The 144,179-nt window shown below is 42.0% G+C and overlaps 1 protein-coding gene across 1 annotated transcript; it reads left to right on the top strand.

Annotated features, from left to right (window-relative positions):
- Nucleotides 1–75,321: 75,321 nt before the first annotated feature.
- TAFA2 (TAFA chemokine like family member 2) lies at nt 75,322–140,406 on the top strand (the record flags this gene model as incomplete). The annotated part of the gene is made up of 3 exons (XM_084256189.1): nt 75,322–75,427; nt 139,109–139,261; nt 140,189–140,406. The coding sequence occupies 3 exons, from the start codon at nt 75,322–75,324 to the stop codon at nt 140,404–140,406; spliced, it is 477 nt and encodes a 158-aa protein (XP_084112315.1).
- Nucleotides 140,407–144,179: the final 3,773 nt, after the last annotated feature.

Here is a 144,179-nt window from a genome sequence, read left to right as displayed (position 1 = left end):
CTGCATTGGAGAAGCTGCTGTGGCCCAGGGGCTGTCTGGGAAGCTGGGGATAGGAGAGGGAAAGGAACAGAAAAAGATCTTGGAAGCTCCTGTGTTTGAAAGCGAGTGTGTGCTGCGTGCTTCGCAGCGTTCCGGAGAAGCCCCAGGAGCAGCAGGATGACCTGGGCATGAGTCCTGGCCTCGAGACAGGCCCAAGAGACACATGGAGAGAAACTGACACAACAGGGATTATTTGCGAGGGCAGTTAGAGGAGGGAAGAAGAGAAAATATTAATTGGCCAGCAAGTGGTCAGCGGCCGTGCGTCCTGCTAATGGCCTTCCCAGGGGCGAGGCGGGCTGCGGAGTCCAGAGTCGGGCTGCCGGGCCTCCGCCTGCACAGGTCGGCCTGGACGCTGCGCCCCTCCCCGTGCTGGCAGCGGCCCTCTCGGGAAGCCCAGGCCATGGCGTGCTGGGACTTGGAATCAAGGTGGTTGCCCGCAGATTGTGGGGTGAGGGAAAGAAAATGGTGCCTTCCTGGAGGTGTCACAGGAGCATAACATAAGCATGTGGTGTGTGAGGCTCAGTGCTCATGTGACCAAAGCCAGGAATGAGCCCTGCGGGTCCTTGGGAATAAGAGTTCAGGGCAGAGAAGTAGCAGGAAACCCTGGACACCGTGGTGCGTTCCTTGAAGAGCAATAATGATAAACACAAATGCAAACGGCTGAACTTGCTGTTGTCGAGGGGCTGGGATCTGCACTGGAGGATGTTAGCTGTAGCTTTTCTTAGTGACTGTTAAGCTTATTTCAGCCTCGAGCAGGCTCGTGCACCCCCATCCTAATCTCGGTGTGTGGGGACTGTGGGTGAAGTTCTGGAGAGCTGATGAATAATCCCGGGGACCTCGGGCCTCTCATTCTACCTCGTCCCCATTTTTATTACGTGGGGATCATAGCGCAAAGCTTCCCAGGCCGAGAGTCATGGTAATCTGAAGGGGAGTTTTTGCTTGTTTTCTGCCCCAAGGGGGTCATTTTGTTCTCACTGGATATAAATGGGAGGGTGGATTGATGGGGATGGAGTTTACTTTAAAGGAAAAGAGTTCCAGAGAAAATGCGCCATATTCCAGCTCCGTGGAGCTTTTGAGAGCTTCCCCGGCCGTCTGTTCCAGGAGAGCCTTTTTAAGCCAGGGCCTCTCTTGTCGTCTCCTCCTCTTCAATGACATTCCTGCTGTTGAGCTTACGGTTTCTGAAATGGGCCTTTTTTTTTTTTTTAAAAAAAAAAATAACAAACAACTAAATTTGAATTAACTTGTGGATCCAAAGAGCAGGCAAAGGAGTCAAAAACTTAATGAAAAGCGCCTGAAACATGGTGTTTTGAAAAAAATGCATCTTTCTTTTCCTTCCTCACCCGGTGGCTGGCGGGGACGTGGTCATTCTGGAAAACAGTCTGGCAGCGCTTAGCGAGGTGAAGCTCACGCCTGTCCCAGGACGACCCGCCCAGGGCCCGGGATGCCCCCTAGGAAATCCTAGCAGAGATACGGAATACGCTGGATGCCGCCTTTCGGCTCCCGCTGTGGTGGTGCTGGAGGGGCGCTGGAGGGTTAGAGGCCACGGAGATGGTGTTCAGTGCAAGGGGAAGCCCCGCCCTCGAGTTCCTCTCAGGCTGCTCGAGGGGTCTCAGCCACACAGGGGGTTAGCAGGGAAGCCAGGTGTGCATGGAGTGGGGGGGCTACAGGGAGTATGCAGGTGCTGATTCCTGTTGGGGAGAAAGGGGTGCAAGTCCTGCACCGAGACAAGGTGATAGAATTCCAGGCACTGGGGAGGGGGAAGGGACTTCAGGAGTCAAGGAGGGGTGACTTCCTCTGTGCTCTAGCAGAGGGATGTGCTCCTCAGCTCAGGAGGATGTGCTCGCTGATAAACCCATGCCAGGAAGATGCCCCCAAACATGTCTTTCCAGGCCACTGGCAGGAGCAGTGGTCACGTCTTCCATGGGAGAGTAGGCTGAGGAGATTAGGGGAGTGAGAAGAGTTTCTCCTTTAAGGCCTCCAGGGCTTGCGCTGTTCTGAGCTCTCAACGTGTCATGAGACCGAATCTGAGATCTTGGAGGGGTGTCGTTGGAGACACCGCCAACCTCCAAGATGCCTTCAGTGTCTCTGACTAAACTAAGAAGTAAAATGTAGACGATGCATCCTAGTACGGCTCCTGAAGGTAGAGAGGTAGATATGAAAGAGTAACATGGATCAACATTAAGAATCAGGGGAGATGATCGGGGACCTGGCGTGAGCCAACACGCAGAAGGAACAGGTAGAAAACCCCAGCAGGTGTGCAGCCTGGTGCTCCCTTTGTAAATGCAAACTCATGTGAAGTTACTATTTTTAATTGGGGGCCTCCCTGCTGGTGCAAGGGGTTGAGACGCAGCCTATGAGGCTGTCTGCAGCCACTGCAGCACCAGTTCGATCCCTGGCCAGGGAGAAACCCACATGGTGCAGCAGACCTCTCCTGTCTCCCCGCTGCTCCCTCAGCAGTGGATTTCATCAGTCTGCCTGTTCTGCTCCCCACTCTGTCTCTGGTGAGTCCTCTCACCCTCCCGCACCTCTGGCCTGTACCCCAGCTCTTGTGTGCATACATAAATAAATCTTTAAAGAACGATTTTTAATTACATTATGGGTATATTTAAAATTGTACAATGACTATATTTGGAGGGCCTGTGGGGCACGGGAGAATTACGAATACTGAGAAATGAAGAGCGGCTTCGCCATGATGCTGTGTGATGGGAACTGAGGAACGTGATGAACACATCTCTTTGCCTGGACTTCAAAAGACAGTGGACGGTCCCTGCTCTGTGATTTGGAAGTCAGGGAATCTCTGCTGATTCTCCTCTGTTGTGGTTCCAGCTGTGCATCCCTGCGCGGGGAAGCGCCTGGGAGTCATTCTACGCGCCCCAAGAGCATGGCGCTCCCTCGAGAGAGGGCTGGTGTAAAGGGAAACGGCACCTGGTGTTCAAGGCGAGCCGGGTCTGGAGCCCACCTGGGGAGGGCGGCCTGTGGGGCGCGGGGTGGGCAGTGAGATCAGGCTCATAATTTCTCTTTTATTCCTTTTTCTTTCTGGCTACAATTCTTCCTCTGCGAGGCTCTTCTTCCTCCTACCTGCCCCCCAGGGGGTCTCCTCTAGGGGATTTGCTGCGGTGTTGGGGGGCACAGGGCGGGGGGTGCTGTGATCTCGCCTGGGACTTTCATATGGGCCCGACTTCAGGGAGTTCCTAGACGACAGACTTAGGCTGCCAAGTTTACATTCTGAAGTGATAACAGTCGGAGAAATTCCTCGCAGAGGAAGAACGGTAGCCGGAAAGAAAAAGGAATAAAAGAGAAATTATGAGCCCGAAATCATTGTCCACCCCCCGCCCCACGGGCCGCCCTTCCCGGCTGTGCTCCCGGTGAGTCATCACGTCACTGAATTTTCCCTGTGTGATATTGCTCCTTTTTTTCATTCAGGTGATATCATGTAAATTCAATAATCTTTGAGATTTCCTCCAGTCTTGCTTAATGTTAAAGCCTGCGGTGAAGATCTTCCCTTGTTTATCCAGCCAGGCAGTGATGTCCTCCACCATAGACCCATTCCGGTTACTTATTGGTTCCTCAAAAGATAATTACTATTTCTCTAATTATGCACTAAGTGCTACGCAATGGCCGGGCGATTCAACAGTGCATTGCGCAATTAAAAAGTAGCTGGTGTTTGGGGGAATTTGGCCAGAATTAATTTTAATGGTAATTCATTTGATTCTCAAGGAGAATGACATCAGGTTGTCTGGAGGAAAATGGCAAATGTTAGCTTCCCATCACCCTATTGGAGGTTCGCCCTGATGAAGTGTATTGTGTGAAAATGAATTTCACACACTTTCCTGGTTCCTGGAAACCTGGGTCTTTGGTTTTCCTAATTGGGAGGCAATTGCAAGTGTTTGTTTAAGAAATATTGATCATCACCGTGGACGCCTGGTCTGAAAGCAATGGGAGCGTAGGCCAGAGCGGCAAGAATCAGCAAGCTCGGCTCGTGCCATTGTGGCCTTCGACTCGTACCGGGTACTGCAGCGGCGCAGGCGGCTGGCATCCCGGCCAGTCGGGGAACTTGGGGCTGAGGGGTCTGGCCAAATGCCAGTTTCGGGGACCCACCCCCACCTCTGCCCCTTTCAGTTGGTTTAGATGGAGGCTTTGAAATCTGCTTTTTATCCTGGTGTACTTGTTCTCCCGAGCTGACCCCAAGGCATTTTCAACTTTGGGAGTAACCAAGCAGCAGCAGGAGACGCAGGTGTGATTCCTGGGACTGCGAGGAGCCCATGGGCTGTTTTTTCTTTATCCTCCTCACGCCCTTGGACTTACACCTGACCTAGGAGTACGCCGGTGCTTCTCTCAGACATCCCTTCCTCGTTTCTTTTAAAATTCAAAATACATTTTAATTTTGGAAATTATGTCCTTTCATTATTACACTTTGTCCCCAAATAAGTAGGTGTGTGTCTTGGAAAGTGAGGTCTGAAGTGTATGATAAATGCAGACAGGGATATTGAATTCTCCAGATTGATTTAGAAGACATTCCTAGAGGATGCTCGGTGTTTGGAGCTCTGCATTAAATTCTGCTTTCAAAATAAGGTTTAATTTCATTGGGCAATTGCTCAACTGGGTTGTGTTTTATAGACATTATCCTTTTTAATGCAACAATCTCCTGTTGAGAGAGGTAACATCATGCAGCACGTGTGCGAAGAATGTTTTTTCTTCAACATTTTGTTATTACATGGAGGAGAAAAAAAGTAATCCGTTCTGTCCAGGGCCTCTGTCTGTGTGGAATTCTGCACCATCTCCCCACCTCTCCTGGGGTTTCCTGTGGCTGCTCTGTTTTCCTCCGGCACCCCAGAGAGGTGCCACTAGGCTCATTGTCTGTCACAGTGACCCTAGTAAGTGTGGGCGAGTGTGTAAGTGGCCCTGGGGTGGAAGAGTGTCCTGTCCGGGCCTGGGTGCCCTGGACTGCTGGGACAGCGTCTGGACATCCTTGACCCTGGAATAGCAGGTTGATGGTGTGAGGACTTCTCATCATCATCACACGGTCAAACGTAGCACAAGAAATGATGGGACCAGCCCAGGGTCCCACAGCTCAATAAATGCCCCAGGCTGGGGCCTCGCTGGTGGCACAGGGATTAAGTCTCAGCACTGGGAGGCTATGGGCAGCCACTGCAGCCTGAGTTCGATCCCCGGCCAGGGAGCTACCCACATGGCGCAGCAGACCCCTCCTGGGACTGCGTTGCTCTTGGGTTTCGATTGCTCACTCTGAGGCATGTGCGGACTTAGAGATTGGTTGGCTTATTAGACAGTCATGGCATCAGTCAGCTAATGATCTTCGTGTTTCATCACTTTCGGAACAACAACTCACGTTGTGTGGGAAAAGCACATTACATTCTGTTTGGGCAACACAGCCCCACGGTGGCTCAATGAAGAAGTTGAAAAGACAAATCCTGTCATCTTTAAATTTCTTTTTATTTAAAGATTTATTTATACAAGCACGGGGTACAGTCAGAAGTGCGGGAGGGTGAGAGAATTCACCAGAGCCAGAGCGGGGAGCAGAGCAGGCAGAAGGACCGAAGGACACTGCCGAGGGGAGCAGCGGGCGGCAGGAGAGGTCTGCGCGCCATGTGGGACCCTCGCCCTGCAGCCGGGGATGGAACCGGCGCTGCAGAGGCTGCGGGCAGCTTCACAACCCAGCACTCAACCCCTGCGCCACTGGGGAGGCCGCATCTTTAAATTTCTATCAGAGACTCTTTGAAACCAAAGAAGGAGGAAAAGTGATTCTCAAAGGTTTGCCTCTTGAGGTCTCAGGTGAGGACTGCCAAAACTTAGTGTTGCACGTATTTGCCTTCAAAACTGAAAATAATTTGGAAATCGGTTGGTTCATTGATTTCAGCCCAAGGATTGGCATTTATAACAACTAATAAATCCTCCCAAAATGTTCGACTATAGAGATGTTTGCCTATAACTTCGTGTTACACACAGGCTGTAATTGTCCGCTTCGCTCGTCCCTAGATGAACTGGTGACACAAGGCTTTATACCAGGAAATGGACAAAAGTGAAAAACAAACATATTCCCCCCATTACTGTTGCGCACAGGGCTGTCCACCGAAGGAAAATACATTCATTAATAATTTAAATGCTGCTGTTCCTGCAAGTCTATAACCACGTGCTCCATGGAGACAGGGTTACACCCTGCCTGGCACTGCGCAAAGATCGGCTGCTTCTGGGTGGCTTTGCTTTTGTAACTGTGAATTGCACTTTTAATTTGTCCTTCCATCTGACAGCACTTCTCATTATACTTTATAAAGTCTGTTTTAAATGATACTTAAACCTGCCATCGAAGCATATTTACACGAAAGCAAAGATTTACATAAATACTTAAAAATTGTATCATCAAATCATCCTCCTTCAACCGCCCCTTCTGTTGCATTTCAAATGCTACAGACATTTGTTCTTTCTGGGTTAATTTTCAGCAGAACCAAGGGTGGAGGGAACCATGTATTAGAATGGGAGAGAAAGATGAGAGATGACCTTTTCTCCTTGGAAACTATTCAATCACTTGATTTACATATCTGAGTATTTGGAAAGCCTTTGCTTCCACTGAAATGATTTCTTTTTAAATTTTGCAAGACTTACACATTTGGTAAGAGTAGGGAATAGGACAAGAGAATATTTTAATTATGTGAAGACGGAACGATTTGATCACACATCTTCAAGTAACAATAGGTCACCTTTTTTTTTTCTTCTTTTGTCTTGGTTAGTCTTTCTCGGTCTCTGTTCTAATTTTCTTTTTTTTTTTTTTTTTATTGATCCCTTTTACCCAAATTACACACCTCCCCTTCCCCTTTCTCCCTGATTAACACTGCTTGTTCTGATAATCTAAGAGTTTGTTTTGTTTTGTTCATTTACTTTGTTTCCTTATCTTCCACATGAGTGAAATCATATGGTATTTGTCTTTCTCTTTCTGACTTATTTCACGTAGCATATTTCCCTCTAAGTCCATCATGTTATTTTAAGTTGAAAAATTTCCTCTTTTTTTTTTAATGGTGGAACAGCTTTTCATTGTATATAGCACATATTCTTTATTACTCCATCTGCTGATGGACACTGAGGTTGTTTCTGTATCTTGGCTATTGAAAATTAATTTTCAGTGTTGTTAACAGAATAGCTGGTCTACTTACTGGAAGAGGATTATCCTTCCATAACATGATTCAGGGATTTATTCTTCCCTCTTTTTGGGAGTTTTAATAAGAATTTTTATTGTGTCAATTTCTCGATAGCAAATGATTTTAATTATTATTATAAACCATCCTCTTGTTTAAAGTATTGCTTGTCAACCTTGACTGTACATTTGGAATGTAGAAAAACACCGGTGGCAGTTTCTTATTCTCCAGAATGTAGTTAGTCTGGGGGCATCTAGGTTGCAGGGACTTTAGAAAAGCCGAGGTGATGATTCTAAGGTGCAGCAGACTTTGAGGACCACTGCTCTCAAGGACTAATCAGTTTTCTTCTAACTAATCAGTTATCCTGCGGGGTTAGAGAGGATATTTCCCTTTACACCTGCACATTCTTCATGGGCTGGTAGAGCAGCCTGATGTCAAACTGACATCAGACTAATTAGGTGAAATAATCAGAAAAATTAGTAGGAAAAAAGAACAAAGTTACTTAACTGTGGAGAATGTGGACAGATCTGAAGCCATTGGGGTGAAATGAGGGTATTTGTCCTGAGCTGTGGCATAGGATAGAGGCCCAGGGCTTCAAGAGAAGAGGCTGACTCGGGAGAAAGACCAGATATTCCAGAAATAGGTGTTTGCCCTGACTGTGGCGAGGCCTCCCTGCGCGAAAGGGTATTTCGGGCAAAACCTTAATTCTGGGTAATAACCCCATTTTCATTCTTCTAGGTACTTAGGTTGTTTGCAAACTTTCTCCTGAGCTTGTAAGACCTGCTTGCAGCTCGCCTCCCCACCGGTGACTGTGCAGATGCCTCTCATTTTCTTTCTCCTTTTCCTAATAAACTTGTCTTTACAAAAAGCAAAAACAAAACAAAACAAAAAGACCCAGATTGATCAAAACAATCCACAGGCCAGAGTGACATGTCTTGGCAAAGCCTGTTGTGAAAATCCCTGGGAGGCTTATCCTTCAACATCGACACAGTTGTTTCTAACTTGTCTTCACACCAGAATCACCTGGAAACCTCACAAAACTCTGAGGCCTGTGCCCCGTCTCCAGAGGTTGTGATTTACTAGCTCTTGGGTTGTGAGCTTGTGACTTGTAATAACAAATGCATCTTTGGTCTTTCTCCAGTTTCTGGCAGACTTCCCAAAACCCTTGGAATTTCCTAAGCGATAGTGGTTGGTTTTTTGGTGTGTTAATGGGGATGCTTTTGGGCCCCGAGAAATGGAGACTGGTTGGCAGGGGAACCGACCGGGTGACCGGAACGTGCCGGGTCTGGAGGTTGAATCAATGGCCGATCACCAGTGATGTAATAGGTCATTCCTATGCAATGAAGCCTCCACAAACCCTCTGTAAGGGCAGGAAGGACCACAGTGCAGGTTTTCTGATCCCATGCAAACCGGGTAAAGGAGGAGTCAGAGTCCTCAGTGGCTTTTTGCAGGTCTTTTATTGGGGTTCACCAGGCATATGGCAGGCAGGGGTGCTGGCTGGGGGGCTGGGAGGTTGGCAGGTCTCCCAGACCCCAGCAAATCCTCACTCTATCTGGGCTCTCTGGTGATCTCGGCTTCTCATCTTTGCTTCTCTTCGGCTTCTTTCTCAGCTTCTATTGCTGCTGCTGGCGTCCCCGTGACGTCGCCCTTAAAAGCACAGTCTTAGCTCAGCTGAATCCCATCTACCTCTGCCCACACCCTATTCCAGGTGCCACCATCAGGCATGCATTCAGGACAAGGATCCATCATCTCTCCTGATGGCGGGAGGGCAGAAAAGCCTGATATTTTCTTTACCCTACACCCTCAAAAGAATGGACTTTGGGAGCTTTCCTGTTGGTGAGCATATATTTCTAACACGAACACAAGCTTGGGAACCACTTAAATATAATTTAGAAGGTGATGTAAATGAAATTTTCTGAGGAAAGCAGAATTTACATGTGTTTGCGGTGTGTAATCATCCTTGGAGGATACATGCTTGATTAAAATCCAAAATACACTCCCCTCCACTATTAACGTTGTGTGAGCGCGAGAGAGAAGCTCTTGGAGGGCTTATCTCATAGCATTTTTGTGGTGCACGTGTAATTTGCATTTATATGTATGCTCCTGGGTGGAAGACAGTGAATCAGATGACCTCGGCTAATAGCACCTGTAATCTCTCTCTGACAGATGTATGAAAACATACATTTGCTTTAATGGATGTTATGTTTGAAAGGGAAAAATCAAGCTGTTCTTCAGTATAATTCACATCAATATTTTTTCGGGCCTAAATATAGTAAGTGTTCTATTTTTTTGGTATTAGCATTTGAATGGGGTCTTGAGATAGGTGGAAAAATCATTTCTGAAGTATGAGTTACCTGGTTTGGGTCACTAGATTTTTGTGTGCGATGAATCCTGTGCTCCGTGATGGAGCTGAACGATCTGAAATCCTGTTGACCCGGTTACATGGTTACCAACTGCCCTCCCCCATACACACTTTCCTCAGAGATTCTCGAATGTTTTTTTCTTTAACTTTTGGCCCTCATCCCTGCTTCCCAGCAGTTCCCTTAAATGCTTTATTGCTGCCAATCTCTATTTTCGGTGACCAGGTTGTTCTTAAGTAGTAGTCATTTTGCTTGTTCTTCTTCCATTACAGATTGTTCCTTCTGTCTGGATTTTTTCACTGCTCACTCCAGACCTAATACCCTTCTAGCACGGCTATCAGTCAGAGTTTAGCCAAGAAAAAAGAATCTACTCTGTGAAAGCTGTAATACAGGAGTTTGAAAAGCTTCATGATCACTGCTTGGATATATTTCCTAATTAAACTAATCTCAGTTTCTCCCTTCTCAACTTTTTCTTCTTTATAACCAATTCTATAGCCCTAGTGCAGCTGCTTGGTTGATTATTGAACATGTAATTTCTTTTACCATCAGAGTAATAACTAGACTTTGAGTAGTTCTTTTTTTTTTTAAGATTTATTTTTATTTATACAAGAAGTGGGGCACAGGCCAGAGGCGCGGGGCTGTGAGGATCCACCAGAGACAGAGTGGGGAGCAGAACAGGCAGACTGACGAAATACACTGCTGAGGGGAGCAGCGGGGAGACAGGAGAGGTCTGCCGCGCCAGTGCATATCTCCCTGGCCGGCTGGGAATCGAACCAGCACTGCAGAGGCTGCGGACAGCTTCACAGCACTGCACTCAACCTGCTGTGCCACCAGGGAGGCCCTGGATTTTGAGTAGTTTTAAGAGTATTTTATAATATACTATTTTTTCTCTGATTTCTACCTGTCACACATGGGCCTCATAGCCTTTCATTTGTTATTTTATAGGAAGTCTTCACTGATTATCTTTTCCCGTGATATTTTTATTTTTGTATTTTTAATATTTTTATTTTTTACATCATTGTTCATTTTTAAACAACATTTGCTTCCCCCCACCCCCTCAGGTGTAGTCCCCATAGAGTTTCCTTCCCCAAGGCACCCATGCTCCATCACCTCAGTCCCCTGTTGCTCCTCTCTCCCTCCCTCTGACCCCTCTCCCACCTCCTCCCCTGCAGGATGTCTCTGGTTTATAGTTGTTTTTGCTTTGTTGTATTTTGTACTGTTATTATTTTTTTACACTGATGTCTGTATTCCTGCTATAAGTGAAACCGTCTGATATTTTTCTTTTTCCTTCTGGCTTATTTCACTGAGCATCATTCCTTCTAGCTCCATCCATGTTGCTGTGAATGGCATGAGTTTATCTTTTTTGATTGCTGAGTAATATTCCATGGTGTGTATGTACCACATCTTCTTGATCCAGTCATCTATTTTTGGGCTTTTAGGTTGTTTCCAGTTTTTTGCTCTCCATACAACTGATAAGGGGCTGATCACAAAGATATACAAAGAACTCACCTCACTCCACAAAGACAAAGTAAACAATCCAGTCAAGAAATGGGCAGAAGAACTTAAAAGACATTTCTCCAAAGAGGAAATGCAAATGGCCAACAGGCATAAGAAAAAATGTTCAACATTTCTTGTAATTGGGGAAATGCAAATCAAAACCACACTGAGATACCACCTTTCACCAGTGAGAATGGCACATATCAAAAAAACTAGCAACAACAAATGCTGGCGAGGATGGGGTGAAAAAAAGAACTCTCCTGCACTGCTGGTGGGGGTGCAAACTGGTCCAAACGCTATGGAGAGCTGTGTGGAGCTTCCTCAGTCTACTAAAAACGGAGCTTCCCTACGACCCTGCAATTCCACTCCTAGGGATCTACCCAAAGGACACCAAAACATTGATTCAAAAGCACACCTGTACACCTTTGTTTGTTTGTTTATTTATTTATTTATTATTTATACAAGCACTGGGTATAGTCAGAAGCGCGGGAGGGTGAGAGAATTCACCAGAGCCAGAGCGGGGAGCAGAGCAGGCAGAAGGACCGAAGGACACTGCTGAGGGGAGCAGCGGGTGGCAGGAGAGGTCTGCGCGCCATGTGGGACCCTCACCAGGTGGCCGGGGAGCAGCCGGGGATGGAACCGGTGCTGCAGAGGCCGCGGGGAGCTTCGCAACCCAGCGCTCAACCGCTGCGCCACCGGGGAGGCCCCATTTTGGAATTTTGTGCATTCCCAGGTGACCATCCTGGTCTGAGTGATCATAACGGTTCAGTACCAGCTTGCTAACTGGTGCTCTTATTTCTGTAATGTCAGTGATTTTCCTCTCTGCTGACAGATACTTAATGCATGTTTGTTACTGAATTAATTATCTAAAAATAGTCTGTCATTGCTGTCTTTTTCTTGCAAAAAGTCTTTAGGTTTTGTTCTGCCCACACTTTGTTGTAATATCCATCAGACTTGAACGGCCAGTTCAGAAGTCTAACATAACTTCTGAAGAAGAAAGATTTTATGGATAATTTGGTTTATTTATTCAATTTCAGAAGCATTAATCCTCTGTTTATTTAAATCTTACAGCTAGTTTTGTTCTTACTGTATTAACAAATTGTAGCTTCTGACATGATTATTCTTTTCTTTTGTGGCCCGTTATTTCTAACAAGTCCAATATCTAGGGAATAAAAATGATTGAGATATGAATTTTAAGAAAATTTGATTCTTCTGCTAGTTTGCAGTTACTAACAAGTTTAACCTGTCTGATTTTAGCCATTGTTAGATCTATTATGATTTGATATCTACCAGTAATTTTCATCATCATTTGGCTGATATTTTATTCTTTAAGAATAAAAAGTAAGACCATTCTATTCAATATACTTTTTTTAAGTTTATTTTTTTGTTTTTATATTCCCCATACAATTGCAACCCCCTGATTTTGACCCCAATCCCTCCCCCCCCCCATAGAGTGTCTCTGGTTCATAGTTGTTTGTTGATTTTGATTTTTTCTTTCTTATAGTTATTCTTTTTCCTGGTCCCTTATTTAGGTTTTCTAGATTCCTGCTATGAGTGAGACCATCCGGTATTTTTCTTTGTCTTTCTGGCATATAAGTCAATATACTTTTTTTTTTAAATGAAAAAACACTCAGAAACTTGTGTTTAAATAGCAGAGTGAAAATATTTTCAGGATTGAAATAGACAATCCAAACTTTGCTTTACATTTGTGCTTCTAAGCATGCCCGTCACCCTAACTGCCTGGCTGTGTGTTCCTTTCTCAACCTGTCTGGAACTGGACATCTTTATTTGCCCTTGCTTTGGTCTTATTGGATTTCTTGACATATGCAGAGCACCCTGCAAGCTGATTTTCGTGTGTATCAGTGCCTCTGTCCCCACAGTTCCCTCTGTATGTATGGAACAGCCCTTTATTTCCTGCTTGGTGTGATGAATTTGTAGTCCTCTACAAGGTCAAGTTCAAATGAGTGTTGTGTTCTCTGATCCTTCAACCTTAGCAAATACCGTCTTTCTTTGTGCTGTTACCTTTGTTTTGTATCTTTTAAAACCTATTGACCATACTATGTTCTCCATCAGAGTGAGTTCATTGTATGATGAATGTTCATGTCTGGTATGTCTTCATGTATTTTCACTTAGTACCTAGTAGATCTTTCATTAGCGACGATTATTGATGCATGCTGCGTGTATGGTTCCTTTTCTATAATGCATAAAATAAAATAAAGTTAGACCTCGTCCTGTGTTTTTTAAGGAAACCCAATAGCCCCAGGCCTGTTTAGTGCGCTGCCCTTCCTTTGTTGCTGACCGTGTCTCCAGACAGCCTGTGTTAAATTGTCACTTTTCATATTCTTTGTATTGTCTCATGAATGCATAATAGACTTCAAGGTTAGGAAGAAATAAAAGTTTAAAGTGGAAAGAAAAGTGATGTCTTTTAACCTTAAAATTGGTTAGTATAGCAATTTATCATTTTTACTTAGTAATGAATATATAGTGTTCCGTCATAAAGCATTGCTTGACTATTTGTGGTAGCATTATTTTCTCTGAGACACTGGAGCACAGCAGTAGCCCTGAGGATGTTTCTTGACTTTAAGAGTTTTTAATTTATCTGGAAAGAAGGAAAAAGAAAACACTTGCTAAGAGTTTCCTATATAACAGTCATTTTAAATTGTATTTGATACACAAAATTCCCACGAAAACTCACAATCACATGATTTCATTGATGAAGACGTGTTCTCCAAGAAGTTAATGGACTCCACCTGGGGCATCCTAGCTTCGGAGAGACAGAAAGAAGTTTAAATTGCCAGAGCTTTCTGGTTCCACCCTGTGCTAGAGCAATCATCTCAAGTAAATGTGAGAATTCATAGAAGCATGAATTCCAGGGCAAGTTCCTTAACTTCCTTTCTCTATCAGTATCCTATTATGATTAATTGGAGCAATTATTTTTTACCTCGATCGGATAGTGTTTATTCAGTGATCAACTAAGGTAATAGGTAAAAAATGAGTAGCCCAATGGCTGGAAGAAACTGAACTCAAAAAGTAAAAGTTATTGTGATTATATTTGTGATTTAATTATTCATCTTCTGAAAAAAAGCAGCGCAGACTTAGATATACTTAAACAAATACAACAAGCCCCAGATTCTTAATGTGGGACTGTAGCAATGATGCTGAGATGAAGGTCCATGCTGTGAGGCTCATATTTTTTTCATAATGATTTAAAATGAGCAAGCAGCTTTTAATGTGCATTATTAAGGCATATAAAGTGTGGGAGGTTGCAATTACCATCTTATATCCTGCAATTTGTAGAGTACTAGGGAGGTCAATGAAAGGGGTGTTCAGTTTGGAGAATAGAGTGAGTTAGGGAAAATTAAATGCCTGTTGAAGGCTTAGAGAAGATATGTAGGTAAGTAAACAACATGATGAAGGTCCAGAAATTGGAATATACAAGTTCTATGTGAAGATGAAAATGAGACCATCTCAGAAGAAATGCATTTTTTGATTTAATTTTCTAACTATCTGGCTGTCTCTGCTGATACAAGATAGGGGAGCATGTAGTGAACATGTTTCCAACATGTTTTAAGTTATACTACGATGTGGTGATGTCTATTAAATGATGAAGCCTCCCTGAGCCAACAATAGGCCTTCACTACACTGTGGTTGACCACCTTGACCTTATCAGGTCAGGACCAGGACTGTAGACATGTGGACCTGTTTGTGGGGTTCACTGCTGTGTGTATATCGTATGTGGGCTGTTATCTTTTTTTGCTGGAGAATGGATGAAATGATGAATAGATCATCTGTATCCTTTTCCCCAACTTATATGATCCTATGCAGAAGCAGGAATTCCATCAATCCTAACGGTAAGTGCTTGTCAGTTTGCTTTCTTCTGACACGTATTTTTATTCCTCTTATTACTATCCTTGATTGCTTTTCAAGTTCTGAATTGCAATGTTTGATATTCCAAAGCAGGGCATTTCCATGAACATTATTTTGAGTGGTCTAAGGTGTGACTTTCACTTCACTTTTTAGCGCTTTGCATCACTACAGAGTGAAAGGAAGTGCCAGCTTACCAAGGCTTTTTTATGTAATGTGTGTAGTGTGTTGGGTCTGTTTCATTCAAACTGATACAGGAACAATGGGCACCTAAAGTGTTCTTTAGAATCAAGTAATTTCACTTGACACATAATGGATGGCAATTTGATTCTCTTTAGCTTTTAAATTCTTGCATTTGAGGAGCTTGAATTTCCTCTGGTGTAGCACCTTGAGGGAGCATGGATTCTTGGCTCCATTCCATATGGCGCTTCTTAAGAACAAGTCCAATCATTTGGTGGTTCTTGTAACCCCACTGGGCCTAGTATAGCGTTTATACTTAGCAGGTGATTAGTGTCTCTTGATTGAATTAATTATTTCCAAGTTACAGAAAAATATAGGCACTATTCTGAATATTGAACAAAATAGACTGTGCACATGGATAAGGACACACATCACTGCTTCATTGACAGGCAAAACATAAGGTTATGTTTTATTTTGACAAAACATACACATTTCATATTTACTTTTGAAGTCTCCCACTCAATTATTGTAAATGTGTCCAGATATTTTGAAAAAACTCGAAGAAGAAAGTGGGGATGTAGAAATTGTGTTAGCACGGCTTCGTGTGAGAGCTGTACAGGCTCTATTCTAAGCTCTGGTGGGATGGAGTTACATACACCGTGTAATGTTTACTGCCCAGTGGCTGTTACTGAGTGAAGCTCTTTTCCAATTTAATTCCAGAAGTATTTATTGAACACTTACTATGGGCTTGATTATGTGGATGACTTAAGCAATGATTATTATCAACACACAATTATTAGGATAAAGAAATTCACAGGATGTAATGAGTGTTGACAGGATGAAGAGGAATCGGAGTTCTCCTGCGAGGATGTGGGAATGTAAAACACTGCATCTGCTGTGGAAAACAATATGAAAGTTCCTCAAAAAGGTGAAAATTGAATTCTCATAGGATTTAGCAGTTACGCTTCTTGGTATATATTCAAAAGAAAACAGGATCTTGAGAGTTTCTATGCCCTTGTTCATAGCAATGTTATTCATCATAGCCTGAAGGTGGAAACAACTCCAGTGCCCCTTCACAGATGAGTCGGTAAACCCAGGTGGTAGATAGTCTGAGGGAATGTGACTCAGCCTTTGAAACGGAAGGCAATTCTGCCATGCTACAATAGGGATAAACCTGGAAGTTAGGGCGCCAAGTGAAGTCAGCTAGCCATAAGCAGAAAAGAAATACTGTGATTTTTAAATGTGGTCACTGGCATAGTCAGATTCCTGAAGGTAGAAGATGGGTGGTTGCCAGAGGCCATGAGGCTGGGGGGTGAAGTGGGGAGTTGTTTGTGGGCGTCAAGTTTCAGTTTTGCACGATGAAAGGGTCTTGAGAGTGGTTGCGCAGTGTGACTGGACTTAACACTATTGAACGACACACTAAAGGAGTAAGTAACATTTTATGATTTGTCTATTTTACCACATATACACACAAAAGATAATTAAGACACACTTCCCGCCCTTAAGCACTTTATAATCTCTGTGGTGATGAGGTGGATGAGGCTCTGCATCTGGGGTGGAAAACCAAGGGTGAATGGGCATTAATGGAAGCAAGGCGCAGGCCGGGGAGAGGCCCGTGGGGAACTAGTCGCTTGGGTGGCTGGAGCTCAGAGAAGGTGCTGGGTAGACAGTGGCATCCAAGGAGGCAGGAGAGGAAGGCAGGGTCCACATTTTCCAGAAATGTCTAGGCCACATTATCGATGTCTAAACTTTAACCCAAAGACTGATGTTGACTGAGAGCAATTCAGCGTAGCTCTGCTTAGGTGTTGTGCAGTTCCTAATTGGCTCGGATTCCCAGAGCGGGAGCTCTTGCTCTTCGGCTTGCACCTCAGTCTCGGTTTTGCTTCACGGGCCATTTATGGCTACGGAGCGATCATTTCACGGTGTTGTCTACATGTTCTTGCCACTGGTCTATCTCTTATAAGTGGGCACTTACTGCTGCTGAGACTCAGTCCCCACGTGGACTCCAGTGTCTTTTCCACACTCTCTCTTCTGGAATAATTGGCAACTAAAATTGGAAGACATTTAACATGTCCAACATAATGATTTGGTAGGTGTGTCCATTGTGAAAGGAATCTTCCCACTGCATTAACACTCCCTCCACCTTGTGTGGAAGAACATTTATGTTCGAGTCTCTTAGCACATTTTAATTCCACAATAGTGTCATCATGTGTAGTCATCATATCATGTATTAGAGCCTCAGACTGTCTTTTGTAACCAAAAGTTTGCCAATGTATGTTTGATACCACATGGTATTTGTCTTTTTCTCTGAATTACTCAATTCATTTCACATAACACCCTCCAGGTTCATCCATTTTGCCCCAAATGACAAAGCTTTCTTTTTATTTTATTTTATTTTATTTATTTTTTAGCTTTCTTTTTAAAGACTGAAAGAACGCTCTACTACATTTTCTTTATTCATGGATATAGTTAGGTGTTTTCCTATTTTGATGCTATGAAAATATTGCTATGAGCATGAGTGCACAGATCTCTCTCTCATCTTGATTTTAATTCTTTTGGGTATGTGCCAGAAGTGGGGTTGCCGGATGATGTGACATTTTAATTTCTTGAGGAACCTTTCGTACGCCTCTGCATCATGCCTGTACCGATTTATATTTCCACCAGCGGTGCGCAAGGGCTCCCTTCTCTCTCATCCTTGCCAGCACTTGCTATTATCTTATCTAAAATTTAAACCTAAGGTGCACAAAATGATCTCACCATGGTTTTGATTGTCTTTTCCTGACGATGAGTCATGTTGAGCACCTTTTCATGTACCCCTTGACTCTTTATTTGTATGTCCTTGGAAAAATACCTACTCAAGTCCTTGTTCATTTTTAAATTGGGTTATTTATTTGTTTTACTGTTGCATTATAAGACTTCTTATATATTTTGATTTATTTCCTTATTGGACATATGGTTTGCAAATGTTTTTTCCCATTCCAAAGTTCGGTTTGCCTTTCCATTTTCTTGAAGGTTTCATTTACTTTGAAGAAGCTTTGTAGTTTGACCTAATCCTGCTTACTCTTGCTTAGAACGCAGGTTCAAGTGTTTCAAGTAAAACTGCTGCTCTGTTTACTGATTGAGTCCCTCCCTGGTTACCCTCACCCAATATGGTTTTTGTAGGACTGGGGCCTACTCTTACCATTTACCTTCCCCCAGTGACCGTTTGCTTGCGTGAATTCTGAAGTATGACCTTTCCACAAACTTTCCTGTTTCTGTCCATTGTCAACCTGTTAGATTTTGGGTTCCTGTTGGCAGTTAACCTTTAAACCTCCATATTAACTTCTTGAAGGGGGCCGAAAGGTGTGCAAAGCATTAATTGCTCTATAGACACATGGAATCTATGGAGGAGGCCCCGATTATTTTCCAATACAAATCAAACTACAATGAGTGTTGTGACAACAGTGTGTAATTTAATAATTCTTCGAACACATAATCAGATCATTTTCACAGGACAGGGTGGGGAGAAACTGTAGAAAACTTCCTGCAGGAAGTGCCAGTATCATTCGGACTATTTCCTATAGGAAAAATAAAATTCCAACATATGGAGAAGAGACAGGTAGAGAAAGAAAAATCTGGCAAAAAAGAGTAAAATGAGTGGTCCTGCTCCCTGCACAGCCAGGGTGCCTTACATACATATTTTTTTCAATGACTGGCTGAATGAATGAAGAAAGTTAGGGTATGAGGAAGGGGGCGTTATCAAAATGACTCCATTTTGCTAAATTGGTTTACGTTAGTATGTGGCGAAACCAAGACTGTGGAGCTGGGAGCAGCGTAGAGTTGAGTGTGGTGGAGGGGATGGACTGTGAGCATATGGTGTGCTGAGGGGCTTGGGTGTATCTCACGTGGGTGGAACATTCTGGATGTTCAGGTGTAGCATTACTCAGGCAGTAGCTTAGGGGGTGGTAATCTGGGGAACTTTAAAAACTTTTAGTTGGTTAAAATGATATTCTAAATTAGGACATTGGTAATAAGTAGTAAGAACGGAGTGATAAATTTTTTTAATAAAGAATTTCTATGAGGATGTAATTGTAAGACAATAAAGTATAAGTATAGGTTACATATATTTATTTGAAAAATTAAAAAACCAAGGAAGCAGCAAGGAAGATCTTATGACTCAGGGCCCAATCTCCTCATGAATACAGTTCTCAGGATTGTGAATTTGTGGGGCTTCCCTGGTGGCCTAGGGGTTACATGTCAGCGCTGTCACCACTGGGGCCTGAGTTTGAGCCCTTCCCTCAGGGGCAAACCATATTTGTGCATTTTTGCACAATAATGATTTAAATGAAAAGCATCAACAAGAAGAAAGTCTCAATTGTGAGAGAAACGCTCATGCGTGACCGAATTTGTCAACATTTGCTAAAGATATCATTCTTTAATTTTAATATTTTTATAACAAATTACTTGTGAATCACCTAAGAACTGGTTATGAGTCACTCCTCAGACAAGGCTCCCCACACACCTCCTCTTGCAGCCCTCGTTAGGAATGACGACAATTCCGGGAACACCGGGGTGTCGGGGTCGCTGCAGCTCAGCCCAGTCACGCTGAGGGTCTCCACACGCCTGTCAGCCACACTCTGCTCCCAGGCGGAGAGGTTCTGCCTCAGAGAACCCGAGAGCCAAACCTCTGTGTGACTGCTCGGAAGCTTTTCTGTTGTGGTGAGAGCTGGCTTTCTGTTTTACTTAACTCGGATCCTGTCTTTGCAAAGGGGCTGTGTCATCTCATGCTGTTTTTAAAAAATGAGGTACAAGCCTTTACCCCCATAGGGTTTTATCCAAATCCCATTTCCAAATTTCTCCTCTGGGTGGAATATTCTCAAAATGAGCTCTAGCTGAAGAAAGAGATGTTTTCAGTTTGTTCATTGTTAATATTTCTTTTCTAGAATTATCTTTGGGATTTTATCTTTCCAACTATACATAAGCTTTTTGCCGTGAACTCTATTATAAGGCAATCATTATAATAAGGACTCCATGACTCACCCGAGATTGCTTTCCTGAGAATTCCAGCGAGCAAGCGACTGTCGTGGCTTCCCTGTTCTCACACGACAAGGGGTCGGGCGGCGGAGTTCCAGCAGCATCACGGCTACTGTCTTCACACCGTTTCAGTCAGTCATCACTCGGATTCACTGCGAGGGAAAGAGGCAGAGAGTAGATCAGAAAACTAAAATATTCCCAAAACTTTGCAGCGACTTTTCCTTTTTGCGTTGTTCGGAATCACTTCACATGTCACAACCACCTGCCGGGACCACTTGACTGTGAGCTGGACACGTGGTGACAAAGATCCATTGACCCAACACGTGAGGATGTTCCGCTGCATCCTCGTCTTTTAAAAAAATGTACTATTTTTAATTGAGGTAATATTGGTTGGCAGCACTGTATTTGATTGAGGGGGATGTCCGTCTTCAGATGTCCGTCACCACCCCGCATCCCCACCGGAGCAGCCGCAGCCCTCACTGTCACCCTGTCTAACTGTCCACACCGCTCACCCCCTCTGGTGACCTCGGTGCTGCAGGCTCATGTCCGGGGTTTGCTCTGGTGGCCTAGTTTGGGCCATTCCTTTGTTTCCTCACACTCCACATTGGAGTGAAGTCATCCGTATTTGTCTTTATCCTTCAGGCTGATGCTATGTAGCCTCCATCCATCCAGTTGTTGCAAATGGCAAGAGTTCATCTTTTTTTTGTGTGTGTGAAGGATTCCACTGTGTGTATGTGACACATCCATCTCTGGTTGTTTCCATCACTCACCTGTTGCAAATGTGACAGAAGGAACACAGGAGCACACACGTCCCTTCAAATCATCGTTGTAGTTTTCTTCAGGTGGATGCCGGGAGCAGAATTGTTGGATCATGGGGTAGATTTCTCTTTAATATTTGAAGATGCCCCTTACTGTTTTGAGTAAGTGAGCCCTCCTCTTACTAGCCCTGGTCCCCATCTTGTTTTCACCTGCCCAGACCATTCTTAGAGAAGAATCTGCTCAGTGGATCTAGTGAGATCCCCCCGCAGCTTGATATTTGATCAAGTCCTTTCCTTCCCACCGCTGATGTACGAGCCTTTAGCTTATCTTAGCCAGAATCATATTAGGTCCATTTAGCAAGAACCCCTGTACCCTTGAAGCATGTGCTCTGTAATTTTCCATCCACTGAGCTCCTCATCCTGTTGCTTGGCTGTCAACCCCCAACTGGCTTCGCTGTATTTGGAGCGGAGTCTCACCTCTGTCCCCTGTTTGAGTCTTCCTATTGTGTTGTCTCGGATAAAGCCTTTACTAAGTGTCAGAATATACTTTTCTTTGACAACGGTCACTCTGAGCAGAAGTAGGATTCTGATAGCCAAGAAGAGAATGGATAAGGGAGAGCTGACTTACTGCCTGCAGCACCGAAGATCTTATTCTAAAAGCTAGTAATTTACATTTGAGGAGCAAATGGTAGGGCTTAAAGCCTTGTGCATTTGAGACTTCCATTTCATATCCACCTTGGTCAGTGATTCCGTAATAAAAAAGCTGGTGAAAGTTTCTAATACATATTTTGTAGTATTCTGAAGTTTCATTAGTTGACGCTTATGAAGTGATTTGAAGAAAGTTCTTGCGAGTACATGATGCTTTGTTAGATAATGTGCACGTAATTTCACCAGATCTGGGTAACTGGCAGGTAATTAAAGGCGAGTGTGCTGTAGCTGCTGCTCTGTGACTCCATCAGTGATTTTCAGAGGTTGACACACCCATGGAGGAGAGAGCAGGTCTCATGCTGTTCTGAAATGTTTTTTGAAAAATCCTTACTCTTTCAAAATGACTTTTACCATCTGCTGTGAAAGGATTGAGGTGGCTGCCTGTGTATTAGCAATTAGATGTGCTAATACAGTAGCAGGAGAAAATGATCCTCACACCTGTTTTTAACAACAGTAAAGCAAAATTCCAGTACTAGCCTCAACCCCCTAAAAGAAATACACACAAACCACTCTCCTCCCCCCCACCCCCCAAAAGCAAATCACCACCTGGTTTTCTGTGAAAACCAAAAATTGGGGTGTCGAGGCAGAGAATTGTCAAGAAAATATTGTGTGTTTTCCTCCCTGCTTTTGGATTTGGAAAAGACGGAGGTGGGAAGACAGGACTGTTTCATCTCAGTGTGTCAGTGAGATCCTTGACAAATACCTCCCCCTCGCCGTAGCCGTGGCATGGGGCAGTGTCCAGGAAGGGTGATGGTTGGTAATCTTGTACCTTTTTCCTGTGTAAACTAAAATCCCACAGAAATGCAGACAAATAAATGATAATGGAAGCTGTAAGAAATGTGAATTTCTCAGTGAATGATTGCCAGTAGTTAACGAATCTCAAGGAAAAGCTGACTCATAGCCATATTTCATTTGTTCTTAGCCTACTGTGTAACTTCACTGAGTTACTGTTACTCAACCACTTTCGTGATGTGAAAGCTCAAGTTGATTGATACCTACTTTGCAGTGGAGTATTATCTTATGCATTTAATTTCTCATTGCAGAGATCTGTCACATGGTGAGAAATCATGCTTAGTTTTTTTTTTTTTTTTTTTTAGGGGAATGCCATTTTTTTCTTTTTTAAAAAAGATCTATTTATTTATGCATAGAAGAACAGGGGTGTAGGCCAGAGGTGTGGGGAGGGGAGATGAGAGGATTCACCAGAGACAGAGTGGGGAGCAGGGCAGGTGGATATTTTACTGAAATCCACTGCTGAGGGGAGCAGCAGGGAGAGGTGAGGTAGCTGTGCCATGTGGGTATCTCCGTGGCCAGCCGGGGATTGAACCTGTGCTGCAAAGGCTGCGGACAACCTCACAGCGCTGCATTCAACCGCCTGCACCACCCTGAATCACTTTTTTTTTAAATCTACTTTACTAGATATGTTCTTTCCCTATTATTTCCTTATCTATTCTTCTTTCTTGTCTCCTTCCTTCCCTGAAATACGTGAAGTTCCTAAAAACTGAGCCCATGTGTTACTTACATATAAGCACCCAACCAACTAGAATGTGAGGTTTTAATTAAGTGGAAGTTGTGTATTGATCCATACATCACGCAGACCCAGAGGATTCTGGCATCTGTGACACCTCCTCAAAATTCCCTGAAGTAAAATTGCCCGCAAGAGACAGAGCTTTGTTTTATTCAGGATAAAATGGTATGTTTAAAAATTGATCTTGGTTCTCTGGGCTATTTTAACAGATTCTATTTTTCTTTTATTGTGAAATATAAAGAGGAGATATCATTGAAAAATAGTTCATCTTGGAGTAAAAACAGGCACTTGGTTCTTGTTATGTTTGCACAATTTCATTTATGTACAAACACACATATAAATGTAAAATTAAATGTTTAGTCAAAGAGCCCATTTGATTCTGAGACATGTAAGTGGTTTCTCTTAATCTCTCTCCTATCTCAGTTTTTTATAGTGTTAGACATGCAATTCTGAAGGCAATAAAAAGAAGCTTAAAGATTAACAAATTGGAAAACTGATGTAAATACCTGAAGCTTATGTATGTAGAAATGAAAGGAACAGTTACCTTTTTCCTTTTTGTAAACAGCAGAATGCAAGTCGTGTGTTTCTATGATACAATGGGCTAATCTCTGTTAGCTGTCAATGTTTTTTGTGCTGATTCCAGGAAGATAATAATTTATATTAACAACAGGAAATCTAGGGGAAGAATAAGTTAATTTGAGTTAAAGAAACTTGACAAGCAATAAAAATAGAACATTCCAAAAGGCATATACAAAGCAAATTGAGGGTTGGAAAAAATTGATATAAATTTTCAATATTTAATATTTTATTTTTTTATAAGCCTGTTTTTTAATTGAAAGTCTTAGAGTGAATATAAGGTGCATATAGCATATGCTCATTTTTTAAAAAAATTCAGCATGCTTCACATATGTCAGATACTATTTTAAGCATCTTATAAATGTTAACTTAGTTCAATGGACTTGTACATGAATTTACCAGTTAATTCATGAGATATTGATATTTTTCTTTAACATTCTCTTCTCCACCTTCCTGGTACTCCTGATATATGGTCCCGGTATTCAATATAAATGATCTGAATAGAAATTTCATTAAGAGGAAATGAGGTAAAAATCAACATTGACTTCATTCCATACCAGTGCCAAGAGTTCCTGAGACAGCAGATCCTGTTCAAGCAGGTGTCCTCACCTCACACAGCCTAAAGTAAGTGGGTCACCTTTCAAAGGGTGCCAAAGGCATTACTGACATCTCTCTTAAACCTACGGATGAAACTCTGGCACATTTTTAGCCATGCGTATTGATTTCCTGACTTATTTTGGAATTCGCAGTACAAATACCTCAATGTCATCTGCAAAAGGAGAAAAGGATAAACTACATAGGATCACTAAGATCATAGCAAAAACAAATAGCAAGTGTTGATGATAATATGGAGAAATTGCAACACTGTGCACTGTTGGTGGGATTGCAAAGCTGGGTAGTTGCTATGGAAAAGAGCGTAAAGATTCCTCAAAGGTAGAACCACCCTATGATCCTTCTGGGTAGCAGCTCTAAGCACAATAGCCAAGAGGTGGAAGTAATCCGAATGTATATCAGAAGTTGCGTGGATAAGCAAAATGCGTGTGTGTGTGGGCAGTATACACGAAGCATACATGAAGGAATATTATTTGGTCTTAGGAAGGAAGTCCTTTCAATGCTACAACATGAATGAACTTTATGGAAAATGAAGTAAGTCAGTCACTAAAATACAAATACCATATGATTCCACTTGCACAGAGTATCTAAGAAGTCAAGTTCATAGTATTAGTGAGTAGAATGGTGGTTCCTAGAGGCTTTGGGGAGGAGAGAAAGGATTGTTGTTATTTAATGAATATAAAGTTTTAGTTTCACAAGATGAAAAAGTTCTAAAAAACCTGTTTTACAGCAATGTGAATGTTCTTTACACTACTCAATTCAACACTAAAATGAAGACACGGGGAGCCAATGGTGTAGGTCCAGGGAGAGTTCGAAGTCTTGGGAACTAGGAGAGGCAAAGGCACAAGTTTCATTGAATGCTGGGGACTGGAGACCAAGGAGGAACTCAAGGCAGGAAAGAAACGAATGTTCTGTCCCAACTCAAGCAGTCAGGCAGGAGGAATTCCTTCTTTAAATTTCATTATCACAAGTGCTGAGCGATAAATGATAAAAAGACCGACGACATCTACTTAAACGGGTCTGTTGTAGAGGGCTGGTGGGGATATGATATTTAGGGTCAGACAAGCTGATGGTCGGGACTCAGCTGTTAGGAGACGCTGTTACTTAACTTCTACTCATCTCTTCCTGTAGCTGTAGAGTGTGGGCTCTAGTGTGAAGATGCTAAGGTGTCAGCGTTGCTGTGTTTTCATCAAACGTAGATAATTTAGCTAAGAATTAAACACAAACACCCAATAAATAGATCTTAAATGGAGCTTTTACAGCATTCCTGGAAAGCTCCCCAAGTTTACAATAAATTCTCTTTCCAAGAGAAATCTCCTGCACTGTCACTTGTGACATTCACTTGCTTTTTATATTTTTTACAATTTGCATATACATTGTGAAATAACATGAATTTGTTCTGCCTGGTTTTGTGCTTTATATTATTCTCAATATCCTAGTTGATCAAAGTCATCAATCCGGGTCTCGGATTGTCTCATTTGCTGTATTTCCAAGGTCTTCTGGCTTACCTTGCTATTGCTCCATGTGCCTCTGTGGACAACATTCACCTCTAGTTGATTTCTCTTGGCTTCCAGATTTGTAAATGTTTGTATCAGAAGTCATTTGCCATAAGATTATGCTTACTTCAAATCTCAAGTATGAGGCCCTGACTGCGTAGTTTATCTTGGCTTTTGACGCTTATTAGCTGGGTAATCTTGTGCAAGTTTCTTAACATCTTTGCTCTGTGAAATGAGGATATAATAGAACCCATGATATGAAGTTGTGAAGATGAAAAGCATTAATATACACCAAGTACTTACCACAGTGTCCTGCAAATAATGCTCAATAACTGTTTAGGTTATTATGACAATAAAGGTTCCTTGTATAGATTAAAGGAGAAGTACCTACTGGGACGTAATAGCATCAGCCATTCGTATTCTCTTTTCTTTGAGATTCTATGGCTACTTTGCAGATGTCTGAGATCTCTTTAAGCTTGACAGATGGATTAGGAGTGCTTTTGTAAAGTATGCTTGCATGTATCCCTTCAATTCTGTCCTCCCATCGTACTCTGTGAGCACTTCTTTAGTCAAGCATCTTTGAGGTTTGCTAAGTATTCGGGCTTGTGCTAAGCTCTTGTGAGTCAAACATGAATGACACATCCTTGCTTTGAAGTGGGAAGGTCTCGTAGGGCACACAGCTTGTAGCGCACAGCGGACAGAGTCTTCCATCTGAATACCGACGAGACAAGGAGAACTGGACTTTCAGGATTCAGAAAATTCACCTCTGAGCATGTATTGGTGGTGCAGAATTTTGGAAGGTAGTTGGAAATTGGCCCAGTGAACTAAAATAGGACTTTGTAATGAGAACACACCGTGGCGAGAGTCCATGAGAACTCCCAGACAGGAAGCGTCGTAGTCCTCTGTGCATCACTGCTTTTTCAGTTGTTGAAGAGAAACTTGTGATGAAACAGGTGAAGTAGTTCTTAATTTTGGCAAGATCTGCTTTCATCTATAGCATGAGTCCATTAGAGCAGTTCTGGCTAATAAAATATAATAATATAATAAATTTTAATGTAATTAAAATTTTCTAGTGGTTACGTTAAAAAAGTAAAAAGAAATAGTCGAAATTAATTTAATGATATAGTATGATTATCCAATATATTATAGTGTTTTAACCTATAATCAATATAGAAATATTTAAGGGTGTATTTTAAGTTCTTTTTGGTACTAAGATTTCAAAATACAGCATGCAGTTTACAGTTATGGCATATAGAATTCAAACTAAATTTTCATCAAAAATATTTGATCTCTATTTGAACTTCTAAGAATTATCACTAAAAATAGATAGTAATTCTCAAACGTAAATTATTCAAAGAATACATGGATTTTTAAATAACTGAATCACTTATACATTTAAAAATTAACATTACATTTAAATAAAGTTCAAGTTAAAATTTAGGTTTCTAGCTTACACAAGACATAGTTCCTTTTATTTTCTATCAATTGATTGATCACTGGTTTACTACATTATATAATATTTCCATGTATAGCTTCCCACTTTGATAAATACATGTACCACATGGCACGTACGCCCAAAGTTCTAGGACCGTTCACTCCTATTGAACTGACCAACCTCAAACCATTCCTGCTACCTCAACTTTCCCCTTTGGTTACCAACATTTGTTCTCAAAGTCTGAGTTATTTTTGTTGCATTTTGTTAGTGTGTCTGCTCTGTCTATATTCATATGTAAAGGAAATCACATGTGGCAATTGTCTCTCTGCCACAAACCTTATCTTAACTATTCTGGTGGTTCTGTCTGGAACAAACTGGCATTAAACTCTATTCCTGTTAAATGAATGAATGCCATTCCCCTAGAGTAGCTAAATAGTCAACTCACAGCTCTAGTATTCTAATGTCTAATGATCTATGGAGTAATTTGTAGATATGATCATTTTTCATCATTATTTTTTGAGAAATTTCCATAATAGCCATTTTTTGAAGGTCTGCTCTTGCTTCCTTTCACACGTCTGTATTTCCAAGGTCAGTTCTCAGTTGTCCTTACTTGACCTTTCAGTCGGATGTGAGACAGGGATCTCCTCCTGGTCGTATTTTTTCTGGGATTCTTGCCATCCTATCCTCCTATTTTTTTTCTTGAATCTTACTGGCTGATGTTTCTCAATTTCCTTTGCTGCTTCCACTGTTTCACTGTCCTCTAAATGTTGAAGGACTTCAGATTTCAGTCTTTGGACCTTTTTATCACTCATTCTTTGGTGACCCTATCCATTCTCATAACTTTGAATATCATCAACCTATTGGTGATGACCGACTTTGAATCTCTAGCCCAGACTGATCCTTGAACTTGTATATTTACCCTGTCGTCTACTGCAATGTCTAATATACATCTCAAATATAATTTACCTAAAATCAAGTGATTTCCCACCAATAAGTTCTTCCAGCTTCTAGTCTTGGTTTAATAGTAATTCTGTCCTTCTAGTTCTCTGGGCAAGAAGTTTGGTGTCAATTCTACCCTCCTGTCTTTTTTTTTTTTCACTTGTGTATATTATATTTTATTGATTCTCACATCCACATCACCCCACATTTTAATATTTTTGAATCTTACAATTGTTATTGTCAGATGACTGCCATGAACATAATTCTTATTGCCCATATATACATTCGGTTGGTCACAGCTACTAGTAGTATTGCTGCTTCTCCTGTCTTTCTCTTACACCCTCTTACAAATCCAAATGCAAAGCCTGTTGACTTGACTTTCAAAAATACGTGCAAAAATTTAACCAATTCTCTTATCTGTTACTGTCCTGCTTTGAGTGACCAGCATTCTCATCTGAATAATTACAATAATTATGTCCAGTCCAGTCTTTTCTCAGCCCAAAGTCCATAACATGATACTTTGCATAATAAAATCAGGGACTTCCATGTCCGAAGGAACGCGGAAGTCCTGATAATGGACTCACAGTTCTATTCGTAGCTCTGACCTGATCCTCTTCCCCAACCCACACCCCTCTGGGCTCCCAGGCTTCTGCGCTCTCCCAGGAAGGTAAACCACGCTGCTGCCCCAGGGCTTTTGCATCACTGTCCCTTTGTCCTTCCTCCTCCACCCTCACAACACACTGGCTCACCTCTTGGGCGTTTATCCAAGGGAGGCCTTCTGAGAAGCAGGGCCACTGCCGATTTAATTGGCACCTTTTTGTAGATGAGAAAGTGGTGTCCACCCTGTGGGCCTGGCTGTGTGGCTCACAGAAAGATGAGCAGATGGGTTGCTGGGCTACTGCCTCCAAAGACGCCGGAGGCACGTTGTGATCCCTGCGGTTGCCATCTCTAAAACAGGCTGCCTGGATTCAGTTCTGTGCAAAAAAAGGGGGGCTCTCCCTCTGTGAGGCTTTCAGTCCCACTCGCCCCTCCGCGAGGCTCCGGTGGGTAGTGCCAAGTGTGAAACCTCCCGCCGGGGCCCTGAGCCCGCTCCTCCTGCCTCTCACCCCATCGCCCTCGTCTCCCCATTCCCATTTGCACTTTAGTTTTTCTTGTAGCATCTACCACAGTTCAAGAAATGCAGATGGGAGGCCTCTTGTTCAAAAAATGTTGAGAAGGTCAAGATGGAAATAGCAGCACACTAAACCCAGCGCAGGCCCTGCTGAGTTTGGGGCCTGCACAGCTGCACGGATTGCCGCCGGCCCTGCTGTCATCTCCGAGAGTCTAGACCGATGTTCTGTTCCTTCTCTCTGTTGCCTGCCTGCCCGTCCTGGAGTGGAAGCTCCACGGGGCCGGGGAGTTTTCTGTCCCATTCTCTGCTCCATACCTGCCGTCACGAGAACAGATTATTTGTTGAATAATGAAATACGTGACTCATGGGCTGTGGGTTCTAAATATATTAGCCTTAAGGCCAGTGGCACGGATGGGGACGTTGACGAGGACAATACTCTCCGGTGCTCTGTTGTGTCTGTGCAGCTGGCGGCAGGTCAGCTGCTCCGTTCAGAAAGGAAGAGAGACTAAGGCTCAACGAAGTGTGGTAACTGCCTAAAAAGGAAACATTTCAGTGCCAGAGAATTGCTCGTTTTGTGTGAGTTCTACTCCAGACATCAACTTATTTTGCTTATCCTCTTGCACTTTGAGAAGGTCAGAAGAACAGTCATGGGAGGAGAAGTGGTCACCAAATTCATTTTTTGTTTTATTCTATCCGTTCCCTTGGATATGCCCTTGAATGCAGTGTGGCATGCTTTATGACTCTCATAAATTACCCCTTTTGCACTCCAGAGTGTGTAGATAGTTTCCAAAGTGGCTAAGAGCAAAGAGCAAATAAGGAGTGGGGCTTCCAGACGCAGGTTTTTGAAGTCTTTCTCTTTTGCTCAAAAGTGGATCTTTTCCAAAATTATTCTCATGATTTATTACAAATTAATTTTTATAAATATTTACCATTGGTCTGTTTCTATGTAATGAGTATGCTGAGAAATCTCATTATTTTCCTGTAAGGCTGTGATTTTTGCTAAGCTTGTAAAATCCCATAATGAAAGGAAGGAGATCAAGAATTAGTTTCTGATACATTGGAAGGGATTTAAAATTGGTGTGGCATAACACTTCAAGTAATTGATAAGGTGTTGATAATGTACAAGTAGTTAGGTGAATTATTTCATTGATTCAGGGATGAAATGGCAACTTGGTCTGGTGGCTTTTGATGAATTAGAGCATGATGAGGTTTTCTGGAGAACTATGATGTAGGTAGTTTCTCATGATGAATTTCTAGCCATTGAGAAACAGATTGTATTTCTGGGAGAGGTAGTTTGAAATATTTCTTATCATTTTGGTCCTTGGGCTTTTTAGCTTTCATGACTGAATAATTATTTCTGGATCATTTTGTCAGAAACCAGACATTTTAAAATTAAAACACAGTGTCTTAGAATTAACATTATTTCAGGGTAAGAAATATTAGTAAAACCTAATGCTTGCGTATAACACTTTGCAGTTCTATTTCTCAGCCTGCTTCAGTTGACTCTGCTATTATTGACCAATAATCAGTTATTTCACACACTCATGTCAGGCTTAGTTGATGTTTTATGAATTCAGTCAAGTGGAGTCATTTCTTTCAGAAGACTGATCTGATCTGAGAAATACATGTGTTCTTTATAAATTGAAACTATTTTCTAAAAAGCGCTAAGTGTATAAGCAGTATATTGAATATAGTAAGGGAATTATTTAGAGATCTTTTCAAGACGTGGAGCATTGAGCCTCCCCCATGGCCTAGGGGTTACGTCTCAGGCTATCACTGCTGTGGCCTGAGTTGATCCCTGGCCGGGGAGCTACCCACATGGCACAGCAAACCTCTCCTGTCTGCTCCCCTCAGCAGTGTATTTCAGCAGATCTGCCTGTTCTGCTCCCTACCTTGTCTCTGGTGATCCTCTCACCCCCCACCTCTCTGTCCTGCACCCCAGTTCTTATATGCATAAGTAAAAATAACATTTAAAAAAAAAAGAAGTGGAGAATCTTGCAAATTCAATCTAATTTGTTTAGATTTTAGTCTAGGAAATTCTCTTATTATTTTCCCAACTTAGTCTTTGAATTTATGATAAATGGCAAGAGGGACAGCGTGGAAGGTTCCTTTCCAGAGAACTCTAGTTCCCTGAAATATTTGAAACACAGCTTCTGGGACAGAAAAGTATCCCTGTCAGTGTGAGCAGAAAGAAGTCCGTTCCTCTCTGCTTCGATGCAGGGCTTGTCCGGGCCAAGGAGGACCGAGCTGCATCCTGGGCGGCACCGGGAGCTAGTTATCTTGCATCCATCTGACGCTCCAGTTCAGCGGGATGAAAGGCACTGTGGGAGCGCCTTGGCATCGTCACAGAACAAGCCAGAGCCCCCAGAGGCACTGAATGTGATTTCAGTTGCTATTGGGACTCCACATTAATTCCTGCGAGACAATTACTTTCCTCCAGCACTTTAATTAGTGTCGTTAGTGGCGGCGATTAGCGGTCAGGATTTGTTCCTCTCTGCTGCGCGTCTGCGCTTTTCTGAAATTGGAGTTTAGTGACCTCACATCGCTGAGATCCCCTCTCCTGAGGACTTCAGGGTCAGGCCAGAGCCCTTGCCTTCTCTTTTCCCTAATGACTCTGACTTCAAGCCATCCCAGAGGTTTGCAGCTAAGGGAGTAGTAGTTACCTGACAGGCCTGGGCTGTGTAGCCACGGAGGTAGGCTAGTGAGTTTGCATGGATTTACTTGGGCTCCAAGATTGCCTTTTGCTGTAAGTTCCTGAGATAGGTCACCCAAGTTAGAGAAGACCATTATATTTAGGATAGATAATGAAAATGATCATTGCACAATTCTTAGCCATGTGACCTTGGAGAAGTCACTTAACCTTCCTCAAGTCAAATTAGATGCTAATTCGTCTGGCAGAACTCTGGCTCAAGCTAGGAATGGAATCTCTTATACCTGTCCAGTTTTCTCCTTGCTGCTTATGCCATTTAAAAGAAATACTTTTTTTTTTTTATTAAATTCACCCACGCTAAATGGTTTTTATGAGATTTAGAAATCCTGTGTGCCTACTCTTAGCACGGTGCCAAACATATGAAGTGTTAAATGAGTGGTCATTGCTATTGCTCATATGTGATACTTGCTACAATTATAACAACTTCTACTATTAAATTATTTTGTCAATAGTAAACAGGTAACATTTTTAAGTCTCTGGGTTGAATTTGTACACCAGAAATAAATATTTTATTGACTCATCATGACAGAATAATGAGATAGGTGTCACCTACTCATTACATAAATATGGAAATTACGGCTCAGAGCTATTAAGAATATTTTTATTAAGAATCTTTGAGAGATTGAACTGGATTTGAGCTCAACCTATTTTATTTAAAATTCTGTGTTTCTTGCTTGGTGCACTGAAGGGCCAGAGAATAAGACAAATCCAGAGAAGCACACAACCGTTTCTTCCCAAAGCAGCACAAGTATTTCCTTGACCTTGACCTCTGTAGGTCTTTTTCACCATGTAGAAGTAGTTGGGGGGAACTAGATAGTAATTTCTGCTGAGTAAAGTCAATATATTATTGTTTCCTTGAGTGTCTGTAACCCGGCTCACCCTTCATGGTTCCTCAGCCCTGGAGACAGTGTCTTGTGGCCTCGGAAGCCAACGCACTTCTAACATTTGACTTGGTGACTCCACAATGCAGCAAAAAAGTCTGCACGTAGAATAATTTCCAGTGGGCTCTCATAAAATATTAAGGAGTCAACTATTTGCCAGGAAGAGGAAGGCTATGGGAAGGCTACAGAGCCCCTTGGGTACAAGAAAATCTAGCGCCTTATTGAATAAAAAGGGGCTGCTTGGGGGCCTGTCCTGGAGCACTGGCGAAGCTGGGGGTGTTGTCTCTCTGTCCCTCTCTGTTGTTCAGTTTTTGCTTCCCCATCTATTTCATTTCCAGCTTTGAAAAGCATCTGTTACTGCCACACTCACTGCAGGGGCAACACCTTAAAGTTTCTTTTTAAAATTTGAGAAGGAAAATGACATTGTTTCCTGCATGTCACAGCCCTTGGTTTTTTGCTCTAAAGGGCACTGACCCCTGTGGAATTGATGGACGCGTGTGGGGGGGCCCTTCAGAGACCATTCTCCAAAGAAGTCCTGCGAGCTGTGTTTCCCTCTTTACACCACCATTTGGGTGCTCTTTCTACATACTCTTAAGATAGATCACTTCACTTTTTGGATAAGAAAATTAGTTTTCTGGTACAAAATTTAATTTGAAATAAGTCAGTGATTTATAGTGTTATTTGATGTAGCTAAGGTGAAGAAAGGTATCAGATGAAGGAGGAAATGTATGCTTAGGTATAATATTTACGAGGAATGAAAACATGGGTGGAGCAGAATTATCTTCAAATACATTTTTGTTGGTAAGCAAGGGCCCTATAAACAGAATTTTGATTATGTATGGAAATTTCCTGGCACAAACCTGCTCCAAAAATTGGTTTGCTGTGTATTACTTTTTGTATTTCAGAAGATTTCCCAGAGAAGATAATTCACCTGATAAAGTTGCTATCTGAGCCCTCTGTGCATTTTAAAACAAAAGCCCTTTTGCAACCTTAGAAAGTGGCAGTGACACAGGGACACATGCAGCCAGAGTTAGGCCGCGCCTCCCACGGTGCCCACGAAAGCAGCTTATTCCCTCTAGTTTTTGAAATGACTGGGGGAAACAGAATAAATCCAAGATTTTGCAGGTTGCATAAAGTTTCACAAGACCAGAGGTAAGATGCAACAAAAATTGCATGGCAGGCGGGTAGATTCATCCACAGCATCCGTGTAAAACACTAAAAACTACCCAGTGTCACAGCAGTGGATGGAGCTGGGCGCTCCGAGGGCATGAGAGCAGGTGTGGCGCCCTCTTTACTGCATTGGTTTGAGCTAGAGTAAACTGCAGACCTTGCATCTAAATTTGGAGTAACTGTTTTTATGTATCAGACGGAGCAAAGAGTCTGGGATTTCCAGTATGAGGGTTAATTTTGGTGTGTCCCAAATTAAGGTAGGGATTAATTATGGTAACCCAGGGAATGGGTCAGAGTTTCCAGTAATCGTGAAACTGAAAAAGTGATCATGCACTTTAATCATGGAATGCCTTGTGAAAAATGTGTATTATTTAGGATAAAGATAATCTGATAGTGGCATGATGGCCAAGCACGTGTTGAACCACAAAATTTCTTTAGGTGTTTCGACATGTAGTGAAAGGAAATAAATGATGTCTCCTGTGTCTGTCCAGTCATTTATTTTATCAGCCAAGTATCACGAGTTTCAAGTGGGAGACAGGTTGTCATTGTATTTATTAAGATGTTGGCACCAAATTACTTCTCTGCCTTGGAATCCTCTTAGGAATTAAGAACAAGGAGACCAAGGAAGGGCCGCTTGCATGTGGGCCAAATCAGATTAGAGACATTGATATCCAAGATATCCCCTTTCCTTCCTCACGCGTAGGGCTCTAAGGCAAAACCAAAAATTTGGAAATATATTTTAAGGTCCTGAGGGACCATCTAATGGGAAAATACACCTGTTAGAGCTTTTTCCTGCATCTGATGTCCTAAAGTATTAAATATATAGATGGTATTAAATATATAGTATTAAATATATAGATGGTTTGCTCAATGAAGTGGAGACGTTGTAACGGGTGATGATGAGGGTGAGGGACTTTGTACCCAGCAGTTTGAATTTTGGTTTTGTCCATAACTAGGTATGAGCTTTCCACTTCCTTGACTGCAGAACAGAGTGAATAATAGCGTCTACTCAGGTTTGCTTGGAAGAGGGATTTGATAATGTCTCCATCTTAGATCAGTGGCATTTCAGGCCCATGACTGGTAACTGTCCTCCCCTGGGACAGCCAGTTCCCCACTGGTTCTTCCTGTGTATCAACCTGTGTGCATGCGGCAGACTCAGTGTTACTAATCTTAGCAGGACAAAGAGATGCGCGGACATGTTCCCTGCCATATGTAATGTCTTTGGGATTAGACAGCAATGATCACAGCTGCTGAGCAGCATAGAAGGTCCATCAGGGTGGGTGGTGTGGACCCTGCCTTGACTTGCTCTCCTGTCAGGTCTTCGGCACCGAGGAGCCCAGTACATCTGCTGCCCGAAATGAATGTCAAGTGTATGGTGTTGACACGCCTGCTCCTGTCTTCAGACTCCAGTTACCTCTTCACAGGGAGGAAATTTAATTGTTGCCACAGCCACACCTCTGATCAGTCCTCTGCTCCAGACTTCTGGGGCTCACTTTGCCTCAGTCAGCGGAAAAGTCAATTCCTCACCCGGCCACTAAGACCTTTTGACTTGACCCACCATTTTCTTTTCCGGATGTGGCTCCTGCTGCCCCTTTCTGCTCTTGCTGGACACTGGCCTTGGAACCACCAGTCACCTCTTGATCTTGGCGCTAGCACTTCCAGGGGGAATTTTGCCCCAAATATTCATTTGGCTATGACCTCATCTCCTTTAATTTCATGACCTTGAAGTGAGACCTTCTTTGGTAACTCCTTTTTTTTCATAACATCTAATCATTTCCTTGTAATAATCTGCATAGTTTACTTATTAATAAGTTTACTTATTATGCTATTATGTTATTAGACTATTATTAGCATATTTACCATTCTACTGATAAGTATGTCAATTAAAGGAATGATTTTTTTCAGACTGACTTTCTCATTTTATGTCTAAATTACTGCTAAATTTGTGCTATCTGCTGTATATTACAGATGCAAAAGATATTTCAATTTCAGTGCTTGACAATGCTTCAAGTACTCTGAAAATTGCCTTTGTGATCACTATTTTGTTTTTAAATTTTGCACATAATTTCACATTGGTAATGAGTGAATGAGACCAAGAAATTTTAGTGTGAGTCAACATCCAGACAGTGAAGTGGAAAATTAAGTATAGTATAATGCTAAATCAGGCTAAGAATTCTGGAATCAAGCAATTGAAACAGACCTTACTGTTTTGAATTGAGTGATTCTATATCATCCATTGCCCCATTTCACCCTTCCTACTGTTAGGACAGATTTGAACTCAGTGATCAAATGAGACAAATGAAGAAATTGACTATTATGTAGTTATAATTAGAAAGCAAAAGCAGTAATCAGAAAGACTGCATTGGGGAAGTGATGCTTGATCTGAGTTTGTCACAGATGCAAAGTCTTTCAACATCTGCCTGCTACTCAGGGAGTTCAGCTCATGGCGCACTAGGACTTGTACTCCAAGGCACCTGAATGTACGTGTGGGTGTGGGAAATGTCACCGATTAAAAGTTCCTCCCCCTTCCTGGAGATTTATCTGTAACAAAGATACCCCCTTTTTTAAAAAAAAATCACATAACTTTTGGGGCTCTCAGATATATGTCTGATGTAGGAACTGTGCGATTTTGGTAGACTTGGAATCAACAAACAGACATTCGTTTCCTATCTTTTTCTCACCCCTAGTAGGGCTTGTCCCCCAGTAGAGTAGGGGTGCAGTCTACTTTAATAAACAACAAAAAAAAAGTATGCTGTACCCTAAAGCCCACCAGCTCCTTCTCTTTGATCCTCCACCTGTGGAGCTTCCTGAAAGCACAGGTCAGCTGTGGGTGGGGTGTTCATCATGGAGGGGATAGCAATCAATCAAATGAAATAAAAAATCTAACAAAAAGGGATTTATTGGTGGAAATCTATGCTTTATAAGGGGATGAGTCCTTCATCAAGTGGACATAATCTTTCAGAGCCTAGATACCTAATTGTCAGGGATGTTACAGGGATATCGGCAGGGGTATCTAAATAAAAATATTTAATTGGTGACAGATAAATGATGAAAAAAGTATTGTGCGCTCCTTTCAAAAACGCTGTCTTGGATTCATAGGGGACATTTTATGCTTTTTCTTATTTCATAAATGCTTTTCTTATCAAAAGAATGTCTCCATGTCCAACAACTTCATATCTGTGCTTTAAGGCGTTCCTGCCTGGTTCTCCCGACAGCTGCCCTTGTTGATCTCAAACACTAATCTTCATTTCTCTCTCCTGTCCTTGTATGTTCAAGTGGCAGAACTGGCAGCCGAGAAATTCACACGACTCATTCCCCTGCCTTGTGCAAATTTGTACTACTCCCAGTTGGGCATTTAGGTTAATTAGACATGAATGACAATGATGTGAGTGAACTTATCATAGTTAATGTAGCTATTAAGGATACATTCCCATGTAGCATCTGTACATAATTTGGATAAGGACGCATAAAACCTGAAGTCTATCTTTCCTTAATTATTTTCAAGCAAAAATGCAGAGCATCTTGGATTAATTTGGGATTTTCACTATTATTTCATCAATTGGGAATAAGAAATTTGTCTTGAACCCCACTCGTGACACATGTGTCTCCAATTAGAAACTTTTTGGAAGTGAAAAGGAGTTGAAAGCAAAAGCTAGAGGTAGAAAGTTACTACCTTAAGAAATAAGAAAATATAAAAGCAAAAGGTTAGAATGGCAACCAAAGAATGCAAAATGAAAACAGTAGTTTTTAAGTAAGTTTTTACCAACTTGAAAGGCGAATTAGCAGTCTTGGCTAGCAGTCTGCCCTTCATGAAGTTCATTATTAGATCCTGGTCCTAAGACAGGGATACCCAGAGCAAAATTGTGAAGTAAATGAAGTTTGTTTTTCATACCTTCCAGCTGAACTTTTAAGACTGTTCTCTTCTTACACTGCCTGAACTTCTGTCCTTGAGTCTTCACCCTTAAAGTTAGGCCATCAAGGACAGGTGTGGGAGAGAGAATGAAGATTAGGGGGGATTTCCTGTTGTTCCCAAGTCTCGTCTTTGAGTTCTGCCTCTAGTAAAGATTGGTTTGTTCCTACCCGACATTATTATAATTGCTTAAAATAGATGTAGAGAAAAAATTCACTCTTTTACTCAATCCTAACTGAGTGGCGACCTGGTCTAACTCCAGTGAGATGAAACGTCCTGCACTGGGTGTTTTGGGGTGACGGGACAGCTGGTCCTTTGTCTCTCAGCCCTGAGTTTGTATTACTGTCGCTCACAGATTTCACAGGTTCCTTTAAACAGTTGCTTCTTTTTTTACCTTTTTTTTAGATTTATTTATGCATGCATGCAAGAGCTGGGGCACAGGCCAGAGGTGCGGGGGGTGAGAGGATTCACCAGAGACAGAGCGGGGAACAGAACAGGCAGATCAACCAAAATCCACTGCTGAGGGGAGCAGCGGGGAGACAGGAGAGGTCTGCTGCGCCTTGTGGGTAGCTCCCTGGCTGGCCGGGGATCAAACTCGTGCTGCAGAGGATTGCTTCACAGTGCGGTGCTCAATCCCTTGCACCACCAGGGAGGCCCCCTTGTCACCTTTATTCTTAATAAAATGCAATCAGGGTTGTGAAGACATCCAACTTCTCCTTAGAGCCGACTGCCCTGGTCTTCTTACAGGCTGAGTCTAGCTTCCTTAGAGGCATCTGTTCTTCTTCAACCAGATGATGACTTTCTTTGCATGAAGGACATTAACTCTTGTTACTGCTGACACCATTCATTTGCTTAAGAATTAGATTACCAAGAAGGCAAAGTTGCACAATAAATATTACTATGGAATGTTACAGAAATGTGGAGGGCAGATTCTGATCCCTATTTTGTTGCTCTTTGTGATTCATATCCTCCCGATTTCTATAAAAAGAGAAGTTAATGTGGCCCATGGACTGTGGCCAGAGTACCAGTCAGGCTTTCAAATCGCCAGCTTCATGAATGACATCTTGAGTAAATTTCTTTTCTAGTATCTTCCAGTTGTTTTCTTTGTTAACAAAAGCTGTTGAACTGGCGTTCTCTCTAGGGATTAGTTCATAGATGACTGTATCCATAAAGTCTTTGAGACCAGTCAGAGGCTTTCTGTAATAAATCTCAGTCGATGATGCAGTTTCTTGAGCCCTATAGTGATGAGGACCGGAGAGCAGTCGGGACCATTTTTATGCGCAGTTTTCTTTATTAGCATTTTGTTTGCTGTCAAACCCCCATTTTATTTTCTGGCTCATTCTTAAGTTGACTTTCATTCCACCACACTGTAAAGCCTATAGAGCCTCAAAACTGGGAGCAGAGCTTGTTTATGGTTTCCTCCCTAGCAGTTACTGCAGAGTGTTTTAACAGTTTTCAATTTGATGCCCTTAAATAGACAAACATCACCTATTTGCCACATGCACCTCCACTCCTTACTCTGCTGTCCCAGAATTCCTGTCATTCATGTAATCAGTCTAGATTCTATACATTTTGGTGACTAACCCCAGGTCTGACGGACAAAGGCTCACAGTTGTATGCACATGAGCTAAGATCAGAATAGAAACCTGATTTGTAACCAAAATTAGTGATTTTGAATTTTCTTTGATTCATCTGTCTTCTCATGGTCATGCAAAATTCCTTTTGAGAACACACATTTTTTAGCTGTATTAAGTGGAAGTTAAAAGAAGAGTTTGTCTCCTCTCTTGGATGCTGGTCGCACTAAGCAGAGTGATTCCAGACTGAAAGGTAAAATGGGGAGCAAAGTTAAGGCATTTGATTGATGTTTTTTTTTTTCCTCCTCTGGCTATTGTTTTTCTGTAGTTCAAACTTTAGAGGTTCCCTGTTGTTTTAAAAGGACTTGTGTAAGTCTGAATCTCATTCCTGGATAGTGTTGATTAGTAACATCAGTATGAGCCACATGGATAGTCAAGCTTCCGAGTAGCCTTTAAAAAAAATAAGAGGTAAAATAATTGTCCACAGTGTATTTTATTTAAATCAATATAGCCAAAATGTTATCATCTCAACATATGCCACTCCTCACAATCTGTGTTCCCCAACAGATGGTTAGTGTAACATTGGACAGCAGAGTTCTAGCACGACAGGACTCTGAGTAAATAGCATATTGTAGAGACACGAGCGCTTTGAATCTGAGCTCAGCCTCTTACTATCCCGGTGACTTTAAGGAAGTCACTTCACCTTCTGAGCCTTGGATTTACTCATGCTTCAAACAGAGCATTAATATTGTCCCAGAGAATTGTTTGTTTGAAGTTTACATGATAAAAGTGTGTGAGGGCTTACCAAGCAGGCATTTGACAAATTGGAACTCTTGGTATTTTTAGGTTGCCCTGGGGAGTTTGGATAAAATGTTAAAGTTCCTCCTCAGTAAGGGATGAGCTGGTGGGGAGTGTAGCTCCGCTTGGCATTGCCATGGGTATGTGGGTATTTGAGATCTGCTGTGTCTTTTTTGGGGTCCGGTGTTGTGTGCACTGTGAATGCTCATGACCCGCATCAGAACCTTGCCTGTTGTTTCTTGGCTGTTGTTCTGATGATTCACCTTCTCAAGTTCTAGACTCACCTGTGTAATCCATCCTGTGTAATCCATCCTGGCTTCATCCTCAATTCTCCGTGTGACTCACTGTCTAGCCCCGGTACTTACTTTCTGCTTCTCGGCACCAAGCCTGGTTTTGTTTTTGCTGCACCCCAGGAAACACACTAGAATAGACATCCCAGTTCACTGCATCCTGAGAAGTGTCACCTTTCTAAAGGTCTGGGTGATCTTCAGTACCTGTGAGTCAACGAATTCCTCATCGGATGGAATTTGGTAGCCAAGGTAAACAAATAGAAAACTTGTGAGAGCAGAATGTCATCATTCAGCTCAGACATGCAAAGAGAAACAGAACTTAGCTTGGTCACGCGGGGAGCTTACTGGGCTGGGGACTGAGTGTAAGGAAAATGGAAAGTTGCTGATTTTGCACATTTTTTGGAAGACAGGCCCAATCCCAGTGCCTCTTTGCTTGAACTGTTGCCCAGCGTTAGGGCGAGGGTGGGAACACAGAGCAAAGAATCTGCGAAGGGAATTTCCTGCTGCTGACTGAGCAGAAGAGAGCTAATTGTGGTGAATTGCTATGTCGTTTTGTTTTGTTTTAAATGCAAAATCTCAGCTCAAAGAAGTTCCCAGTCCAATCTTCAATGAATGGCCCAGAAAGTATAATGTCAACTTGCCATGGCTATTTTCTTCCAAAAATTGTGAGGACAAAATACCAATAAATACAGCCCTCGGTGGACATCTGCGTGTGATGTCATTCCTTAGCCACGCGGGGAACTGGTGGGCAAATCACTTGCCTTCTTTTTGCAAGCCCCACGACAAAGAAACCGCCAAGCATCTGATCTTTGAAACAAATGCCTCCTAAAATAGAGTCATCCAAATCGCTGGCAGGGATAGGGCTGATAGTTACCCGCTTTGAAAAAGCAGATGGTTCGGAGTCACGCAGGGTGAGTGTATCAGCAGTGATGGCAGAGGGGGTGCTCGTTAGGACGGGGCCGGCTGGTGTTTGCTCTGCTGCCCGGAATCTCGACTTTTGCCTTGAATCAAGACCCGCCACAATTCCTGCCTGTTTTCCAGTTTTCTCTTAGTTTGCTCATTCCTTTGATGACTTTCCGTGTGTAGGGTGGGCTTGTTCAAAGTTGTGCATGACTTTGGACTAGCTCTTCTCCAGCGGTCTGGGGAGCTTGGAAAATCTTATTTGAGGTCTCTGTGGTTCTGGGAAAAGCTGAGGCCAGACTCTTTCATGTACCTGGAAGCCCAGCCCCGCTCGGCCAGTGTCTGTTGATGATGTTTACGGCAGACTCAGCCCCCGTGAGGGTCTTGTCTGCCGAGGTGGAACACAAGCAGGGCAGAGACACAGCTTTTCAGACACCTCTGCCCCCCGCCCCAGCTGCTTCAGTGGTTGGGTGTCCTCAGCTAGGTGTGCTTTGTGGAAGTCAGGAGGGAGGCGCCCCAGTCCAGCAGCGTCCTTCAGTCATATCAATTACGTTTCTAACTTTTAAGTTACAGTGTCAGTGAGGAAACTAGGGGGAACGCTCCCCTCACACTGGGGATTGTGATCTCTTAATTCTGTGAGTCACCTTATTAGTGCATGTCTTGAGGAACTGAAAGCGTGTGGTCACATCAGCATAACCGCTCCCTTCCCACACACATGCACACACACGCACACACACATGCACACACACATGCGCACGCGCACACACACACCCGGGTGCTCATGACTCTTGGGAGCTTGTTTTGCGTTGTGTTGGGAATTATGCACACAGTTGAATCCCTGAGGTCAGAAACGTGTCTTTTGTACCTTGATCTTTCCTTACAACCCCCTTCCTGGTGATGTGCTGAGTAAACGCACCATCTCGACATATTCCAGAGGAGAGAGTGTCATTTGTTGCGCCCAGGAGCCTGGAGGATTTCTCCCTCAGCACTTTCCCCCACTCTCTAGAAGACCCTCAAATCTTCTACAGTTTATTGTGCCTTTGAAGAAATAGAAGTTTTTCTATGGGACGATTTTAATCCCTATTTTCCCTCCTCCTATAAAAATCTAGTGAGTCGTTTCCATTCTTGGCATTCGTCTCTGCTTTTAATTCTTTCCCAAATGAGCCTCTGCCCGCCTTGCTCCCTCCTGGCTCTCGTGCCCCGGTGTCCCTCAGAGACAGCCTCTCCTGTGCTCCCGAAGGAACGGCTTCCTCTAGGGACTGGGCTTCCAGGGCTCCACTTACGCCAGCTCCCCCCTGTCTGACTCGGGGCGTCTCTCTGCTCTCACCCACCCACCTGCTGTGGCTCCCAGGGTGTGTTTGCTCGGGAGGCTCCGTCTCCCAGGCTCAGGGCCTGGCGTCTCTGTCCTGCTGCTCAGCTGTGCCTGCTGCTCAGGGCCCGAGCCTTAGGGTCCTGCGTCTCCAGGTGCAGCTTGGCTGCTCCGACAGGCAGGCCTCTCCCACGCCGTGGCGACTCCCCTTCACTTTTACAAACAAGAAAATGGAGCTTGATAATGTTGTGACTTCAAGGTCACAATGCTCGCTCGAGTTTAGGACTCCGTGGCGGCCTGCCCCTCCTGTGCGGGGCCTGCATGGCTCCTCTCCAGATTCCCGGATGCACAAACATCCTTCATCGTGTCCCCGGGGTGACAAGCTGTCATCTCGGGTGCCTCTCTGACAGCGGCGTGCAGACTCCTTCACGCGAAGCCTGCTTCCCGAGATTGCACTGTTCCATCACTCTGGCATTAAAAATTGCCCTCCAGGCCAGGGGATAAACTGACTTTGGGGAAACTTCATGTCAGTTTGGTTTGCGTTTGCAAAGAATAGTTCATTCCCTTCCCAGACACAGGCAACGTTCTGCTTATTTTGCTCTAAAAAGATTTGTGGAATTTACATGGAACAGGTTCATGCTCTTTAATAATGTGAGATTCAGTGGCTCATAATTAGGTGTCATCGTTTGGGCGCTTGAGCCAATGGTTCTTGGCAGATTTAAACTTCTGGGACGTCCTTGCACTATATATCATTGGGGCTGACACTTCCAAAATCGCATTTTCCAGAGCCTCCCTGCAATCCACACCCTTGGTATTGGGTTTGTGACACCCTCTGACCTGCAGGGGGTGCTATTTACAGTGTGGCGAAACTCAGGAGACTTCTGTGGGGGCCAGTTGCAGTCACTATTTAGAACAGTTACACTTTATGACACCCTCATGTCTTCATTCTAACTAAAAGGGGGTTAGAGATAGTAAAGACGTATGTTCAGAGTCTCACTAAACGTCAGATGTTCTCCATGCGTACTCAGGTGAATCAAAGCATTGAAAAAGACGGAGCTCTGGCCTGTTGGTGAAGTGTCGGTGCTGGTGGTGGTAGAGACGTGTCAGAGGCATTTTGTTCAGGGACTTAATAAAATGAGTATTTGCCTTTTGGTAATTTTCAAAAAGTTGTTATCCCCTGTGTGAGAGAAAGGAATTTTGCATTATGCTTTGCTTTCATAACTGGGAGAAGAGACTTTTTTCTTTTCTTTTCTTTTCTTTTCTTTTTTAAAGATTTATTTATTTATACAAGAACTGGGGTGCAGGCCAGAGGGGCAGGGGTCGGGGGGTGAGAATATTCACCAGAGACAGAGTGGGGAGCAGAACAGATGAATCTACGGAAATACACTGCTGAGGGGAGCAGTGGGGAGGCAGGAGAGGTCTGCCGTGCCATGGGGGTATCTACCTGGCCGGCCAGGAATCGAACCCACATTGCAGAGGCTGGGGACAGCTTCACAGCGCTGCGCTCAACCCACTGCACCACCAGGGAGGCCCAAGAAGTCTTTTTTCTAATTAAATTCTCATTTCATACTAATTTGATATGAGGATTTTTTTTCCTGAAGACCTCCACAGTTTTAAATCTATATTAACAATGATTCCACCTGCTATTACCGAGACTGTCTTGTGATGCTAATTCTGCACTTCATTTAGTGCTTGGTACTTTACTCATTCATCTGTATGCGACATAAAACTTGATCCCCATTGTTAATGAGATAATGTCAAGATCATCTTTCCTTTGTGAGGTTAAGCTAGTGATTTATATCTTTATTTTGGAATCTTCATTATTACAGCTATTTATAACTCTCTTAGTCTCTTGATGTTAAGGTAATGGTAATGTAGAATGTAGTATAGTTCCTGAACTAGAGTTTTAAGGGAACTGACAAGTTACTTGTCTTTTATTTGTGGTATTTATGTCATTTCAAGTAATTAGCATACTTATTAGGAGGCTTGGGCTTTTGAACAATAATATAATACCTTATTCTATTAGAAGATAAGATACTACCTTTGTATTTAAGGTATAAAATAGTTCTATTATACTTTGGAAGTATGAATTAGGTACAGTAATTCTCTGTGAAACAGAATAAAACTTTTTGTCTGTATTCCTAGATTTAACCAATTAGTTGTTATGAAACAGAGAACCAGAAAAATAAACAAAAAGCCCAACTCTTGTCTCCATTGGGTACATAGCGTGTATTTTCTTCTGACTTCTATGAAGTATCAAATTTTTAAGGGTAAATACATTATGTTAGTAAGGTCTAGTAAAGATACTATGTTAAAAATTTCTTGGTAAATGATCAACCTGGTGAATTTTGTCCTTTTTCATTGTATCATACTGAAAATCTGCAAGTACAACTGTTTTCCTAGTAGCTCTCATTTTATGACCAGGCTAATCGTTGTAGTGTAACTCTTATCACTGGTCATGAGTGAGTCTACGTTTTTATTTGAGATGCACACTACAAGTTACTGGAAGGGATTAGATAGATCATGGTTCGTGTAATCGGGTTGAAATTCATAAAAAATAAGTTGTTTGTTAAAGTGTTTTCTCTTGTACAAAGTGTGTTGTTGACTTGCTTGATCATCAGTGGGATTATTATTATTATTGCATTTTATTGAAGAGAAAACAGACTCTGAACTTCTTAGAGTGAAGGACAGAATCCTTTTGTATTGCCCTGGCACCTCAGACAGTTCTGGCAGGGTATGTGCTCAGGGAGCCTTCGATGGAGGCACAGCATGGAATATGCTCCATCAAGCACAAACTAATGAAAAGCAGAGTTAAATTGTGAACCGAAAAGCAGTTGTCTACACTGTCATTCATCTACGCTGCCACCCGAGTACCTGAGTGTTGGGGAGAGTTTGTTGCATCAGTAACAAACCTGTCATGTGTTTGGTCCAAAATCTCTAAATTTTCATTTTGAATATTTTCACCTTCAACCTTGTGTGGTGTCTGCAGAATCAGGGGTTCTTGTGTATCATATCTCTGGTGCTCTGCCATTAATTGCCAGAGTATACTGATGCTGACCATGTTTTTATTTTAGCTTTATCTAATTAATAATATAGTTACCATAACGGGATGTGTTGAAGCTTCCACTACTCACTTTATTGATGTTGTATCAGACCGTATCAGTGTCCCAAAAGCAAGGCTTTGAAGAAATAGAACTCTTGAGTCATTTTTGATGATGGATCTTGAAAAGAATAGCAGGACTTGCCAAAAGTGAGGCACTTTTCTCAAACCACTTAGACTATCATTATTCCACAGTCTGAAAGGCAGAGAGTTTAATGAGTGTAAATTACAGTCGACTTTGTAGAGAAGATCTTTTGCTCTTGAAGTTACTCAGAAGCAAAAAATGAGAGTGAAATTTTCAACTTCTTGAGTGCAATTGCATTTTTGACTCACATGTAATAGTTGACATACAGAGAAACTACAGATTTGAAATGACGGGTTAAAATTAGTAGCACACAAATCAAGCACTCACTTCAAGATTATTAAATTTGGCATGAAAATCAGAAAAGAATTTTGCCCTTTTTTTGTGGGGATGGCTACTGTGTATCAGGAGGAAAGTTTTATAAAACATGTTGTTTGCCTCTGAGTGAGCCACTATTATGGACTTACTTAATGCCTGAAACACATTGGTAAACAAGACAGAATATTCACCTGGAACTTAGATGCCAACGCTTGGAGTAAGAAAATATATAGAAACAGATACATTATTATGGTTGATAATATACATTATGATGGAAAAAATTGGTGCTAAGTTATATGAGATAGTCACAAGGGTTCTCTGAAAAGACTAATTTTAAATAGATATCTGAAAATGGGGGAACTTCCAGGGAGAGGAATGAGACAGTCAACAGAACTTTGGTGCAAAGTTTCTAGAAAGGAATTGAGTGGAAGAAAAAATGGTGGGTGAGCTAATGGGAGGAGCTGGACCATCCAGGTCACTAATAGCTTATTAGGCCGTGGTAAGGAGTTGGGATTTTATTCTAGTAATAGTACATTGGAAATTTTTAAATGGGTAGAGGTAAGGTTTACGTGTTAAAAAGAAAATGATGTCTGTTTTTAGGAGAAGCAATTTTATGGCAGAAGAGGAGAAGCAGAGAGATCAGTGAGGATGCCATTGTACAAGAGAAGGCTAGGCTTGGAACGAATAGAGTTGGAAAAAAATTGGTGGAGTTAATGTATATTTAAGATGTTGAGACAGTGTGTATTGTAAGGTTGGAAATGGGAGGAATCACTAGAGACCTGGATTTGTTGCTTGGTTGAACAGTGGTGCAATGCAGGATGAAAAAAGTAGAAGAAGGCAAAAGAGAAAAAATGCTTGACACTATTTTGGACATAACAATTTTGAGATGCCTAATAGCCATCTAGTCAGAGGGACTAAATTCTCAGTTGAATGTGGACATCTGGCTCAGCAAAGATGTCAGAGTTGGAGGAAAATTTTGTGAATGAACAGTGAGGATATTGTATTACGACATGGTCAGGGAGGAGATCCTCTGGGGAGAAAATACAGACAGTGAAGGAGTTTCCAACAGAGTCCTGAGGCACCGAGATACCTGTTCAGAGATGAGTCAGGAAAGCAAGTGCTAGCAAACCACAGAGAGTGAGAAGCTCTAAGGTAGTAGTAGAATCAAAGTGTGATATTTAATTCTGCACTTCTAGAAGAACGAAAAGTGATTCTAAAAGAAGGGTGTGCTCGACTGTGTTCATGCCACAGAGAGGCAGAGAAGATGAGGGTGGGGATTTACCTCCAGAAAAGGAGGCAGTTTCTGTGCTATTTTTTCAGACTAAGTGTTGATAGAATCCTGTCCCCAGCTTTGAAGTAGGTGGGTATACAGGTAATCATGGAGTCTTGAAAGGCAGTGATAATTGGTGATAATTGGCCATTTTTCACATGTAAAACTATTACTGAGGTGAGATAGCTTGCATTTTTTTTGTAGCTAGCACAGATTTAATAGAGTGCTGAGAGACTGGATTACTATAGTACCATGCTAGAATAATTAGTTTTTTAATGCAGTTGATTGCAATGAAAAAGTTTAATTGGTAAATGTGCACAGTTGGAATCCTTTTTCAACCATAACCAGGTGCTTTAAATGTCACTAGACTACATTTGATAGATATCTTATGCAATAAATAATTAAAATGTGATGCCTGTGTATGAAAGTATTCAGAAGGACAGAGCCCATTCTCAGAAATGGTATCAACAGATCCGAGGCAGATGTATAACTGATATCATTAGTGATGACTGACAATGGTTTAATAATATAAAATTGTCTCCTGGTGCTGTGGGAAACAGAATGTAACATACGTGTGGCTCCAAAAAGTTTGATCAACATTGTGCCTTCAACTTTAATTCCCAATGTGTTTCTTCTCACATTAGCTGAGAAAAATAATTTTTATGAGCCAAATACAAGTGCTTTTTTCAAATAGTGTCTAGAGCAAAGTCAAGGTTTTGTGCTGTAATTACATTGTTTATGTGTCTTCTCCTATGCTAAGAGAACCATGTATTTGTTTTGCCACAGTTAGCAAGTGGTGATAAAATATAGAGAATGTATGTCAACTATAAGGAGCTGATGAGACTCAACAAAAACAAAGAAAATAATCCAGTCAAAAAATGGGCAGAAGAGCTAAAAAGAAACTTCTCTGAAGAGGAAATGCAAATGGCCAACAGGCATATGAAAAAATGTTCAACATCACTTGTCATCAGGGAAATGCAAATCAAAGCTACCATGATACCATATTACACAGGGAGAATGGCACAGATTAAAAAAACAAGCAACAACAAATGCTGGTGAGGATGTGGAGAAAAAGGAACTCTCCTGCACTGCTGGTGGGAGTGCAAACTGGTCCAACCACTATGGAGAGCTGTGTGGAGATTTCTGGACCTACTAAACATAGAGCTTCCATAGGATCCAGCAATTCCACTCCTAGGTATTTACCCAAAGGACACAGAAACACCAATTCCACAGAGCACCTGCGCCCCTATGTTTATAGCAGCACTGTTTACAATAGCTAAGCTTTGGAATCAACCCAAATGCCCAAAACTAGATGACTGGATCAAGAAGATGTGGTCCATATACACCATGGAATATTACTCAGCAATCAAAAAAGATAAACACGTACAATTCGCAGCAACATGGATGGCGCTGGAAGGGATCATGCTCAGCGAAATAAGCCAGAAAGAAGAAGAAAAATCCTGGATGGTCTCACTCATAGCAGGAATCTAGAAACCTTAAATAAGGGACCAGGAAAAAAGAATAACTATGAGAAAGAAAAAATCAAAATCAACAAACAACTATGAACCAGAGACACTCTATGGGGGGCGGGGGGCGGGGAGGGGAGAGATTGGGGTCAAAATAAGGGGGTTGTAATTGTATGGGGAATATAAAAATAAAATTTAAATAAAAAATAAATCCTCTAATACACACACAACACACACAAAAAATTGTTTTTAAAAAGTGACATTGAATAGTTAAAACCTGAAAAATCAAGTTTGGCAACATTAGAATAATTCTTTTTAGAAAATATACCAAATGCTATTGGGAAAGATTATCAGTCCAATAGATTTATATCGGCCTTTATTTCATAAAGATCATGGAAAAGTGACCAGTAGTGCCTCCAAGGTTAACCTCACCTACTTTTTTACAAAGTAGATGAGACACTGGTAGTCATGTCTGCAACTGAAAATTCAGAGCAATTTAATGACAAAGGCTTGATGTGATCTCGATGCCTTGGTGATGGAAACTGAGGCCTGATACTGGCTGCTTACTTACTTGTTTAGAAAGGATTGGATTTCCATGGAAGTCATGAAGTTAAAAAAAAATATGAGGTTCTTATAAGATGACATTGGTCTTCAGTAAATGTCAGGGGAATACAAATTAAGACCCAAAATGGATACCATTTATGTTGACTAGCATGTTTAATCTTGAAAAGTGTTGGGAGTAATAGAAACCCATGCTTTACCATGACGGGGGTATAAATTGGAGACCCACTTTGGAAAACAATTTAGTGCGATCTTGTAAAGTTAAACAACACGTATATAGTATTGTAAATCAATGATGCCTAATAATATAATTATAAAACATTGTTAAAACTCAAAAAAATAAACCAACATGCATTCCCTATGACTAAAACTTCCTCACTATAAGTACCAGGGGAGTTTTTAGTACACGTGAACAAACACATACGTGTAATATTTCTAGCTGTAGTATTCACAGTGGCAAAAGCCTAGACACTAGCCAGATGTCCCCAACAAGAAATGGATGTGTTCATTTTGGCAGATTTATACAATGAATTATACAACTATGAAAAAGAATGAGCAAAAGTTGGATGCATCGATACCTCTTTGAAACACAATGTTGAGTGCAAAAAGCAAGTTTCAAGAGATTAAGCACAGTGTGATACCATAGATGTAAATTCAAACCAAACAAATTGAAATAACATATTGGCCAAGGATACATACATATGTACATGTAAATTATATATAATGTATAATCCTTGGGAAAGGGAAGGTAGTGATTACTTTTGGCTGAGGCAAAGTAGGAAAATGGCCGGTAGGAGCACAGGATGGATAGCTTCAGGAGCTGCGGGATGCTTTGGTTCTAGAATTAGTGGTTTAGATTTTTTGTATTATTGTGTCTGTGAACTCTACATCCATTTCCTGGTTATTCTGAATTATCAAAGAGTCCAGAAGAGTACGGTCTCGTGGAATCCGTGAATTTGGAGAGCATCTGAACTGCACGCAGCTGAGGCAGTGGTTAAGGCTTCCCCTTCTCCGAGAACTCTCCATTCTCCACGTTATTTGTGTCACAAGTAGCTTCATGGCGAGCCAAAGCAGAGAAATAATGCAAGCAGGTAATCTCTCTTTGAAAGCTCGCTCAGGTTCTGGGGTCTTTCAGGATAGGACTCAGAATTCTGGCTGACAAGGAGACCTGTTGTTGGACACCTGCTGTGCTGCTCCCTCTCTCCCTTCACTCAGCTTTAGAAGCCCTGGTAAGATTGGAATAAAGAAAATCAAATAAATCATCTGCCAAAGGCTCACCTGTAAGATAAAGGCAAATAATACAAGAGTGCTGATTAAAACAGGCAGATTGAAACCCCGATAACCTAAACCTCTCTAAGCTCCGAGACTGGCGAGGGAAGCGCTCCTGGCGTTTGAAGTGGGGCTGCAACACCAGGAGCAGTGGCTGCCTGTGAATTCAAGCACTTGTCAAGTGCTGTGTGTTTAGCTGAAGAGATAATTGTATTCAAGCCTGTGGAATCCCTGGGCAGGTGAAGAACGTGGAGTTGGGTAGACTATTAAATATTTCATAATGTTTTTTATATTCACTGAAGGAGAATATAATTAGATCTTGGCTTAGTTAGTGCTTTTGACTGCCATTGTTCATTTTTTTTCATTCCAGAATTTTATTACCTCAACCTTAGAGCCATTACTTTCCTTGTGCACGTCACACTTGGCTTGGGCTAAGTTTAAGGTTTTAATTGCTAGAGAAAGAAAGAGATGAAAACTAAAATAAAGAACTGGCTCCCTGCTGCCTCAGCTGTGAGCACAGGTTTTTAGGTGCTGTCCTCTTGACCAGCCAACATTTCAGAGTTGTGTTCTTCTCTCTGACCTTTGTCTCATCCTGGTCTCCCAGCATCCCCACTGCCCCACGCTCTTGCACTTACTCTCTTTTTTGACAACATAGATGGAACTCGAAGGCCTCATACTCAATGAGGTAAAGACAGAGACTATGTGATCCCAATGACACATGGAGTATACAAAAGCTGAACTCATAACAAGAGTAGGTTGGTGGTTGTCGGGGTAAGGGATGGGGAAATAAGTGTGTGTGTGCTCTAGTGAGGGTGGAAGGATGTAGAGTATGAGTTTTTCAAATGAAATTAAAATATTTGTCATTAACTTGTGACTTTAGGGATGGTAAAACTTTGTTGAAAATCTAACATGTTATTTTTCTCACCTGATAAAAATATATTTGCGATCATTTTGCCATGTGACTAAATTCCATGGTTTCCTATCTCCATCCATCCATCCATCTATCTATCCAGCCGTCCATCTGTCCATCCATCCAGATTAATTGACTGTTAGTCAACAAATACTCTGCAAGGCATAGAAGGACAGTATTTTTATGGAGCTTAGAATGTGCTTTGTCTGTGCTCCTTGTAGTCATAAAACTAAGATACATATTATCCAAATATAGTGAAGGTCGAAATTTTGAATTGTAGTAACCATGCTGAAAAAGAGCATGATTTAATCTTTAATGTTTCTATCTGGGGAGTATCATGATAGATAACCACATGTTGGCTAGTTTAATAATAAGGATTTTTTCCCGCAACGTAGTTTATCAGTTCTGAAGACAGTATGCATTTGACTTCAATCACAGGATACAGACGGGAGACACTCCTTTAAATTTTCCAAAGAATGAAGGATTGTTTTAGCTTGAGCTCTGTGTTCCAAATGACAGGAATCATGTCGCCAATCCCTAGTCTGAAGCTAATATACCAGGGAATTTTGTTTGCCAGACTATCATTATTTTGTTAATAAGAACATGAAGTATTACGAGACAAATAATTGTGTTCATTTACAAATATCATCAGGTAACTGATAAATGACTGCATCATACTTAGATAAATGCTCTCAAGATATGGCTTTTAAAGGTCTTTCTCACTGTGCTCCCCAAATTGAAGCCCTGTGTCTTTGCTGCTGGAATGCAGTTACAGCTCTGGCACGGAACACCTGATATTTATTTTGGAATAGATTCAATGCAAATATCCCCATTAATGCAAACACATGCAAAGGTCTGGAGGTCCGAAGTGCTGTTCCCACAGCAACTGACCTTTGTTTCTCGGGAGTGTGGCAACATTTACTTTCACTCTGTGTTAGAAAAACTTTTCTATTTAATGATGTATGGTGTCACACAATTGTGATAAGTTGTCCTCTTTAGGAATTTCTTATATCCATTAAGAAAGCTTCAATTTTGATGTTATAACAATTTACAGGTGGTTTTATACTTCACATATTCATAAAAAATGAAGGCAAAAGTGGGAAAGTGAAAACTTTACTGAAGTAACATTGGTTTACAGCGCTGTGATTCAGAGGTGCAGGAGCACCCCTCTTTCAATGCTTGTCATCCTCACCCAGCCACCACCAGGCCACCTCAGTCCACCATTGGCCATGGTGCCCCTGCCATCTTTGTTTCCCCTCTGCCTCCTGCCCATCTTGTATCCACAGTTCCAAGTCAGATTTCTTTGTTACTGGTTTGGTTTTTGTTTGGCCTGTTGTTTTATTTCTCTATATTCCACACATATAAGTAAAACCCTCTGGTATTTGTCACAGCCTCATGACTTATTTCCCTTAGCATTGTCCCTTCCGGTTCCCTCCATGTTGTTCCAAGCAGCAACAATTCATTTTTTAAATATATAGCTGAGTAGTATTCCACTGTGTATATATGCCACGTTTCTGCTTCATTCCTCTGTCCTTGGGCACATACGTTGTTTCCATAACTTGACAACGGTGAACGGGGCTGCAGTGAACAATGGTACACACGTATCTCTGTACACACGTTTTTGCATTCTCAGGGGATACCTAGGAGTGGAATTGCTGGTACGTATGGTAGGTCTATTTGTAGTGGTTGGGAAGCCTCCATGCTGTTTTCCACTGCGGCTGGACCTGCCTACATTCCTACCAACTGTGGGTGATTGTTCCTTTCTCTTCACCTCCTCACCACTTGTTGTTTCTGGTCTTGTTTCTTTTCTTTTTGTCCAGTTGTTTGGGTTCATTTTATATATTGAATATCAGACCTATGTCAGACGTAGGATGTGCAAATATTTTCTCCCCTTCAGGAGGGTGTATTTTTATTTGACTGTAGTTACTTTTACTGTGCAGAAGCTTTTTAATTGGATGTCTAGTCCCATTTGTTTAAATTTACTTTTGTTTCTCTTGCTGTTGGAGACAAATCCAAAAAATGAATTTTTTTAAAGATTATTTATACAGCACTGGGTACAGTCAGAAGCACAGGAAGGTGAGAGAATTCACCAGAGCCAGAGTGGGGAATAGAACAGGCAGACTGACAAAATACACTGCCGAGAGGAGCAGCAGGCGCAGCAGGAGAGGTCTGCGTGCCATGTGGGACCCTCGCACGGTGGCCGGGGATCAAACTGGTGCTGCAGAGGCTGCAGGCAGCTTCTCAGCCCAGAGCTCAACCACTGCGCCACCAGGGGAGGCCCTCTTTTTTGGTTTCTTAAACAACTGTTAACAATAATCCATTTAGCTACCAGAACATCTTGATACATGCAACTGCTTTTGAGCGTTTGTTTTTATATAAATATCTACTAGCTGGATACTTCTGAACAAACTGAAATGTAAGAAAAAACATCTATAACAAATGTATATTTTTGTGTGCATGTTTCTATGGAGTCATTTATAAAATTTAAAATCATCAGAAACCACGCCCATATTTACCTTTCTATTAACATGGAAGCAATGTCTCTGCTGCTGTTGAGTTGCCCATCCACTGGGTTAGGACAGCAAATCCTCTCTCGGGCTTGGCCTTGCCGTGCGACTGTCTCCCCCTGAGCCTCCCTCGTCTCTCTCTCCAGCAGGCCATCCCTGCCAATATACACGCATCCTCCGAGTCTCCTCCATTAGATGTTCTCCAGCAGCTGCTGCTCTACTCTCCACAGTTACCGTTGGCAATTCTTCATCTCTTTACCCCACTCAAGTGGGTGTTTTATTGCTTTACTTCACTCTAGCTGCTGTTTTCAAGGTCACCACGGTTTGCTTCTGTGCTGCTAAATGTCACGGTTACTTACTGAGCTCATTTTTTCAACCCCTAAGCAACTGTCAAAGCTTTGGATGCAACTGACTATCTCTTTTGGGGACCCCTTTTTCTTTCTGTACCTGGGACGTATCTTTATTGAGATATAATTAACAAGTAATGTGCAAGTTTAAGTTGTGCTACATGTTGATTTGATATATTGGTTGACTAATTGCAATTGGGTTGTCATTGTAACATTAAGGTAACATCATTTTATTTTGTGGTGGGAATAATTACTAGCTAATCTCTAACCCATTGGATGTTATCATACAGTATTGTTTTCTATAATCACTATGTTGTGTATTAGTTCTTCAGGATTTACCCACTAGTTGCAAGTTTGTAGCCTTAACTAACATTTCTTCTATTCTTTGGGTGTATGTTAAAAATTCCTGGTATCTAAAATTCAAATTTAACTTGGGCCCTATATTTCATCCAGCAACTGTACCCCTGGTGAGCTCATTGGAATACTTGGTGTTAAATATCATCTATCTGCCCAGAATTTACCTCTCCCAAAGCTCCAGACTTGTGCTCCCAACTTCCTAAGTAACCTCTTAAACATCTGTTTTCTCAGACATCAAATGTCTAAAAGAGAATTGTTCATCTCTCTCCTCCACTCCCTCTTAGGGATGATACCAAAATTCTCTTTATCATCCTCTCCTCAGTAGGAGGTCTTCTTTCTCCATCTATCCTGAGGCCTAGGCCAAGTCTGCTCTTATCTAGTGCAGTCCCTGCTTCCTAACTCTTCCTCCTGCTTCTACTGAGTCTACACCTGCGACTCTTATATACATGCAAAAACACCTTTAGAGGTGATATTTGAAAAATGTCAACCAGCTCATGTCATTTACCCTGCTCTTTCAAAGCTCCTTCTGCTTTCAGCTTCCAATGACTTCTCGTGCATATGGGAATAAACTAAATTTTTACCATCGCCAACAAGGCCTCCAGGGTCTGAGACTTGCCAGGTCTGCTCTTCTGACTCATGCCTACCTCCCCTCTCGTCCTGCCTTCCCTTCTTTCACCATTTCTCTATTTCTATGCCTTTTATTTGCCCAGTTTATGCTTTGTCCTGTTTTTTCCCTATAAACTGGATCCACTGGCTGATGTTTCCTTTTAAATGCCACACCCCCCCCAACACCCACACACTACCTAGCAATGACTGTTTTGTTTTTGTCTTCTTTTGTCACAATTTTGGTCTATACTTGAAATGATCATTTTTGGTTAATTTAGGTATTCATTTATTTTCTCTCTTCTGGTCATAAATTCTACCAGTAGAAGGCTTTTGTTTTTGTTAATTATTTTAGCTGCAGCTCCCAGAATAGAACATAGTAGTTTTTCATTAAATAGTTCTTGATGTTTGAATTAGTGGTTTTCTAAAATAGATCTGAGCCACAGCTAGAAATGACAATTTCAGCGTGTTACCCTGCCTTGGATTTGAAGAGAAGGATCAAACGATAATATTTCCACTGGCATTTATGTGATGATGTTGAATTGAACATGGTGAAGAAGCAGCAATCAGCACCAATGAAACGCAGAAAATGGCTTCATCTGCTGGCGTGAGTGGGCTCTGTCCCTCGGGAGAAGTCTGACAGATGACAGCCAGTCAGCCTCCTGCAATGGATTGTCTTTCAGAGTCACATTTTGGCTTGTCAAGTGGTAGAGAAAATGATTTGTGACCTGGAGGGATGGTAGCTTCAAACTGTGTACCAAACCCCTTCAGCTACCTGTTTGCTCTACTGCAAAGCCCTCCCTCCCTCTGGAACAGGAAATGCTTTGCACAAAACAGTGTCTTTGCTTTGTACAGAGACATTCCCCTGCCCCAAGATGGGGTTTCCCAGTGAGGTGTAACATTCATTATTCCTTCTGGACAATCCAGTTGCTGAAACAGACCTGCGTCTTCGTCTCGCGGCTTCACATCAGTGTCAAAATGCAGGGGTGTCTGGGGGAAGCTGTGATGTATGGAGCAGAAAGAAGATTGATTTTCCACAAGGTACCTTGTACCTAGAGTAATGAGAGTGGCAAATTACTTGCTCACTGAGCAAACATGACAAGAATGTCATTGAGCGAATTTACATTTATGCAAACACGCCGGGGTCACGTAGGTAGGTGGGAATTCCATGGAGGGACCTTCTCTCCGGAAGGTGCCCCTCTAAATTACCACCCTGCCCTGGAAAACTTCCCTCCGCAAAAGCTGCATGACAGCTCCTTAGAAACAAATACTTCTGATGAATAATGTAATGCTCACGGTACAGTAGGAAATAGGATAAATTGTGGTGCCATTTTAAAATGAGAGCCTTCAGCTCACAGGCTATTTCTGCTGTTCGTCTTGGATTTTGCGGCAGGAGAACATAAAATATCTACTTTAATAGACTAAAAGAAATTGCGTGATTTATCCTGGTCGTTGGGAGGCTTTAGAACCTCTCATTTGGTAATGGGGAAAAAATCAGTGGTTGATGGGGAAGCAGATAATTTTTCTGTGTTTAGTCAGTCCAGGGCCTGGAGCACACGCGCTTCTCAGACAGGGGCAGATAAACACGTTTAAAAGGTCTTTAAACAGCAGAACGACATGGTGGTACTATTTGGGTAAAGTAGATCAAGATTTCCAACATAACCATGTGCACAGTTCTCTTTCAAAAGCTCTGCTGATTCTTTTAGCTGTGAACTATTAAAAGGACATTAAAATAATAATTTTGTTTGCTTAATGAATTTAAAAGTCTTGCAGATTTGCCAAGTAGTCTGGGATTTAGAATAATTTTTTTCTCTGTTTGATATTCAGAGGTTGATCCTTCACCTTTTATTTTTCGAGACCCAATCTGTGCCTGGCATTGGTTAGGGGTAAGGCACAGAGATCAAAGGTCCCTAAGCAGCTCCTCCTAGTCACCCAGATTATACTGTAAAGCAAATCCCGAGAAAATGTTAATAAGCCTTGGGATCAAGGTAGAGCTTGGCATTGTCAGAGGACTGTTATTTTTCTGCTTTTGCCCCCTCTAGGTATTGAGTATTGACTGTGATCCTCACTGGGGTCCAGTTGGTCTAGATTGGCATAACCAACAGCAACAAGATGCCATCCTGTAACTTGGTGTCTTCCAGGACAGCAGAATTTCCGTGTTCTCCGTGCATGGGGCGCCAGCCTAAATACTTCACCTGGCTTAGCTTCATGGCCCTGCTGGTCCTCCTAGGTACATTCCAGCATTAGCCCCACTTTGCAGACAGGCGTGGGAATGGACAGTGCGTTGGGAGATCTTGGCCAGAGTCCACGCAGCCCGAGTCGAGGCCGGCCTGCTGCAGTGCCTCTGCCCAGCAGCCTCTGATGACCCTGGGGAGCAGCGAGTCCTATGAGCTTTTGTTGAAAATATCTGCAGCTGCATCTTAAAATAAGACGTATTCTCCGACATGTACTATGTGACTAGGACATGTCCATAAACAATTACGAATAATGTCGAGTGGAACTGGGGTATTTACTGGCAGTTCCGAATCATTACGGATTCGGTCAACACCCAAGCCTTGGGCCTCTCTGGAACCTCGTAGGCTCTGCCGGTCGACCGTGTGTCTCTCCAGCCCTGCCTCGTCCTTGGTGTGCTGGCTGGTGCCTTTTGGCGTGGGGCCTCTCATTTTCATCCTGAGTCTTTTTAGCCCCTTGCTTTTCTGAAGTGCAGCCTCTCGGTGACGTTCTGAGGAAGAGGCCTCCGGGGACGCTGGGCAGGACGTGAGCCGTCGGGAGTGCTCGTTGCGCTCACTCCGCGTCTCTCTCTGCGTGTGGCAGGATGTGCCTGGGGTCGCGTCCTTCCAATCGCAGTGATCATGTCTGTGTGGTTCTGCTTGAGGCTGAATTAAGATCCCATTTACTTTTTGGGGAAGAGCCCTGAGTGTGGCCGGAGCTGGTGGCAAACTGCCCGTTTGTTTAGGAGCACGGCCGCCTCCCGCCTGTGCTTGGCCACATTCTGGGTTAGTCACTTCCTCACCCAGCCTCTGCGTGGGCTGCGTGTTGCTGCTTTCGGTGTGTCAGGCACCCCTCGAAGCGCTTGCTGTATCTTAACTAATTTAATAACCGTATTAGGTAGAAAGTGTGATTTTCTACTTTTCACAGATAAAGGACTTTCACGGCGTGGGGAGCTTCCCTGGCGGACAGAGTGCTCCTAAGCTTCCTGCTAAAATGCTCCACATTTAATCCTCACAATTCTCTGAGAAAGGCGTCATTTTGTTCCCCATTTCATAGTTGAAGAAATTGATGCATTTGCTAATTGTATCCATTAGCCCCACATTGGTGAATGTCAACACGAGGGTTTGAATTCAGAAAGTTTGGCTCCTGAGGTACTTTGCTGTTCCTCGGTGTCTAGACATCCTGCTCACACGTGCTGTTCAGGGCACTGCCCTGGGCAGATCTCTGTCCATCCTCTGTACTGTCCGTATCAAAAAAGTGGTCCTAATGGCTGACGAGAGATGCCTATTAGCATGACACTCCACGGACAACGCCCTTTCTTCCATGGGTATTTTAAATGTCTGTTGGAGTTAACAGTAGATTGATGAACCCACATATGTCAAGAACCAATGTATTTTCCTTAAACCTCAGCTGGACTAGGTAAGGCCTGAGGGGTCAGCAGCAGGGAGCTGACACACGGGGCAGCCCGACCCAGTCCAGGCCCTGCCAGGATGAGGATGAGGTTAGGCCCAACAGGGTCAGCGTGAAGGCTCCTTCTGGAGGCGAGTCGTGGTGTCCAGGCAATACCCAGGGCACTGCAGCCCAGGAGAGTGGGGAGGCGCAGGTGGTCAGTCGGTAGGCACGAGTGTCGGGGTGACCAGGGCCAGGACCAACTTTCAGGGCCAACCCTGTCGGGGCTCGGAAGCAACAAATTGAGGAGCTTTGTAAGGATGTGTGAGCGGAGCCAGACCTGAAAGTAGGCAAAGCTCAGGCTGCGGACTTGGGCCGCCATGTGAGCTCTGTCAGGACATGGTCCGGGCATGCAGCCAAATCTCCTCAAGCTGCAGACCTGACTGCAAGCGCTGAGCCCACCCCGGGGAGGTGCAGGTGTGTGGAGGGGAGACACGGGTCAGCTTTGGGAAAACACTTTCTCCATTATGAAAGGGAGGGTCACACATGTCTCGTCTCAGAGACTGACCGGCCACAGCCATCCTGATGATGTTCTCGTCACACTCTTGATTTTCACAAAACCCCTGGGAAGCAGTTAAAGTAGGTGCTATTGCCTTCATTCTACAAAAAAATCAACTGACGTACAGCGTGATTAAATTGCTGTGGAAGTCATCTGCTGCATCAGCTGTAGGTAACCGGAACTTGAACCCGAATATTCCTAGTGTAAATCCTGTATCCTGCACTGCGGCGTGTGCGTCCTGGGTTCTCATGTCGGCACTGGGGGACATAGCCATGGAATTGAGTGTTGGTCAGCGCAGTCCCATAGGGTCCCTGCTTAGGCTGTTTTCTGGAAACCTATATGTGATAAGTTGATGTGCCTCTGGCGTCTGAAGGATGGAACCACCAAGGAAGTGAATTACTAAGTTGTTTGGAAGCACGATTTTCACGCAGTTGCAAATTGTCCACGGAGCTCACGCCAGGAGGAAAACTTGTGTGAACCCTTTTTGCCGTCAGTTGACGTCCTCTGCCTGTTTCCCAGCTTGTCTGAACTCTGAGCTGTTTCAGACTTCAGATTTTGATCAGAGTCTTCTAAATACCCTTTTGTGCTCTGTCGTTTCTGTTCCTACAGCTGAAAAGGACCAGCTGACTTCTTCGGTATTTTTATAGCTTGTGCTTCATTGTTTTCCTGCAGGGTTTTCCACCAACGCCGAAGTGCAGATGCTGTGCTTGTCCTTCTGGCCCAAGACATCTGCCTCCCAAAGGGCCCTTCTCGGTCTGTCCTCACCAGGCACAATCTCCACGTGCCTCTGCTGAAATGGGGAGGCATTTCTTGTCCTTGCAAGAATGTTCTGTTCTTAGCCTCTGGATTCTCCCCATGGAAGGCCAACTGGGTTTTTAGTTTCACTCATACACACATCGCACATCGCTGCGTCATAAAAATGCTAGAAACACAGTTTCTTGACATACAGGTTCTCATTTGGAGCCTGTAAGTCTGGGCATAATTTTTTCTTTTTTTTTTTTTAAATAAATTTTATTTTTATATTCCCCATACAATTGCAACCCCCTTATTTTGACCCCAATCCCTCCCCTCCCCGCCCTCTGGGCATAATTTTCCATGGGGGTGAGTGTGAAGCGCAGAGAAAATAACTAGTTTATGGTCATTTTTAGTCTTTGCGTGCTCTCTGCCTGCATTGTTTTACTGATCCAAGCCAGGAAGAGTTTATGCAGCCTGCGATTAGAAAGTGCTGTCTGTGGTCACACCTACCCAGAAAAATGATGACTTAGATCAGAGGCCACAAACTGCCGCATGCTAACTTTGGCAGGTAGAATGTTCTTGAAAATTGAATTCATTGGGAATGTTTAAAGGGTGAGAGTTCAGATCTGATTCTAGATTTCTCTGTGAGACGTGGTGGAGAGTGTGGCAGAATATGACCCACAGTTCCTGTATCATTAATGGGCTGGAACTGCGTGGAGTCTGGAGGTAAATTGGAAGGTGAGCTGAAGGCCGCCTCCATACACCCCAGGCCCCATTCTAGAGCTACAGACAGCAGCTCCTCCCTCCCTCTCTCGCTTGCAGTTTGCATTCTAGAGGGGGACAGAAGGACAAAAAACAAGTATAAAGAAAGAGATGAACAGTATAATTTCAAACACTGTTAAATGTCGCGAAGAAAAGAAATGCGGGCTATAGGACAGAACTTGGGGGCAGGTCTGTCCAATCCCAGTGCTGGCCATATTACCATTAAAAAATGTTTATTGTGCTGAAATAATACACGCAACATGAAATTTACCATTTTAGCCATTTTAAGAGCACAATCCAGTGGCGCTAATCACATTCCGAGGCGATGCCCCTGTTACCACGCTCGTTTCCAGAACCTGCTCCTCCTCCCGAGAAGAAACGCTGTTCTTTCAACACTCACCTTCCATCCCCTCCTCCTGCCAGCTCCAGGGGAACGTTATTCTACTTTCTGCCCTTTTGAATTTCTCATATTGGGTATATCATGAAAAAGGAATAATAAAATGCTTGTCCTTTTGTGACATATCCCACTTAGCGTGTTTCCAAGGACCCTCTATCTTGCAGCACATAGAGGAATTTTATGCCTTTTAAGGCTGAGTCACCTTCCCCTGTCGAGGTCCACTGTCATTTTATCCACTCACGGCATTACCTCTGTTAACGAGGTTCGGTGAGTACGTAGCGGGACACTGAGTGTTTACTCAGGGATCGTTGGTGAAATTGTCACAGAACTGAGGTGGAATCCAGCACAGTTGTCCACACCACCTTCTAGCCAGCGTGCCTGGAATCCTCACCTCCAGCACTGCAGCGAGAGCATATGAATTGGGAGGGGAAGGCCAGTGGGTGCTCAGCCACTATGAAATGACAGTGGCTGTGGTTTGGCCCAGTCCTGCCTACCCACTGCGTGTGGGACGTTCCTCTACTCAGAATGTTTTTGGAGCATTTTTCTAAAATAGATGGAAGTAACAATTTTTTTTTTATAAATAATAAATTTTATTTTTATATTCCCCCATACAATTGCAAACGCCCCATTCTGACCCCAATCCTTCCCCTCCCACCCCCCACCCCCCAAAAGGTGTCTCTGGTTCATAGTTTTTTGTTGATTTTGATTTTTACTTTCTTATAGTTATTCATTTTCCTGGTCCCTTATTTAAGTTTTCTAGATTCCTGCTATGAGTGAGACCATCCGGTATTTTTCTTTTTCTTTTTGGCTTATTTCGCTGAGCATGATCCCTTCCAGCGCCATCCATGTTGCTGCAAATTGCATGTGTTTATCTTTTTTGAATGCTGAGTGATATTCCATGGTGTATATGGACCACATCTTCTTGATCCAGTCATCTATTTTTGGGCATTTGGGCTGTTTCCAGAGCTTAGCTATTGTAAACAGTGCTGCTATAAACATAGGGGTGCAGGTGCTCTTTGGAATGGATGTTTCTGTGTCCTTTGGGTAAATCCCTAGGAGTGGAATTGCTGGATCCTAGGGAAGCTCTATGTTTAGTAGGTCCAGAAATCTCCACACAGCTTTCCACAGTGGTTGGACCAGTTTGCACTCCCACCAACAGTGCAGGAGAGTTCCTTTTTCTCCACACCCTCGCCAACATTTGTTGTTGCTAGTTTTTTTAGTATGTGCCATTCTCACTGGTGTGAGATGGTATCTCATGGTAGTTTTGATTTGCATTTCCCTGATGACAAGTGATGTTGAACATTTTTTCATATGCCTGTTGGCCATTTGCATTTCCTCTTCAGAGAAGTTTCTTTTTAGCTCTTCTGCCCATTTTTTGACTGGATTATTTTCTTTGTTGTTGCTGAGTCTCATCAGCTCTTTGCAGATTTTTGTGATCAGTCCTTTATCATTAGTGTTGGGTGCAAAGATGTTCTCCCAGTTGGTGGGGTTTCTCTTTGTTTTTGTTATTGTCTCTTTTGCTGTGCAGAAGCTCTTTAATTTGATGTAGTCCCAGCTGTTTATCTTTGCCTTCACTATCACTGCTTTGGGTGATGTGTCTGTAAAGATGTCTTTGATGTGCAAATCACGTAGTGTTTCGCCTATATTTCCTTCTATGTATTTTATGGCTTGAGGTCTTATGTCTAGTTCTTTAATCCATTTTGAGTTGATTTTTGTGTATAGTGTGAGGTGGTGGTCAAGCTTCATTCTTTTGCATGTAGCGACCCAGTTTTCCCAGCACCATTTATTGAACAAACTTTCTTTGCTCCAATGCATAGTCTTTGCTCCTTTGTCAAAGATTAGTTGACCATAAATCTGTGGATTTATTTCTGGATTTTCTATTCAATTCCATTGGTCTGTATGTCTGTTCTTGTTCCAATACCATGCAGTTTTGATGATTATGGCTTTGTAGTATAGTTTGAAGTCTGGGAGTGTGATGCCTCCATTTCCTTCTTTTTTTTTTCAGTAGAGCTTTGGCTATTCGGGGTTTTTGGTGATTCCATATGAATTTCATCAATAATTGTTCTATTTCATTGAAGAATGACATTGAAATTTTGATTGGAATAGCATTGAATCTGTATATTGCTTTTGGTAGGATGGCCATTTTAATAATGTTTATTCTTCCAATCCATGAGCAGGGGATGTCTTTCCATTTCTTTGTGTCTTCTTCTATTTCTTTTAACAGTGTTTTATAGTTTTCTTTGTATAGGTCCTTTACCTCTTTTGTTAGATTTATTCCCAAATATTTGATTTTTTTTGTTTTGATAATAAAAGGGATGGTTTTTTTGATTTCTTCTTCTTCAGATTTGTTGTTTGTGTATAGGAAGGCTACTGACTTTTGCGTGTTGATTTTGTATCCTGCCACTTTACTGAACTGATTGATGAGTTGAATTAGTTTTTCTGTGGAGATTTTGGGGTTCTCTGTGTATATTATCATATCGTCTGCAAATAGTGATAGTTTGACTTCTTCTTTTCCTATTTGGATTCCTTGGATGTCTTTCTCTTGTCTTATTGCCCTGGCTAGGACTTCCAGTATTATATTGAAAAGCAGTGGTGAGAGTGGACATCCTTGTCTTGTTCCAGATCTTACTGGAATTGCTTTCAGCTTTTCACCATTGAGAATGATACTGGCTGTTGGCTTGTCATAAATGGCCTTTATGATGTTGAGGTATGTTCCTTGTATCCCAAGAATTTCACGGGTTTTTACCATGAATGGGTGTTGCACTTTGTCGAAAGCTTTCTCAGCATCTATTGATATTATCATATGGTTTTTATATTTCTTTTTGTTGATGTGTTGGATAACGTTGATTGATTTTCTGATGTTAAACCATCCTTGTGTCCCTGGAATGAATCCAACTTGGTCGTGGTGAATTATCTTATGGATACATTGTTGGATTCTGATAGCTAAAATTTTATTGAGGATTTTTGCATCAGTGTTCATTAGGGAGATTGGCCTGTAGTTTTCCTTTTTTGTGTTGTCCTTATTCGGTTTTGGTATTAGTGTAATGTTGGCTTCATAGAACGTGTTTGGTATTGTCCCTTCCTTCTCAATTTTTTGGAAGAGTTTGTGAAGGATAGGCACTAATTCGTCTCTGAATGTTTGGTAGAATTCATTTGTAAATCCATCAGGTCCTGGGCTTTTGTTTTTGGGGAGGTTTTTGATTACCATTTCAATTTCGCTAATTGTAATTGGTCTGTTTAGGTGTTCTATTTCTTCTTTATCTAGCTTTGGGTGATTGTAGAGTTGTAGGAATTTGTCCATCTCCTCTAGATTGTTGAACTTGTTTCCATATAACTGTTCATAGTAGTTACTGATTATTCTTTTGATTTCTGCTGTGTCCGTTGTGATTTCTCCTCTTTCATTTATGATCCTGTGTATTTGTGCTTTCTCCCTTTTTTCCTTTGTGAGCCTGGCTAGGGGTTTGTCTATTTTATTGATTTTTTCAAAGAACCAGCTCTTGGTTTCATTGATCTTTTGGATTGTTTTTTTAGTTTCAATTTCATTTATTTCTGCTTTGGTTTTTATTATTTCTTCTACTGGTTTTGGGATTTTTTTGTTGTTCTTTTTCTAGATCTTTGAGCTTCGAGATTAGGTTGTTTCTTTGAGTTATTTCTTCTTTTTTGATGTGAGCTTCTATTGCTATATATTTTCCTCTTATTACTGCTTTTGCTGCATCCCATACATTTAGGATATTGGTGTCCTCCTTGTCATTCAATTCAAAGAATTCTTTAATTTCTTCTTTGATCTCCTCGTTAGTCCAGTGGTCTTCCAGTAGTGTGGCTTTTAATCTCCATGAGGTAGGATAGTTCCTTGCCTTCTTTTTATGATTTATTTCTAGTTTGATGCCTTCGTGGTCAGAAAAGATGGTTGGTATGATTTCAATCTTGGTGTATCTGTTGATGTTTGTCTTGTGCCCCAGTATGTGATCGATCCTGGAGAATGATCCGTGTGCGCTTGAGAAAAATGTGTACTCCGTTTTTTTTGGGTTTAGTGTTCTATAGATGTCTGTTAAGCCCAAATGCTCTAGGTCCTTATTTAGAGCTTTAGTTTCTTTACTTATTTTTTGTCTTGTTGATCTATCCATTGTTGATAGTGGTGTGTTGAAGTCTCCCACTACGTATGTGTTTTCTCTGATGTCTGTTTTCAGAGAGGACAACAGTTGTCTGATATATTTTGGTGCTCCTTCGTTTGGTGAGTATATGTTAATGAGTGTTATTTCTTCTTGAAGTGTTGTCCCCTTGATCATAATGTAGTGACCATTGGGGTCTCTTTTTATTTTTTTGAGTTTGAAGTCTGTTTCATCTTATATAAGTATAGCTGTTCCTGCTTTCTTTTTTGGCCCATTTGCTTGTAGGATTGTTTTCCATCCTTTGACTTTGAGCCTATTTTTATCTTTTGTAGCTAAATGTGTTTCCTGGAGACAGCAAAAGGTTGGGTTTTGTTTCTTAATCCAGGCTGCAACTCTGTGTCTTTTTATTGAAGAGTTTAGTCCATTTACATTTAGAGTTAATATTGATATGTTAGCATCTGTATTTGCCATTGTGTTTGTCTTTCCTTTCCTTTGATTTTATTTATTCTTTTAATAACGTTTTTTTTTTTGGTCTTCTTTCGTTGTTATTCGTCCCTCTGAGGTTCTGGCTTTAGGATTCCTTGTAGTATTTTTTGGAGTGGGGGTTTAGTCGTAATGAAATTCCGGAGTTTCTCTTTGTCTGGGAATGTCCATATTCTTTCTTCATGGAGGAAAGAGAGCTTTGCGGGATAGAGTATTCTTGGTTGGCATCTGTTTTCTTGGAGTCTGTTGACTATGTCCCTCCACTCTCTCCTTGCCCGTAGTGTTTCTTCAGAGAAGTCTGATGTCAGCCTGATTGGTTTTCCTTTGAATGTTATCTGTTTCTTCCCTCTTGTCAGCTTCATTATTTTTTCCTTGTCCTGGATTCTTGGGAGCTTTCCTATTATGTGTCTTGCTGTGTTTTTCCTTTTGTTGTGGAAGTTTGGTGTTCTTCTTGCTTCTTGTATATCAATTTTCAGCTCCTTCGCATTTGGGAAGTTCTCTTCAATTATCTCCTGGAATATTTTCTCTGTTCCTACGTCTCTCTCCTCTCCTTCTGGAATTCCTATAACTCTTATATTTCCTTTCCTCATGGAGTCAGATAGTTCCCGAAGTCTTTCTTCATTCTTTTTCCTTCGTACTTCTCTTTCCTTTTCTGTTTTGATTCTTTTTATTTCTGTGTCTTCAAGAGTACTTATTCGTTCTTCCATTTCATCTATTCTGCTTTTATTGCTTTTCCCAGAGTTCTTTAGTTCCTCCATTAATTCTTTGATCTCCTGCATTTCTTTTACTTCCCTCTTTAGGGACTCAATTTCATTCTTCTGACCATTGTTTTCCCTCTTTAGGGACTCAATTTCCTTCTTCTGATCTATCACTTTTTTAATCATGGCAATTTTAAATTCTCTTTCTGAAAGGCTCAGAAGTTCTTCCAAGTTGCTGTCGTTGCAATATGGTGAGTGGTTTTCTTTTTGTGGTGTGCTTCTTTCCTGAGGAGTTGTTAGGTTGCATGTGGTTCTTCTACTCCCTACTGTCTGTTTTCTAATTTGTCGTATGCATTGGGACACTGTGTTGCTCGGACTGGCTGGCATCTTGGGTGAACTTCTCCGCTCCCCTCTGGCTCCTCCAGGAGCCATCTCTGTCTTCTGGGGGAGCTTTCTGCTGGTTTTAGGCAGTTTTTACTGAAGAAATGTCCCTGTTCTAAAGTGGCGAAGCGGGATGCAGTCCCTGCACATCCGGTCTCAGGCACACTCTTCTGCGCACCCGGTCTGCCCCGGACGTGGGTGCCTGCTCCCTCTGTGGGCTCAGACTGCTGGTCGGAAGGGGCCTGGCGTGGGCTAACTTCCCGGCTGGCCACTGGGTCCTCCAGAAGCCTTCTGCCCTTTTCAAGCAGTCTTAAGAAATTTCCTGTTCTATGGGGTGTTAGTGACTTTTTTTTTCTGGTCGCTAGGTGGCGCCAGAGATCTCTCCTATTGTCCTTGGGGGGCTGTTTTTCAACCCCCCCACCCCCGTGCGACAGGGAACAGAGAGCGAGAATGGTAGGGTACACCTCAACGGCTTTGGGGTGCTGTGTCTGCCTTGTGCCCCACCGTCGTGGAGAACCCACGCCCAGAATTTCGTGCCCCGGGTCTCAGTTCAAAGCCCTCAGGTCCAGGACGCGGGCTGTAGCCCAGTTCAGTGGCGCGGGAAGGGCGCCTTTTGCACCGCTCCCGTGTCTGGGCGCCTGGTTCCTGCTCACTCAGTGAGGGACTTTCACCCCCGTGAGGGCCTCCGCGCGTCTCCCCGCAAGCCTAGGTCGCAGGCACGGGGACCTGGGCAGCCGCGATCCCCGTCTGCATTTGCTTTTCAAGCGCGCCAAGTGCACCACTTTTCCGCGCAAGCTTACCGGCAGCCCGGGCTGTGTGCGTGTCTCCCGGGGTCTTTGTTCTTCTCTAATGGCGCCCGGAGCCGTTCGCTCACCGCCGGGGCGAATCCTGCAGGGTTCTCCACAGCTCCCGTTCACGGGGTGTGGTGGCTGCAATAGTTCCTTTCCACTCCCAGTCCCGCTTGCTGCGTCGTTTGTTCTTGTTGGCCGTTTTGGTTTGTTGTTTTCCTCCTCTCTGCCATTCGGAGAGTGCCGCCTCTGTGGGCGGGGGAGGGGACGAAAGTAACAATATTTTACCACCACCCCTGGGACGTCATTTCCTAACCTAATAAATTGCACATTGAGGAAATTTCTCGAGATCGCACATTTCACCACTTGGCTGCTGTTCTGCAGTGTGTTCTCTTACTGTCAGACCCTGCCCGCGGGGTGACCAAGCTGGGGTCGCCACAAGAAAGCTGTTGGGGGGACAGAAACACCAATGGCAGAGGGAAGGCGGAGGAAGGGTGTATTATGTGATTGGCTTTATGCAGAACAGGAAAGTCCAGGCTACTGGAAAGGGTCAAAAAGAAAAAGGAAGTTTAGAAAGGAGCAGAATCTTGTTTCAGAAGAAACAAGGCAGAAAGCAGCATATGACAGAAGCTTACTGGGGCCTGAACTCCGCAGCAGTGTTCACTGCTTGGATTCTTAATCAGTTGAGTTCTCAGTTGCTTGAGCTATTTACTGAAAGCTGAGGATGGTACTTTGCTATATTAAAATCTGATAATGATCCACGCTTCCCTCCAAAGGGGCTTATTAAGAGACATGAAGTTGGGCCTCCCTGGTGGCGCAAGGGGTTAAGACACAACTTATGAAGCTGTCTGCAGCCTCTGCAGCATGAGTTCAATCCCCCAGCTGGACAGGGAGCTACCCACATGGCGCAGCAGACCTCTCCTGACTCGCCCGCTGCTCCCCTCCACAGTGTACTTAGGTCCATCTGTCTGTTCTGCTCCCCACTCTGTCTCTGGTGAATCTTCTCACCCCCCACACCTCAGGCCTGTACCCCAACTCTTGTATGCAGAAATAAAATAAATCTTAAAAAAAAAAGATACACAAAGTCATGTGCAGGTGTCGCGCACACGGGGACAGTGAATATGACCTAGTTACACGCATGCACCTGTCAGCCTCTCTGTCTTGCCTGCTCTGTGAAGTTCTGGGCTTGGCATGTAGCACTGGTAGACAGGGTAGCAGAAATGGCCCAAAATCGTGCACAAAATTTTTGCTTAAATATTTACTCTTAAAGCAGAGCGTGAGCTCTGTGACCTTGATTAAACATCCTCTTCTTGGGCCCCTTTCTGTTGGCTTCTTCTGAGGACGGAGAATGGCATCCCTTTCAAGACATGGCTATAGTTGTCTTTATTCATGGCTGTTTGCGCCTCTTGTTTTTGATGGTAAGATGGAAATGCGTTAACTCTGGTGCCTTTGGGGGATGGTTATGTGGGGAGGCCTTCAGATATACAACTTAGCCTCTCAGTTCCCTTGACTCTGGGAAGTTTCTGTGCGGGGATGAGAGTCTAGGCATTAGTGGTTTATTCCTAACGGTGCGTTCCATTCCTGACTGCATGCTGCTGGCCAGCTAGTACTTGATGGCATGTTGTCCACACTGGGGTGACTGAGTTCACAGAAAAGAGATTCCCTCATATCTCTAGCCGTAATCATAGCATGGACAAGTGTGCTCGCTTCATAAACTATCCTAACAAAGAACCTTAAAGATAATTTTTTCATCATTCTCATGCGCTTACTCCTTACTACCATGGAGGGAAGCCGTGGGAATTTCTTCTGTGCCTTATTTCCTCAGAGAAGAGAGTAAAAGGAACAAAAGTGCTTAATTAGTCCCGATGGTAGCGGAGTAGACAGATATTAGAACTGATTTCAGGACCATGAATTATTAATTTTGACAACTATGAAAGTTGTATTAAAAAGGAAAGGAATCATTGTGTTATGAATGTCCTAGAGAGGGACCTTAGATGCTCTGCATGGAGCAAGCTCTGCTGTAGTCATCTGCACACCTCCAGGAGTGGACGCCTGGTGGGTTGTCCATCACTGCCTGTCTCCTGCCGCTGTTTCTGGCCATATTGTGACAGCGTTACTGCTGCAAGAGTGAGGGCCAGTGCTTCTCATGACTGACACTTTTGCTTGAAGTTCTTGCAGGAGAGGGGATTGAATATGAAATGAGGTTTTGTGTTGTCTAGATTTCAATTATCCAGTCCTCTTTCATGATCATCATCAAGATTTGGTGACACACACACATTTGATATTGCATTGTATAAGCTAGGTTTATTTCCAATTAAATAACTTCATTACATTTTGAAGTTCAGCTCAATTACACTCACATTTGCTTAGGGATTATTGTTTGACATCATACCTCTGGCTTGCGACAGGTTGTTCAGTAGGAAAGCTCACCTTGATCATACCCTCTGACCACTCTGCTGTTGTTGTTTGTTTTTTCCTTTGGGGAGAAAATATTTGGATTCTGGAAGGGATAATTCGTAACAAACAAAATTTGGTTAACAAATGGTGAGGATAGGGACGTTGTGTACATTGAGTAGTTTTAGGTTAATAGTTTGAAGCGTGAAACAGAAGCTCCCCACGCAGAGACGAGAGCTGGCCTTCAAGGCAGAGCGTGTGGTCCAGAAGGACCTTGGCCTGAGGGACCAGAGGGCCACTGGGGCTGAAGTGTGGGGGGTAGAGCTGGGATGTCCGGTGTAGTCCTAGAAGACTGACAGGAGGAGGTGGTGATGTTCTTTCCATTGAGAAAGTTAAATTCTACTCTCGTTTCAATGGTAGGTAAATGCTGAGATTTTAAACAAAGGGTGGGTGGCATCCTTGATGGCATTTACATTTTATAAAGATCATGGTGGTTCCTGTGAAGAAAAATGGTACTTGTTTTACCCACTGGATGGCTCCTGATGTCAGGGCACATTCCTGTGCTGGATTTGGCTGTTAATAAGGGGGTTGTAGTTGTACGGGGAATATAGAGATAAAATTTAAATTAAAAAAAAAATCCACATATTATAACTCCCAAACGGGAGTTGTCTTTGTACACACTCCCCCCCCCCCAACTTCCCTGTCCACCTATCCCTCTTTAGATTAATTAAAGTTATTCTCTGTTTTTATGGGGAAATGATTTTTCTAGTAGTGCAATAGTTTTTTAGTTCTTGCTTATTTACAATTAATTGTCCTTTCAACGAATTGGTGGGGAGGCAAAGGATTTCAAAAGCATCCAAAAGTCTAAATCTTGGGGAGTGTAACTGAAACATATCATGCAGATGAGAGAACTGGAAGGAAAGTCTGGGTTTAATTGTCAGTCGGTTACTTTGACAACTTTTCCCTCCAACACCCTTCACGGTCAAGGTCACCATCTCTCGGTCATCGGCTGCCTTTGTGTTCCTTGCAAGCTGCCGCGCTCAGGGCGCAGTTTCAAGGCTTCATCCTGTGTGTGTATCTTAATCTTTCAGTTTCCAGCTCTTCCTCCCTCCACTCCTGTTGTTACAAAATACACTTATATTCCGCTGTTTTTACAGATGATTTTGGCAAATCTAAAAATATTTAGCCCTCGATGGCGGTAGAAATGTTTAAGCAGAGTCCTGGTGCATGTTGAATGAGAAGGGCGAGCCCCCTCCTCATCTAGTCAAGAAGAAATGGACCACTCAGCTGGTTTCCTTTGGGTTTTCTCCTCTGGCATTCCTCTCTGCCAGGAGCCCTCCACCACGCCGGCACACTTCAGTTTGCTCAGTTATTTAAATGAGTTAGAATAAAACACAAAATTTAATTCTCCTTTTTCTTCTCTGCAGTTTGCCCTTTCTTATCTCCCCCTCTTGTTACTTTTCTCCTCCTAGTTTGACATTTCCTAATTTCTTCCTGAAGGAATGACAGACACTTGCTTCCTCATTTGACAACTACATAATGTATTTGACTCTTTGGCACCAGCAACACTCAATACATACTCATTATCACACTGAACCTTGGGCCACGTCTTAGTTATTCACAAATGTATGGCCATAGCCTCTGCCTTGAGGGATATTAAAGGAGAGTGAAGGATGGTGGAAAAAGTATGTGGAAAATTTCAAATACAGTGTGGAGACCAGTTGGTATGTGTAAAAAAGAACACTCAACAGTCTTGAAGAAGTCCTGTAGGAGGAATTGCAACTCTGTCTGCCTGACCATTGAATAGAACCCCCATTGAACAGAAGCTAGCATTTTGAGGAGTGAGTGGGACTGGGGTGGGTGACTGATGTTTCAGGTGACGTGGAGGTGAGAGTAAGCTGGAGACCATGACGATCTGGGAAGAGTTTAAATATAGACTATGGATGTGTGTAGAGAGATGGGGAGGAATGGCATAAAATAAAATCAGAGACATAAAAAGTCAAGGTTTTTTTTTTCTTTTTAACATTTATACACATTTTTTTATACCCTGCTAAGGGTTGTGGCTGAGCAATCATGTGAAGGTTTTGATTATAAGAGTGGTATTTCATGATTCTAGTTCTGTACGAGACTGCAACTTAGTGAATGCATTACATTCAGTCGGCAGTACTTATCCAACGCTTACTAAGTACCAAATATTGCAAATATAGTCATGGAAAAGACTGAAAGAGAGCCTGCTTTGGGTTCCAGAAGGTGACAATATTGGCAGCATGAAGACTAGCTAGGAAGCTTTGGCCTGTGAGAAATTATAGTTTGAACAGCAGTGTTGTCGTAAGGATGGAAATAAGTATATATATTAAAGAGATATTCAAGAAGTACTATTGACAGACGTGAAGATTACAGGATGGGGAGGGAGGTAAGAGGGAGAAGGTAGAGGTCTTTACAGACTTCCAAATGCTGACCTGCATCCTCCAGCCTTTCTGTTTGACAGCATGGTGACTTTGTGAGCGTTTGCTTTTCTGTATGTCTAGTTAACAGTTTGACCAGCTGTCATTTCTGGCATCCCATTTGGTGGGTGCAGAATGACATGGAAAATACAATGGGTCATTGACCTTGTAGTAGAGGCCATTTGCTCTGGGAAAGCTATTACCAAGAATTATGCTAAGCAGATCTTCTTGTCAGATGAGTTTTGCTAAACTGTTCATTCTGTTATATGATATGCAGAACAATAAGAGTGCAGGGATTGAATGTAGAAGGGGAGACTGGGTGATGGAAGAAAAGAGAGAAAAAAATAGCATCTTGAAACAAAACTAGTGGTGAGAGTGCCGAGATGAAGAAAAGCAATAAAATGGAAGATTTAAGATGGACATTTGTTTTACTGAAGGAACACTAAATAAGATTATTTCTCTGAGAACTTTAATATCCTGTTTTACTTTGTGGAGAAAAATTTCTGGAAGATGCTGCAACTCAAATATGCCTTTTTAAAAAATATGATTAAATTTATTGAACCCAGAATTTCCCAAATGTATTTACTCACCATTAGTAATACGCATTAGCGTTCTATGGAACAGATACCTCACATAACACATGGAAGGAGATTCTGGTATACACCCATAATGATGATGATAATTTGATAATGATGATAATGGTTAAACTCGACATGGACCATCTCTTTTAGTCTTCAGACCATCAACACTAGGAGGCAGATATTATTATCTTCATTTTCCTGACAATGAAAATACTCGGGGTTATTCAGTAAGGGATACAAAGCTACATAGCTAGCAGGCAGATAGCTGGATTTTTAAACTGATCTAAACTAAAAAGTCAAAACCAGTCAAGATCTATGAGACTTGCAGTTATTTGTGCCACTGAAACTTCTGTGGGTCATCTCATAAATGGAACTGTCTTCTCATGCACTCAGGGACCAAACATTATGTCTAAATGATTGAATATTTGCTATCTCATAATTGTTGAGCCATTATATATGCTAGCCCAGGGGACAGGCCTTACACATGCATTATCCCGCTTCATAGGAAACTGAAGTAGGAGGTGAAGAAACTTGCCCAGGATCATATAATTATAAGCTGGTAGAACCTGGACTCCACGTTGGTCTGTCTTGGAAGTGTGCACAATTTCCCCAGGTCCAGAAATGTTAAAATATTTGTTAATTTTCCCTGGCATTTATCACTATGCTGTAGTCATCATGGCTACCACTGAGTCATATTTTGGGAGATGGCATGTTTTGGAAGAGAGGTGTAATGGGAAAAGGTAACTTAAGGAATTGAGGAGGAAGAGGAATCAGGCTAAGTGAGAAAATGACTTCTGAACTTGGCGCTAAGCTAAGGCAAGAATCTGTAAGTCAGACAAGAATGGAACTCGCTAGGATCTGAATCTGAGAAGGCTCTGCGTGGAAGAGATCTAATTTTTCTCCCTCATACATAAATGCAGATGGATTTTATTTTACACCAGTTTTGCTAACCCTTTAGCAATATAGCAGTTAATGTGAGGGTTTTAGAATTAGACAGATCTGGAGTCGAATTTTTAATCTATCATTAAATATGAACTCAGGCAAATTTCCACATTTCATCATTTAAGAAATGGCTCTAGAAATACCACCTTCCCATATGTATTCTGAAAAACAATTGAGATAATGTGTGAAGTGCTAGAGAATGTAGGCGCTGACCTGTTACTGTAGGTAATTATTATTTTCTCGTGTCTTTCTTGGGTTTTGTGGGGTGAACTTGAAAATGTTAACTTGGTATTTTCATTCTGCTTTTAAACATATTAAAACATTGATGCCTTCTGTAGTGGTGTTATGCAATAAGAAAATAGTACCAGGTGATTTTTTTAAAAAGCACATTGGGAATAATAGTTTTGAAATGACTTTATTCTGTGCAGGAATTCATCTAGTACATTTGACTTAAACTGTTTAATCATTTGACTTGTAGAAAGAAAGGAAAATACGTCACATATTTAAAGAGTATTCGTACAACTATGCCTTGGATTTTATGAATAAGTTAAATCTGTATTTTTAGGGAGAGAAAAAACGATAGATCAATTTCCCATTGATTTAGGCTCTTGTTAAGTGAGTGAAGACCCAAGTAGGGTCTCCTATTTCTTCTATCATCACACCAAGGTGTTTTGTTCAGAAAAATTACTTTTTCTGTTCATCATTTATATAAAGTAAATGACATCTCAATTATAGGCAATGCTGATTTTTAGGGTTTTGAATGTGTTAAGGTGTCATGAAAAGTTGTAAATGTAACACAATTATAGTGGAAAATAATGACTTCATATACTTAGGTTTTCTGTTTTGTTTTGTTGCAGGATGAGTAAGAGATACTTACAGAAAGCAACAAAAGGAAAACTGCTAATCATAATATTTATCGTAACCTTGTGGGGGAAGGTTGTATCCAGTGCAAATCATCATAAAGGTAAGCTGTTCTCTCTGCTTTTCGGCAGGTGACTCCCTTTCGCACAGACTTTCTTGTCTGTCTCATTTCCTAGGCCTGACTCTCCCCATCTGGTAACCCATGATTGGTTTTAAGTAAAAATGCGAAGACTGTTGCCCATGGTGTTAGTAGGCAAAGTCTGATCACTTAAATGTTTCTCAGATCATGGCGAGGCGTGGTCAACCTTTCCCATCATTTCCATTTTTAACATAGGAATGTTAAAATGTGGAGGTGACACGTACTAAAGATGAGTTTCAGACTGCGGTCGTCCTTGTAGTGAAAGCACCTTTAATGATGTGTAACTTCACAGTGTGTACATGTATCCATTTCCTTGCATGGCTCTTTGTGGATCATGTTTTTTCATGCCAGAATACCTCTGAGCATATTTGGTCTCTCTCCCTAGTACGACGCTTAGCAAGCTCAGTTCTGCCATGGAACAAAGTGAGAATATTTATTTCATTCATGTTGGAAGCCTGACAGCTCAAGATTATGTCCCTTCTTTTTCCGATATTGAGCAGAAGACTCGATATAATGAGTAACTATCTTTTTCCAGATGAATTAAAATGGGGTTATTTCTCAACTTTCCCTACCATAATCAAGTATTCATAACCTGAATCATTGATTTAGATCTTTCTGTGAAATACGATTTTCCAATCCAGGTTTGAGTTCTGTGAAGTACGGAGACTAGAACCTGATTTTCTTATCTTTGGGTAGAGAGGGAGTTAGGAGTTGAATTCAATAACACTGATGTTGGTTACACATGTGCATTTAATTATCATTATATGGAATATTAACACCATGGAGAGGGATGATGCGGTGTGAAGGAGTGATGTTATAAGACAAATCTTTTCCCCTGTATTTAAGAACAAAAGGAGACATGTTTTGATAAGACAATTTTATGAAGAGGTCTTTTGTGTTTCATAACCCTGTTTTCATCCCACCGTGTGTGTGCAAGTGTGTGGTAGTAGCAGACATTAGTTTTCTTTTAACAGAACACCTTATCCCACAAATTGAACTTTAAATTCTCCTTAATAATTGCTACTAGAATAAAAATAAAACAATGTGGAAGGGGACATTATTCCCCGGGCCTCCCGATTGGCAGCAAGGATGTGAGACTTAGGGCAGTCATGTTAACTATGGCCTTTTTTTTTTAATTTAAACTTTATTTTTATATTCCCCATACAATTACAACCCCCTTATTTTGACCCCAAGCCCTCCTTTCCCCACCCCCACCCCCCATAGAGTGTCTCTGGTTCATAGTTGTTTGTTGATTTTGATGTTCACTTTCTTATAGTTATTCATTTTCCTGGTCCCTTATTTAAGTTTTCTGGATTCCTGCTATGAGTGAGACCATCCGGGATTTTTCTTTTTCTTTTTGGCTTATTTCGCTGAGCATGATCCCTTCCAGCGCCATCCATGTTGCTGCAAATGGCATGTGTTTATCTTTTTTGATTGCTGAGTAATATTCCCTGGTGTATATGGACCACATCTTCTTGATCCAGTCATCTATTTTTGGGCATTTGGGCTGTTTCCAAAGCTTAGCTATTGTAAACAGTGCTGCTATAAACATAGGGGTGCAGGTGCCCTTTGGAGTTGGTGTTTCTATGACCTTGGGGTAAACACCCAGGAGTGGAATTGCTGGATCCTATGGAAGCTCTATGTTTAGTAGGTCCAGAAATCTCCACACAGCTCTCCATAGTGGTTGGACCAGTTTGCACTCCCACCAACAGTGCAGGAGAGTTCCTTTTTCTCCACACCCTCGCCAACATTTGTTGTTGCTAGTTTGTTTAATATGTGCCATTCTCACTGGTGTGAGATGGTATCTCATGGTAGTTTTGATTTGCATTTCCCTGATGACAAGTGATGTTGAACATTTTTTCATATGCCTGTTGGCCATTTGCATTTCCTCTTCAGAGAAGTTTCTTTTTAGCTCTTCTGCCCATTTTTTGACTGGATTATTTTCTTTGTTTTTGTTGAGTCTCATCAGCTCTTTGTAGATTTTTGTGATCATCCTTTATCATTAGTGTTGTGTGCAAAAAGTGTTCCCCCAGTCGGTGGGGTTTCTCTTTAACTATGGCCTTTTACAAAGAGTTGCAAAATGCTGGGGTGGCCCCACCTTGGGCTTACAAGAGAAAACACAGCCTCTCGGGTTTCCAAAAGGGTGTCCCCCATGCTCTCTTCCAGCCTGTAACAGGAGAATCGAGGGAAATGGAGGGATTCATGGCAATAGTGGTTGTCAGCTGTTGAAACCTTAAAAAAGGTTCACGGTAAAGCTGCTTTTTCACCTCCACAGCCAGTGGTGGGATCGCAGAGAATCGCTCACAGAGACTGCCCCACGGTGAATATTGTGTGCAATTTCAAAGCTCCTTTAAAGAAATTTTTATGTTGTGTTATGGCCTATGCTAACTTCAAAACTGAGATATTTGTTTACTTCTTGCCAAGAAAATACTTCTTGGGAATAGATTATGCACGATGTCAGAAAACCTACTAAAAGTGCCAGCGCCAGGACATTACAGGAGATGGAGGTGGCGTTGCTTGCTCCTCCATTTCTACCCGGACTCCGACGTTTTAGATGAAGATTTTAGGAAAAATTTCTCCCTTGCTTCCACTTTCCTTCCCTCCTCCTCGTCTTTCTTCCCTTTATGTATCTCATACAGAATGCCCTTTAGAAAACTATTTCACAGTTAAATCGTAAGTGTAATGTGTACGTGTAAGTTGTAGGACATGTAGATACAATGAACACCGGCTGCTCACCCCCCCCCCCCATTGAAAATGCGGAATGTCTGGTCTCTTGAGGCTGCCTGAGGCTGCCGCTCCTTCCCAAAGATTATCTCCAGTCTGAATTTGGTGGTTGTAATTCCTTGGCTTTTATTTATAATTCCATCATGTATTGATAGATCTCCAAATGGCATATTGCTTAATTTTGGTGGTTATTGAATTTTCATAATAGTATTATACAAAATGATGTAAGAATTATATGAAATGAAATATTAAAAACAATGCTATTGCATGCATGGAATAAAACCAAGTAAAATATAAAAAAATATATTTTAAAATCTTGTGTAGGAAGATAGTTTGCTTTATTTCAAATTATTTATAATGGCATACCTAAAAAAGGTAAAAATTTTTGGTGAATACTTCATAATGTTTAATATATTATTGCATAAATCTTTGAAATTTTATTAGTGGAATTAATTTGCACAAGCATGGGTAAGATGGAAAATAGATATTCTCAATTAAGATAAAAAATTTTAATATAGATTCTAAGGTCTCTAGGCACATTTAAAATAAAAAGACATATAACCTGGGATTCAACAGCATTAAAAAATCTTGAATACAGTATAGTATTACACTGTATTTTTCTGTAATTTGCATAACAGCTGAGTTGCAATATAGCCCAACAATGTATTTGTGACATTCATTGTAGTTGATGGCGTGTAAGCTGTAGCTTATTCATTATTTTTGCCATGGCTCCACATTTTATAGTATGAAGTCACCACAATTTTTGCATTGATGTTTGGTGTCCTATTTTCTTGCCGCTGTGAACAAGGCTTCTGCGAACATTTGGACAAGGTGCACCTTTGCAAGTGTTCATCATGAGCACATTTCTCGAAGAAAAATTACAAGCTCTGAGGGCATGCCTAGCTTCCGTCTTACATAATGCCACGTGATTTTTCAGGTGTTATTCAAGGTGTTTTCTTACTGTTTGCATTTTGCGCTGAGTTTGTAGTTACATCTTCCACGGTTGTGCGAACAGTGCTCGCCTTGCCATGCTCACTGAAGAGTGCACTTCTTAATTAGCTTCACCTGAGTTGATCAAGGTCATTAATTCTCAAAGGATCAACTTTTGCCTTTGTTGAACCTATCATTTATATCTTCTTGTACTGAATTACTGTCTACTCTTTATTATTTCATAATTTTATTTCTTTACATGACAAACCTAAGTTATACTTAGTGGATGCCAGGCGCTCATGGGGAAATGAAGCCTCCCTGAACTTCTCAGTGGCCCTGTAGAAAACTCTAGCCTCCTGAGACATTTCACACACCAGGAGGATTAGGTCAGTAGTCATGTGTTTAGTTAATCAATTAACCAACCATTGGTTTAGTTACTGGACAATCATATGCTAACTCAAGTATGGTTCATTTGTATAATTTAGTACGTTGGTTAATAAAATGTTAATAAAATTCCTCTTGTCTTTCCAAGATGGCTAAATGGTTATAGTTTGGATTAATTCCTTATGGTAAGTCTTCATGGTTCCAAAAAGATTGGGTCACTAATTCCCTACATACAAAATGCAGACCGATAAACCAAAGGGTTTATTGGACCCTTCGAAAGATTTATTTACATATAAAGTGTTAGAGTGAGTGCCTTGGATCATTTCTATCCATCTCAAGGGATGAAATGATTTTCCTTTTCTTTCAGCATGGACAGGGAATGACTGTCTCTCTCTCCTATAAATAAATGTAAAAAAATCCATTGTTCTGTCATGTTCAGCTACTTATGGAGAACATTTGACCTGGGTTTCATCACATATAAGGGAGGCTGAGTCCTTTTTATTGTGAGATTAAAAAAATAGAAATAATTATTACTTATAATGAGTATAAGGTGATTAGAAATCAGTCAGCAGTCAAGTTGAGATGCCTATAATTCACCAATTGATGATAGCAGATTCTTTGACTATCAACTTTTTAAAATATGTGTTATTCCTCTTATATGGCACTTGTCTCAACAACTCTGCCTAGAAAGATAAATCTTTTCATAGTTGTATTTAGGCCTCAGGGACAGAGTGGTGGTGGTAAGAAATTTTAGGTGTTAAATTCCAATTCTTTCATATCTTGAAGACCTGAAAAAATGACACACACACATATATATGTATATATATGAATGCAGGTGAATGCATATATGTGTGTATCTACCTTTTATACATACAAACCTTATTTGAATAAGCACACGATTGTCCACAAACTCAAATCAATGGTTAAGCCAATTATTATCTCTTTTTTTTATTTGAAAATAAAAACAAAAGCAACAACTGTCTGTGATCGGAGGACATTGTGTGAACATTCAGCACAGAAGTGATAAAGCTAAGTACTTAACACTTAGCAGCACTATTCGAGGGACATTACAGATGTCAACTTATTTAATCTTCATAACAATTTGTGAGATTGATGCTGTTATTAAAACCATTTTACACATCAGACAATGTGGCAAAGAATGGTTGGTTAAATAATTTATTCAGGTTACCTTATTGAAACTAATGGAGGCAGGACTCAAATGTAGGCAGTCTTGTTCCTACTACATGATACATATCTAGCAGTGAATTTCTTTTCATTTATACTATTTGATACTTAGATAACTTCCTGAATCTGTTGAGTGGCGTTTTTCATGAACTCTGAAAAAAATTCAAGCATTATCTCTTGAACTATTGCTTCTACAAGTGTCTACTAAACTAGAACAAGTCACATGAATGTCAGTTTTTCACTCTGTTTTCTGTGCACTTCAACCTTGATTTTATATTTGCTACTTTCAAGTCTCTCTATGCTACATTCTGATATTTATTCAGATCTTCTTTGCACTGCACTCATTTTCTGGCCTAAATGCCCTAAAATTCTTAAATTGCATTTTAATTCCATCCATGTTTTGCTACTAAACATTTTTTTTCCTTGCAAATTGACTTGCTTTTTAAATATTTTTGCTCTCCCTCATGTTTACATTTCTTTTTATATTATATGTGTATATATATTTGACTTGATGACACTTTTTGGGTTTCTTTCTGGTGGGTTTCACTCATGATACGTTGTTTTAAGATTTTGTCATTTAAAAAAATTGTAAGCTCATGTTCATTGGCATCATATTAGTGAGTACTTTAGGATGCACTTTTTTTTTCCCTTTTTCTTTTTTTTTTAATATTAAATTTTATTTTTATATTCCCCCATACAATTGCAAACGCCCCATTCTGACCCCAATCCTTCCCCTCCCGCCCCCCACCCCCCAAAAAGTGTCTCTGGTTCATAGTTTTTTGTTGATTCTGATTTTCACTTTCTTATAGTTATTCATTTTCCTGGTCCCTTATTTAAGTTTTCTAGATTCCTGCTATGAGTGAGACCATCCGGGATTTTTCTTTTTCTTTCTGGCTTATTTCGCTGAGCATGATCCCTTCCAGCGCCATCCATGTTGCTGCAAATTGCATGTGTTTATCTTTTTTGAATGCTGAGAATATTATTTAGGATGCACTTTTACTGAAATGATTTGCATATCCTCGACAAATGAGGAATTAGTGTTGATGTGATTGCTTGAAAGAGTGCTCTCAGGAGAAGAAGAGAGAGGGCAGAAGGAAAGAGCAAGAGATCAAAGCTAAGCAGGGTCTCAGCTGGAGGACACTGTGGGGAGGCTCAGAAACATGAATTTTCAGTTTGTCCCTTCTTGAGGCAAGGTGGAAGCTGCTTCTACCCTTGTGTCCACTGCTCAGTGGCCATTGACCTATTCTTGGCGACAGGGAGGAGCCTTCCTGTGGAAGTGCTGCTGCTTCAGCAGAGCATGATCTGCAGACAAGTGGTGGCTGTGAGCTGTGCTCTCCTGGTGTGCACAAGTGGATGAAAAGTGCAGCCGATGAAAGGCTCTCGGTGATGGGCCAGCAGTTCTGTTCCACTCTCGTCCACTCCTCATATGCCTCAGGCCCACTTGCATCTCACTAAAGCTCACTCCATCCAGCCAACACTGTCAGAGACTGGGGATGGTCACAATTTCTGAGAAAACATGCTTGAGGAGGACCAGGGAGGCCCCCACTGATACCAGGAGTCCCAAAGCTATTACTGCCATTGACCATTCGCCCAACCCCGGCCACTGTAGTTAGTCTCTCTTCTCCTTCAGCATTTCTGCTCTGCTGGGAGGCTTGACTGATACTTTCCTTAGTCAACATGCCTGAGGGTTCTGAGCTCTGGATTATGCTCTTATGCAGTGGTTGTTGTACTTACAAATTTATATAGTTATAACCATGTATGGGGATGCCAAGAAATGTCCCAGTGGATCATCTGAGAGCCCAAAATATTGCTCTGTGCCCACAGTATACAGCAGCCACTTCCTCGTGACCACCAGGGTCATTTACTCCACTAACGTATAAGTCCTTTCTGTTCGGCCTGGTCTCTGGGGCTGACAAGGCAGAGGTCATGGTTTTGTCTGTCAGGACTTCAGGCCTCGTACTGTTTCTCCTGCAAAGCATAGTCTTCCAGGCTGCTGCTGGTCATTGACTCCTGGAGTCTACTGGTACTTTTCAAAGAAATATGTTGGGTTGGCTGATTCTGACGGGAAATTTGTTTTCCTCAATATTTTTTTAGTATGTTCTGTAAGGGCTGAGAATATAGAAGTACATAAAAGTGCATACAAATTCTTTGTTTTTATGGAGTTTTTGCCCTGAAGGTGTGAAGATAAACACAACAGTTTTATAGCATAAATAAAGGAAGGAAGAGATATAAGGAGTGTTCAAAAGGGATTGGCATTTAAAATAAGGCCTTTAGGTAAGACTGAAAGTTTCCAAGGGACCCATCTTGGGGAATATTTGGAGAAATATCTGGATGTTCCATAAAGAGCAGCAAAAGTATGAATGTTTTCAAGTAGGACCGTGCCTAGAGATAGCAAGGGGATAGCAAGAAGACTGCCGTTCATATAGTATGCAAGAAGGAGAGTCAGTCATTATAAAACACATAAATGTAGATGATAAAGGAAGAGAATAAATAACTCTTAGAAGTACCAGTGTAATCAGTGTGTTCTCCAGAGCACCCAAGTAAGAATTGCGTTACTCTGTCTTGTGAACCTGATGCAGAAACACTGTAGAAATCTAGAGCATTTGGATTTGCAAAATGGGCTATCTAAAAATCAGAAAATGTTTTCACCTGCTTCATCCAATCTTCTGAGCTTTGGGGGAACAAACAGTCCCTCACACACAGACACATAAATTTATTGCTCAGAGGGCCACAGAGACTTGGTACTGGACTTTCACAATTGCGTTGAGCTGGGCGTGTGCGTGTGTGTGTTTTTCATTTACTCAGTTTTGTGGCAGCTAGTCAGAAAGCATAAGAAGTGTTTCACCCCGGGAAGCAATTACATTACATGCAGCTTCAGATATTAGGCGCCAGAGAGGAAACATTTCAGTTAGGACTCCGAGTAACCCACAGAAGATGTAATCGTGAATCTTCGAAGCCAACAGCTTGTCTTATCTACCTCTCACACCCAAACTAAATCTCAAGTGAGAGTCATCACTGGATGTTTGATTTGGATGAAGGTCAGTATTTAGTGTGAAAAATAGATGCAGGCGAGAGACACATCCAACAAAGAAAACTGAAAAACTTCATTTGATTAACTAAGATTGAATAATGTTAATGCCATTGGAATATAATGTTTAACATGACTTGAAATATTTGATTCGTTAGTTTCCCCCCCCTAAAAATACTCCCAAAATAATAAAGATAATTTTTAGTTCGAAGTCCAGATAAGAGAATCGCCATTTTCGTTTTGTGGGGGGGTTAACTCCTCATTTGCTTCCTGGTACACTTGATTATTTATCCAAACAAATACCCAGCACAGAAAACATGCATTGTGTGGCTATAGCATATTGGGCATTAGTTCAATTTCCGTTGACAGAAAAATGAGCACAACAGTGAGAAAAAAAGACCACAACGATCCGTATCTGATGGAGCTTCCAGTATAATAGCCAAGAAGAAAAACATTAATCAAAGAATCAGACTAACATTTAATTACAAATGGTGCGAGAAAGTGCTCTTCCCAAGGAGAGGCATTTGAGCTGGGGTCTGACTGGCGCTGGGAGGTACGTGGAGGGGCTGGAGTCTGCAGAGGGCAGTGTCCCGAGCCCCCCGGGCCTGGAGGAAGAGCATCCTCAGGAGCCGGGCGATCAGCGCATCAGGGCTCAGGGGCACCAACCAGGGATGGCGGAGCTCAGTGGCGTGGAGAGGTGGCTGGTGGGTAGATTTTGGGGCCATTTTCACAGCGGTGGTTTTCTGACAGTTAAAATCGATTGATTCAATTTAGCTCCGATAGTATTAAGTTCTCTTGGCCTGGTTTGCTGCAGACTATGAAGTTCACCTACGTTGAATACCCTGATGTATCATTCATTGTTTCCAGGAACTCGTGTATGGAAACAACTGGACTAATGTCCTAAGAGAAAGAAAAATGCTCACAACATAAACTGACCTTGCTCTGGACTTGTATTAAGTCATTTTATTATTTACTTGATCAAATTTTCAGAGTAATACAGAGTTGGGGAGACTTTGGAAACAAAATATCAAGAATTAAATCAAATTACCCGTGGTTCTTCCACATAAAAATCAGATGGCATTTGAACATATTTTCATCTGCTTTAACTATGACCATATTAAGCATATCCAAGAGCTTAATGTTCATTAATTTATTTATTCATCTATCCATTGACAAGGGTGGGGTGTGTGAGAGACTGTGGGACCCTGACCTGGTGATTCTGCTTTATTTTATTCTTTTTGAAGATTTATTTATGCATACAAGAGTTGGGGTACAGGCCAGAGATGCAGGGGTGAGAGGATTCAGCAGAGACAGAGTGGGGAGCAGAACAGGCAGACTGACCGAAATCCACTGCTGAGGGGAGCAGTGGGGAGACAGGCGAGGTCTGCTGCACCATGTGGGTAGCTCCCTGGCCAGGAATCGAACTCATGCTGCAGTGGCTGGTGATAGCTTCATCGTGCTGTGTCTTAACCCCTTGCGCCACCAGGGAGGCCCCTGGTGATTCTGCTTTAAACCATGCGGACAGATTTGCTATTTTCCTGAGGTTTCTTATTCTCTTTTTAAAGACATCACAGGTTTACAGCACACTCAAAGGATGATTTGAAAGCCAATAATTGTAATTATCACAGCATATCCCTTCCTCCACGGAGATGCAGACCCCTTCCTGGCTTCCTGTGCAGGAATAACAGAGGATTGCTCTGTTTAGTGGTTAATTCTGTCAAAAAGGCGTCCTACTCTCTTAGTGTGACTTGCTTCTTACCCTTGACATTTCCTCCTGAGATTCATCAGGGTTGAGATGCAGGATTGCATTGCGTGAGTATCCTGGGATGTCTTTATTCCTTTTCCTATTGATAGACATCTGGGTCGTTCCATTTGTTGCTTGCTGTTGACAGTGCTGCAGTAGGTGGCATGCACGTGGTTCGGCTCACGCGTGGGGAGTCTCCTGAGATGGTGTTTCTACTGAAGTTTGTGCATCGTGAGATAAGCACACGTTAATTCACCTTTACAACTTTACCCCTTTTTATCCCACTTAACAGTATAATTAGCAGTAAACAATGTGTGTTTACTTAAATACCTAAAAACTATCTATAAAGCATCTTTTAATCAGGTCATGGATAATGTACCATAAATTACCAAAACCCGATAATGTACCATAAATTACGTAACAAGATCTTTGATTTCATTGAGACTTTTGTTTGTTAATATCGATATGAAACTTTTATGCAGTGATTTTGTTGAAACTATTTATTAATAATTAAGTTTATTTATTAAGTTTATAGCTTGAATTATTTTAATATAATGAAAATTAGTAAATTAATGCAGTTATAAATTTTGCTCGCAACTAACTTCTTTACATAGCACCAAAAATTGAAGCCAAAAGAATGAAATGTTTGTATCATTCAACATAATGCAATTATATTCTTTCTAAATTTTCTTTTTAAAATTCCTTTAATTTATTTACTTTCTTACATCATTGTTCATTTGTGTGCAGTCATGGGTTAACCCCTCAGGTACAGTCCCTGTGGTTCTTCCCCCACCATAAACCTGTGACTCTTCCCTGCCTGTTGTGATTCCTTTCTCTCCCCTGAACTTTAAAAAAAACTAGCTTTATCTGGGTTATTTTCAGTTTAGAAGGTGTTTGAAGGTGTAGGATTAGGAAATTCTGTCCAAAAATAAAATAAATGAAGTAATCCTGCATATAATTGCTATATGACTTCATATAATGCTTTACCTACTTGAGCTATGAAAGGAACATTCTTTCACTGTAGTTCTCTTGAAAGCTTGCTAATACTGGGTGATTCAAGAATTTATCTTTGTAGTAAACTGAAGCAGAGCAGGTGTATAAATGGGGATGGTACTCTTCCTATTCAGAGAAGAGAATATACTTTTCTGTTGCTGAATTTAATAGCCACTGAATGAAATGATGTCATTATTGCATCTTTGTGTCCTTTAAAAATGATATGAAAATCACAAAACATTTATATTGACTGTTAAGATTTATTAATTGAATTGAACGAACACTTTGCAGCTATCAGCAAGCATTCCGCAACTTATTTGGAGGGAATTTACTTAATATATTCCTCTGATTTTCATCACCAGCAGTAATTAAAGGAAATCAAAGAGGTCTTAAATTTGTTGAACTTAAAATAGAATTTGTTAATATTTGTTTACCTAGAGCAATTTTTCTCAACTGTGTTTCATCTTGGCTCTCTAAGGAGCTTTTAAATTTTTTTTAATTGCTCACCCCCGAAATTTTAATACCACAGATGCACTGTATTTGTTTAGTGCCGCATGTTTATCTGTGATTTAGAAAGAAAGTAAGATTTCACTGGCATGAATCAGTTTTCACCCCCTTGGGAAATATTGCTCCCCCTGAAATCAGTCCAGTTTTATTTCTACGATGTGGTAATACCTGTTTCATTCTACTATTTTCCTGTTATTAATCATCTGTGAAAGTCCCTGATAGCTTATCTATATAATAGACTGATTTTGAGGAGCCGATATAAACCGTTAGAGAAATAATCTTTATTTTTATGCAGTCATGAGGGAAAAGTTCTCTCTTATATCTTACAATGTATTTTATTCATATCTTTCTCACGTGTCATCAAAACGAAAGGCTGACAGCTGCAATAAATACAGTCAGTCACGTCAGCTTTTAGTCTTGATCCTGTGAACTCAACTTTCTTATCGGGTCAACAAATCATATTGTTCTCTGCTTTTTATAACAGTCCGAGTTATCAGGTCACTGGAAAACATTGTTAATATCTTCTGTGGCTTCTACTTTTCATATTGTAAGTTGCTTTTCTGTATCGCTAATGCACTGGAGTCTGTGTATTAGGGAGCCATTTACTTAGTGATTCAAGTCTGCTCGTAATAGTTGATGTTAATAGAGGAAAATAACGAGGACATATGACTTGATATTAAATTATCATACAAAATGACTGCTTAGCTGATCTCTCATAATGAACATGTCTACTTCCCTGAGTACATTATTTATAGATTTATGATTAACATGTAAGACTGTATTTGTGGGGTAAACAGACTGAAAACCTCATTTGAAATGTTGCTGAAGACATTTACCTGATCAGAGTGATGAATGCAAGAAAACCTGGCGCCAGGAACATGCCGGTTTTACGTTGAATGCCCTTGAGTGATGCATATTACCTCTGAGATTTTAGTTTTTTCAGCTGTAAAGTAGGGACATTAGGTGTTTGTTTTTCTACATGAGGGATTTGTAGAGAGAAAAATGATAACATACATGATTTTTTAAAAGTAACCAAAATGTAAATTATTGTAGTTTCTACTTAGTACAAATTTAAATTTAACTGCTAATACTTCTATAAATATCGATAGTTTGAAGGGTTTTCTTGGAAAATAAAATCAAAATACAAATCAGGTAGAGAACATTTCTTGCTGTTCTAAAACATGATATAATACATATAATAATCAGTCCCTTAATTCTTGCCATACATGAAATTTATATGAAATTCATGTATGGCAAGAACATGTCCTGTTAGGAAAAAAAAATGAGCTGTTTGATAATGCCTTTTTCAAGTTATAGCTAGTTCACTGGGAGGTTAATGCAGAGAAACACCCATCCATTAGACTACATTATTAGTGATTTAAAACAAATTGTTCAGGAGTTACAAAGAGAAATGAAAATCGATAGGATTCCAGAAGAAAACATGTCCACACGCACCTGAGTGTTGCTGGCCTGCTTGTGCTGTGTTTTAACCCACGAGTTCTTCTCCAACTCTGGGAATATCTTACCTCAAGGCAGATGTTAATTAAGTAAAACCACTCTTCTTAATACCCCCTAAAAAGACATGTTACTCCAACATGGTGATGAGATACTGTAGCACATACTCCTGTATCATGCTGGTGCCTGAAAGATAGCTAGTCAAGGATGGTTGAGCGCACCCCTCCCATTTTTGCAATTTATATATTATAAATTAATGCTGCTGGTGAGATTAAAATCATGTTATATTAACCAAAAATTTATGTTAAATGAACTTTATAAATGTGTTGTTTTAAAAATTTGAAGTTCATTCAAGGTCGATCATGTTCATCTACTTCATTTTTTGAACATCATGTTGTCTTAACTTGTTGAAAGCTCTGTCTCTGCACATTTATATATTTTCCACCTATGTGTGTGTGTAGATACGCATCTACTCCCAAAAGTAGAAATAGTCACATCTGCTGCATAATTTCAGCCAATTGAGAATGGAGAGCAAAGCATCGTGGCACAGGCCTGTTCCTTCTATGAGGTGGTTCTTAAAATATTTTCAGACTTTTGTCATCTCTAATTTTGACAGCTTTTCTTTAGAACTAACATCCCTTAACTTTTTAGCTTAATCTTCAAAATCAGGCTTTTATAAACTTTATGATCCATTAAGTCTCTACCTCTATGTATGACACATTCCCCTAACTATGAAATAATCGAAGCAAAATCAAACGGGAAATAAAATATACTGATTTCTTTGTTGCTTTTTCTGCAATTGTTTTGTCAGATACGCTGTTCTAATTTCTTCCAAATAAGTTTTCCCAGTAGTTCCACTGTTTTCTAAATAGTACACTAACTTTGTTTTAATGACATAGTAGAGTAATTGAGCAAATAAATAACTTCTTTACCTGACCCAGGAGTTATACCCAGGAGTCATGGACAGAAAAGATTTCTCTGAAATAATCTTTCATTACCTGCCTCTTCTTCCTCACATTCTTTCAGTAAAGGATATTTGTTCTGAACTGTCCTAATTTTCCTGCAAGATCTACTGAACATACTCTAATAAAAAGGCAGCCTTGATTCTTTCCCGTGATGAATTTTGGTTTCCTTTGCTTGTCTGGTCCTCTGAGGCCTGCTCTGCTTCTCCAAGCACATGGCCACCCACCAGCTCTTATTGTGCACAGCATCACTTGCAGCTAGACTTTGACACGAGGCTGAAGTACTTTAGTGTCATGTGAAAATTCCCCACTAACTCTGACTTAAGCTGAAATATGACTTGTGTTCAGCATTACGAAGAAGGGGAATATCTGCATCAATGTGGAATAGCTCTTTGTTTTCTCCCAGTGTTTCAAGATGTGGCTACACTTGTTTCTATTATTGTTCAATGAGATTAAATTATTGTCAATTATTTAGGGCTCGTTATGCCTTGAGGTTTTTAAAAAAGAGTATCATCTGAATTTTCTTGAGCTAGATGTATATTTTAGTATGGTTTCTAGAAAGTATTTCAGTTAGTCCCCTGGACCTTGACATGAGTATCCTTTAAATGGGCTCATAATAAAAATCTCATAAACCTGCATAGACATAGGTTGTTAACTTGGTCTCTTGTTCTTGTTACAGATTTATGCAATCTATTGTTTAGAAATTGAAAATGTCAGACATTTCAGAGGATTCGTACCTGACATTTCCAGACAACAGAGTTCAACTGAAATGAAATTTCAAGGACACGCTGTGCTAAAATAGCCCCTGCCTTTCGAATGAGGGCACTTATTTGCACTTGATATTCAGTGTCTGACCCCCTCAAAATCAAGAGCAAGTTCCCGTGTAGAAGCTCATGACTGAGCAAACTAGACCATATTTTGTTTTCTTCCTTTTCTTCCTGTCTGTTGTCCTTATGTGCTTAGTAACTAAACCCATGTAGGAGGCTGAGAAAATTCATGATCTCATGTTAGATGCGATTATTTTCTATGTGCCTTTGAGTCACGAGCCAAAAAAAAAAAAAGTTGCCCTATGAGAACGTGCCATCATGTTACTCTCCTTAAAGCTTCAGGTTTATCTGGCACTGACCAGTCTTTAAATTGAGGGGTGAGGAATTCAAACCCTGACTCAGTGTATTGGCTCTCTTTGGCCTCCGTTTCTCTCTCTCATCTTTCTGGACCAATTTGGCCACCCAATGTAACACTTAGTTGGCCTTTTAACTTTCCATTAGCCCTGCCCCTAAGAAATGTTCTTTGAATTAGCCCTGCCCCTAAGAAATGCAATCGTTTGAGACAGGTTCTTCTAAAAGACTTTTCTTTGGAGAAGAGTCTCATTTGGGCTATTATTTAAATTTTTAATAAGCAGAGAGAACTTTTTGACATATCATGGTTTGCCAGGGTTTGCTCTCGCTGTGGCGAACGCTATTCATGGCAGATATAGTGCTCACGGGTCACACTTAACGGAGACTCACCTGTTGGTGCCTGACCTCTTGCTAGTGCTGTCCCTGCTCTGCAGGAAACATGGGTATGTAGGGTGTCCTTTGTGAATTCAGGACTCCGTTAGTCTTTGTTGGATTAAATTGAAGAGGTGCTGTGCCAGCATAAGGTCTTTTTTAAAACTGAGGTTTCGGCTCATTCATGCCAGTGGTTGACCTATTCCTTAGCCTTGATTTCTGGCATGTCTATAATTTTTGGCTCCTGGCTGCTGGCCTTGGCCTTAATTAAAATCTAAATTTTCCTCATGACACCTGCTGGTGGTCGATCTCAAGGGTCTGTCCTTAGTTCCCTCATTGTTTTCCTGCTTTATTTCCCCATCCTTACTTCCCTGCTGTCTCTGTATGACATTCTTAGAAGAAACAAAATAAAAACCTTTTGGCAAAGAAGCAGGTCATTGTTTTCCTTTGACAGAAAAGTAGTCATTAAAATAGTAATTTTTTTTAGTTACTTGGAGATCTTGAATATTTAAAAAAGTAAAAGGCCTTTAAGGGAAAAAGGTTTAAAAATTCTCTAAGTTATAAAAGATGCTAAAAACAATAAGTTTTGTTGGGCGTTACCTTAGAAACAGATCATTCCCTGGAACTGGGATCATGTTGTTTTGCTCTCACCTGAGATTTCTTTTGGCTGGTTCATTTGTTCTGTCATTTCTCAGCCAGTTCCATTAGCACGGCTTCCTCTTTGAGAATCTGTGCAGCTTATTGTCTGCTCTTTGGTTGAAAGGTTTGTATTGCACATGAACATGTATATAAAATTAAAAGGTTTGTCAAGAACAATGGAGGTGGGGTGTTTCCGACGCACAGCCTTAAAACCAAAGCAAATTTCAGAAGTTTTAAAATGTACAAGGTTGATTCCTGCGTCAGTCAAGCTGACTGGTTGTGAAACATGCCAAATAGCATTATCACTGATTTATCACACTCTGACATAAATATCCATGCAGAGGGAAATACAGAACTGAGGCACTTCGGGCATATATATATAAAAATAGACGACGCATATTAAGTCAGAATTAACCTAAAAATGCCGTTGCTTCCTGCTCCATGAGACACCGAGCCCGACTCTGCTTTGATAACTGGACGACTAACACCCTGGACTCAGTCTCGACCCCACCTCCGAGTATAGCAGAGCGTGGTCTCTATCCTGTCCCCTTCCTGGTGCTCTGCTTCAGACACCCCGAGAATCTGGGCCCTGAAACATTCCAGATCTTTGCATATATGACTCCTCACACCTGGCAGTGTGCGTGCTTTGGGTCAACAACTCTAGAGATGCACATTGAACAAATTTCAGAAAACGAGGCATTTACTGGAAGCTTGCAGCGCCTCGCATAACTCTGTGAAGGGCATGAATGGTTCAGGCCTTGGAGACAACTAGAACCAAACATTTAAATGCTTCCTGGACCTCCTTGCAGCCTCTGCCTGTCTCCACGTGTGTCTGGGGTAGAAATTGCAGCTCCCCCTTGAGCTCCCCTCTCCGCATGCAGCCTGCTGAGTCATCCTCGTGTGGGAACTGCTCTACCACGAGGCAGGCATGGGTTTCCCCTTGAAGGTGTCATTCCAGACCTGGCTCGCCAGGCACAGATGTCCACGTCCACTGTGGGCCACTCTGGGGCTCGGCTCACGCAACACAGATGTGGCGACTTGGGGCTCTCTCGGCCCTGGTGAGGCGTGCGGCCGGCTCGGTGTCGCCTGCTCTGCTGGCTGATTATTTCCAGTCTCTCCATGATCATCTACAATATCATTTCCTCAAGGAACCCTCATTACGAGCTCTGGTGGTGCTTCTCTTCATAACACTTATTAAAATTATAATTACTTTTTCATTGCTATAATTTGTTTGCCATCTTTCTCCACACTAGAATGCAGGCTTCGGGGATGCGGCGACCGCATCTATCTTGCTCTGTTTTATCTGCAGTAATTAGCACCGTCATGCCGAGCGTTCACATCGGATGAGTAGCTGCTGGATGTCGGGGTGAATTCCTGGACTCAATCACAAAAATTCAGACCTAGCAAGTCAGACATGTCAGGGGTGTATTAGAAAGTGTTCAAAGATGGCAAGTTTGTTTCATTTATAGTAATATTAGTGGGGTTCATATAATGCACATACTGCCTACGTCCAGACCTTGACTCCTTTGAGAACCATTGCTGAGACGGTCACATCTCAGAAGTTCTTAGAAATTTATGTAACTATAATGTAGCCCCAGCAGGTGAAGGGGTGTGATGTGATTAAAGAACATTGATTTTATCTTTGTAGGGGGAGTTGTCGAAGAGGGAAGAAGGAGCCACATATGGAAAAATGTGCCACTTATTCTTGGTAGTGAACTCAAAAGCAAAGGAAAATAGGAGGGCTCTGCGAGCAAGCTTGATCCAGTTATTAACAAGATATAGATATATTTAGAAAGGAAAGATATCGAGTGATGTATCTGACTGCGTGAAAATGAAAAACTACTACAGTCAGTTAAAAACGCCACAAATAAAATTAAGAAACAGTCTTCAAAAATGCTTATGACAGAAAAAGGAGTAATAATTAAAATACATTATAATTCTTTTACAAAATAATAAAGAAAAATCAAGCATTTTCATAGGTTAGCAGGAAATTCACAAAGGAATATAAATTCCCACTAAGTGTGTGTGTGTGTGTGTATAAAAAAATCTGAATACTATGCATTAGCTAAGTTTATGATAAGGACATTTGTGAACTAATTTTGAGGAATAATATTAGACTAATTTTTAAAGAAACAATTTGTACTTCTTCATAAGCACTTTGCGTTTGTTAAGGAGCAATGTATTTATTCAGTGTCTTGAGAGGAGCTGTGTCTAGTAAATTCAATAGCTGGCTTAAGGAGGAAACTGTAGAATTAAAAACTGCAAAAATATATATTAATTGACCCAACTTTTATAGAGAGTTAAGGCCTTTTCTTTAAGTCCCCTGAATTGGGTTTGGCCTTCTCTCCCCTATGTAAACAACACATCTATCATCTCAATTTCCTATTTGGGATTTAAGAGTCTAAAACATTTGCAGAATAATCTGACCACAAAATATTTCCAGACACAATTTTCTCTAGTATTTTACATTTTTTCACTTACACCAAACTCCTCGGAAATACATTTTTAGCTACTTGTTGATTCTTATGGAAGCTTTTCGTGTTAAAAGAGTGTCAATTTTTATAATAGTTCATTGAATTACATAATTGCAGTAGCAAGTCACAGCTAATATAAACATGTTTGGAAACACAGAGAACTGACTCTTGGTAAGTGCACAGTTTAAAGTAGAAGCAAATAGCAAAGTTGCCAAGTAACCAAGAGTGTGCAGTGTCAGGTGTTGGTCTAAGGGGAGAAAGGGAGGACTTGGGATAATCCAGAGTGCTCTAAGTGAATTGTTTAAAGGCGTGTCTGTTGCACTTACTATTATTTCACTTCTGAAGATGCTCACTGCAACTGTACAATTACTACATCCCCTGTTGAACTAAGGATGGATGCTATTTCTATCCCATGGATGTATTTCCAGAGTCTGTAACGTTCGGCAAAATATGACTCTTAACCTATTTTTTTAAGTTTCATGAAGGAAGGAACAGGAAATTTGTGTTTTTCATTCAGTATTATTTTACTTTTATACATCTGCATTAGAGAAAGATAGGACCTCCTGAAAATAGCTGTAGATTGTTCATTGAAGCACTATTGATAATTCTGAAAAATGGAAAATATCCTAAACATTAAATGGTTTGAAAATAATTAAACTAATCATGGCAGTGTCTGGTCAAATATTATACATCATTAAAAGTAATTCTTTTCCCAAAGATTAGAAGTATCCGTTTTCAAGAAACATGGTAAATGCTCAAAATTTAAAATTAACTTTTTAAATTAGAATAAAACTGTGGCATATCTGAATGTTCTAATAAATACAGTTATTGATATCGACATATGTCAGAACTTAGAAGGAACACACCTCCCTGTTAATAGTGACTCCATCTATGATGTGTGTAATTTTTTTCTTCTTGAAACCTGCCGACAGGTTTTATGTATTTTATAGTCAGAAGAAAATAAGTTGGAGGTCGAACTATTTTCTCCCCCTCAAGCAATGGCTTAGCATTAGTTAGAAGAGCTGAAAACAGTCAAGAAAGAACAGTTGAGACAACAGAAGCAATTACAGGGGATCAGAGTCACCAAGGAAGAAATATTAAGCAAATGACAGGAAAAAGAGAACCATATTCTAAGAATTACCTTTGAAGTGACTGGAACCATGAAATAAATGAATTACATGGCTTGATGTAAAGAATAATTGCTGTGACTTCAATAAGTCATATAGTACTATTGATTTAATTTTTAAATAGGGAATGATAAGAAAAGGAAGTCATTGCCATTTAATCCAGAAAGAACTAGAGTCCAGTCAAGTGATAAAATCAACTGTTGGCAAGATTTTACAGGTGGATATTTTTTGCAGCTATTTCTCACTTATTTTTATCTGTAGGCTTTAGTCACTTTAGTCACCTAATTAGGACAGTCCCTCATGAGCTGATGTCTTCCCTAAGAAGGGCCTTGAGAAAACAGGCAGTGGCCTCTTAGCAAAACATTGCACAAAGCTTTGTGCACCACTACACACAACTGTGTAGAGAGTTATAACCTATGGGTGTGATCTTTTACAAATGGAGCTGCAGACTGGCCTGAAGGCTCTGTGAGTCTGCCAGATTTCTATCTGCAGAAGCCAAAGTCACTGGGTCAGGCTAAGGCCAATATTGTGAATCAGTGGAGTTATTCATAGCAGAAATAAGAGCTGGGGTGCAGGTAGGGAATCCAATAACTAGCCGCAACAGCAGACATCCTGATGCTATTGATCTGATGGCTTCCTGCTCGTGCTGCCAAATTCTCTTTTCTCTTGAGTGGGAAGGGTGGGAGATTTCTAGATACTGGGCAACTGTCCACTCACAAATGAGGGAAGTAGAACAAAGCATATCTGCGGCATTGCTGCTTCATAGCTCTCGACAGGATTAAGTGAGCTAATGTGTATTAGAGCATTGCGCCAGTGTCCGGTGTGTGGGATACATGGTGTAAACGAGAAGAGGAGTAACACATTTTAGTGAGAAGGAAAGCTAAAGACACATTCCTTGGATCCTGAAAGATGAGCAGCGTTTTCATGACTTGAGTTGGTGCAGTGATTTCCATCCTTAGTTTAAATGTCAACCTTGGCTGTGCAAGGATCACATGGGAAGAAATATACTAATAGGAGAGAATCTCTAAGCTCTGCCATGTGGCGTGTCATGTCTATTTTAGTCCTCCCCAAATTATTGGCACGCGGAGTCAGGTTGGAGATCACTGAAGTTGGCGCTGTAAGTAGAATAGTGTGATGAGCTGCAAGGAGGTGTAGGGATTGGTGGCCTATTTGGAGTAGTGAGTCATCTGTTTATCTGAGCAATAGATTTCTGGAACACCCTAGGTGGAGTTAAGTTCTAAAAGGTAGTCTGTGGCTGTTATTTAAAGAATCTTGATGTTGGGTCTCCCCTGGTGGTGCAACAGTTGGGCGCTGGGCTGTGAGGCTGCCAGCAGCCTCTGCGGTACCGGTTCAATCCCCGGCCACCGGCGAGGGTCCCACATGGTGCACAGACCTCTCCTGCTGTGCCCGCTGCTCGCCTCAGCAGTGTATTTCATTGATCTGCCTGTTCTGTTCCCCACTCTTGTTCTGGTGGATTCTCTCACCCTCCCACACTTCTGACTGTGCCCAGTGCTTGTATAAATAAATAAATCGTTAAAAAAGATATATTTATTAAAAAAAAAGAATCTTGATGTTATGCTGAGATACTTGATTTCACTAGCTGGGCAGAGAGTCATTGAAGATTGAAGAGGCACTAGGGGTTTTTTCTCAGTCTAAAAGTTAGGAATGTAAACTTGAACATCTTTGATTGGGGATGGAGAGGGAAACAATCATGCTGCCTTAGCTCATTTTAAATTCACTGTTATCATTTTGTGCAGAAGGACCTTTGGCCAGAGCCAAGGTCTGAACCCCCGATGGAGGGAAGTGTGGACACACGAGTGGCTCTGGGGCACAGGGTGTCACTGTCAGAAGAGCGATCTTTACTGAGGCAACAGAGGGCGGACTGCCTGCAGTGGCATTTTCAGAACTCTGTGTCTGGTTAGGTTCTCAAATAAAATCGTTGTACAACTTGGAAGAAAATGTCACTTCAGCTGGGAGAGATGACCTGGGAAGCTTCCAACTTGAGTTAAGCAGTTTTTTAAAAGAAATGGCATGTCCATATTCTGTGCTCATAGTAGGAGACACTAAAGACTGTCTGACAAAAGGATGGCTGTTTGAAATTTATTAATTTTTAAGTAGATAGTTTCAAGATTTCCAGATATCACAGAGCAAGAAATGTAAATATTCGTGGATAAAAATAGGAAATCCATCAGGAAGTTCAAACTACCCGAGCCAACAACTCCTGATATTCCACTTGGGCTAAACCGAGTGGAATCAAATGTGAAAAAGCCTCCCTCAAACATCCAGAAAAGTCACATGGGAAGACCATTGGTGAAGACTGACTTAAATCTGGAACAGGTGGGACAATTGGAAAGAATTAATGATGCTTTTTCCCGTGACTGTGCCTCCAGCCGATGTGCAGCCATATTTAGATTTGACAGCACAGTTTTTTGACTGGGTCTGAAGGAGGCAAGTAAACACAGATGCCTCAGCAAGAACTTCCCAGTGGAAGCTTTACGCTTTGTCGCCGAAGCCAGTTTCGCCATCTCCCTGCTGCTCACGAGAGCTGTCCAAGGCCAGGAGGCAGCAGGTCCCATTCATTAACAAGGTGCTGGGGGGGAGGGTGCCTGACAGGGGTGGATGCTGGATGGATCTGACCCAACACCCCTGAAACGCCCTCTTGGCAAAAGAGCTAAAGGCAGAGAAAGGGGTGGTTGGCATGGTAACAGGTGGTGGCATAGAAGAAGAGGTTGGAGAGAAGCATCCTAGCCAGGGCAGATTTCGATGGAAGAAGAGGCTGTGGTGGAGGGTTATGGCGATCCAGAGGGAGGAGGTGGTGGGTATAGGCAGGACCAAAAACTGCCAACATTACGTAATGGTGATCGCTTCTTGCTGGAGGCGTTGGACATCGTGTTCTAAATTCCATCTGTGATGCCATCTCTGAAGCAAGAACCATGCCAGACCCCCCTGGTATCATTCTTGAGTAGGGTTAAGAGGTAAAACTATTGTTTCTATTACCATTTGCTCTCTTCGACAAAGTGATGGTTTTGTCCATATTCTGTGTGCCTGCAAGCATGGTGTCTCTTTTCTTAAATGAGAAAAAATATTTTGAAAAATATAAACCTTAATCAGATGTGGAAAATTGAAAGTATTTTGTTGTCATGGTGGAATTTAGACTGCTACCTGTTTTTTATTTTTCCTTTTTTTAAATTTTATACATTTTTTACATCATTTTTCATTTTTGCACAATGTATGCATTTTTATCTTGGTTATAGTCCCCAGACAATTCCCACCCACCTTGTTTTGATCCTACACCCTCCTTCCCCCCGCCCCATAGTGTGTCTCTGGTTTATAGTTGCTTGTTGATTTTGATTTTTACTTCATTTATTTAGGTCTTCTAAATTCCTGCTATGAGTGAGACCATCCAATATTTTTCTTTTCCTTTCTGGCTTATTTCGCTGAGCATGATCCCTTCCAGCGCCATCCATGTTGCTGCAAATGGCGTGAGTTTCTCTCTTTTGATGGCTGAGTAATATTCCATGGCGTATATGGACCACATCTTCTTGATCCAGTCATCTATTTTTGGGCATTTGGGCTGTTTCCAAAGCTTAGCTATTGTAAACAGTGCTGCTCTAAACATAGGGGTGCAGGTGTTCTTTGGAATGGATGTTCCTGTGTCCTTTGGGTAAATACCTAGGAGTGGAATTGCTGGATCCTAGGGAAGCTCTATGTTTAGTAGGTCCAGAAATCTCCACACAGCTCTCCAGAGTGGTTGGACCAGTTTGCACTCCCACCAGCAGGGCAGGAGAGTTCCTTTTTCTCCACATCCTCGCCAGCATTTGTTGTTGCTAGTTTTTTAATTTGTGCCATTCTCACTGGTGTGAGATGGTATCTCATGGTAGTTTTGATTTCATTTCCCTGATTCCAAGTGATGTTGAACATTTTTCAACATCTATATGCCTGTTGGCCATTTGCATTCCCTCTTTGGAGAAGTTTCTTTTTAGCTCTTCTGCCCATGTTTTGACTGGATTATTTACTTTGTTGAGTCTCATCAGCTCTTTGTAGATTTTTATGATCAGTCCTTTATCATTAGTGTTGTGTGCAAAAATTTTCTCCCAGTCGGTGGGGTGTCTGTCTGTTTTGGTTTATTGGCTCCATCAATGGAGGCACAGAAGGACACGCGCATGTAAATTAGTAAAAGACAGGCTGGGCTGTGTTCCACCGGAGTAGGAAAGTATTTTCCAGCTACATTGGGTCAAGGGAAGGCCCAGGCATCCCTATGTAATTCTAACTCACAGTGAAATTTGGAAACATGGGGCCTGGGGAAGACTGTACAAGGTTTGGTGACGGAGTAGTCACAGGCTGGGGATGAGCAGTTCTGAAGCTATCCAGTGGGCCAGCTCCACGTGCCTGGGCCAGAGAGGATCGCGGGGCTCCAGGGCTCCCTTTCCTGTCACTTGAGAATGTGGTATTGTTCCCTTCTCAGGTGGTTTCATAAGCAGCTGGTAATAGTACAATTTGTTGAGAATTGATACACGGCCTGTTGAGAACGGCTTAAGAGGTGGACAATTGATGCATTTCTCTGCTTAACAGAGAGGATTAAAGAAAAGAAGAGAGCCACACGATTTTTTCAATACTACTATAAAAAAAAAAAATCTCTCAGTGTAGGCCCTGCTCAGCCTCTGGGCACCTTCACTTTCTGTGATCTAAGCAGCTCTGAGAACCCTGAGGATCAGAAGACAGGTGGTATCTGATACTTAACGGTTTGGTGGTTTTGTTTTCCAGTAAAGTATGGGGAAATCTGAAATAATGTTCAAGATGTAAAAGTATCGTGAATACTATCCTCTTAGCCTTGTGTTTTTCAAGTCAGCCCTTTAAAGAAATTTGCTCAGGATAGGAAAATAAATGTTTTCAGTTATTTGTAAAGTTAGGTTTTCAGAATGTGTTTACATTTACTGTAGACACTTAATTTCTTAGACACTTAACTTGTGAAACTTGAGAAGGGCTTTCTATAATTAAGGAAACACTTTTACAAGGGATTATAATTTCTGAAAAGTGCTTTTCAAAAATAAAACAAATTCATTGTTATCAAATCGAGACTCTTTTGCAATTAAGAATGTCGTGGGCAGCTCCTCAAAGGTCTGACTTAATTGTTCTGTGAACCTTGGCAGCAAGTAGTAAGTTTTTATTCTAATATGCAGCAAGTTTTGAGAACCTCTACCCTCGTTGCTTCATTAGGATACCAGTAAGACCACTTCACAGGGCCTGCCTGGTGGCCTGCGGGTTAATCCTCAGTGCTATCACTGCTGCAGCCTGAGTTCGATCCCCAGCCAGGGAGCTACCCACATGGCGCAGCAGAGTCTCCTGCCACACCCACTGCTCCCCTCAGCAGTGGATTTCAGTGCATCTGCCTGTTCTGCTCCCCACTCTGTCCCTGGTGAATCTTTTCACCCCCTTGCACCTCTGGCCTGCACCCCAGTTCTTCTATGCAAAAATTAATAATTAAAGAATTACATTACTCTATGGAGCTCTGAGTAATGCAAACTTCTGAATAGATATCTAATGACTCCACAGGGACAGTTTGATTCTGAATACCACTATACTGTTGAATAATGTTTTTTGTTTCTTTTCCTTATTACAATTTTAAATTAAACTTATTTAAATGTCATGTCACATTGGTAAGATATTTGTGAGTATAAATTCTGTTTAAAACTTTTAAGGCCTCGTGATGCATTTGTTTCTTGAGCTGTTGGCTAGACGCTGTTGTTTTCACAAGGAGTCGGGAATTCACACGGGCTGCCTTAAAGTGCGACTTCAGCCTTCCTGTTAAACCCAAAGCAGCAATTGTGATTGGTTTCTGACATGGCCTTGAGAATGCCAGGTAGTCAAAGGCTATTTCTTCTGGTATCGCTGACATTGTGTCTGCTTAATGATCATCATTTCTAATCACATGAAAGACATTAAATAAGGACAGCAGAATGTTTGGAACATTTTTAATGTGAATATGTGATTTAGAGAAAATCTCTTTATATGAACTATATATTCAGTAATTATTTGTTACTGATGAAAATGTGTTTTTCTAAGAGTAAATATTTAATTTATATTCAATATAAATATTCAATAGTGTAAGCTGCTAATTTATGGCAAAAAATGCCTTAAAACATCCAAAGGATGAAACAAATAAGGAAATACATGTATTTAATAAATATTGGGGGAAAGCATTTGGAAGATAACTTTAGAAAAGCATATTTTTGAAAAAATTTAATAAATGTAAATTATAATGTAAGCAATAAGCTAGAATAATGTGATTCTATAAATATAATCCCTTTAGAAGTATTGTTTATAAGATTTGATAACCTAAAAAATCTTTATTAATTCATCTTTTATTCAAATATAAAGAACACAGTATTAAAAAAGAGATTTAGGAGAAAATCAGGGTTCCCCAAAATACCTAGTTCTTCCAAGTACATGAAACTAAGTATTTATTTTATATCACAAAATAACACAGCGGCGTATACTTAGGAATATTCTAAAATATGAGCAAGCCAGAGTGCAGAAGAGTTCCTGTTCCTGCACTATCGAATGTCAAACACTTAAACTTTGAGTACCTGACATTTTCATAATAAAAGTTATAATACCTTAAAGGTATATAAAAGGTTAGATTTATTATCTGTAATTGTGATAGTCAACTTTGACCCTGGTTGTTCAGTGCACCTGCGCCAAACTTTAGAATTTTTACATCCAAACTGTGTTTTGTTTATAGCAATCAATTCCAATAAATACCTTTTCTTTTTTTCTTTTTTTTACCAATTTTTGATTTGAAACATGTTGAACCCAATTTTTGCTGGAACTATCTTTGTAGAATAAAGACTTTAGCTTGGAATCACTTGGCAGTGCGGAACAGATGACTTCAGTTCTTTGAGATTTGGCTTCCGGTAGGTCGTGGGCCAGAGTCTCTACACAGAAGTCCTCCCTCCACATGCTCTTTGCAGTGTGACCTTGTCACTTGCCGGCCGAGAGGCAGTGCTCAAGTCTTCCCCTTGAGTCTATGACCCTTCAGTGACTTGCTTCTTCCCAACCCATGCGGAGGGAACAAATGGATGCTGTGATTTCCTAAACTAGATCCAAAAAATCAGCCAGGCAAATTACATCTTCTTCCCCTGGAAAACACGTCTACGCAGTGTCGGCTCTGGATACCCGCCCTGCCCCTTTGCACCAAGTGGTGATAAGCCCAAATGCAAGGCTAGGTCACCTGTAGGTGCGCCGGTCAATAGTCCTGATTGAACTCCATCTCCCAGCTCTGCCAGACCTTCTGATGCCAGTCTCCCCAGACAGACGCCGCTGTGTTATCAGCGCAGTTCCCTCTGATGACACCATATCTTCCAAGGAGACATTGCTGATGGAGCGACTGTATTTCTTTAGTAATCTTCTTTTAAATATATATTTCTTTTAAATTTCTATATATTTGAAATATTTTTAACGTTTATGAACATTGTTTAAAATATATATTTTAAATATATACATATTTAAAAGAATATATATATGATGGGGTCCATGACATTCTAGCAATGTTGAGAGAGCGAGAGATGATGAATAAATGAGCAGGCAAACAAAGGCTAAACCATGAGCACACATCTTGCTGTGAGTCAGAGCGGAGGGTAGCACTTTGCATTAAGGTGAGATTCCCTGGTCACTGAGAAATTACTGTTAACAGTGTCAAAAAAGCCACATGGGTTTCCTGACTCAGACATACAGCTCTTCAAAAAATACTCTGTGATGATGTTAATACTTCATAATTTTACATAACGTTGACTCTAAGCTGAGAACTGTATCTTTTCTTTTTTTATACTTTAAAACACTTTTCGTTATTCAGTATTTCTAACATTGCATCTTTATTTAAACATTTAATTAGCCATCACTCTGCCATCTCTCTTATGTCTATTTTCTCACTCAACACACAATTTCAAATTCACAAATATATATATATATGAAGATCAACTAATAAGTACTTAAAAATATCTCTTCATAGAAATGTGCTAACGGCTGTGGCAGATGTGAAAAGGGCTAGCTTTTCATTGCTAGCAGGATTCTACACATACTGTAAAAATAGAAATCATAAGAAAGAAGAAAATTTCTCAAACAAAATGTAAATTATAGGACTAGTGGGCTCAGTGTTATCAGCTTGTCTGGACCTAACGCTCATCATCAAGCAATAACTTGCTTTTTATAGCTGAAAACAGAGGTGTTATAATTTTGCATCTGCCGCTCATTGCTTCATCTCAGACTACGATGTTTAGAAGTGGAGAGCATGTCCGAAAATTGTGTGTATGTGTATAAAATAATAACTCCAGAGTTCTTTGAAATTTCATCATTTCTTCCACACTCATTGCAAGGATGCATGGCTCCGTCTTTACTATGTTTCTAAACACCTTTATACACTAGAGCAGTGGCTTCTTGCTTAGATTCACAGTTGGGTCAGGTCTATTTTTCCTTTAATTTTCCCTAACAGAAAAGGAAGTTGTTATGTTCCAAAGGGTATATGTGTCAAAAATAGCAAGATTATATTGAAAAGTTTTGCTTTAAGCATGTCTCTAGGGTCTTTTTTTTAATTTAAATTTTATTTTTATATTTATTTTTATATTCCCCATACAATTACAACCCCCTTATTTTGATCCCCCCACCACCCATTAGAGTGTCTCTGGTTAATAGTTTTTTGTTGATTTTGATTTTCACTTTCTTATAGTTATTCTTTTTCCTGGTCCCCTATTTAAGTTTTCTAGATTCCTGCTATGAGTGAGACCATCTGGGATTTTTCTTTTTCTTTCTGGCTTATTTCGCTGAGCAGGATCCCTTCCAGCGCCATCCATGTTGCTGCAAACGGCATGTGTTTATCTTTTTTGAATGCTGAGTAATATTCCATGGTGTATATGGACCCCATCTTCTTGATCCAGTCATCTATTTTTGGGCATTTGGGCTGTTTCCAAAGCTTAGCTATTGTAAACAGTGCTGCTATAAACATAGGGGTGCAGGTGCTCTTTGGAATGGATGTTTCTGTGTCCTTTGGGTAAATACCTAGGAGTGGAATTGCTGGATCCTAGGGAAGCTCTATGTTTAGTAGGTCCAGAAATCTCCACACAGCTCTCCAGAGTGGTTGGACCAGTTTGCACTCCCACCAACAGTGCAGAAGAGTTCCTTTTTCTCCACACCCTTGCCAACATTCGTTGTTGCTAGTTTTTTTGATATGTGCCATTCTCACTGGTGTGAGATGGTATCTCCTGGTAGTTTTGATTTGCATTTCCCTGATTGCAAGTGATGTTGAACATTTTTTCATATGCCTGTAGGGTCTTTTAATAGAACACTGCTTTCCATCTTTTGGAAAGAACTCAGGCCAGAGAGCACCTTTTGACTTATTGTAGGAAGAGACCCCCAAAATCATTTAAATAACTCTAATTTCCAAACTTTTTTTCATATTCGTATTCAAGATTCTTCCTTTGCCACCGTGAAGAGGTGCTATGTGAAGTCATTGTATCCACTTTCTCTCGCCAACTTTCTTCAGTCATTTGTAAATCCAAAATTCAACTGAAGCTGCAGTTTTAAAAGTTTCCTTATCACCAAACCTTCTTCCCCTCATCCTCCTCACCTCTGTCTTCAAAGCTCCCCTTGTCCCGTTGGAGAAACCCTAATGCCTTTTAAGCGGAAATTGTTTTTGGCTCATGTTCCTCCCTCTTCCCTTCAAAAGCTTTTTTGTTCACTGTCTTCCCCCATCGCATGCAAAATATACTCAAGATCCATTTTCCATGAACTCTGTCATAAAATTTGCATTTTTTTTACTTATTATCATTGACTTTCAGTACTTGTTGTTTTAATTAATTTGTTTAATCACTTATAACTGTAGTAATTTTAACATGTGGTGAAAAATTCCCTTTTCCTCATAGGTGGGTTGTGAAACTGAAAGGAGATAATGACAAGGAAAATTCTCTCCAAATTAAAAACTCTACAAGATTGTACATAATTCAAAATTAGGTGCACTGATTTTAGAACGTTCATTTCTTAGGCATGGCTGAAAATGAGTTAAAATTTATTTATTTATTTATTTATTGGAAGATTTATTTATTTATACAAGAACCTGGGTACAAGCCAGATGCGTGGGAGGTGAGAGCATCCACCAGAGACAGAGTGGGGAGCAGAACAGGCAGACTGACGAAATCCACTGCTGAGGGGAGCAGCGGGCGAGACAGGAGAGGTCTGCACTGCGCTCCATGTGGGACCCTCGCTGGCCAGCAGGGATCAAACCCACACTGCAGAGGCTGCAGGCAGCTTCACAGTGTGGTGCTCAACCCGCTGTGCCACTGGGGAGGCCCTGAGTTAAAAAAAAATTCTCAAAATTTAAATCCTATGAAGTCAGTTACACATTGTTATAATTAATGTTCTCCTGGAAGGTGCTGGTGGTATTTTGAGGGTGGGGTTTAAATATGTTCCTATTAGAGTTCTTGCAAATATACGTTAATATGGTTCACAGTCCCAAGTGATACAATTTCTAGAACAGCTTTGAAATGAAACTTGTTTCTAAGGGAATTTCTCTTCCCCTGTCTCCCTCCTTTATTTTCTTTTTTCCTTTCTTCCCTGCAACTTAATTTATTATAACCCTTGGTGGGTTCTCTACAGGTGAAAACCCCACTTCAAGTTTGGGAGCAGAACTTTAATTTACCTGCAGATATATATATATTTTTTATTTCCTAACCACTCCTAGATAAGCCATTAAAAAGAACCCATAAAACCAGATTCTATCTAATAAAAAGAGAATTTTCAAGCTATTTATCCCATATCTGTATTATAAATACTTAATTGTAAGTATGCATATATCAGCATTCTACCTTCTAGTAAAAGTTCGGTGATATGTTCCGCTTCCATGCAGCAATAAGTTCAAACTGGAATGAGATGTCTCTGCCCTCATTTGTGTATGATGTGTGTGTACAATCCTATTAAACAAGCTGTCAATACTCTAGGTAGTGTTTACGAAAGGAGCTAATTGTTGAATATATGCATCACGCATAGAGACAAAAAAAGTTGTTTCCTCACCAACAAATTAGAGGAGTTACAGAATCCTTCCAAGACTTCGTGTGTAAATGTATCTATTGATATCATATTTTGTAAACGGAGAATAAGATGTCATACTATACCCCTTTGTTTAAAAAACAATCTCATGGAATTTTAATATTAGAATTAAGAGTCACTAGTCCCCCGCCATTCTGGGGACAGAGGTGACCCACAGAGGCCAGGTGAGATTAATAAGCTTGATAGAGAATCCATCTCCTTTTCCGAGTAAAGTTCTTTTCACTTTGTTTCACATTCATTTATTCACAACCATCAAATAATCAGTGAGTTCCTTCTTAAGCAGCATTAAAGCAAGAGTGGTGTAGTTAAGCCTGATTTCACTTCTTTTCTCTCCCTCCTTTTGTATTATATTGACAGTATTTTGAAAGTTGGGAGTTCCTTAAACTCACAGTTTGATAGAGAGGAGGCTGGGTGGATACTGATAGATAAAATAAAGAAGGAAAGAATACTGCTTATTAGAGTTGAGTGAGAGATAATGACGGGATGAATGTAGATGTTACAGTTACCTAAGCTTATATTTTCTACATTTTTTTGGCGTATTTTGAGACAAATTAGAATTGGAGTACAATATGATATTAGCTATTCATTGCCACTTATTTAAACCATTCATGCCTCTACTATAATTTTATGCATTTCCCATATTAAAATAAACAAGGTAGATGCATTTTCTATAACTTTGTCATCCTTGATAGCATAATGGAATCATTGACGTAATGATGGGTGTTGGCAATTGTTGGGGTGGGAGAAACTGATACAAATATGGTTTCCTTTAAGTGTTCAACAAGGACTATTAGGAGTTATGAAAATGTTTTTTCTTCATGTTCTGAATAGAGTTTGAGTGGCTCCTTTTAAAGATCAGCCTAAACTTAATAAAATTGGTAGACTGAGTAGTTCATTATTCTACAAATTTGTCCTTGATTTTTGAAAAATTATCTAAAATTATGTTGAAGCATAAAACATGTGGGAGGGGAAAGCTTTCCCCTCCCAAATGTTGGTACATTTGTAAAATTGAATAACATTTCATGGAAATGGGCACTGAAAAATGCCTTCCGGGAAATTTGCTGGATTCTTCCTATCGATTCATGAAACGGAAACTAGAGCTGTTCTTAGCTGTTGTCATTATGTAACAGATAGTAAACATGTGTCTGCACAAGTGAATAGTTAGCAAATTAGGCATCTGGATGAAGTAGAATTTTGGATTCTAAATTGCATAATTCACCCTTGAACATCTGCCAGAAGGGGGGCAAAAAAAAAAAAGCAAAGATAACACAGAATCTGAAGAAAGATAGAAGCTTATAAAGAGGGACTGATACTGTAATATATAGCAAATTTTTGTTTGAATTTCTAATGTGTTTGCCACACTGTCTTACGTGGATTTGTGTAAGAGGCATTCTAAGGACATGCGATTCAGTTGAGTATATGAAGAGGAATGTTCTTGACTTTTCATTTTATCATTGGAAAGATTTTATGGGTGCTAGAAACCCAATATGTGGACTTGATGGTATTAGATGGGTTAGGAGCAATTAAAAATATATTTTATGAAATAATGTTTTCAGGTAATCACAGCTTTTCTCACATTAAGTAGGTACATTTAGGTTTGAAAATTTTAACTTTATAAATGTACCAATGCTATCTTATCTATTTTTCTTTAATTCAAAACATCCACTTGGGGGTAGATGTCCCAAACACCGTCACAATATAATATGTAGGAAAATGCAATCAATCAGTGATAATAACCGGATGAGGACTAGGTGAGGAGAAGTTGGTCTGGGTGAGGGGTAATGTATGCTGGCAGAAACAAAGGTTGAAATCCCATCTCCGCCTCTTATAAAATGTGAAAACTTGAGTTCTCATCACTGGTTCTCTGTCTTTTCATTGGTAAAAATGAGTGTGATGCTGTCATTTGGGGGGACTTATTGGTAGAACTGAAATACCAGTTATGGGACACTTGAATAAACCAACAGATGGCACTCAACACAATCATGGTTTCCCTCTCACTTAATTTTTCTTTCTATGTAACTGTTGAGTATGTTCTTTGGCTATTAGAGCGAGAGAGGAAATCACGGTTCACTTAGTCCCTAGGTTGTGTTTTGAGTCTTGGAGTCTTTCCAGTTGGGAATATCTTGGGGGTCACCTAAGAGAGGGTGACGCTGCATCCCCCAAGGAGAAAGGACTCTCAAATCTCATTCCCACCTGCATCAAATGGTGCTCCATTTGGGGGGGATTTTTTCTATACATTGGCATGCTCTAGATATTAAACAAAAATTTAAAATTCGTTAATGCCGGCCTACCCTGCTCCAGTATTACTGATGGGAAGACTGAGGCCCAAGGCGCTGATATTACTTACACAAGTGAATAATTGTTTTAGCACAGTAACTATTAAAGGCAAAATAATATAAGCACTGAAGAGCACAATTTTTTATGGAATGGTGTCTGGCACTTTCTATTTGGTAAGGAAAGGAGAGATGTGATGATATAGAACAAAGAATGAGTTGAATGAGAATGATTTAATGAGGGCTAAGAAGGAGAGAGAGAAAGCTGGCGCTTCAGAAAAAAATATCAAAGCCATTGACTGGAAGACCCAGTGGAGGAAGATGCTGACTCTCTTCCCCTGGTGAAGAAGGACACGACTGATATTGGACTCTTGGGAGAGTCTGTTTTGCCTCGTTGGCAGCCTTGGGTGTTGCTGAAGGATGATGGAAGCAGAAAAAGTGAAGGAAATGGAATAGCAGAGGCTCCCCAGAGCCATCACTGCGATATCAAGTTTCTAGAATGAAGTTTGGAGCATGCACGGGGGTGGGGATGCCTGGAGGAAGGGAGAGGTTGGTTGAGTAGACCACAGAATTATGTCAATATGTCATTTTGAAATGTCTGATCTGTGTTTATCTGGGCCATTTTCCTATATCACTGTTATTGCTTTTTTTCCTAAAATTCACTCATTGCTGCTTTTTTTTTTTTGCGGCTGCTCTGTGCTGCACGCATCTGCATGAGAAGTGAAAAGAGTTACGGCAGCAGCGCTTAAAGGGCAGGCCTAGTTGCCACTTAGCACAGAAAACATGTTGAAAGCACTAACTTTTAGATGACCTTTGCAGTAGGGAAAAAAACGAAAAGCTCTCCATTGAAGGGAAAAACATTCTTTTCTAGGATTTCACTGTGTACGTTGAGGATTTCTAGTAACTCTAAACCACATGCTGTAAATTCTTCCTCCTATAGTGTCTGTGTAGCGTATTTTGGCTTCTTAATAATGTTATCTTAGCAATTAGGGCATATTATTCTAACATGTACTATTTATTTACTACCAAAATAATTATTTGTACTTAATTTCATTTCTGTGAGAGACTGGGCCTGTCACAGCACATAGGACAAAATATATGTTTAGTCCCACTTATAATTAGGAAATGGAGCCTGAGAACTTGGGCCAAGGCCCCCGCTCTTATAATGTGGAAGGTCAGGTTTAAGACCCTTGCCTTCTTGATGTGAGTTCACTCTTCTCTGACTTTATCAGGATACCGTCACGTCCTGCATTGCGGAGCAATACACATCATGCTGTTTCAGATCCTGCCCTTCCAGTGTCTGTGTCTGTCATAGTCTCTTCACTGTGAGCCATTGCAAACAGAAATAAAATCTCTTTCTTTTGGCCTCCTAAACCGAGCAGACAGCAAATACTTACTATTTGCTTGTAAGTTTTCAAAGGTAGATCTGTCGTAATAGGCATCATTATAACAGCTCTCTCCGTGCCAGGCTGTGAGCTTAAAAATAATCAGGCAACATGTCTGTTCTCCAAGTGGTCATGCAGATGCTATTTTTGCAAAGCACTTTTCTAGGGAAACTTAGGGAAGAAGAGATACAGCAAACAAGTTAGAAGCTTGGTTTTGTTTTTTATTTATTTGTATTTTCCGAATTCCACATTTATTATAGAGAGAGGTATACTGCAGAACACAATGGCCATTGCTCTAATACAGGGAGAAAACAATGAGGCTTTTCAGAACCTAATCCTCTAGCTCAAGCCATATGTCGTCATGAAATTGAGCTAATATTTGAAACCCTGGTAATGGTTTCTGCTATGTGCTTAGCAAAGCCAAAACGTAGCTTGATATTCAAGACCCACTATGAACTGAGTCTAATTGTCTTTTTAGCTCTTAGCTTCTCCATTTCTTGTTTTTGAATATGCATAGATATTTGTCTTCTTGGGAAAGCTTTTTTCCCTACCTATGGAATTCCACCTCTCACGGAGGGCCTAACCCAGGGCTATTTTCTACAAGGAATGTGCTCTACTTGCTAAAAGAAACCTTTCTCATCTAAACTCAAATTATATGCTGCAGTATTATTAGGACATTAACCATGTACTGTACATGTGAAGGTTACTCGAACTCCTATAAAAAAACCCATCAAATCTCGATTGGTTAATGCAATAAAAGTTTATTCCCACCCATCTGGCAATGGTAGGGATGGAGTGGGTTGACCTTACTCCTTGCTGACTCTTTCATGCTGCCTACCTCGGCCTTCTCCAACACCCGGCTTCCAAGGTGAGCTCCGCCGAGCACTTTCATCTGGCAGTTGGAGAAAGTCACTGAGGTTTCCAGGGGAGGTTCATATGCCTCAGGACAACCACTGGCCAATCTCATTTCTATCCTTCTCCTGTTGACTGGAGAATAGTCATGGCCCCGCCAGAACACGCTGGCCATGTCCTTTCTAGCTGGGCAGCTGCTTTCCAGCAATGACTCTGAAATGAGGGAGCACGGGGGAGGACCGGATTGTTGGATAGCTAGCTGCCTGTCCATGATTTCAACTTTATTAGCACTTAGATGTTATTAGAGCAATCACCTTAAGGTAATAGGAATCATATCATGTCTAACAATAATTCTAATCTGCTCTTGATTGCCAGCACTGCCCTCCTAATCATCTCATCTTTATTTGAGGCTACATTGAATGGTCCTTAAATGTAGTTAAATGGAAATATCTACATTTAAAACACTGGCTTTGTGGTCTTATGTTATATATATTTTTTTTTAAAAGAAATGAAGTAATGGTTGTGTCCCCTGGAAATCACTATTTTTTCTTCATTAGAGAAAGACTAAAACTCATTTAGGAAGCCAGATTGAAGTTGAACACATCTGAACTCAGACAGAATTTCTTAAAATGCTGGGCGGGACTTCCTTTGAGGAAAAATGTTATGGTGTACCTTTGCCATTAGTGGGTATACTGCAAATGATTTTAAAAAAAATAGGAGCTGAAAGTTTATTTTGTATAAGCCTGTTCAGATGGGGGAGGAAATGTGCTTCCAGAGCCTTCCTTGAAGATGTAAATTTTGTTAATCTGAGTCTTCATTTTCTAATGATGAGCTGTACGATCTTAGGTAAGTTACTTAACTTCCATGTGCCTCAATTTCCTCATTTGAAAAGTAAGAATAATAATATGTATAGGTACAAAGGGCTATTGTGAGGTTTAAATGAGATACGGGGCATAAAACCTTGAAAGAGCGGAGCTTAGAAGTACTTCAAAGGTGCTAGAGTTTATTGCTTTTTAAAAGATTTCCAGGAAGGCGTCTACTGAGCAGTTACTGAAGATGCTTGTTTCATGGAAACTTAAGTGCATTCAACAATTTCGACCCCAAACATTATATAAATGGCACCTGCAATTGTTGTAGCACAAAATGCTGTTCTTGACTCATTTCTCCACTCCAAGCATGACCTAATTCATCTCCTGGGTGACATCAGCATGCATTGACCTGGAGGAGCTGTTTGAAGTGCCCTCCCCTGTCATCCTCTGGGAGAAAATCAAGGAAAATGTGTCTGCTGAGCTAATTCAAGTCTTCCTGAATTGGAAGTGTTGAGAAGGGGGCAGCAGAATCCATATGGTTTTGTTATACCATGCCAGGTATGCTTGTCATGGTTATAATTAGTGACAAATGTGTTTGATGATGGACATAATAGCTCCATGTTAGCAACAATAATAGAGAATTGGACATTTGCATTAGTTGCTGGTTCAATATTGAAGGCTCATAAAAGAGGAATGTCATAAGGTTTGCAATTTAAAGTATGTAAAGCTACTATATTCTAATATTGACCTGGTGGGAAAGCTGTATCCTTGTAACTCCAGTCTCAGAAGAATTCACTCTGTCATTTGAAGATCATGAGTATTTAAGTAGGGAATTTCGAATAAATGGCTGAGTTCAGTACTGTTTCTCTTCTTTGTTGAGAGAATAATAATGGGTTTAACAATAATATTTCGCAGGGTTGTCATGCGAGTGGGAACTCTTTACATTGAGAAGGTTACATGTAAGAGCCATAACATTGCACTTGGAATGTAGAAAATATAAAACTCTAAGCTCTTGTTATTGTTTCTATTATTCATGGAGTCTGTATTACCTTTTTTGTTACTTGGGTGATTTATGAACTTTTTTTCTGATATTTTAAATTTGCCAGTCATTTGCATAACTCTATATTTTTGTGAATAGAAGTTCACGCCTCCATATTTCACGTGCCTCATTCACCCCCCACCACAGCTCCAGGGCCTGTGTCCTGTCGCTTTCCTCAACCCCTCCCCAACCCGTTATCCCAATAGCTGTTGCTGTGCTTTGCCAGTTTGTTTTCTTTCTTTATATGCCACAAATGAGTGAAACCATCCAGTACCTGTTTTTCATTTTTTGAGTTATTTCACTTAGCATAGTGACCGCAAGATCCGACTATTTTGTCTCAAAAACCACTATTTCATTTTTGAAACAGCTGAATAGTATTCCGTTGAGTATCTATTCCATGATTTTTTTTGTCTGTTTATGGATGTTTAGGCTGGTTCCGTGAGCAGAAAAGTGCATATATGTCTTTGTATTAATGTTTTCATCTTCTTAGGGCAAACCCCAAGCAGTGGTGTCGCTGTATCATATGGCATTTCCTTTTATTTTTTGAGTGTTCTTCATAGTTTCCAGACAGTCTGCACCAAACTACATTCCTACCAGCAGTGGATGAGGGTTCCTTTTTCTTAACTCTTGGACAACATTTGTTGCTTGCATTCTTGTTGATGTGGACTGTTGTCACCAGGGTGAGGCCACAGCTCATTGTGGTTTTGATTGGCACTTCTTAATAAGAAGTGATGGCCTTATTTCCATGCCTGTTTGCTCTCTGTGTAGCCTCTTTGAAATGGTTGTTAAATTAGATGTGTTCTTTATACACCTGGACTATGAATCCCATATGGAATGTGTGATATGCAAACCCATTCAGCTGGCTGTCTTTCTGTCTGCTACCTTGTTTGGTTGTGCAAAGATTTTTAATTTGATATAGTCCCAATTGCTAATTTTTGTTTTTGTTTCCTTTGCCATTTTGATCAATCCCCAAAGACATCTCGTTTGATGTTAGGTATGTTTTTATAGTTTTAGATTTTACAGCCAAGTTTTTAATTCATTTTGTATTTTTTTGTGTGTGTATGGAGTTACTGATTCCATTTCATTATTTTACGTGTGAATATCCAGTTTTCTTAACATCATTTGTTGAGGAAATTTTTCATTATATGGTGGTGGATCCTTTGTGATGGATTAGGTATGGATAGATGGGTGTGTTCGTTTCTGGCCTTGATTCTGTTTCCTTGATCTGTGTCTATTATTATTCCAATGTTATAGTGTTTTAATTACTGTCAGTTTATAATACAGTTTACTATTAGGTGACACGATGCCTTCATGAGCTAATCATTTATCTTTTATTTTTATCAATTTGTCTTATTCATCCATTATACTCTGTGGATTAAAGTATTTCGCTGGAAGAAAACTATTTATTTATGCTAGCCATTCATTTAAAATGGAATATATTGATTTCCAAAGATCAAAAACTGCTCTTGTTAAGGAATGCTAGGAGTTTCAAGTTGTAAAATGCTTGCACTTTACAAAAACACACACATGGAGCTCTTTGACACCACAAATATCCAGCCAAGTGGGTTCTTTGAGGCATTCTTCCAGCTGACCTGTACAGCGGTGATCCTTGCTGCGCTTACTGTGTCTTACACTAACGGGAAGATAAATGGCATCTCATTAACTTTTATCTCTTTTGCTCTGTGTGAAATCTGTTTCTGACCCTATGACTTTTAAGCATTTTCGTGAAGGTCAGCAAAGACTTTTCTCCTTAATGCTCCTCCTTAGCTTTTCTGGAGCAGTTGACACAGTTGCCCACAACCTATTTCTCTAAGCTGTCTTCAATTTCTTTCCCTACCTGGCATTATTTACATCAAATTCCCCAATGCTCGAGGAATTTCTCCTTCAGTATTGGGCTGTTACCACACATTCAACACCTCTAAGTAAAGTCCCCTATTTCTTTTCTCATTTTACTTATTGAATCAAGGTTTCTCATCTTCAACTTCATCCTAATATAAATTCCATGAGGTTGCCAAATTTATCTTCTGAAAGGAAGGTTCCCATTATGCAGTCTCTTCAGCAACTTTTAATCTTCAATGCAGAGTTCCCGCGCAAGAATACTACCAGTTACTCAGGGTTGTGATAAAATCATAGATAAAGTATTATATCGAGCACATAGAAAAATAGTCAATGCACTATTTATGACTATGTCTAATTATATTATCTTCTGATCACTGATTTTATGACTTTACATACATTTGGCTTTTTAAATGCTATTTAAATTAATTTTATGATCTCTTCCCATTATCATTTACATTAAAATATGCATTGCTTGCCTTTCTAAATGATGGTATTTATTTGTGAATGACATAATTTACTTGATTTTAGGCAGTCTTAAACTAAAGGAATAGAAAGATTAAGACTAAACCGGAGGAAAATGAAACTAGACAAGAATGCCAAGAGACCTTGGGATTTGTCCAGATTCTACCACTTGAGTGTAGGATGAAGTTCAACAGCGGAGTTGAAATGGAAGAAGCTGTGTTTCTCTCTGCCCTGTTTCTTCGCTGAAAGTTGTTCTAGCACATGCTGCTGCTTTCTGGATTCACACTCATCACCAGGTCCCTATGAAGGAAAAATATTAAATGAAAACTTGGGGTGATAGTTCCCCTGAAAGATCACACAGTAAGAGAACGTTCTATAGAACTATTTCAATATCTCACATATCCTCCTAGCTCTCGTTATCATTGATCTGTACCATATTTTTTAAAGACATTTGACAATATAATGTGTAACTATGAAGTTTGTGTCGTGATGGTGATTGTATGATGCGCTCAGTCCTTGCAGAGTCACCCTTCTCCCTACTGCACATGTTCACATTATCCTGTTTCAGGACACATGCCTTCCAGAATGAGCCACAGGGACCTGCAGCCGTCACCAAATCAGAAAGAAGTGATGTGTCCTGCGCACTTTAATTAAAATGGTAGATCTTATGAATATTTTATCACAATTATAAGAAATGAATCACACTGTCCAAGGGAGTGTTTTATAGGCCCCAAGACCTTCGGCATTGGCTGATCATGAAAGCAATAGAGTAGGTCATGAGCAGCATTGACACACTGAAAGAAAGGCTGAGAGCAGTGTGAAAACCAGAACCAGCCCCAGGTGAGCGGACTGTTACCGTTCAGCCTTCTTTCCTGCTCGGCGAGCCGGCTGGCATGAGTGTGTTGGCGGGGCCTGTGTGTGGAGGGTGTTCTTGTCTTTGGTTGATGCACTGTTGTGAGAACTTGAGGCCCATGACTCAGATTATGAAATATGTGGACAATCAAGCGCTGGTCGTGGTTTGAAGTGTGTGTCTTGTTTTGGTTGAGAGTCAGAAAACGGAACGATGAGGACTTCAGATGCAGGTTTTAATTGGCAGAAACTCGGCGTGGACAGTGCGGGGAGCGTGTTTCGTGTGTTCCCACAGCGTGTATGGCAGCATTGGCCACACGTTATCTGTGCCTGTGGCCAGGAAGGGTCTTAACTTCATGGGGGAGGAGCTCGCCCATTCAGAAAAACATGCTTCGTGCAGGCTGAAGCACGGATGACTAAGACGAGTCTCTGTCAGCGCAGGAGGTTGAAGTCAAAGAGCAGAAATGTGGCCGGACCCCGGAGCTCCTGGGTGGAGGCTCCATCGCGCTGTGAGTGTGTGTGTGTGTTAGACAGACGTGGGGCCTGTGCAATTCCTGCTGCGGACTCAGCAGGTAAATTCCTCCAGCTGTTGTTGCCCCTCATGGCCAGTTTGTGTGCTGGGAATTCATTTCATGGGGTCATTAGTATATTACTCCCTGGAGAAAGCTTACATGTTACTTCTCCCTGATTTTTTTTTTCCAAAGAGGAAATGTCTTCCTTGACAGATGGCTGGCGCTGGTGCTGGCTGGCGAGCTGACAGATGAGCCTGTCATCCCTTGGCGTTGCGTAGTAAACACACAATGTCGGGCAGTGTGGCTGGGCAAACCACTCAGATGCCTTCCATTTAAAGGCTGCTAGAAATGCTGCTCAAGTGTATTCCTGGGTGAACTTTGCTCATCATTCTACATCCAACTGGAATAAATAGGTCAATTGCTCATTGGAATCAGTTATTCTCAGCTGGCCTAACATCTGTGTAGAGGAGTATCCGAGAATTACTTTTGCAAGTTTACAACCGCGCTCTCTGGAACCAGTGATCTCGTTGAGTCAGTAGCTGTCAGAGAGGTATGAGCTTGCAGGGAAGCCACTTGCAGAAGCAGGGATGGGGCTGCTGGGGCTTATGCTGAGGGAAATAAGGCAGATGGAAAAAGACAAATACTGGGTGGATTTGTGCACAAGTGGAAGGGAAACAAAATGAACTGTGCAAAAATAACCCTAGAAATTTGACTATAAGATCTGTCATTCCTGGGGGTCAGGGAGTGTGGATAGGAAAGGGGGTGGGTGCAGTGGGCAGGATGGTGCCATGGTGGCGGGTGTGGTGTGATGTACATCTGAAGCGGTAGATCCTAGATCTCCGATCATACACAATATGGGGGGTGTGTGTGTGTGTGCGTGCGTGTGTGTGTGTGTGTGTATCCTGAAGCAGGAGAGAGTCCTTTTCACTTCTGATCTGATACAAAATGAGGACCAGAAATGAATCATACCTCACATTTATCTTAGAGTTTTTTCCCACGACGTGCTCAGTGGTTCTTTGCTGACGACAGACCAGGGACCACCACTGCAGCAAGACACTAGTTTCTTGTAGCCACCGGAACTTCAGGAGACTGCAGGGGAGGCAGGCTCTTCTTGCACCGAGTTCTTGTCTGTCTTCCTTCCGCAAATCCACAGGAGGCTCCTAGTTCCCAACATGATGAACTGGAGAAGGAGCTTTGGAGAGGTAGTTAGGTCAGGAGTGTGAGGCCCTGATAAATGGGATTAGTACTCGCAGATGAGCAGATTTGAGAGTGACCACCTCTCGGCTCTGAGGGCTCAGTGAGAAAGCAGCTGTGTACAAGCCCAGCAGTGAGCTCTCACCAAAGGCAGGATCTGTGGGCACCTTGGTCTTGGATTTGCCCAGCTGCAAAATTGTGAGATATTAATTTTTGCTGCTTAAGCCACCCAGTCTATCTTATTTTTTGTCATCGCAGCCCAAGCTAACAGACTGTCTCCTGGATGTCTTCGCCTTTTCTCTTTCCTACCCTCTGTAGAGAGTGGCTTTATTGCCACATGAAACAGAAGAATTTATCATGATCTTTCCTTGCCTCTCGCTTTCCCTCTCTTTTCCAGAGAAGACATTTGTCTCCTCTCATAGGAGAAAGCGCAACCACCCAAACAAACCTTGGGGACAAAACTATTTAGATCTGCTGCTCTCATCACGTAGCCAGGCTGTCTCAGTGCCTCTGGTTTCCATTTCATCTTCTCTTTATACGTGATCTAATGCTTGTTGTCTTGGGGTACTTAAGCAAAAATATCAATATATTAATCTCTTCAGGCTAAACAGTTAGTAAAGGCCTTAAATTGGAACATTAAGCTGCATAAAGATCTGAAGGACACGCTTCTTTCTCTCCTATTGACATTAAATTTTCTTAAAAAATGTAAACTACAGGGCACTGAATTCTGCAGTGTTTAGTTTGGGGTGTGAGAGTTGTTGATTTTGTATCAGGCCTTAAGAACCCCAATGAGTCATATTAAAAGAATTGACAATACGTGCTACCCCATTGCTTTACGAGCTTAAAGAACAGAGTCTCTCACCCCCTTCCCTTTGTGGAAGTAAGATGTGGCATTGGAAGTGAAGACTACTTGGTTAGCTTCTTGTCTGGCCAATCCAGAACATTCATTAATTTCACTTAAGTAAATATTTATGGAACACCTACTCTGTGCCAGTTTCAAGAGATTTCTTCCTTAGTAGAGGAACTCAGTTCTTATAATTCATTTTGTTAAGTGTCTTAAGTACACTGGTGGGACAAAAGAGGAATTATCACAAACTTTTAATTTCATTATCAGATAGAAACTTGATCCTGTCATTTATAAATAGCCATGTGAAATTAAAGTCTAGTCACATGAACTTGTCTTCACCAAAATAGAGGCATTATTCAACAATTCCACGTGAAATGAATACTAATTTCTGTATTCCTTGTAATATCCCTTTATAGCTTTGTTTTCATAGTTTTGATTGATCTGTGAGCTCCAAGTGCTTCAAACTTCCTTGCCTGGGGCTGCCTATCAAGTAGTTAATGATCTATAAGCTGTGTTTTATGTAAATAGTTTTCAAATAACTTATGGGCCCTTTGATGGGAAAGTATGTTGAAAACTAAATATGAATTATTTTGGCACAAATTCTCTAAGAATAAATGTTTACCTCAAGCTTCAAGATTAAATTCTGGGGACAAAAAATTATAAATGTCAGGTATGGTCTTCATTATCAGAATAAAATCCCCTTTGGAATGTTCCTGGAGAAACAGGTTTCAAGCCTGCTAAGTATCTTAAATAAATAGGAAATAAATATATTTGCTTTGGCTCCCCTGGTAAATTGCATTAGACACAATTCAACTTCAGTTAAAACTTCTTCTAGTCTTTGAATTATAGAAGAACCCGAATCTGATCCATTAACAAAAGGATGGAGAAGATCTCTGGAAACTTACTTTTTTATGTGAAGAATTTATATATTTGGGCTCAAATATATACATGCAAATATAGGCTTTTTTTAATGCCACCTTTATAACACACATTCCTCCTGGTCCCAGGCCCCAGTTTTCTAAGTAAGATCCAACAAGAAGGGGTTGGTGAGCTTCCTGCCTCGTGACTTTCCAGCTCCTTCTTTTCGGAGCAACTATCCCTTCGGAAAAGTAGACAATTATGTCTCACTTTTTAATTGTAATTATTGTAATTTTAGCTCAATTGTTTTGTTCTCGGTGCACTGTAAACTCTATTGGTGTGTTGGTAGCACTTTACAACTGTGTTATGATCTGTTTTCCCATTAGATGCATTAATGTGTTAAGACATCTATTTATGGTTTTGTTAAGACATCTATTTCTAAAATTCTTATATCTGAGCACTTTTGTTTTTCAAAATCGCAATATCCGTAATGGAGGGGAATTGGTAATTTTTTTTTTTTTTTTGGCTTTTCCTAAGACTATGGCGTGTGCATATGCATGCACACACACAACACACACACATGCACACTTGATGCATGTCATGCCAAAACAAGTGGAACAACACTGTGAGGTTTCAGGTACAATGATATTCTGAAATCTAAGCTACTTATGAGAAGTCATAAGTGTTTAATAAAACAACCCCTGAACATCTTTATTAATCAGGCTGTTTGGCTGCCTGTATTTGCACCTGTATGACAAAAATACCTCACCACCCCCCCAACAACTTTTTAGACTAACCCAGCTGGAGGTAGATGAGACAGACTCTAGGTAAAGCTGTAAATGCTGTGAAATTTGTCTTCACCTCCTTTTTCTGCCTTTTTTTCTTCACACCCCCCCCTTGCCCTTCTGTTCTTCTCATGCTTCCTGTGCCTCACTCCAGACAGGAAAGGATCTTCTAATGACCCATTTATACCTATCGATTGACTGATTACACCACGACTGACATGCCTCACACTAATACATTACCTCAGCCAGACTCACCCTCTGATTTATAGCAGAGGCTTATGATCTCCTAGAAAGACTTTGCTTGTTATGCAAACTGGTAAAAAGATTGTTTTTGGAGAGTAAAGTTAGGAGGCCACCCGTTGGAGCTTCCAAAATTACAGTGGTATGAATTCAATGAATTTAATTTAGATTTTATTATATTCTAAGCTCTCTAAGCACATGTTCCACAGTTAGTTCCTGAAAGAAAAATTGTCCTGGAAACTTTTTAAAAATAGCAAGTTAGATTTGACTCAGGACGATGACAATAGAAGGGAGAGATTGAACTCAGCTCCACTCAAACAAAAGTCAGGAGCATTTTTTAAGGACTGGGTAGTGGGGAGCATGTGGAAGGAGCCTGCGGGAGGACGGGGGAGGGAGACAGTCTATGTCTTTAGTTCAATCTGTGTGTGTGAATTGGCGCACGTCAGTCAGCGCTAATCCCACCTCCTCACCAAGGTGCGAGGTGCGTGACCTGGGCTTATTGTCCTTGGTGATCATGTGTTGAAGGGAGGGCTCCAGGGTTCTTGAGGAAGGGATTTCTGGGTTGCATAAACTGGCCTGGGATTGGGAGAAAATGTGCATCTCCAAAGGGCAGAGAAAGAACTTACAATTGCAAATTTCATAAAGTAAATGCTAGAAGAAAAGGAAGATCAGCTGACAGTCTGGAGATGTCTCTAGTCCAACTGAGGGCAATCTAAAGGCTTTTTCCCCCCACTGCCCCCCTGCAGTCCTGCTCCCAGCTCCCTGCCTGCTGCAGAGCATTGTGACGGCTTCTGACTTTTACTGGATTTGATTGAAGTTGACCCGATGTCCCTACATTATTAGTTTCTTCCACCTGTGACATGTGTCCTGCCCTAGCACAGCTCTGCCTGTTGGCATTCCCCCCCCCTCGGTACCTCCCGTGCCCTCATCTTGATTTAATCTGATCTCTGCCATCTCTCCCATATGCCCGTGGCGCGGAATCACATACATTATGTTCTGGGATATTTGACATTATTTTCATTTGCATTTAATGATTTTTCATCCTGTAACTCTCCTTATCTGATGTCCTCAAATACACCCCTAAGCATAATACTAGCTACGACTGTGGTTTTCAAGTTTTGCCTGAAATCAATATGGCAGGGGGCTGTATTCTCTTTATTAATAGAGATGTTGTTGTAGTGGGGATTAATATTTATAGTCACAAAACAGAAGGAAGGGATGGATCCTGCCACAAGAAACTACGGAGGTAACAGCTTTGTTTTCTGGGAGCAGGAGGAAATCACTTACATTCTACCTGTGCGTGCTTGAACCCAACATATAGTATCTGGACTTTTCATGGAGAAAGAAAACGTCACTGATTTTCCAGAGTAGCCGCTGACCCCACATAGGAAAAATCTGTTCCCTCCCAATTGATTTTAGCCTCTCAGAGGATTGTCGTCAGCCCTCACCTCCACGGGGAAAATCGATGGGACATAGCCATGCAGAGCAGCGCGTCTCCAAAGTCCGGGTGTTTATCCTGGAATGAGACTAGGCTGGGGCGGAAGGCCGCAGGGAGCCCAGGGTGAGCACTGGAGGGGTTGCGTGGTCCTGTTTGCTCCCGAACAGCTCAGGGAGGGCCTGCTGCTCTAGCACAAGCATTAGTAGCAAACTGTTTACTTTCAAGGGATAATAAATTGTCTAGATAATACAATTATTTGCTTTCAAGGGATAATAATTGTATGGATAATAAATTGCATAGTCACCTGATCCTTGTCACGCCACGTGCAAATCTTCTGAGGGCGCCCCAGGGGCGCGTGGCGAAGGCCTCCTCTGCCTTCTGTCTAGAGCTGGAGGGGCCATGGACGGGATTCATCTCTCACTCGCCCTCTCTCTTCCCCACCTTCCGGCTCGCCTCACCCTCCCCTGCTCTCATCCAGGACCCTCCGTTCTCTGCTTGCTCCTTCACACGCACACACGTGCACGCACACACACACACACGCACACACACTCACTCTACCACTTTCAAGAAAAAAATGAAGTTGACTAACTTTAAGCATAATTTAAGAAGAAAAATATTGCCTTAAATGCAGCATAATATGCCAAGGGCACTGCCAGCAGTGATCAGAGGTTCCCATGCTCACAACCACAGCTCATGCTCCGGCAGGCTTTGTGCTTTCAGAAAATGCAGATGTGGAGGGAACCTTCTCGTCACAGGCCGCAGACAGCACGGTAAAAGCTTTGAAAACACAATCTTTCCCCTTTCAAAACATCCTTTCCCCGTTGAACACATCCTCGACCATCAGGCTTACTAGTAAAATGATTTTTTTATTTTTGGTGAAGAGAGAAGTCCCAGAGGCAGGGGATTGTAGATGGTGGAAGAGGTTGTTCTTGTCGTTGTGGATGGACTTGGTGCGCATGTTTCCCAAAAGTGGAACTGGAAGCTTCGAGCAGTTACATAGTCTGGTCAAACTAATAGCCAGAGGGTCAGGGTTGAAGCCCAGGTTGGACTCATTCCATAGCCTGTGCCCTGAGGAAGTCGCCTCCCAGCTGCCCCGCCCGCGCTGCCAGAGTTTGTTCAGCGTCTGTCTTCCGAGCTAAGGGCTTGCTTGGGCCTCCCTCTGCTGGACGCGGCCCGCGTGGTGAATAACCGTGCCGTGTCGGATCCAAGTCCCGCATGACGGGAGAGGAATGCGAATGGGGTGAGGAGAGGACACCCCGCCAGACCCGAAGGGGGACTCCAAGCACGATAGCGAGCGTCGCTGGCTGTTGCCCAGGCATCATTGGGGCACTTGGTCGGGTAAGAAGCCGTCCCTCAGTGAGGGAGGGAGATGCTGAGGCAGTAAGTTCAAGAATGCGGGTTTGGTGACGGCATAGTTTGGCATTTTCCTAAAGCACCTTCTTTCCCAGTTAGGCTGGAGACACCTCACAGGCCAGGGGGTAAGGGAAGCTTTACTGAGAGCCTGTAAAAAAAATCCCCAAATTGCAGAGAGACCACTTCACATTTAGTTTTCCATTTCACCTTGACATCAGTTTTTTTTAAAAGATTTATTTTTATTCATGTGTGCATGCATACAAGAGCCGGGGTACAGGCCACAGGTGCAGGGGCGAGAGGAGTCACCAGAGACAGAGTGGGGAGCAGAACAGGCAGACTGACTGAAACACACTGCTGAGGGGAGCAGCGGGTGAGTCAGGAGAGGTCTGCTGGTCCTTGTGGGTCACCTCCCTGGCCGGGGATCGAACTCGACTTCAGTGGCTGGCAATAGCTTCATAGTGCTGTGATTAACCCCTTGTGCCAGCAGGGAGGCCCCTTCAAATCAGTTTTAATTGTAGATAATGTTCATCTAATTTTATAACTGAGTCATCTGAGACTTTGGAATGAAATAACTTGAGCAGGGTCATGCCTAATAGGTCAATTTTCTAATTGGGGTTTATCTGACTCTAGTATATGGACTCTTAGTTGTTCCTCAGGAGGATTTTGTGAGACTGTGGTTACCACCAACCCCACCTTCTCTGTTTCTTATCATAGTGACAGTACTCCCTGCCTCTCCAGAGTTGTAAGTAAGATGTTATTTCCATCACTAGCAAACATAGAATATGTGGTCAGACGCTGTCACAAGTGCTTTATACGTGTTCACTAAATACATACACCAATGTGGTGAGGTGGATAATGTGACTTTTCCTCCTTTCAAAAAAGAGGAAACAGAAAGATTAATTTGCCAAAGGTTATGTAGCAAGTAAGTGGCAGAACTGGAATTTGAATCCAAATAGCCTTGACTCTAAAATTTCTGTTCTCAACTACTATGCAAAAAATTGTTATCTACTGACTTTTATATAAGCAGGTCACTTGCTGAGAACCAGATCCATGAGTTAATTTCATTGAAAACCATCGCCATATATTGTACTTCTCATCCAGAGAAATGTTCTCACAACGATAATGGAGATTCTGGATTTGTGAGGAGCAGCGTGATGGTGTTGATGAAGCCAATGTAGGGAAGGAAAATAATTTTTTTTTTCGAGGCTGAGATCTCCTGTTGGTTTTAGACCACATAAATATGCTTTGGTCAACTACTGACCACGTGTATGATGAGAGACCCCAAATTCCTATTGTCCTAGTGACATTGCGCTATCTCAAGGCCACAGTGTTGAAGGCCTGCAGCAGCCTAATATACCTTATGATCACTGACTTTACCATGCACTTGATTCTTCTTGCCTTGTTTTGTTCATCAAGGCCCCATGTCTACAAAACCCACTGCTAGCATTGCCAGGAAGAGGCCATTTTGAGTGATTTACCTGGGAAAGAGGAAAAGTTATTAGGGCTATAAAAGTGGGACGTCATGGTGATCATTGCTGTCCACTAGGTCCGTCCCAGGACACCACTGGTGCAGCCTGCAAGCGCAAGAGCAAAGTGATGCAATCTGTTAAAATACTCGCTTCATTGGAAGCAAAAAGACTAATAAAAATTTGAGAAAGAGAAGTCTAACATGTAGAAATTTCTAATGAACTAGATTGCAGACCAGACAAAGATTTCCTTACACCACCACAACAAAAGCAGAAAGTTTCTGGGGTTAAAAGTATGAAAAACTGGCCTTTGTGGAGCCATTTTAAAAATGGAATCAGGGCATCATTACAGAGAAATTGCATTGCTAAGCTCATGTGAACTGGGTCAAGAAATTTTGGCCTGGGTCAAAAGCAGTTGTTTTAAGAACCCATCAAGGAAACAATTGTTTGAGAAGTCATCCAGGAGACTGAAGTGATGACTCCACACGATTATCCCAGGCGCAGAATCAGTTTGCTCTCTCTTTGCTCTTTCTAGATAATCTATTATCGATAGCCAAGGATAGTTAAGCTTTTTAACACCAAGAAACTCCTCGTAACAACTACTTGCTCATCTTCCTCTTTTTCTCTGTAAAAACACTCAACTTTATCCCCCCCTTGGGTCACATTCTGTGTCATTTACCTAAATCTGTAGACCCCAAATTGCAACTCTTTGATCCCAAATGAACACTTTTTGGTCTGTTTAATTTTCTCCAAATCTTCAGGTTGACAATCAAAAACATTGGACCTGATGAGGATGCTAAATTCGCTGCTAGCTCTGGGTGATTTAAACCACTGGAGAAAACCATCCTTGTTTATTATATAATGTGAAAGTGAGTGGTAAGTCTGGAAGCGCTAATGTAAACACAACTGAAAAGATCTGGAATGGTAGAGAAGCTGATTTTGGAAGAAAACTGCCGGCTAGGGCCATCTTCAGTAGAGTTGAAACCTCCATCTGGAAATGGTTGCCTGCTGGGATTCCAAGTCAATGCCAGGCTTAAAGACTTTTCGGGGGTAGAAAAAGTCTTGCTTGGGGGCACTGTGGCAAGCTACAGATTAAGACCCTTGTACTCTGGCAGTGTCAGCACCCCAGTGCCAATGGACACATCAATAAGGACACACTGCTAGTCCTTGATGACCCAACTCCTCTTCCAAGGTGCCTTCTTGAATTTCTCTGCCATTAAAATGGAGAAGTACTATTTGGAGAAGTGTCCACATTCTCTGACAGTCACACAAAGACAACATGGCCAGAGACTCCCTTTTCCTGAATGTATCCCTTTTGTTTTAAAAGGCAGATTGACAGGAGAAAAGCAGACATTTGTAACACATACGACTCCTGTAGGCGTGTAAGATACCCAGAGAACTGAGTGACTCTCCCAAAGGACTCTAGCTACCCCCTAGCTACCATCTTCAGTTAAAAGACAAACATGGGGGTCGGGGAGTCACGGGAGGGAGGTTATCAAGCGAAGCATAGTACATGTTGAGTTTCTAGAAATATGCTAATCCTTCTCTTACATCCCCTTCCTTACACATGGAGATTTCACTTATAAATACACATGTCTCTTGCAGCAGGGTGGTTTCTGCTGGTTGTCAGGGATTTTGTTGGCCATTTCTGCTTGTCTACGGTAAAGGCCGCTGGGTGACTCTCTACATGCAGTGTTTGTAACCAAATTCAATGGTTTCGTTCTCTTGATTGAATAAACAATAGTGCCAAGACGTCTTACACAAAGAATAAGTATTTATTTCCTCGACCCAAGGAGTGAGCAAAACTAGTGTTTTGTGACGCTCTCTCCTAGAAGGTGACAGTAAAATTGCATGGTGTTGCAGAAGAGCTTCAGGAATATCTCTGTTGTGGGTGCTGGCATATACGGGGCCTTACCTTCAGCTGTGAGGTCTGCAAGAAAACAAACATTCAGGGAGACATAAAGTTTGTCATAGTCATGATTCTTCTTTCATGTCGGTTTGATTTATGGTCAAACTTGTGTACACGTTTGAGACAGCAGGGACCATTCCTGAACTGCTCAGATACAGCACTAAACACTGTACTGGTTTTCTCTCACTCAGCTTGCCCATCAATGCTATTGAAATTGGTTGATTCTCGTTGTGCAGATGGGGAAACTGAGGCATCAGTATAAGTGAATTGCTCAGTCACACAGCCAGTCACAGCTGTGTAAAAGCCAGCACCTGCCGGCTTCCTCTCGTGAGACAGCCAGATGCTGCCGCCAGAGGCTGTTTCAGCCCTTGATTCATTCACTAGGCTCGCTGGGTAATGTCCATTTCACTCTGTCCAGGAGCAAGTCAACTGCGCATGCTCCCTTCACTTTCAGGAGGAAAAGGCAAATTACAAAAGAACAAGCCAACAGCAGGGGACTTATCAAGGACATCAATTCCTGTGATGCCACTTGATCTGGGTGGGTCCTTTATTCCACCATGGGTCCTTTATTAATTTATTTTGCTTTCGTGTGCATGGCTTTCACCCTTGACTACCTTCCGAGAGCCTTGAAAGCAGGGACAGTTTTTCCTCTGATTTTATGTTCTCGGGAGATACCACGATGCCTCCCTGTTCATCAGTGCTGGGTCAATCTTCAGCATGTGAATGGGCTGGCGGGGACCTCGTGGTTAGTGACGAGTACAAATAAAGACATGGATTTTCTAACTCACCAGCGATCCTCCTGCAGCACTTTGCTGCTTCTGTATTGTAACTTAAATTTTACATTATAAATGAATGCTCACATCATTTTAAGAGGACATTTTCAGAAACTATTAACAACAAAATAGGTCTAAATGGTAGGCGCCTATAAAATCCTGCCCATTAAATGGGTAGTGGAGAATATAAATTTTCAGAAAGCTACTAACATTTTTCTTCTGAGAACTCACAGCAGGATTCATCTAGCCTTACTTAAAATTTTGATTTATATCCTTTTGATCTAGAGTGATGCTCAGAACCTGGCTGTTCTATATTGAAATTGCTGAAGTGTGGAGTAAAGAGAACCTAAATTTGCTTTTCATGTCCATCACTGGGTACAAAGCAAAGCTTCCATGTGAGACAAAGATTTTGTTGTAAGCAAAGATTTTGTCCATTACTGAATAATACCAATTTCTTCTATCTATGACTATCTCGCTGGCTTCAGAGTAGACCCCATGTGTAGAAACCCTCTTAGTTTACAGAAGGGTATGGAATTTTGAATCTACAAAATTAGATCTCAAAATCAGAAGTTAACCCTTTCAAGAAATAATCATTTCCTAAAATCAAATTATCTCAGCCCCTGCACTCATGAAGAATTGTACATAGGACACCACACAACACATTTGAGAGGAGAAAAGTAACTTAAAGATTCTTTCAATTTTGTTGAGGAAGTTTTAGTCCAAATAAGTCAAGTGGTAGTTCAAATAATATTCCTGGCAGATGATATTGCAATTTCCCTTCCACAGAGGAGGAACGGCAGCTTAGAGAGATGGATAATGTTTTCAAATTGCGTATTTCTGTTCTCTGCATGGCTTAGTCTGTTTGGGCTGCTGTAAAATAAAGGCACAGATTGGCTGGCTCATAAACAACAGAAATTCACTTTTGGAGCTCACAAGTCCAAGACTGGGGTGCCAGCACCATCAGGGGAGGAGCCTCTCCTGGCTTGGAGACGTCACGTTGTACCCTCACCTGGTGGCAGGGTGAGCTGGGTCTCCTGGAGTCTGTTTTAAATCTAGTATCTTCCATACACTCACATCCTAAAACCATCCCCCATGGCATTAGATTTTCAACATAAGGATTTGGGGGGACACAAACACTCAGACCTAAACAGTGCTCTTTCTACTCACTGGGCAAATATTTCCCTTAGGAAGTACTTTGACTGCACCGACCCCTTTGTAGACCCATGAACAGGAATAGCCCTGCAGGTTGGTCCATGCTGCTATTGGGACTAGAGGGCTCGAGCTCTAAGTTTATTTCTTGTGCGGTGAAACCAGGGACCCTCAAGCGGTTTCTCCTCTACCTAATCATTCAGGGACCCAGACTGATGATGGCTCTTCAAGTTCACCTTTGGCACTGACATATGTCCGACGGGAGGGAGTGACCGAGCGAGTGGGAGGCCTCTACCAGGCCTGATCCTCAAGGCGCTTAACTTACTTCCAACCACATTTGGTGTGTCCCATGCAAGGGAGGTTGGAGAGTGTAGGCTAGTTGTCTGCCAAGGAGGACAGAAAAGAAGGGGGGCTGGTGTCTAGACTGTCTGATTTCAGAATCCTTACCCAGCCGCTGTGGACGTGGCCTTCTGGACTTGATTTCTCTCGTAGCCTCACTGGCGTTCAAGCTGTTCTGGACATAAAAACAAGATGGGGATGCAGGTCGGCTTCGCAGTGAACATCACACCGTGCAGTGAAGATTCCGTACTTTGTATCGATAAGAAAGATAGCCTAGATACAAATTTCATCAACTCTCTTCTCAGTATTTCATTAAGTTCAGTGACTTCATGAATTGTCTTAGGCTAGTTTGGAGCAAATTAGAAAGTGGATTTCTGTCTTCCATGTTCTCACAGTGTGATGCAGAGTGTCCATCACAGTGGAATCGAATTGTTTCATAAACTCATCGAATTGTTTTAATTGGAAGGAGTCTTTAAATATGTTCCTTTTTTTTTTTTTACAAGGCAGGAGACCCAGAGGCCTTAGTGGCTTCCTCAGGCTGGCACGAGGCACAGGTGTGCGCGTGGGCGCCCACGGCCCATGTCTCTCCGCTGCTCTGTCTCGTGGTAGCTTTTCCCTGAGAAGCGCCGGCCGATGCTGCCCCCCTTCCTGGGGACACCGAAAGGCATAGTGTGTGTCCTAGAAGATCAGTGTCGCTCTTACAGTGCGTAGGCATCACGGTGTTCTGATGATTCACGTTGTGTGTGTGTGTGATTTAGGATGAAATAGAAAAACACTTTCTCTCCTTCCCATCAGAAACAGGAATATATAAATGGGTGAAAGGGGTTAAAAGGCACAGACTTTCAGTGATGAAATCCTTTGGTCATGGGGCTGGCACGCTCAGCAGGGGACTGTAGTTAATAGAGGAGAGTGGTTGGACGGTAGGGCTTAGGAGTTCTCAGCACGAGAAAATTTTGTAATAGGTGCAGTCCGAGGTGCAGAGGTTAGAATTGTGAGAACGTTGCAGCCACAGCAATACCAAGTCAGTATTTTGTGCATGTAAGTCTAGTGATATTATTATATGTCAGTAGTAATGTGTGTGAGTGTACACATGATATATGTACATAGAGTGTGTACAAATGCATCGTATAGGGGTGTGTGTGTGTGTGTGTGTGTGTGTGTGTGTGTGTGTGTATATATATATATAACTATTTGAAGTGACCTCAGGGTCCTCATTTGAAAGGTCAGTTGGAACTCTGAGACGATGTTCCAATGTGACTGTCTCATTGTGAATTTCCTGGCCTCTACTTTGAAGGTGGAAATTTGCTTCTTGCTCTTAAAAGTAAGGGTAGAGATTACTTTTGGCTGATAATTATCTTGTGCTAATTACAACCTTAATTAAAAAAGAGGAATGTTCCAGTCAGCACATTTTGGGATCAAGGGCAGAGCCATGGTCAAGTCACCACAGGAAAAGGGAGGTTCGTGAGACCCGATCTATGAAATAGTGGAGGAGTTCGGAGAAAAGTCCGGAATGCCTGAAGGACAGGCATCAAGGCAGCGGCGGGCCCACCTCCTTTCTCATCTCCTGCCAGAGTTTGAGCCTGAACTTCACCTCCTGTCTGGTCTGCTTCCCCTGGGCCCAGACTCTCATCACCATGAGGTGCTCACGGAGCTCGCCTGGGTCCGCTGAGTCGTGCCACGTGGCCTTTTGGCTCTAGTGTCTATTTCCTTGGTGGCTCTTCCATGACTTTGACTACAAATTTTCGAAGAGTCGACTTGATTGGTTCAGTTCTTTTCCAGAGCAACTTTTACGAGCACAAGTTGCTAGACAGTGTAGAGAGACTACTGTGCCTAGATTTGCCTTCCTCACTTCAGTTCTCACTTAGAACTGATAATACTTGGGCCTCCCTGGTGGTGCAGGGGTTAAGTCTCAGCACTTTGAAGCTGCCACCAGCCACTGCAACATGAGTTCAATTCCTGGCCAGGGAGCTACCCACAGGGCGCAGCAGACCTCTCCTGTCTCCCCACTGCTCCCCGCAGCAGTGTGTTTCAGTGGATCCACCTGTTCTGCTCCCCACTCTGTCTCTGGGGAGTCCTCTCACCCCCCGCACCTCTGGCCTGTACCCCAGCTCTTGTATGCATAAATAAATCTTTAAAAAGCTTATAATACGGATACATGTTTGTGATTGAGAAGAGACAAAGAATTTAAATTTCTCCCAAGAGTGAGTCATCTTTTATTCTGCCTCTTGATATAGACTGGGGGCCTCCTTTGGTTGGAAATTCATTTGCTTTCGTTAATCAACAGCAGTGTTAACAGCATTATTACCCATTAGTAGCCATCTATTTCCCTCCCAATAATTTTATTTTTTCCCATCGATAATGGAAGCGTTTTAGAAAACAGGTGTTGTAAAAATGTCATTGGCACTTTGCTCTGTGCTCCCTGGGCATCCCGACTTCATAAATTATTCAAACTTCTGAAATTTCATCGAACTATCTAAATGACCATTTCTTTTAATTAGATTGCTTCAGCCTGGACATCTAAAAATGTGCCCTATTTTCTCACTAATGAATTAAAGTGAGAAATGAGCTGTCTCAAAAAGTTTTTGTTTCAGCACATTTTCCCCATTCGAAGTGATTTACAGCAACTAAACCCACTAACGAGCTTGCGCTGCAGATGCCTGTGGGTGCCGCAGGTGATGTTTTATGTCTGCTCCGAAGGGGTGGGCCACCCCGGGGAGCTCGTCAAGCTGGTAAAACTGTTAAATAGGAGTGTGTGGAGAAAAACAAAATTTGAGAATCAATGTGACAAATCGGAATACAAATAAGACCTGAAATCTAATGGAGAAGAAACCGGGTAGGAACAAATTCACAACTTGATGCTCAATTTACTCTCTTCTGTAGCTTTTGTGTCAGATTAAATTCTTTCATGTGTCTCTCATGTCAGCGCACATTAAGCGTGTGTATTTTTTTTGAAATATGAATTACATTTTTCTAGAATGGAGCTAACTTTCCCTCACCGCCACATCTGTGCAGTTTGCATGTGCTGCACCATGATGGTGTTTGTTAGTTACCACACGTGAGAATACAAGTAAGTGATGTCAGGTGGTTGCAAAGGAGTTTTAATATGTTATCTCCTTTGGTCTCCAACAGGACCTTATGGAGCCATTTACAGCTGAGCAAATCAATTCTTTTTCTTTTTTTTTTTAAATTAATTTTTTAAAATTTTTTACTTCCTTGATCATTTTTAAACAATATTTGCTTCCCCCACCTCCTCAGGGGCAGTCCCCATAGAGTTTCCTTCCCCAAGGCACCTGTGCACCATCACCTCAGTCCCCCGTGCACCTCCCTCCCTCCCTCTGACCCCTTTCCCGCCTCCCCTGCAGGATGTCTCTGATTTATGATTGTTCAAAGGCGAACAAGCGTGTTCAGGGTGCACTCCAGCCTGTGTAGACGGAGCTAGCTGGCACTCAGCTATTTCGGCTCCACAGCCCATGTCCTTTGAGACACGTGAGCATTGCACACGGGGTGGTGGCGTGACCCCGCATCCCTTGACATCGTTGAGCGTGTCTGGAGCTCTATCTGCAAGGCAGGGAGGATAGTGTCTAAGATCATGATTTCTGGAAAAAGGCCACCTGGTTCTCAACTCTGGTTTTGTCTCTTACTGGCGATGGCACTAGGCAGATGTCTGTGTCTCAGTTTCTCCATCTGTAAACCAGGGATAATTTTAGTTTCCTCTCCGGGAGTGGTTGTGATGATAAAGGGATTAATGCTCAACCTACATTTTATATTCAATCAATGGTAGCAATTGCCATTGTTCCAAAGTTGTTTCCACAGTGAATGATCTTTACACATAGAATGTGATGCACGTCGCTTCGTGCTTTCATCAATGCAAGACCCACAACCACTATTCAAGGTGAATGATTTGTGTAAATATTTTTCTACTGTGAACACATTTTTATACACATGCATTTATGGTTGGGTAAGAGGTAGTGATAAAATATGATCATATTAATGTATATATAAAATATGTTTATAATTACATTAATTATATGGGTATATATATGTTTAATCTAGGCAGGCATAAAAACCAAATGCTCTTTAAGTCAGTCTCCCTCCTATGGAGACATTCTCTTCAGCAGATAAAAAAGCATTTGTAAACAAAGGTTAAGGGTTTTGCTAAAATGCCTTATAGAATTTAGAACCTACCAGTCATAAAGCTTTGCAAAATGTTGAGTCATTTTTTTTATAAAGATTCATTTATGCATAAAAGAACTGGGGTGCAGACCAGAGTTGTGGGGTAGATGAGAGGATTCACCAGAGAGAATGGGGACCAGAGCGGGCAGATCCACTGAAACCCACTGCTGAGGGGAGCAGCGGGGAGACAGGAGAGGTCTGCTGCACCCTGTGGGTTGCTCCCTGGCCACCGGGGATCGAACTTGTGCTGCAGTGGCTGCAGGTAGCTTGACAGCACTGTCCTTAACCCCTGTGCTACCAGGGAGGCCCCAAAACATTGAGTCGTAAGAAAGGGTTTAAGAGACAGTCTCTTAAGCCCAGGATTCCAAGACATGATAGGGCCAGCGATCCTCCTGTTGAAATGAGAGGTAAAGGCAGGGCCTTGGAAGGCAGCAGGGAGAAGCCAGGAAGACTTGCTCGCCGTATTTTCATGAGAATCAAACCTCTGTGTGTCTGGTGTCATTTCACCAACATGCAAGAGGAAATACTGTGTTTCTGCACCAGACCCAGCAAAAAACAGGCAGCAATAGTTACGAAATGGAGGTTAGGAAGTGAGCTGGTTGCAGATACACCTTCAAGAGCTCTAAGCCCATGAGCAACAGGAAAAATAGCAGAAAGGTGGTTTGGGTTATTTTTTTGTGACTTGAGAACTATGATATAAAGAAAATTGTTTTTGTTATATTTCACTTAAATCATCGCCAGGGGGTCTTGCAATATTTTAGTCTGATGCTAAGTGATTGTCTATGGAGCCTATTTTGTTAATTTGAAAGACCTAATATTTAATTAGGTTAGTTTATCACGAGCTCTGTCTGAATCTGTGTAGAGAATTCTGTAACTGCTTAAATGTTCCACAGTCTCATTAACCTTTTAAAGGAAAACAACAGGAATTAGTTTTACCTTCTTAAATTACTTGTTTACCATTTATTAAACACATACCACATACCGAGCAGTTTACACGAAAAATTTGTCTACAGAATTTTATAATAAGGAATTAAGATGCACAACAGACAATGGAAAAAAACTTGTGTCATGCTCAGGTGAACAAAATGCTCTCAATATTCATTTCCCTCTTTTGCTGTATCCCACTTGGGCTATTTCCTGCCCTAGCTGGACACACACACTCACAAGCACAGAATCGTGGTTTTCCCCCCACACATGCCTTAACCCTTTGAATGCACGGCCGTCTAGTGCCCACCTGCCATCTCTTCTATTTCAAAAAGGTTAGTTACCACTCCCCTCCTTCGCCCCCCAAAAAAAACCAACTCTACAAGTTCAGTTTTATTAAGAAGAACAAAGACTAAGAGCGATTTTTCACCAAGTCCCATTTCTCACCAGGAAACGCTCCTCGTGGGTCTGTGCGTTGTATTTATAGACGATGAAGAGAAAGGTCAGGGCGGGAGAGCAGGTGCTTGTCAGGCGCCAGCTCTTCCCAGGCTTCTTTCTTATTCATCTCGACATCGAGTCCCGAGTCCCGCGTTCCCTTGTCTTCCCAGGGCAGCTCGGATTTAATCCTTTTCTTCCCGTACCCTAAGGCCAGCACGTCACCCCCTTTCTCCTCAAGGGGGAAGCTCATCTTCCTCTCCAGAGCTCTTGTATCCCAGCCCAGCCGTGTCCACTAAACTACTCCAGGGGCGGACTAAGTCCTCACGTTACAAACAGTATTTTCTTTTTCATATTTATTCTGCATTGACTCAAATAAGTGCGAGTGTTTCGGGTATTAAGATAGACTTCTCTGACTCAGCCTTCCCACTAATGCGTTTGGAAAGCTCCTCCGTATGAAGCAATCTCGGAAGCAACCCCAAGTTTTGTGACAGTAGCACACGACATCCAAATTTTAGAAGCTTCAAGCACCTCCAGATTAGTTCTCACTCACAGAGCCATTCCGGTTGGTGGGGACCATGTTCCATTTCTCTGCACCTGCAGCGTCAGGCTGACGTAGTCCCCGTGACCGAGAACTTAATTGGTCGCTTTGGCTGATGGGAAGAAATGTGAGGGCTCACACATTCCTTCTTACCACAGCCACGCGGACGGAGAGCCTTCGCTTTGGCTCATCAGTGACTCATGCTAGTTTAGCTTCTGTTGTGTGTTCCTAGACACATCACCTCTAAATTGCATGAGGCGAGTCATTACAGTGTTACCGTGTGTCCCGAAAGGAGAGAACCAAAAATACTTGGGGTGGTCATTAGTCCTATTCCGCAATTACTTTATCTTCTTATAGTTCTTGTCAGGCAAAGGAGAAATGAATTTCGATATCGGCATTGGGATGGGGAGGCAGAGGCAGAGGCAGAGTTTTCACCTGTCCATTGTTTTCCAATGTCTGATAAAAGCGCCTCACAGTAAAGGTGGTCAGTGGCATTGGAGCCGACGTGAGGCCCCTTCTGGGGGGAGCGCTCAATCCGACCTCACCTGCCTGCTCCTGGCTGCAGCAGAAAAGCATCCCACACCCCAAGCTTCTGGAACCTCGCATAATTCAGTATTTTGCCAACTAGTGCCACTATGTGAAGAAGCCCGAGTAATCTCCTGTGTCTATTTTGGTTTCCATTCAAAGACCTGCAGGACCAATCTCATCAGGACATATTTGTTTCCCTAATTCACCCTCAGAAGTGACCGTAAGAGTCTGTCCCACGCAGTCGATCACCGTGGAGACATTTATCGCCTCTCTGCTGGGACCCCACCCCTCCCCTCCGCTGTGTCCTCTGCAGTTCACTGTTCACCTGCCAACTCCCTGCCAGATCAGTCTCCCACTCCTTCCAGGAAATTCTCACTTTCCCTGTTTCGTGTAGCTGCTTCATATTCATTTTCTTCTCAGATTTCATCTCTCACATTTCATAAAAAAATGGATGAAATCAGACAAGACTCTGCCTCACCTTGTCATTGCTTCACCTAGTCAACACTCTCATGCCTGCCTCCCCTGCAGCTGCGTCTCCCCCATCACTGCCCTTAAAATGACCTTGAGTGTCCCACATCCATCCGATGCCAAGCATCTCAGCTCCTTGTTCTTCCTCAAGAACATTTACTCTCCCGCATCGTCAACGTCCCTCTCTCCAACAGCTCCTTCCTGCAGGCGTGTTTCTATCCCTGGTGGGGCGGGGAGACCCCGCTCACCTCTCTTTGGCTTCATCCTAGCTGTTTGCTCCGTTTTCTTCCTTTCACAGAAAACCCATTTGAAAGAAACTTTTGTAATTGAAACTGCATGCCACTCTCTGCTCAACTCGCTTCATCCATGCTTTTACTTTCATCATGGCCCCGCAGATGATTTTTACCAAGAACCGTGGTAATAATGGTAACCCGAGCTCATCTACAGCGCCCGCTCTGCATAGCGACTCCCTGCATCTGCAGGCCGACCCGACCCTGTGGACTGGGTGCTCGCAGCAGCCGTCTCTGGGATGTGCAAAAACTGGTACCAGACAGTTGAGTTAATTTGCTGTTGAGAGGAGCTTAGATTCAAACCGAGCTCCTCGGTTCTGGGGCCTGTGCTCTCAATGACATCGTGTTACTTCATTAATGGACAATGATGTCCCTCTATTTATTGAAAGTTTTATGAGCATTTGCCCCAGCTGATCCTCTTGCCCTTTGATTCAGCGCTTCCTCGCATGTTCTTTCCTTCAGTCCTCGTCAGTCTTCCTTGTGATGTCCGTATTCCAGACCCAGACATTGAACTGTTCTTTGTCTTCTCTATCGGTAACCCTCCATAGTAAGTTGGTGGCTTGAGATCCCCCCTGCCAGCTCAGCTCTCCTGAGCATCTCTCTGCAGCCAGAGTTTCCTCCCCAGGCTCCGTTTCATCCCGGCTGTCTCCTGCTTCACAGCCCCACCCGGTGTCTTGTAAGGGTCTGAGACTTAACATGACACAACAGGTGTCAGAACCCAATCAGTATTTGGCAAATTCCTCTTCCCCCAAATTTTTATCCATAAGGAACACCCGTTTATAATTGCTCTGGTTAAGCTGTGAAATCTTAATTCCTCTTCCCTCACCGCTCATTCAGCTCTCGAGCAAATCAAACCACGTCTGCAATAAATACCCCTATTTCCCCCTCTCTGCGGCTGCCTGTTCTACCATCTAGACGCCTTCCTAACTGGGCTCCCTATTTCATCCTGGCTCCCTTTGTTATTCTCGAAGGGGTGCGTATACTTCTAAAGGACAAACAGGATGCTAGCACTTCTGCCCTTTGGGTGGAATAAAACCTAACTAACAAGAATAAAACCTAACTTCCTCACCCCGGGATACCAGCCCCTACGCGTGGGACACGTTGCCCTCAGCCTCTCAGTGGTTCCATCAGGCCAGTCCCCTCGTGTTCTGGGGAGAACATCACGCCTGCCTTCCTGACCCTTGTGTTTTGTCGCTCCTCTTTGGATTGCTCTCCACTCTGAGAGTCTCATGATGGGCATTTCATCGTTCCAGTTATGAGCCCATAGAGGTCGTCCCAGACTCAGAAAAATATACATCCCCTCTGGCATCATTATTTGTAACCACATTATTGCATTTCCTTCAAGAAACTTAAAAATCTGATATTGTCTTATTGATGGTTAAATAAGTATTTACAACTTATTTAATTTTATTTTTATTGCGGGAACATTGCTTTATAACATTGCATAAGTAATTCATAGATTTTATTTTCTCCAGATTCCATGTCCCCCTAGTTCGCTCCGGCACCCCCATGCTCAGAACCAGGCTTGAGGTGGTAGCGACACAGTAAAAATGTGACTAAGTCAAGTACCGAGTAGAAAGCAGGACCCTGACTCGTGTAACACAAAGCATTCAATAAAATAATAACGGAATCATCTTTAGATAAGAACTTTTCTAAAGCACAAAGGATGGGAAAAGAAACTTGTTCTCAAGGCTTTAGCTTTAATAGATATGTGTTTGAATCACACATTGGATCTGAGAAATCCCCATTTATCTCGACAGTGGCAGAAAAATCTTTGTGGCATTGGAAACGGGATCTGCTTCTTGAGAGGTCTTTCAAGGATGACATGGCAAAGCTGCATGCCACATTTTTTTTTCTTCGTCTCAAGTGTAGGGGCGGGGTGGTCGGTTTGTGTGGTTTGCTCTCGTAAGGAAGTCCGCACAGTCTTCTAAACTGAGTTACTGCATAGTTGTTCATCTCCAAGGCGAAGGTTAATATAAATGCACGGGTCTCAGTATGTTTATAACATTAAATTTCAGATCTCCTACTTTTTCTATTTACATTTGTGTTATATAATATCTTGAAAATTTCTAAAAGTATAGTATTCCTAAAAATATCTGATTTCTTTTTTTTTTTAGCCTAAGAGATTTTTACTTTATCATTTCAAGATCAGGTTCTTTTTTTTTTTTAATTTATACAAGAGCTGGGGTACAGGCCAGAGTCGTGGGAGGGTGAGAGGATTCACCAGAGACAGAGTGGGGAGCAGAACAGGCAGACAGACCGAGAACACTGCTGAGGGGAGCAGCAGGTGAGACAGGAGAGGTCTGCTGCGCCATGTGGGTATCTCCTTGGCCAGCTGGGAATCGAACTGGTGCTGTGGAGGCTGTGGACAGCTTCACAGTGCTGTGCTCAACCCGCTGTGCCACCAGGGAGGCCCAGGCCATATTTTGAAGAGAAAATGCTGAAAGCAAATGAATCTAAACAAGAGCCTCCCCATAATGCATCTCATAAAGTGAGATACAAACATTTCAGTCATCTGTGAAGCTCAGTGGCCTTATGCAGAGTGACAAACGGGCCTCACAGCTTATAGGGCTGAGTCTCTGGACTAGCTCTGAGCTGACTGCGGCTGGTTCTGGGGCACTGTCCTGCAAGCAAAATGGAATGAGTTTTGGGCCTTGCAATTGCCTGGGACTTTCAGGGAAATGTTGCCAATTTCAGGAATCACCCAATTAGTTCCTTTCCAGGCCAACTGGGCAGACCACTACCGAGGAGGTGGGTGCCGGCCCGGCCTTATCCTCACCTCTAGAGGAGCATAAGCTTTGCCAGCCCCTCCGCATGGAGGCCAGGACTGGTCTCTGCCCCTGGGTCGCCTTACTTTAACATGTTAAAATCAGGGCATCAGAGAGGTCAGATGCAAATAAAGGTTTTTGATGATGGCACTAAATGCCCCTACAGTTCACCCCGTTCCCACAACTCTCTCTGATCTCCCCACTAATGGTTCCTGCTCCAGCAAGCACTTGCTGACAGCAGCGGTCCCACTACCCCGGCAAGAACGTCAGCCTGTGTGATGGCGTCAGGTCGTTGTATTCCTAGCTTCCCGCCCGCGGGCCCTATGGAGCTACCCTTAACGTCCTGGGGATTGCAACGAGGGGGTCCGGCAGCTCTCCGGGTGGCTCACCTCCCGTCTGTCTTGTCCGCAGCGCACCATGTCAGGACGGGCACCTGCGAGGTGGTGGCACTGCACAGGTGCTGCAACAAGAACAAGATCGAGGAGCGCTCGCAGACGGTCAAGTGCTCCTGCTTCCCGGGCCAGGTGGCTGGCACCACGCGCGCCGCCCCGTCCTGCGTGGATGGTGAGGCTCTTCCGTTGCTCTGCAGGGCTGGGGCAGCTGGGTCTGTCCTGGGGGCCACGCTAGGCACCATGCGGGTTGACCGTGGTTATTGGGCACCTGAGAGCCTCTGGAAGGAGCTCTAAGCTCTCAGCAGTTTGGGGACACCAGGAATTATAATGAGGTTCCAGAAAGTTCATGTGCTGCTGACTGGGGCACTGCAGTGCTGATTTGCCAGCAGAGCACAGGCAGGTGCATGTGGGGGAAGGGATATGAGAAACATCGATGACTGAATAGTTTGGGTTTCTAGACCTCAGGACGGTTCTTAAATGGCACACATGTGCGTGAGTTTAGCTGTGCATAGCATTTATATGAAATATTTTTATGGAGACGCATCAAAATATTTCTTGGAGGGCTCAGCTAATTACAGCAGCATATAAATCTTTATTTGGGCCTATTTAATTGACATTACCATAAATTATAACTGAAATGATTACATTAGCCTGATCCATCCCTTGGGATGAGGGTCACCGTGCTGCGCGCAGTAAGAGAAAATTCTCTCAGCTCTCCTGGCCCTGCTTTTCAGGCTACTGGGGGGAAACATTACATTTAGTCTAAATACTGATTCTAAGCATTTTTCACGTTTTCATGTAAATTGGTACACGTCTCCCTTCACATGAAAAAATCGCTACTGTCCCAGAACAAACACTATTGTATTATCCATTTACACATTTTCTGCGGGCAGCTCTCCGGGCAGGTGGTATTCCCCCGATAGAATAAAGTCCTTTTAATCAGAAAAAATGGAAAGGTTGAGCCCCTTTTTGTCCGCTTGGACGCAAAGGAAAGCGTGGCTCACACTCCAGTCGGCCAGTCGTGGGGAACACTCGGCGCACCCAGAGAACAGACATGTCCAAAGAGAAAACACTCGGTTGCTTTTTCTCTCTTCTGCAGCTTCCATAGTGGAACAAAAGTGGTGGTGCCACATGCAGCCGTGTCTTGAGGGAGAGGAATGCAAAGTCCTTCCTGACCGGAAAGGCTGGAGCTGTTCTTCTGGAAATAAAGTGAAAACGACCCGGGTAAGTGGACGGCGGCTGGAGGGAACCAAGTGTCTGGGACTCACTAGAGCTGGAGCCGGGCGCGGGCAGGACACCCTCACGTGGTCGCGGTAGAATGAGCGAGGATAGTTCCCCATGGTGCATTTTCCCATCGGCTCCCTAATTTATTTTTTCATCGCATGTTTTTATTTCACTCCGAGTATCATCTTCCAGAGCCGCCATCAGCCGTCATGTTACCTGTAAATAAACCCCGGTGTGTTTTGTCACGAGATCCTGACAACGTCACGCTCCCCACGGGTGCGCGCAGGTTAAATGCTGGAGCCGTGACCCTAATCCCTTACTCTTCCCATGGGTAGTGACCAAAGTTCTTTTAAAAAAAGGATCTTATTTCATAGAGGACTCAGCTTCCAACCAAGATTCTTTGACTTTGTGAAAGCGTTTATTTTAATCTCCCTGATTTCCAGTTCAATAAATGGTTGGCTGTCACCCTGAATGTCAGGGTCAATATGAAAAGGATCCTTTTGAGAAAAAGATGCATTTCAACTTGTGATGACTGACTTCGGGGTGGGGGGGGCGGTGGGAGAAATCAAAAAATAATTAGCTTTGATCTTTGATTTCCTAATTAACTCCATAGATATGCTGAATGGACAAAATTTAAATATTTTCCTTATATGGAATCAGCAATGACATGTTTATTTTGCTGTGAGTGGGAAGGAGACAAGTGATTAGTCATGTAATTGGGGCGGGAATGAACTAATAGTATGAGAGAATGTATTTGAAAATAACAAAACGAATCTGGTTCACCTATGGTTTTGTTTGCCAATGTTTTCCTTCTAAATGGCTTAGCAAAATAAGACGTGCAGGTGTGAATGTTCGTCTGGCGTAGGAGACAGTTGAGGCGGATCTCCTTGAGGCTGCACCGTTGCCAAGGACATCAGGTTGCAGTTCGCCTGCCCCCCCGCACTGACATAGTCCTGACTTAGCTCTGGCGCAGCATTGCTGTGCCCGCAGTGGACGGTGAAGACAGAGGGCGTCTACCATGTATAAATAACAATATTATTCAGAAAAATCTGATTTATTTTTAATCACTGGGATGCACGCCCTCTTGCCAGTTAGCACACGGGAGCCTCGCCTATGGTGAGCCCAGCAGCCACGGACGCCCCAGCCACACAGGGGCACCTCACGGAGGAGATGCAGGGTCCAGAGGCCCTGTGAGCTGCTCTCAGCCAGAAGCCATGTGTGATTCATGAAACCAGGGTCTCTCATATGAGACGATCACTGCAAGCAAAATGGCTGGGGAAAGAATTAAAATGTGCAGCAGCGTATCCTCTCCCTCATAACTGCCCGGTCCACGCGGGCGTGCGCTGGGGAGCCTCAGGCTAGGGAGCGGCGCGGTCAGCCCAAGTGAGCCATGAGCATGCTGGGCCCCTAGACGTGAGTGGCGCCTGCCAGGCCGGACTGTGCATCAGGGGCGGTTGAACAGCTCATCCGAGACCAGGCGGGACCTTTCCTTCCGTAAATGTGAATTCCATTTTCTAAGTGCAGGGCTCAGGAAGCTCATTTTTTCTGACCCACTTTCTATTCATCCAAGTAAAGGGGAAAGCAAAGACTCAAGAGCCCTCGCGGGCGCCTCAGTGTTTTGCACACACATGCCGAAAACTCCCAGACACTGCCTCTGGGGAGCAGGGAGGGGGCAACGCGTATCTCCCGAACCCTGTTCCTTCCCTTCCAGGATGTCTGTGACATCCCTCGCCGTCTGCTGGGCGACTTCTTGCCACTCCTGAGTTCAAAAGAAAAGTCATAAGAACCTTTTCATTTGCAACTCACTTTCAAAGATAAAGACTAGGGAACTTTTCAAAGAGTCGTTAATAAAAGAATAATTTTCCTAGTGTGAAAGAGCACATAATTATATGCTAATTAGAAAACAGAACTAGCAGGGGGGAGAGCTTGTAAGGTTTGAGGGAAAAATAATCTTTGATATCATTGTCGCGATCCTTCGGAACAACAGACTGGGATTCATTCCTCTTCATGTCTTGATGTCCTTTCTCCGGGGAGCAGCCCCTGGAGGAAGGCACATCCTGCTTTCAGGATTGACAACCTGTGGCCACTGATACTCCCCCCAGCTCCAGCGATGCCTCGTCCTTACCTGAGGAGAAGGGAATTGTGTGTTTTGGGAGATACCGTCTTTATCAATCGCGAATCTTAGGTGTCTGTGCTTTTCAAAAGCTTCAGAATCTTTGGAGTAATTTTTAACTGATTGGAATTCTTTCATCTTTCATTTACCTCAAGTGCAGAGGCAGGTGACATCTCTAATCTTTTAATGTCTTTTCACATATAAATGGATTTTAATGACCCAAATTATTTTATTTCATTGCATAATGCAATGCAATCAATAGATAGGATAGAACAGGCACAGAAAATTCTTAGTAAGTTCATCTCCCAATCAACAAAAGCATTTTCCTAGCTCTGCCTTTCTCCCAGGCACTCTGCCGACTGACTGTGTCTTTGCGGGTACTGTTAGCTAATTCCTGCAGCCGCAGGAGGCGCTGAGGAGAATGCATGCTCCCTTGCCAGGACTCCCCACGAGGGTGGCCGTGAGTGGGGGAATGAGTAGTTGCAGCTGCATCCTTCTTTACCCCCGTAAGGTCTACTGACAATAAACACCGGACTCCTTGGTAAGTGGAGGGGAAATACTCTGATAACAACGAGAGCAACACAACCCTTTAGATCAACACCCTCATGTGCAAAAAAAAAAGAAATTGAGACTGTTGAACTCGATGCAATTTCAAGTTCTTCTCACCAAAATTTATTTTTTGGTTCCATGTGCCAAGGGTGTTTCTAACTTGCTTTCTAGCTAACTCTGTATGACACCGAGCACGAATTTAAGAAGCTGGGTAAGGATCAGGTCTGTAGTCCCGTCCCTGCAAGGGGGAAAAGCAGCAGCCTCTTAGGATGCCTTGTTGATTAGGTAGAGCCTTCAGGTGTGCCTCTCCAGTGCCGCGCCTCAGGGACTGCTATGCTGGGGAGTCTGACCAGTGTCCAGTGATGCTGTGCCCGTCCCCTGCCTCGGGCCTGACATAGCAAGAGGGAAAAACTGCCTTACCTGAAGGTGGTGCAGGTCATGTGACTTCTTCACTCCTGTGCTGTCTCTCTTGCCTGCACATTTCATCGCGGACGCAGGAAAGTGGTTCTCCCTTGCTCAGAGACATGCGCCCCTTTCATTTGTCTTCATTTTCCTTGTGGTCAGGTCCTAGTTACATCCTGGGCCACAGCATAAGACGTGGTGATCTTCGGGGTCGTGGTTTTCAAGCTCCTTGGATGGTACCTACAGGGAGGGAGACAGCTTGCGCTGAGCTCATTTGCGCCACACACACTCGTACATGCCACGCGGACACTGAGGTCCTGATCTTTGGCTTCCCTCCCACCCTCCCTCCCCCGGCCTCCTGAACTGATGTTGTGACAAGCCCATATGGTGTAACAGGCCGTCTGGGACCACTGCTCCGGGCAGAGGTAGTTGTTAGTGTGCCTGACCCATGAAAGCAACAGCCACGAACTCAGATACTGGATGCACAGCCTTCCAGTCAATGAATAGTTTGCATCCTGATTTTAAATATTTTACTCAATATTGGGGATAAAATTTTATGACATTTCTAAAAGGTAGAAATCTTCTCGAGAAGGCTAGGTCTACTGCACGCATCCATCCAACAAGTGTTATCTGTTATTGCCAGGTACTACTACAGGATTTTGGATCACAGATTGGAAAAAACCCCAGCAGGGAACCCTCTCCTCTCCAAGCCTGTAGCGTAACAGTGCACACTGGCTTCCTGTTGCCGCCTTAGCTACTTGAGTGACCTAGTGCGGTATCCACGGGTTTTGTCTTTGGGTCA

Source organism: Talpa europaea (assembly GCF_964194135.1).
Source record: "Talpa europaea genome assembly, chromosome: 15".
NCBI classification, from domain to species: Eukaryota; Metazoa; Chordata; class Mammalia; order Eulipotyphla; family Talpidae; genus Talpa; species Talpa europaea.
The sequence above is the reverse complement of the archived record's forward strand: the minus strand, read 5'-3'. Positions and strand labels throughout refer to the sequence as shown.